At 44.4% G+C, this 144,179-nt stretch overlaps 3 protein-coding genes across 7 annotated transcripts in view; 2 read left to right on the forward strand and 1 right to left on the reverse strand.

The window, feature by feature from the left end:
* The first annotated feature begins 5,548 nt into the window (after positions 1–5,548).
* ITIH5 (inter-alpha-trypsin inhibitor heavy chain 5) lies at positions 5,549–53,567 on the forward strand. Its single transcript, XM_082768670.1, has 14 exons — positions 5,549–5,772; positions 9,171–9,215; positions 13,061–13,224; positions 14,406–14,513; positions 16,161–16,411; positions 24,424–24,593; positions 25,094–25,210; positions 39,020–39,191; positions 41,820–42,129; positions 44,658–45,211; positions 45,580–45,630; positions 46,718–46,834; positions 49,276–49,653; positions 50,964–53,567. Exons 1-14 carry the CDS (start codon positions 5,653–5,655, stop codon positions 51,260–51,262), a joined length of 2,856 nt encoding a protein of 951 aa, XP_082624796.1. The 5' UTR covers positions 5,549–5,652; the 3' UTR covers positions 51,263–53,567.
* Positions 53,568–53,659: 92 nt separating this feature from the next.
* Positions 53,660–89,003, reverse strand: LOC309882039 (store-operated calcium entry regulator STIMATE-like; the record flags this gene model as incomplete). Its single annotated transcript, XM_082768680.1, has 8 exons — positions 53,660–56,345; positions 62,193–62,312; positions 64,082–64,165; positions 64,903–65,015; positions 73,794–73,915; positions 76,154–76,249; positions 77,176–77,224; positions 88,895–89,003. 8 exons carry the CDS (start codon positions 89,001–89,003, stop codon positions 56,232–56,234), a joined length of 807 nt encoding a protein of 268 aa, XP_082624806.1. The 3' UTR covers positions 53,660–56,231.
* A 26,071-nt stretch (positions 89,004–115,074) lies between these two features.
* The window catches only part of SFMBT2 (Scm like with four mbt domains 2), a 180,711-nt gene continuing 151,606 nt past the window's right edge, over positions 115,075–144,179 (forward strand). For all 5 annotated transcript variants that reach the window (XR_014319395.1, XR_014319396.1, XR_014319397.1 and 2 more), the window contains exons 1-4: positions 115,075–115,235; positions 129,427–129,596; positions 134,764–134,858; positions 138,082–138,322. Coding sequence is in view for 2 of the 5 variants with exons in the window: in XM_082783944.1 (XP_082640070.1) it covers positions 129,491–129,596; positions 134,764–134,858; positions 138,082–138,322 (442 nt within the window). In the remaining 3 variants the exon portion in view is untranslated. The remainder of the gene's footprint in view (positions 115,236–129,426; positions 129,597–134,763; positions 134,859–138,081; positions 138,323–144,179) is intronic.

Below are 144,179 nucleotides of genomic sequence, written 5' to 3' on the forward strand. Positions count from 1 at the left end.
GAGATCGGATAAAACTTTTGCATCCGTAGCATCCAGCCAGAAGTTCCACAGCTCAGCTATACATCACAGAAAGAACCACGGTGTTTTGATCATTTTCATCCTCTCACATAGTAGCTTCATATATACTGTTTCACAGCTGTTATGCTAGAAGAGGAATTGAATTACCAACACTATTTTACTCTCTCCCCAAATCTTCCAGGCAATCCTGCATATCGAGCTTGGAGATCACATAGTTCATAATTTGCTAGAAAATTTAGGAGCCTCTAGACTGTACCCAGTACTTTCACAGCACACAGATCTTGTTCCTGCATTGATCCATCCACCAGTGGTCCCCACAGCACTTATTTATTACTTCCATCCTAAGCTCTGGTTCAGCTCTCAGATGGTGCATTTACACAGCCTGCAGCTGCTCTGCATTTATGTTTTTCACAGGCTTTCTGGGCAGAGGAGATCCTCAGCATTAAGATCCCAGGCATGCTGCTTCAAATGGGGAGTTGGCTTACAGCTGAGTGATTTGTGAAACATCTAGGTCAGGTTTAAATCACATAGTTAAGGGCCTAGCAATCTAACCATATCACTTGGACCCACTCTTTGACTCCACCTCTATGACTGCAGTCAGAGCTGTGACTATGGTGGGGGTTAACTAGGACTGCAGGAACAGCAGCTGTGGGGCACCCAGCCTTTTCTGTCTTGATGGTTCCTATAGTAGCTTGAATTTTCCCCATAATGTGAGTTCTGTCCACACACAGGCCCCTACTGACAGTGAGCAGTCCTTTCTCATCAGGAGTGTAAAGATTAAGACAGATGTTCTGGAGGTATCAGGGAACCTGGGCGTGGAAACTAATCACTAGTGCTCTGAACAGATGAAGGAGTCCAATAGAACAGATTTTTATTTACATATTAATTTCCTAATGCTTTATTTCAGTCTGTTCCTAACCATAAAATGGAGCTTATTTTATTTTATTTTTTTTAGGTAAAAATAACAACATTGGGAAAACAGTGTAACCACTAGATGGCATGAGCTGCTCAAATATACTGCCCAAAAGAGTCCCAAAAGTTGAAACTTCTCAAGGCAAAGGTACAAAAAATATATGGGAAGAACAAAAGGTGAGGATACTCTTGAAGATCCCTGTCCCTTACCCGAGGTGAACTTCCCCAGAATTTAACAGGGAGGACAGGATCTCATGCAGATGTTTTCTGGTATGTGTCGATTGGTTTGCTTCATGACTAGCCCTCCCCATGGCCAGAATTTCTCTGGAAAGAAGTTTTCAAGCACTTGGAGCTACTGCTCGGGAGTTTGTTCCTCAGGATAATTAAATTGTGTTATCTTGGCCTGCAGACGGGGAGGAATGCTCATGATTTATGTCTCTTATGAGATAGCCAGTTTTCCCTTCCCAAACTGAATTTCTTCTCTGAAAATTTCCAATGACCCAGGTAAGAATAGTGTGCCTACAAGGCAGCACATTCGCATGGGGTGCCTGCTGACATCCATCCCCCTACACACCAACCATTCTGGGAAATGCTATGCAGACACATACAATGCATTTTCCTCTTGCTTGGGCTTTTGTCTCTTTGTATTGTCATTCAAAACCACTCAGCAAGCTACCTATCTGCCCAGATGACCTTTTCCAAGTGAGTTCCACAGCAGACTCAGGCTCTCCCCGTACTAAAACCCTTTGGCAAAGACTTTATGTTTGTTAGCATATTTAAAATTTGCATCCTGGATGATTTGAATCAGCTTCTGAAGTTCTGAATTGCTCAGCTGCACCATGGTGCACACAGCTAATGGCAATAGGAGAACAGCAGCCATCGGGACCCCAGAAAAGTCTTGCCAGGAGCACAGACACCTCCCAGATAGTGTCAGAACTGGGGACCATCAGGTCCCAGATGGATGTTTCAGAGGAGATGGATTAGCTTAAGGCTTGAAAGAAAATATTTAATGTAATTCTCCACATTTCATCATAATTAATTTTAACTCTGGACAGTTATCTATGTCTGTGTAATCCTCTGGGACTCTTGCCAATTGCTCGATCAAGTCGCTGGCTTTGCTTGCCAATAAATTCAGTGTTTTGTTAATATGTCATTTAGTTTAAGTTCCTAGTTCAGACACTTCTAGTTGGGCGTTTAATGCAGGTGTATCTGTGTAAGGTGGGTGTCTGGTATCCCATTCATCTGCCTAGAAGAATAGAGAACTAGAAACCTTTAATGTATGAATCCATGAAGTCATGACACACACCTTATGACCAAAATCATCTGCTCTTGAGCTGGAAGATGCCAAAGTTTTCTGTAGATTCATCACCTTCCTACAGGGTTTATTTAACTTTACAGTGAAAATGAGGAAGACTAGTCCTGTCTGTGAGCCTTGCATGGAAAAATGGGGGGGATGCAGATTATGAGGACAGAGCATCACCAAGGTGCATGTGCTTGTATGTCAACACAGAGAGATTCCTTGACATAACACGATCCATCCGAGGTGAAATGTGCATTGAAGCTCACCTGCCAGGTCATGCCTTTCTCCAGTGTTTCATGCACACGGTGTCTGGAGTCAAGCCAGGCAATTTAATTTGGTGAGCTCCCGCCCAAAGAACAGCTGCTCATCCTGCTAAGTTGGCAAAAGTCAGAATCAAACATGCCTAATGTGAACAGGCGCACATGAGTAATTGCTTATCTCTGTCTCCACAGCATACCCAGGACAGTGCCCGTCATGTTCCCCCCACCCCAAATCAGGAGATTGTATTCCAAGGAGGAGGAAGAGGGGATAATGTGAACAATCAGGACCTCAGGCTTAATATTCACACACCAAAACTAACTACATCCGAAACATGGTTAATAAAGCACATCTTGGTCTTATTCAGCTATGTCATATGTCCTTATGTGCCCTTGCTGAGAGCCTGAGTAGAACTGGCTGCTCCTGATCACCTTGGGCATGGCATTGCTTTTCCCAGCTCATTCTCTCATACCCATTGTTCATCCTATGCCTACTTTAGGACCTCGCTTTGTTCTGAATTTTCTCCTTTCACCAGATGTGTCTAGGATTAACTTTTATTAATATTACAATCTCTTTTCACTGACACCGTATTTAAATCTACTATGGCCCTTGGTTCTTTACCTATGCAACAGGAGAAGCAGAGTGGCTGTAGAAATAAGCTGAATGCCAATTAAGAGGCAAAGAATGATAGCTGGTGTCATGAGTGGTTATTTTCACAAAGGACAACACCTTCCCTTCCTGCTCAGGCACCACTGGGTTTGATTAGTTTTGATTTGCTTTCACAGGAGTGCCTTTGTTTCTTCTAGGTTTTTCAAAACAGTGGGGAAATCATCCTATCTGTATTGTTTTAAATGCTTGTTTCTAGACATAAACATATGCTGGAGGCCTGCAGGGCTTTTATTCAGCCATGGACCCTGCTCAGTGAAACATGGACAGGGGATGCTTAGGCACATCCCTCATACCAGCAGTGAGGGCACACGATGTCACAACACACCTGTGTTCAGCTCTTCCATGTTTGTTCTGGACAACGCATGAAAAAAAAAAAAAAGAAATAATTCCATACCAGCTGAAAATTACCAGTCCAGAGACCCTTGTACCTGCCAGTGGTGGGCTGGTCCCAGAAGGTAAGGGACTGGCCAGGCTTTTGATCCCTTCTCTCCTTCTGTCAAGGCCAGGAGGAGCCTGTGTATGAGCACAGTGGGACTTCATGTTTACTTACTGCTGTGCTATGTGCATATCAATTTGTTAATGGGAAGCTCAGAAGGCTTTAACATTGCTGTCCCTTCCCATTACACTGTCTCTAGCTCCCCTCATTCATTCTGAATGGGGACCAGGGACCTTCCTGCTCCTCGATTACACATAATGGATTTGGAGGACGTAAGACTCTCAGAGTGTGTGCTCTCAGAGGATGTATGCTTTCAGATGGGTGTTCTTGTGTCACTGCAGAAGGAGGAACTCCAGAAGGAGAAACTTTTAGGCTCCAGTAGTCCAATGGTGCATTTACACCTCCCAGCAGGGCTGGAGAGACATTTAAGCACCAGGCTGGCAATATGAACGGTGTCAAGTCTGTGGTACTGTGTCACTCACTGGACTATCACTGTCATAGACTGGAGCTGAAGCAAAACAGCCTCAGTCCCTGATGACCCAGAACTGGAAAATGAAAACACAGTGGTTTAAATCTCGACAGGATGGTGCATGCCACATTTAAAACCAGAAAAAAAAAAAAAATCATGGTTTGCTGGAGTTGAGAAGTTACCGCTGGCATAAAAAAATGTAGTAGTAAGTGTGTCTGATTTGGGGTTAGGTTGAGCTCTGCAGATGCAAGCTCCTGAATACCTGAGGATGAGACGTGCCTGGAGATGAGACATGTCCCATTGGTGCCAGCCGGCACAGACGTGTCTGTGGGGAACAGCTTGGGCAGCCAAGCCGTGGAGATTGCACCCAACAGGCTTGGTGCTGCCAGCCCTGAGAAGCCACCTTCACCCTGGGGCTGGTGGGGTAGGAGAGGGCTGTGCTGCCAGGAAATGAAGGGGGGAGTGGGAGGCTCATCCAAGCTTTGCCCAGCTGAGAATCTGGACAACAAGAGAGAGGGACAAAAGCACAGGTCTGGAGCATGGCAGTGCTGAAGTGAGGCGCGAGGCTGCTGCCATGCTGACAGGGCTCCTGGGGCGCCTGCGGCCACGCAGCGAAGCAGCAGGCGGGGTGCCAAGGAGAGGGTGCGGAGGGAGCCCTGCCCTGCTCTGGGAACCTGGGCCCTGGGGCTGCTTTCACAAACAAACCTGGGATCTCTGCACCAAGGAGGAGGAGGAGGAGGTGTTGCTGCTGCCACGGGCTCAGTGATGCGTGGCTCAGCCCACCTGCAGGCTGCCCTCACCGTGTGCTTCGCCCATACCTTCCTCAGCACCCCACTGTCTGTTCCCTTCAGCAGGCTGGTGGGGTGGAGAGAGCCTAAAAATCCCTTTAGAGGGGGTGAAATCATACGGTTGTACCCCTCCTGGGTAAACCTTACAGTACATGCTTGGATCACGCTCCTCAAATGGGCGGCAGGGGGGTGCTCTTTTATACAAACAGTGGCATAAGCCCGGGCTTATAAATTCAAGGCTGCCCAACATGATGTCTGACCCCACAGGGAGACTTCCCCACAGACTTTCCAGCTCCCACTTGAGCTGGACACCAGCACCTTAGGCAGGCACCATGTGCCAGCAGCTATCTTGGGCCCTGCCCCTGTGCTTGGGCACTGCTGCTGAAGGAAATGTCTCTTTAGCCTTCATTCACCCCATGGAGGGCCACCATAGGGCTGGGGTGCTGCTGGCACCAAAAGGACAGGTGGCAGTGCCACAGGGACCTCCAGCTCTGATTCCCTCTGCCTGTGTGCACCTATGGGGCGACGTGGGGGCTGAGGGTGGCAGTGAGAGGGGCATGGTGATACTTGGTACCCCAAACTGAGGGGAATTCACTGAAACCCTGCTGACAGACAGGGAAACCCAGCAGCTGCCCTGAGTGGAAAAGGGGCTGGTCCCAAGCTGGGAAGGAGGAGAAGAGGGTGGGTCAGCTCGCCTCCTGTCAGCCTCCTTGCAGCCCAGTCCTGCAGCAAGGCACACAGCAGCAGCCTCAGGCTTTCCTCTCACCTGTGGGGCAGCCCCAGCCTGGTGCTGCCCCTCGTCATGATCCTTTGGTTATGGCTCTTTTGGGGCTTCTCCATTGCCGCGGGGCAGCCGGACTCGGAGCTGCTGGCAAGGTACCTGGAGGAGAAGCTGATGGCAGACTACAGCGTCGTGGAGCAAGTAGGTTTTAAGGCAGTCATTATTTGGGAGCATCTGGTAGTTTGTGCCTTGTTAATTGTCGTGGGTTAATTGAAAGCAGCCAGTCTGAGAGCTTTCAGTGTGTGTGTGGAGGGCTGTCAGGTGAAGAAACTCCCTGGACAGCCCCTGCGGTGAGAGAGAACTGACAGCAAGAAAAACGCGCTGAATTTGTCACTCGTTTGCGGTCACTTTCTTCGGGGTTTGGTATTAATGCTCACAGCAGTCTGCTAAAACCAAATTTATTTCATTCATCTGTGCAGCTTGCCACACTACTGTCCCTGTGGCTGAGAGCTCAGGCGTTTTGAGGTGCTGAGCCAGGACAGCACCAGCCCTTGTGCTGCCAAGGGACGCGGTGTTACTGCCCCTGAAGGGTTTCAAAGCCGGCATCCCTATATCTGTGTTAAGTTAAGTGGTCTGCAGGGACAAGGGAGTTAACGCTGTATCCTGGCCTTGTGCCAGTCTGAGTAATTCGGAGTATTTCAGGCTTGGAGGAAGGCTTTTCTGCCCTGTCCTACAGTCGCGGTCTTACCATACTTGATATTTAACTCATGCTGGATTAAATGAACCTCCATGAATTGCAGCTTGTGAAAATGCTTCTTGACCAGAGGAGAAAAAAAAAGTTTTCTGCAAGTGAGGACTGTTACATTGTGTCATCAAGTTGCTTAGGTTTTATGGGGAAATGGGGCTGAAAAGGCAATGAACTTTTTGCAAGTTAGGAAGAAAGTTCGGATGGTAGTTTGGGGGGTTAAATGAGACTTCAGAGGGAGGCTGTGGCGTAAAAGATTGAGCTTCAGATCTGTAATCACATCTTTCAGGTAGTGGATATCATGGGTGACCTGTGGTATGTCACTTAGGGCATTACGCAGTTCTCTAAATTTGATCAGATCCGAGAGGCTCTGTAGTACCTGAGACACCCGTGTGGGGCTGGCAGATATGATGCAGGATCTGTGGAAGAACTGTGCCGTGCTGGATGCCTGTAGGATATCCTAGAGTGTATAAAACATCACCAGATGCCTGTATTTGGTACCTTCTGTCTTGCAATAAATAGGAAGACTGAGACTCTTCATATGTTATCTACACTTGTCTTATTCAGTTGCTCATCCCACCCATGCTAGCATGGGAAGAATCTCTTTCCAAAAGTGCCCCTTGCTCTCCACTGCAAGGACCTCAGTAACTTTATTGCTGATCCTAATTACTGCAAACACATATCCCTTCTTGGGGAATTCAGCCACAAACCAACAGCTGGTCTTGCACACCCAGCTGTTCAAGTGGTAGACAATATTTCCACCACTGTTCTGCCAGTGGAGTGGTATCTGGGAGCATTTGTTCATATGCTCATGGGGAAAATCAATTGAGAAGCTCAAGAAACCGGCTCACAGTGTTGAAATAATCTGGCTGACTTTGCTTGAGTTAAAGGAGCGTGATTTCACAGGAGCTATGTTGATGGCAGATCAGTGGCAGCAGTAACTTCCAACAGAAAAACAGTGATGTATAAATAGAGGTGGTTCCCTAGTCCCCTGGGACAGCTGGATCCAGAAGAGGACACCATTCTGTCATCACTAAATACACAAGCCACGTTAAGCAGAGGCAGGTGCTTCCCCTAGATCAACAAATTACATCCATATAACAAACATCCAACTAATTCTGGAGAGCCTGTAAGGCTGTGTTTAACTGTAATATCCCAGGAGGACCTTCCTGCACAAATGTCAGCACACTCAGGTTTTTGGTATTTCCATTGACAGTGGATTATGTGGCTTATTCAGTGGTTGACCACTCTGCTGAGGTAGGTGACAAGGTTGCTGGTTATTACCATTGCACTAGAGGCAGTTTTGGTGTGTGATGGGGGAAGACAAAACCAATAGCCAATAGCCAAATTACCAGTTTCATCGATTAGTCATTGAAAACCATTGTGGTTAAAAACCATACAGGATGACAGGTGGATTTGTTCCGAAATGTAATCCTTTAGTAAAAAAGTTCTGAGGAGCACTGATCTTATCCCTGCCACAGCTCCAAGCAGGATTATCTTCATGGGCATTTTTCTGGCTTGTTCTGAAGACCCTACAGTGCTGGAGACTCTGCAGCCTCTCACAGCAGGCTGCTGAGGTGCTTTACTTGTCTGAGATAATATACCCAGACAGAAAGTTTCTTTGGCAATTTAAACTGCAGAGGATTCCTCTCCCTCTCCTCTCCTCTCCTCTCCTCTCCTCTCCTCTCCTCTCCTCTCCTCTCCTCTCCTCTCCTCTCCTCTCCTCTCCTCTCCTCTCCTCTCCTCTCCTCTCCTCTCCTCTCCTCTCCTCTCCTCTCCTCTCCTCTCCTCTCCTCTCCTCTCCTCTCCTCTCCTCTCCATTGAGAATTTTCTAAGGGAGCTTCTTTTCTTAGGTTCTAATTTTAAAATAAGTTGGCTAAAATAATAAAGAAAAAATATAAGGATTCTGACAGAGGAGACTTTAATTTCTCTCCTGGGCTTTTCTGAGCTTTGCTGCATAAACAGGCATAAAATCATGTCTTTGGCAAGGAATGCTATTTTTTTGAATGCAAACCAACAAGGGCAAATCAGGTAAAAAATTATCATTGCATTCCTCTGCTCTCTGGAGCTTCACTGACATTTAAAAAAGTCACTTGGCTTCCTTTGTTGTTCCTCATTGACAAGAGACTTGTACTCTCTGTTTTGAGGAGGGATTGCATTTGGACGTGTTGCTAAGCTGGGACCTGTTGTTGTGAATGTTGATAAAATGAGGGCAATTGTGTTGTCACAGGTAAAAACCACTTTTTTCATAATAAAACCCCCAAGTTTGGACTGGGAAATGGGCTTTGGCTTTTACCTGATGGTTTAGGTGGGCTGAGAATGACATTTGACAAGCAATTTAACTACTGCAGGTAGTTTGATCTCTTCTGATTAATTTGACAAACCTGTTGAGATTCTAAGGCAGAAGGTCCTTCCCTTCCTACTAGAGACTAGGGGATGTGGACTGGGGAATTTCTTCTAGTAAAACTAGCTTTTTATCCCTGCAGACCATTTAGCAGACCTCATAATGCAATAATTCCCTAGGAAGCTGTAACAGAACATGCTCAAGGCTGAAGACACAACACCCAAAGACAGGGCTAAGGGCTGATGTCCCTGCCTTCGAGCAGAGGTCTCTGAACAAATAGCACTTGCAAAGCACACAGAACCTTCCTGCCTGCGAGAGCTGCATTCCACTGCTGAGCTTTGATGAATGGGCCTGTTAATGTAGAAGAGATTTAGGTTTTAGTTTTAACCAGAGGAACATTTGAACCTGGCCATGGGTGATCAGTCACACAAGCCCATGTCTGGATTTAAACAAATGACAAGTCTTTCTCTAAGTTGAACAGGCTCCATTAACTTCCTTTACTTTCTGCAGGTTGCACGTCGTGTCCCAAGACAGACCAGATTTTTGCAGAGGCTGGTATGTATCACACTCTGTCTTTATTTTACCTCATGAGAATTACACTTGCTCTGTGTGTGTGTATGTGTGTGCATCCCTGTGCCCAGAAGTAAACTGTGTTGGTGAACAATGGTAGGATGAGAATATAGGGGAAAAAGATCGTGTTTTGATCAATACAACATGTTCGTGTTCTTCTGAAGCTTCCCAAAATTCAAATTCTTGACCACAAATTTGGAGAGAACCTCTAATATTATCATCTTCAACCATGCAATGAGCATGAGCCTGCTGAAATCTCGTTGAATTTCAAGAGAAAGGGGGAGATAGTTTTGAAATTTGAAGATCTCTGTTGTTCTCTGTTAATGCAGAGGCCAAAGTTTATTAAGAAAGGAAGAAAACAGAGAAGCCAACATCCTCTTTTTGGTAGGGGAACCTAAGCTTTAAGATTTATGCCTTCAGTTATGAGATATACAGAAAATTTGTGAGATCTGGCTGTATTGTTGCACTGAGACTTGCATGGCTTAGATCAAAACTTCAGCTAAAGAGGCAACCAGTGAAACTGATGTTCATGGCCAGCTATTTTTCTGGCTTCTTTGAGATACAGAGGCTTCTCAAATGAGAACTGGAGGAACTCATTTCACACACTGAGCAGTCATCACATTATTATCTTCTGGCCCCTTTGATCCTTGGCAGATACGAATCAGCAGCCTAGAGGAGAGTAACTCGCAGTCACATTACCAGTTTATTACTTCTAATCTGACATGCGGTCAGTTTATTTTGATGAAAACAACTGATAGAGGTAAAAACATGGAGCAAATTTCATTTATCTTCAGCTCTTTTCTGCCTTTCCAAACATTCACTGTAAACAAACGTCAAATCATTTGTTTGGCAGGAAATGTTCAGCTCTCACTTCATCATAATTACCAGGACACCTTCAAAAAGCCTCCAGCCAACGTTTCCCATACCAGTGTGCTAATCTGCTGGCTTGGCATTCCCTAGCTTTATTTTTAATAGGCATAATAAATCGCAGCAATAATAATATTAAACAAATGGTTTGTTATTATTATTTTTTCCTTTGTGCTGTCTCTCATCTTCTGAAGGCCTTCATAAAAAGTGGAGAAAACAAACAGGCATTTGCACAGCTGTAAGTCAGAGCATCAAGCACTGAAGGATTGTGCAAGAGCTCCAGGGAATGCGCGAGAGTTGCAGACTGGAACTTGGGCTGCCCGCCAAGCCCGACCTAGCAACCTGTTTGGAAACTGCTTCTGCCCCCACCGTTTATATTTTCTGTATACAAGGAATGGCAGATCCCTTCCAGGGCTGGGAGGATGAATCAGCTCTTTCATCCTCCGTTGTATGTGATGCCCTTGTGTAGTGTTTGCTATCTCCAGCAGCAACATTTACCCATCAGGAGGAGGGAGATATGATGTATGTCTTTTTTTTTTTTTTTTTTTTTTTCCATTTGTTTTTGCCATTCCTGAGGATATTAGAGCTGGATCTTATTCTGAGGGATAGGGAGATGTGTCAGAGATCAGTTGAAATCAGCAGATAATAGAGTCAGCAAAAGAAAACTCTTAAGGGATGTGGTTCTTCATGAAATATCATTAAGCTGTGGAATTCCTCACTACTGGGTGTTATTTGTGCTAAAGTTTACATGGATTCAAAAAACAGATGTATAAAGTTATAGAAGAACAATCCTCTGAGATTTAGTAAGCACAAAAATACCACGCTTAGTGTAGGAGTTCGTTCAGCTGCAAATTAGTGAAAACTGAGAGACTGTTCTTGGGTGGTAGCAGTGAAGATTGGTCTGATTTTACACTCTTCTCTGAGCATGTTCTATTGATATCTGCCAGTGACAGACTATGGGGTTAGGATTACTTTTGTTCTGACCCAATACAACCATTCGTATGTTCTTGTCTGAACAAGAGCAAATCCATATCCTCTGTTTGTGAGGAAACGCTGAAAATAGCAGTGGGTGCAGGACATTTGGAACCAAAGAATTTGCTGTATTTTCAGGTTCTCTCTTTTACTTCTGCAGTTAAATCCTCTATAACACTTATTAGGCCACAGGCAATTAGCTCATTATATCTGGAAATGTGCCTACAATGCTCCAGATCAAAACTCCCCATTCTCTCCACTTTCAGGAGAATGAAACTGAAAATCACAGCCCATGTATGAGGGAAAGTCCTAAATTCCTAAGAACATCATAATCTAGTCCCAGTCACCACTGAATTGAGTAGAAGTGACTTGTGACCTAAGGGTGGACATCTACAGTTAGTAGATATATTCTTGTGTAGATCTATCTTGCTGTCTGGAATTAGTGAAGTGAATCATGCTCAGAAAGTGCTGATTTTAGCCACTGTGCTCCATGGGAGCTGAGCCTGTGCTGAGCAGGGTGTACATAGACACAGAGCACGTCACTTGTTCTCCAGCTGTTAAAGGTATCTGTCATGATTAGGTTCATTTGAGACACATTTTTGAGAGGCTTTTCAAGCCTTGAAAGTGTAGAGGCTTTATTTCTAAGTCTGTTGATTTGTGTTTGTTTCTAATGGATCCTCATTCTTCCATTTGCCTGGAATTCACTAGCCCAGCAGCTTCGTTAGTTGGATGCTTGCTTACTGTTGTTCTGATGCCATCAGCTACTGCAGAAATGTTTCTGTTTCATACTTTCTCATGCAAACAATTGCTCCCTTTGTTAAGCCAATTGGCAAAATTGTTTGTGTTTGGAAAAAAAGGCTGGTAATGCAGTTGAAGAGCATGTTCTTGTCTTCACAAGTCTCTGGTGGCTGTAGCTTTTTATCATACTCGGTAGGAATAGATTCTCAATGTATTTGGTTTAGCAAAGTTGGTGAGTATTTGCAATGTCTTTTACTCTTTAGCTCCCTTTTGCTTTTGAAGAACAGTCTTTGACTGTTTAAGGCAACAAATAGTTTATTTTTAAAAGACTGCTTATAGTTAAATATACTGAAGTTTTCCAGGAAGAAATCTGTTCAGTTCCATGGAGACATTGCTGTCAAAAATCACGTTACAGAAATGCTGCAACCCAGAAACTGCACAAAAACACATTCCCAAGAAGCAGAAATTGGCTTTCAGCTTCCATTGCTACATCATGTGTCATTCATTGCAGTCTCCTCTGCTTCTCTGCTGGAAGGAATCCAACATGGCCTAAAAGGCCTAAAATATTTTGTTAGTCATGTCACAGTGTCAGTGTTTCTTATTAAGTCTCTTCCATCCATTGGATAAGACCTCCAGAATGAGTTCTCAGCAGAGGAGGACTCAACCAGCTCCATTGACAGCAGTTTTTCTGTTTACAAAACTTAGGGATCTGACTGTGTGAGTTTTAAGATGCTGCTCCATGCACAGTGATCTCAGTCCTTCAAGAGGTTTTTACATCTGCTCTTGTGCACAGTCAGTTTCTCTGACATCAGTTATGGACCCTATGGGGAGATATTTTGGACTTCTCTTCCTGGCCATAAGGGACTAATCCTCATTGTCCCAAATGTCCAGAGTTGGAGGGTGCAACTTCTATACAGATGGATTTTATCAATGTGTTTCACAACATAAACGCTCACATAATCAGGGCACTTATCCTGTCCTGACCCTTCCTGAGCACTGGAGAATGATTGTGGCTTTTGCCCATGTGCATGAACAAAGGCACGGCTGTGTCTTTAGTTTGCCTTTTGCAGCTCACCTGATATTTTGAGGGTAATCCCTACCTTGCCTGCTGCTGCCTGGTGTTCACAGGGAGTCAAATATTCAATGTAGGAGGATTCCTTGCTAGAGCACATTAAATATTAAACCCAGTGAAACACTGAAGAGGGGAGTTATCTAGCTGTCTCTGTTAATGGGTAACCTTTTGATATCTACAGGAAACCAGGCCTCGGATGTCTGAATTCACTGTGAAAGCTACAGTCATTTCTCGCTATGCTTTCACCACGGTGTCCTGCACGATGGTGAACAGCGGATCTGAGGCAAGAGAAGGTGTGTTTGAGATGCAGATCCCAGCTGCAGCTTTCATCTCGAACTTTACCATGTACGTAAGTAGCGCTGGCAGCTAGATGAACAATGGTTCTTCCATCCTGCAGACAGGTCTCTGAGATTTTAAAAGCTGAATAATCTGCAGTAGGACTGTATCAATGCCTTTTTGCACTGAATAGTTTCAGTTGGAAAAAAAGGAAGCACACACATGGTATACTCCATCCAAGATGGTCATGGCCCCACAGCACAGAGCAAATCCTTGAAGGACAGATACTAAGATTGAAGACCTCAATTTACTTGTTGAAGAACATTCTTCTGTTCCTCATATGAGTGCCCTTTAAGAACTTCCTTCTCTTTTTCAGATTTGGATCAGAAAATCTCTCCTAGCTTTCAGAAACCTTTCCAATTAAAGTTTCAGTAATACTGTCACACCATATTTATATCTCCTAAGTGACTGTGGTGCCTCAGAAGCTATTTATTTTTCCAGCTTCTCCACCCTGTTAATGGAGGACAAGTGTCAAATCCAACTAGCATACAGGTTGAGTTGTTGCTGGAGGTGCTAGTCATACTCTGTGGATGATAAGGGCAAGCAGAGGGCAACCAACTCATACTTAAATGACTCACTAAGCAATAAATTAAGCTCTTGGTTTCAAAAATTTGTTTTATTCAGTCATAATCAGATTCCTGTGGTTAGATAATGCTGCCACAACTTTGGACCTGACTATAGCAGATAGGGGACAAGCTTTATTAGACAGACTACCATTTGGTTTGATAGAAGGAAAAACAGTCTTTAGCCATTGCCCAGCCAGGCTGTATGTTAGGCACTGTTTCCTTTCTGTAATCCATGGTTTTGTAACTCATTCCCAGGGAGATGCATTTTTGTCAGCAACGCAGCTATTTGAGAGAAGTCATTCTGAATATCACTGACCAGACACAGAACAGTGCTGGCTGAGAGTCTTGGCAATTGTTTTGCTTTCTGTTTAACAACGTTATGCTTTGGAGGTTACCTACTAAACTGTCATTTAAGAGAGGTAAACTCCTGGAGTAAAAATGTTCTCTGCCAGAATAACCAACCAAGGCACTTCCCAGACAGTTTCTGGCTTGGTGACTTGAGTGGACTCAAGGAGAGTTGCACCAGCATCTGTCCACATGTGCGTGGTCCATGAACCCTTCTGCAGCGAGCTGTCTCTGCCTGTAGGTGAAGATTAGTCATGCTGCCATCTCTGATCTCTCTAGGAGCATTGGCAACAAGACTTACTATGGGGAGGTCACGGGGAAAGAAAAGAAAAACAGCACTGATGACAAAGCAAGGACCAAGAAACCTCCAGGCCCTCAGAATGCAAGGTAAGTGTAGTGCATTCAGCTGTGTTCTGGGAAGTGACATACTCTCCTCCTGTCTTTATTTTGGCTGCCCTGGCATAACCATGCATGGATTTATAGGAAGATGAAGGAGCTAAACAGAGCATTATCCTCACTGCCTGGTGTCATTCCCATGCTCCAAGTCACATGTAATTGTGTGTGGCCTTTTCCAGCACTGTTACATAACATTTTCACTTTCAAGTTGCTCCAGGATGTCAAGCTCAAGTCAGAAGTAAAACCACAAGTACCATTCTGTTGTCATATTTACTTGCCCTGTTCTCAATACTTGACTGAGTGTAGTCTTTTTAGCCATGCACTGGCAGAAAGTCTCATCCCTGTAATGATCTGAAATCCTATATGTTCCCCTGAATGCACTTCTTCAGCATCACTACCAGTTATTTTTCCCCTCTAATTTGACAAGTGTGCTAATTACCCCAAATACCTCTCAAAGTGATGCACCATCGAGTGGATTTTGCTGCTCTGGAAAATCCTGCACTACTCCCACTTACCTTGGATAGAAGCATTATTCCAACCTAAACACATGATCAGGAACATCTAAATAGACTGTGGCTTTTCAGACCCAAAAAATGATGAACTGTAGGGAAGGAGAAGTCTAACAGATCTGAACTCACAAGTGATCTGTGGAAGGAGATTAAAGTATCTTTGTTTTCCATCTTTTGTAGAAAAACTACAGAAAAACAAAATGATTAGATGTCAGGTTCAAAACAATCAAAGATATTTTTCACATAAATCATGTTTCTTGCCATTGAAAATTGTTCATATGTGACTAGACAAATTTATGGTAGGAAAGATCTATCATAAGCCTTTAACAAAGGATGCTCTCTCAGGTTACAGACAGAGACTGACGGAACATGGAAGAATTGACAAGATAAATCACTGTATTCCTGCCATGTGATATCCTCTTCTGCAGACAATAACTCTGTCATTGCTAGGCCATTGTTAGTGACCCAGAGAGATCATCTGAACTGTCCTAAAGACTACCATTAAAAATACATATCTAATATGCTAGAGAATTCAAAATCTCAAATCCTTTCCAACACTCACAAAATTGTGGGCATCACCAGAACTGCACATTAGTGAGTTCTGATGTTACCCCTATATGGCATTAAAAGTTTCCATTTTCCATAGGTTACTTTTTTATTTTCCTTTCACAGTAGTAGTGCCTGGTATCATGCTAATGCTAGGTAGCTTATCACTGTAGTACACTGTAAGGGAGGTAGAGTCATCACTCCTGATGTTCTCCCTCCTTCTTTATTCGGGCTTTTATTGCTGGTATCACATCATACAGTATGGGATGCTTTGGTCAGCCTGGGCCAGCTGTCCTGGTTGTGTCCCCTCCCAGCACCTGGTGCACCCCCAGCCTTGTTGCTGGCAGGGCAGCACGAGAAACAGAAGAGTCCTTGGCTCTGTGTAAGTACTGCTTTGCAATAACTAAAAACGTCAGAGTGTCATCACCACTGTTTTCATCAAAAACCCAAAACACACCATCACATGAGACTCTACAAAGAAAATTAACTCTATCCCAGTGAAGACCATGACAATGGGTCTTGCAAATCCTCTCGGGTCCTGCTCTATGCTATACTTTTTTGTCATACTCCTCTTTTCTTCTAGGGAGAATGGCTATGAGACGTTCAAAGCTTCTGTCTTCATTCCTCGCAAGATGCAAGCCAACTTCCTATTGCATTATGAAGAGCTCTTGCAGAGGCGACTGGGGAAGTATGAGTATATAGTCAGCATCCGTCCCCAGCAGCTGGTGGGCAGGTTACGAGTGGAGGTGAACATCCTGGAGAACTCGGGCATAGTGTCACTGGAAGTGCCTCCCCTTCGAAACAGCAAGCATAAAGGCAATGGGAAGGTTGAAGGTAAGGAGAAATTTTATAATCCATGATTTTGTTACCTGTGGGGCCCTAATTGCTTCTTAGGAACCAGACTGGCAGTACTGGGAGTTCTCCAAAGCAGTCTTGGATAATTGCATAGACTAGTGTTTCGTTCAATTACCTTCTGCTCCAAATGAGCCATTAAACAAAGCCCCAACGTTGTATTAAAGCCACATTATCCTGGATCAAGACTATATTAGAAACTAAAAGACACATCTCATGAAGATAACAAGAAAAATAAATGCTAGCAGCTCATTAGGTGTGAGTTATTCTGGCAAATTCCAGCTGTGACTGTATTTTTTAGAAGGACACATTTTTTACTTTCCCTTTTTAACTCTTGCTGCAGTCAGTGTATGGCAGGTACGTGCTGCCCATGGGTGGCTGCATTTCGCTGACAAGCAAGTCTCTAAGCACTGTAGGCTATCAGAAATTCCTATTTAGAGATCTATTTCATTCACTGGCAGGGCAATCTCCAGGTTCAATAAAGTTGGTATAATAGCTATGACATGAAAAGGTTTTCAGAATTATGAACCCTGTGAGGTTTGATGGTGGGAATTCAGTCCTATTTCAACGGCTGATGGCATTTGTCCTGTTTTTGATAGATGACTGTGTCTGTGTGGTGTCTGTGCATAAGCACATGAGAACTTTGAAGTTTATTGAGTATAGGGCTGATCCCATTCAATTCATTAGGATTTTTTTCTATTGTCTTCACAAGCTTTGAACTAGGCCTTCAGGCCTTGTGCTTAGCATTTGAGCAGCTTCTTCCCTGGCTTAACATCTCCTGGGAACTGTTTATTTTAAATGAATTGTTTTTTCCATCCATCCATGCCAAGGCAGATAGGAAATCCTGTTTTTTAGAACATGGGAAATTCCAAGAGGAAAAACCATGTTTTGCCAAAGCTCAAAGTGAGGTCCAAGATTCTACTCTTACCCCAACCATCTTTGCTTGCTGTTGAGACAGCAGGTGTAAACTAACAATGAGGAGCACAGGATACCAAGATAGCTACAAGTTGACAAAAAGCAATAATAAGGTTAAAAGGTGAGTCTAACCTGGAAGCAGGAGGTAAAGACTTGTGAGACTCAGTTACTCTAACTGCCATAATACCAGTAAATCAGTGGAGCTGTTCGTGCCTGCCAGACCCTAAAGCATGTGATTATGGAGTTAAACTGCTTGCTCAGTCTGGTTCTGTTGATTTCATTCAAATCACACTGAAATCAAGGCCCCCAGTGATGGACTAACTTCAAGTCAGGCCATATACATCTAGCTAGTTAGCCTCTCTGCTGTACATTCTTCCATTGTGTAATAAATGTGCTCTGTCCCTCATCTGGAGGGACAGGAAGCCTTTTTCACCTATTGGGGAGTATCGTAGTGCATTGTGGCATGTGGCTTCCTGCAAAACATCTGGCATTGATCAATGTTGGAGACAGACTAAGCAGAGCAGACACGCTGCTGGTCTAGTACAGTGTGGAAATTCCTGTATGTAAATGATATACAGGGAAAACTCTTGTAACTTGCTGTCCAAATGGTGATCTGTGAGAATTGATCATTCTTGGCACTGTGCTTCAGGTTCAAAACAGCTCATATAAAAATGGGCCCAAGCTCTGTAATTCTATAATCCTCCTGAGCCAGTAAAATGTAAATAAAATAGATGTGATATTGTAGAATGGGCAAAGCAACTGAAACTCAGATTCACTTGCTTTATCCTTATTCAGAACTGCTACTAAAAACTCTATAGCATAATCAACCTATACAGTTGGTGAAATCTGGTTGCTCTGCTGAGATCATTGCTAGGGAAGTCACTGAAGTGCAAAACATGTTTTTTGGGTCCACCGTGGGCAGGCAGGAGTGGGTTTTGTCTCTGCCAGACCAAAGCTTCATTGGTACTCAGCTGAGTGTCACTCAGAGGAGCTTCCTTCTGATCTGAAGCAAAATAAAAGACTTGGCAGAGAGTCGCAGAGAAGGACGGGTTGTTTCAGAGAGGGATTTTTTGTGTGTGACCTTTTCTGACCAACAAGATCAATCACAGTTGGAGCAGACAATAGGAACTTCCTGCTTTCCTGAGCACAAATGGAAACCACAAGAATACTCCTAGTTCAAGGCAAGGAGTTTTTCACTTGGAAATCCACTATACTTCAGTCTGCTTTCATCTGGAAAACAAAACATCTGAGCCGTTAATGTCTGCAAAGTCTTCTTGCTCATACAACACCTAGAGACCCAAGACCAGGACATCCTTATGTAGAGAGACCGCCATAGAAGGCAGTGGGTTTTTAAGTGAATTTAAGTGACCAGTGAATTGCAGGTCTTACAGCTAAAGAGTGGCTGCAAACCAACAAAAAGACAGTGCTTGGTCTATTTTCAGACTTCATGTGACTTAAAACTCTTCAGGATCACCTCACTGGAGGGCATGGTAGCCGTCTTGTAAGTGGCCAGCAAAGGATGCCAAACCAGATGCTGCCATACTGTGTTACCTGTGGTGCCCCAGATGAGAGGCTATGACCTAAAAAATGACCAAACAAAGGATGGAGGCTTACACATTGGAAGGTAGTCCTGCATGACTGCTTTGAGACTGAATATATCATGAAAACTCTCTTCCTCAGTTTGTTGTGGTTACAAAGATGTCTACAATACCTCTCTGTTAATGACAGAATGGGAGATGTTGATAAGCATTAATAAATCACCTTGAAACTATTGGGTGAAAACTGTATTGTGACATCAAGTGATAAATTAATGGCATTCTCAGTAACATGTCCGAAGTGCCATCAACCTCAGATCAGAATTCAGGATGGGATGTACCTTCCTAAGTCATTTGAATACTTTCAACTGTGACTGACCTGCATAAGAAATGGCATTCCTCTTCTGAGTACAGGTCCTGAAGAACTTATGTAGGATACGAAAATCAAGATGCAAATCAAATCTGTTTGCCTCTGCAGCCATCACTAGCTCCAGATGATGAGTGCTAGCAGTGATTGATGATCACAGCTGAAAAGCCAACCCGCTGTGGTAATAAATGCTATTGGTGAAACTAATGAGAGCAAATATTTTAGATAGCCAAAAGTGGAGGAGCTGATCTATATTTCATGGACCAGTCCTCCTACATTTGTAGTGTTTTCTACATGCTATCAGCAGAGCCAATGCACCAGGCAGGAAACACAGTTGAAAAACAAGTTCTCTGTTTAAATGTTCATTCATGAGTTGCACTTTTGACTGTATCCAAACTGCTAGTATCCATACAGTCTGAAGAGACAAAATAGAAGAGACAAAACTTAAAGACTTGTAGACAGGAGATGCCCCTTGATGTGAAAGAGTGAAGGACACTTTTTTGCCATTTATAAAGCAGCACTGTAGCAGTAGGAGTAGAAGCAGTAAAGAGTCCAGTTCGTCCTGGTTTCAGTTGTAAGGGCCCAAGATACAAAGATTGAACTTGGTTTCACAATTTTCCAGGTATTTATACAAAGTCACCCTGTGTTTTGTTCTTGGAAAGTCCTGTGTACATCCTCTCTGAGAATGGAGCAGAAACGAGGTGATAACAGGTCTTTCCAGGATATTTCCTATGCCAGTGACTCCTTCACACACAACACCATCTTGGAGTTGTATTTTTCCTACAGGAAGATAATAGACACATATGTTTTGGAAAACAAATTTTTAATGTGTGCAGGTGTCCACTTCTGTCATATACAAAGCCTAAAACAGGAGGTGTTGAGGCCAGTGATCCTGGTCTTTTCTGGTGACCCCAGCGTGGAGCCATTTTCTGAATGACGTCTAACCCAGGATCCTCAGGAGTGGATGTTCTCATCCTGTTCCTCCAGGGCAGCAGTGTGAGAAATAGCCACGGACTTGGGCAGGGAGATACCAGACTGCTCAAAAATTATTTTATTTCTCTTCAGAGTTGTAAGTTTCAGGATTTTATTTCTTGTCACAGTTGTCTAGAAGCTACCACCTGTTAGCAGAGGAAGAACTGGGCATTTGAGCTCTATTGCTGCCTCTGCCAGCCTCCAAAATAATTTGGGTTTAACTTTTCATCATGTGGGGACTACATTTTTGCATGAAAAATATTTCTGTCTGCTCTGTTTATTTTATCAGAGTTTGGTGGAAAATTGGTGTAAAGACCTTATTAAAGACCTCAGCATGAGCATGGATTAGCTCCGGTCTTTGGAGCTCATCCATGTTTTATAGTCTGCAATACTTCATAGATTTTTCTTTCTCAGTCACTTATTTGATAAGAACTGTGCCAGTAAACAGGGAAAGAGTAAACGTGATCCAGCAATCATGCTGCCTAAAAGAGAAACCTGGGAAAGACATAGTAATTGTATTCAGACACACAGAAGGCTGCTCCAAGGTGGAAAAGAATACTGTGCTTTCTGTGTCAATAATAGAAAGGACAAAAAGTCATGGGTTTGTAATACAGAAAGAAAAATGTAAATTAGACATGGAAAATGTATTCCTAACCATGAAAAAGTGGAGTTCTGGAAAGGACTGGCAAGGGCAGCTATTGAGTTTCCATTTCTGGAGGTCAGCAGTGTTTCTAGACCATGTCACAAAATCAAGTAGGAAGGGACTGAGCCTGGTAACACGAGTTGGATTAGATAACCTGCCTTCCAGAGTTGATTTCTATTATTCCAGGATGAAAAAGTAAAAAAAGGACCTTTTTTATTGGTCCATATGGTGTATATATATATATATATACTATATATATATACATATATATATATATACACTATATATATATACTATATACATATATATATACACTATATATATATACATATATATATACACCATATGGACCAATAAAAAAGGTTCTTTTATATATATATATATATATATATATATATATATAATTTCGATCTTAGAGATGGAAGAAGAATGACTATGAAGATGGAGCTGCTTTCACAGATATTTGTGTCACTGATAATGGCAATGTGAGGCAGCCTTGGCAAGCTCCTCTCTAGGAGTTCCTAAAGACCTATCCGAGTTACAGGGAATGACACTTACCACCTTTACACAGTGCTATGAAGAATATTTGAGAAAAGAAATGTGATCCACATGATCCCATCCAGATTCCACAGTCTTTCACAAAACTGGATGCATATGATTATGCTCATTTAACAAGCAGGAGAATGTGGAACATGGAGTGGCTACCTTACTCAGCTGATTTCAGACAGTCAGTCCATAGAAATGCTGGGACTGTAACTCATTTTGTTGTGATGCTCAGCGTATCGTGCTCAACCCATCAACGTACCTCAGGGCAGAGAAACGTAGAAGTGAAGTCCAAAGGCTACAGTCACAGATATGTGTGCAGTGAGTAAAAAGAGAGACCTTCTTTTTCCAGTGTAAGACTGGCTTTCACTAATCCTGATGATGGTGCTTGCTTTTCAGCAGTTAAGGAGAAGTAATGTGAAACCCTCAAATAAATCAGAAAACATAAATGAGCTGTTAAGCCATTTTTATGAATTCTGGGCATTTCCCACACACTGTCTGTTAAATGGGACCTTGGAAGTGATAGAAGACAGACCCAAAATCCAAGAAGGCCAATACAAGCAAATCTGATGCATAGTGTATTAGAAACATATTACATCTGTTGATTCATCAGATCAGAGAGCGGCTATAAAAGTAAAACCAAATCAACATGGAGATAAAATTTTATAGAGCTACTGATTTATGACTTTTCTTTGCCTGGGGAAATCTGAACTGTACATAGACTTTAGAGTAAATGTCAAAAAGCTCTGGGTAATCATTTTATAAGCCCCTTTTAACATTTGACACTAGTGTCTGTAAGCAATTTCAATGCATTGGTTGGGACCTCTTGTTCTGTTTCTGTCAGGATGGATGGATTAGAATTGACTTAGAGAAGCTGTGATGCAGAGTCAATTGCTGACTTTACTGAAGTTGAGTAATATCTGTCATTGCACTTCCTTTTATCAAGAATTTTGATGATGAGTTTCTTTCACTTTCCAGGTCTTCCAAGTACAATTTTTTTTTGTGTAGAAATCGGTCCTAAGTGGAAACCCCTCCCTGCCTCGATAGAGTGCTCTTCTGCCTTATCTGTTCAAACGTACTCACAGGATGTCTGTGAAAGTAAAGCCAAAGCGATGTGCAAGTGAAATGCTAGAGTGCTATTGATTCATGAGTCTTATTTTCATTCCTTTGCCTAGATAAGTCTAGATTGTACATAACATTTTAGGGCAAGTGTCACAGCTTTGGCTAATCATTTTATAAACCCACAAGAACCCTATAACTAGCATTTTTATGGACTTTGACTTGTGGGAAGTCAGGAGGGTTAGGTAACCGCTTCACGCCTCCATTTTCCCACTTGTTAAATGGATGTAATTTTATGTATCCAGTTTGGTAAATCACTGTGGGATCTCGATGTGAGGTGGATGGTGTTCAATGTTGCCAACAGCTGTCATGTTGCAGTCCTCTAACGCTGCTCCAAGCACTTTACAAAGGTGAAGTGCCACTCTTCATTACACAGACAGTGTTACAGGAGTCCGTGGAAAGCAGTTTTCCAAGCCTGCCTGCACCTTGTCATTGTGATCAGTATCATTAACAGAGTCTAGGACATAATTAAAATTATCCAGAAGAATTTGCCTACATATGACCAGATGTATCATACTCTAATCTCCCCTGATCCTTGATTTGATCTCTGTTGAGCATAACGGAGCCTAGAAAATCAGCTCTGATGTAGATACTTGCACTATGAACAACTACAACAGAACCAAATTTCACACATTTTTTCTTTTCCCTGCCATACCACAAACTTTTTTGGGCTATATTTGGCAAAGAACAGAGACACCCTCCCCCCCAACACAGCATAATTAAGCATTTAATTCCCACCAATTTTAATCAGCACATGAGCAGAAATAATAGTACTTCCATGCCTCAGAGGAGTCACTGTAAGAGCTGATGCACCCAAAAAGAACATCAGCTAAGAATCTATTTCAGAGTTTTCAACGGCTAGTTAGCACAAACAGAAAAGCACTTATCCCTTAACTCTGGGTCAGGTCAAGGCCAGCTCTGAAACTTTGGCTGGTCTGATGTAAGGGTCCACATGGGATTTAGAGGGAATAAACAGCTAATAAACAGCTGACACACCAAAAGACAGTAAGGTAGGATTTTGGCCACACAAAGAGACAAGAAGAAATCTTCATATAACTTAACTTCAAAAAATCAACACAACTGACAAGACAAGCAGGTGTTCCTTCAGGGAGATTCAGCCCTGAATTATTGTCTTTCTCTGGGATGCATGTCTGTCTTCATTGACTCAGGACAGATTCAAGGAGATCGGGGTGAGTTACATCTCCGGGATGCAGTTTGCTTGACTGCACTAGCAAAGTTTGGGTTTTGGCTCAATATGTCAGACTGAAGTTGCAGTGACTGTACTGATAGCTCTTGCTGCATATAAAGGGAGCTACGGTGACTTGTTCAGATGTAGACATTACACAGACACTTGTAATCAGCCAGATCAATCCCACCTCACACGTCTATAGTATATCTAACAAGTCACCTCAAGATCTCTTTATATTTAGTAGAAATCTGCAGTATGATTCATCTCATCCTAGAGGAAATGTTTAAACAGGTCAAGTGAATTATATCTGCTTTGACTGGCAGGAGCTCAGGTATAGGATCTGCATTCTGGATGTCTGGAGTTGGCTGGTATTAATATCACCTAGATGTCTTATGTGTATTATGCACAGAAATTGATTAGCAGTCACATAGAGAGTATCTGCCCTTTAAGTTCAGTGACCTCCAAACAGTAATGAACATAGGAATATTGCATAAACGTTTCTATTCCTGATAACATTGCAATGTTGAATTCAGTTTAGCATTCAGGGCAGGGGTTACTAAATTCTTATTTTATTGTTGGTGAGATGAATCTTCAATCTCAGTATGTAACTATGCTAGTTGACCTAACTCCATGGTAATACACTGTGTGTTGTGCCTGGACATCTCTAAGAAAATAGGAAAAACTTGTAATATTATGGTTTTATCTCAACAGGTGATGTTTCTCCTCCTCCTTCTACTGTAATTGGACATACAAAAACCTTAGCTAAAGTTACATTCAGTCCCAATGTTGTTGAACAAACCAAGATTGCCCGAAATGGCATTTTGGGAGACTTCATAGTTAGATACGATGTCAACCGGGAGCTGAGTGTTGGGGATATTCAGGTATGTTACATGACTGATTTTTTCTATGTTATTAACTATGTCTGAAATGGTTCGATTGTCTTGCATGCTCCCTGTGTCCTGTCAGATGTTTTCCAATTGAAGGCTACTTCTCCATCTTGTGAGAACTATCCAAAATAAAATTAATGAGCTTGCAGCCACAAGATGGACTTAAAACAAAAACAGCTACATACTTCATTGGCTTTCTTTTTGTATTTGCTCTTCAGTTTCATGTAGTGGTTCTGATCCCTGGATGTTGTATCCTTATTGCATTTGGAAGGAAACCTTAATATCCACCATGGAAGGAGATGCAAAGAATTTCACTAGGCCCCCCAGTCTGGATAAGCAGGGCACTGGGATTAAGAGGGAACTCATCCTCCAGAGTAGAGTCACAGATATTGAAAGCAGGACCACGTGTGCCGAATGAATTATCCTATAATTATATGCGCGGATCATTGCATCATGATCTTCCTTCTATTCCTAAATTCATTACTCTTTTACAGATTCTTAACGGGTACTTCGTGCACTACTTCGCCCCCACAGATCTTCCTCCGTTACCAAAGAACGTTGTCTTTGTCCTTGACAGCAGCGCATCCATGGTGGGAACGAAACTGAGACAGGTGAGGTCCTTGCATGTGTTATGGGCTGGTTGGCTCTATGGTTGTAAAAAGCTTGCTTCAGGCTTCATCTCACCAAGTGGGTTCTTCTCCAAAATATTTGCTATGTCTGAGGTGAAACGAGATTCTGAAGACACCTCAAGGCAAGACGATTTACCTGCAATGAGAAATTACCATACTAATGGGGTTGGGATGGAAACAAGGAGTGTAGAGGACTTCATCGCTCTGCATAAAAGGCCAGTACTGCCAAAACTGAACAGATAGGATTGTGCTGGGCAGTTCTGTTCTGGTCATTTTGAAGAGAGGTGGAATAAGAGAATTCCCAGCAAAGTGCATTCAGCAGACCATTGTATCCAGCTTAGCAGAGAGAAGATGCTTCTGTCTTCACATTATAAAACCGCTGGCAAAATCCATAGTCATGTACAACTTAATGGGTTCTCTTGAAAGAAAGGTCAATTTGTACTGTTGGAGAATTTGATTCTTTCACCATGAATCTCAGACATTTCCAGGGAAAAGATCTTGACATGAGCCAATACATCAAGCTGAAGGCCATATCACCAATGCTTAAAACTGGCCTTCGACGTGGAGGGTTCAGGCTAGTATCTAAACATGTTTGTTCAAATTCTCTGAGCTGGATAGATGGAAACCAGCTCTATTTCAGGATGCAACTAGTTGGTTTGAAAGGGCACCATTCCTGGGGGAATAACTCTCTCTCAGTGCGATATTATCACTCCAAACTAGAAGCAGAGTTAAACGAATATTTCAGTTCTGTTCAGATAGATATATCTCAGGTCTGCACTCACACTGGAGAGGTAAGCCCAGTTTCCATCTAAAGTATCTGTGGAAAACAGGAGAAAAGCCTGGGTAGGGTTAGTAGTTTCCTTCCACTTAAAGAGTTGCTCCAGTCATGAGTTGTTAGTTGGTTTCTGGCTGTCGAATGGGCCAAATCTTTATCTTCTGCGTTCTTATCATAGCCAAACTAGAGGCAGTGGGAAGTGTCACTTTCCACATAGGTTAAGGTGGTATCAAATTTAGACGTTTAGATTGCATATTAGGAAGATTTCTTCACAGAAGGGGTAGTCAAGCAAGCTGCCCATGGAAAAGGTAGTCACCATCCCTGGAGGTATTTATGAGATGTATGGATGTGGCACTAAGGGACACAGTTTAGTGATTTGACAGAACAGGTTGACAGTTGGACTTTATAATCTTGAAGGTTTTTCCAACCTAAAAAAATCTACAATTCTAATAAGACACCAGTATGGGGCAGTTTCAGCTTGGATGGATGATGTCATATTATAACCCTACTAAAATGACTGAAGGCCAATGGCTCAGACTTCTGTCTTGGCCAGTAAAGGGGCTCTAATTAGTCCACTCAGGATCCTTGGTCATCTGCCTAGAACCTGGAGTGGCATTTCTGGAAATTGTGGTCATTTGAAAGCATGCTTTTATTTTATTTTTTTTGTCTTGGCCACCAACACTATCCTAAATGGCCTTCACAAACACAAACCATGTAAATCCCCTGACAGTTCTCTGCCTTTGATCAAGGATATTGTGGGTGAGCCTTTCTCTCTGCTGAAATCTTCACCATCTGGTTTCAGTGGTGATGATAAATCTTCATTTAGAAGCTATGGTCCCTATTAAATCCAATTATCTCCACTGTAAGCTAAAATGGAGTATGGCTTTTATGGCTCCTAATTACCTTCCCCAGTGACTGGAGCAGCAAATAGAGAGCTGTTAAAAAACACACCTAGTACTGTGCTGAAGCAGGTCTTGAATGAAGATGCCTTGGAATCATTACAAATTCCTGTGGACAGAGCTTGGCTCTTGGCTTTCTGTTATCCTTTGGCTGAGAAATGTCTGCCTTGCCTTGCAGAATAAACAGATAGTGCCCAAATGCACCCAGCCCTGCATGCTGAAAGCAGGCAATCTGCTTGTAGAGCACCGAAACAGGGAGATTAGGACTCTGAAGGGGCTGGTGCTGGTGTGAGCTGCACAAGTAGTGCCTCGGGTCAGCAGATTAACCTTATACTATGAAAGCTTTTATTCTCCTCGTGACCATATTAGAGTTTCTTTTTTACACACTTACTAAAAACAACATGGCCAGGGATTAACCCTTAAAGGCCTAATTCATTGCTCTTCCTACTAAAAATACATAATTTTCAGGCTAATTAGGTTGAAGTAGATGCCCTTTGAGCCTGTAGCAAGCTTCTAGCCAGAACTTTTGTCAAGGGTGTGCTCAACTTTTGCCCATTATCTCAGATACACTCTTTTTATGGAGAACCACTGGTATGTTATAGAGGAGTGCTATGTGCATTAAGCACTTACCTGGCTCTTATTTTAGCTGCTTGAAAACACAGAACTTGACTGAACTATGAATTATTTAATGGCTTAAATCATAAATGAACAAACAAACGAAGAAAACGAAACAGAAAAACACACATACAAAACAACCCAAACTGGAGATTAGTTAAAGAAAGCCCAAGATCTAGGACTGGCTGATTAATATTCTTTTCTGTGTTTACTCAGTGACCCTTTTACCCAACTGTTGTTGGTATTTAGATGTTTATTAAATTACAGACATGTACCCTGGTGGCAAGATACCTGTGAGCAGGGGAAATGCCTCTTTTTCTCTCAGCTGTGGTAGTCTATGGTAGTGTGTAGAGAGCTGGGAGTTCCCATGGGACAGCCTTTCCTCATTTCTGTCTACTGAGTCACAAGCAAGATCAGCTAAAAATACACTCAGCACTTCTAGAGAGTGCTCTTTCAGGTCAGCTTTGGTAACTATGTCAAAGGCCAGTTTTAGGGTTGTAAAAGCAAGGATGAGAGACATCAGCTGTGCAGCCTTTTCCGTAGCAACTCAAGGAGATTTTGAACTCTTCACCCATCTGCTTTCATGGAGTTAATGGCGATGTGACTCAAATGGAGTCAGTATTTCATGCATCCTGCAATTCCTTGATCTGAGTCATTTCCTCTTTTCCTCTCTGAAGGTTTTCCATTTCCTGCATGAATTTTTATCTGTGCCATTTTTCAATTTCTAAGATATCTCAGTCATTGAAGCAATGAGATATCCAGACCCATTTGCAAACACATGTAGTGGGACTGGTTGATCAGGCTAAATCAAATCATTGAGACCTTTGAGACATTCCCCTCATATCACTGAAGTATATATGAGCTTTGTGGGAAAGACCAGCTAATGTACACATTTCTCCTGTGGTTTTCACTGCCTCTGAAACCTGGTAATGTCTAATGAGTTCATCTGTGTTACAGCAGTCCACCTCCACTGAGGATCTGGGTCTTTGTGACACTCACCATCTATCAGGTAGGGAGATTAAGTTCAGGAAGAGAAAACTCTTGAGAATAATAGTGAAAAAAATTGCTCATGTGTTCAAGACTTCATGTCATTATTTCTGTCCCACTGGAAAGGAAAATACTGTTCCTGTCCTCAAGAGCTTTATTCCTTCATTTACAAAGAGAAAGTAAGCTCTGTATGAAATAGTTGCTTTTAATGGGAGCCAGAAGAGCGTGGGGAGCAGGTTATATCTACAAGATTTACAAGGAAGCAAAGTCATTTGCCCTTTTGAACAGTTTGACCTGCTGATTTTTATGGGCACCTTTTGCTTTAGAGGTAGGGGCATTGCAGTCCCCCAGTTAGGAGAAAGACGGGCCAGTTACAGGTTCACCACCTTGTGACTACCATGATTATCTCCAACCTGACAAAGCAGGTTATGGTGGAAGGATGGTGAAGAAGGACCTTTACCAGCCTGCAATTCCAACATTACAGATCAGGCATGTTCCAAACTGTGAACGTGTCCCCAGCAGGGTGGATTTGCAGATGTTTTGCAGACTTCATAAAATGTAGTTGTTGCAACCACAGATTCATTTCACCTTACCTTTCCCACAGGCAGCAAATGCCCACACACCCAGTTAATCAGCTGGCTACACTGCAAGCCTGGCAGCTTGTCAATGGTAGTGTGCCAGGCTGTAATTTTCTTTGAGGTTAATTGTGCTAGGAGGAACTCAACTGAAGCTGGGTCCTGCTGCGTGTTTGCAAATGCTTTAGTTTGCTTGCCTGTATCCATCCAAGGGACACTTTTGGTAACCCTGATTCACAACTCACACTGTCTGAGCCCCTTTGGAGGCCTTATATACACTTATCCCTAAATTCTGTGCCTCAACACACAGGCTCTCTCTGAGTAGTTTCAGGGCGGTGAGAGAGTAGGCAAGCACCTGGACACATGATGTTCTCCCTCCAAATTCTACTTATTTTTGTTGGTTGCTGCAGAGCTGGCCGTGGGCCTGTTGACTACAAGTCCACATAGTGGCTGCTGTCCAGGAGAACTACCTTAAACCACCAGGGAATTTTGGAAAAAAATGTTAATCCTAATTACAGCCTTAAGTGATTTTAAAGCTACTGTGAAGAAGAAAGATTTGTCATCTTTTCCATTTCCATTTGAAAGCAACCATCTGAGTTGATGCAGAGGAACTGTGTGCTCTGTCTCCAGAACCAAATAAATCGATGCAGTTGTCTCCTACTCAGGAACATACAATATCGTCATCTCAGTCTTCTCTTTAGGTGTGAATATGGAATATAGTAACCACTACACTAAATAGAATGTCAGTCCATGCAGTCCTTGACTGTCCAGCTTCCAAAAAAGGTGCAAGTACTTGTCATACAGCAGAATAATCTGTTTTTCCCAAATTCTAAAACTTAAAATTAATGACATGGTCACACACACACAAAAAGCAAGTTTCAGAGCAAGATTCCCTCAGATTTCAGGACAGGGAGCATCTTTTTCTGGTGTTAGGACTAATGGCTGGCATGCCCCAGCTGATTTGCTCCACACTGAAGCAGAAGTAGAGGCAGCATTCCCCAAAGAGACCCCAGCCTAGGTGTAAATAGCAAGTCTTTGAATTGGATTCAGAGTAAATAGGAAGCAAACCAAGTGTGGAGTTTGATGTGGAGATAGGGCTGGGGCTTGATCTGAAAACCCATGAAAACAGTGAGAGTTCTCCCCAAAGTTTCCAAGGGGATTCATCAATTTGCTGAATTCATCAAAGGCTGAGCCAAAACCAGATGTCACTGAAGTGACCAACACAGCCCAATGATCACCAGGCGAGTCCAGATAAACAAGAAAGGGGCAAAATAAAGCTGGGAGGTCAGTCTGGGGGTCAGGGGTCCATGACCAGGCACAAGCAGAGCTGTGACAGTGATACAGACAAATACCTGTGGCTCAGACTTGGATTGCAGACCCAGTATCCTCAAGGCCTTGGCATACACATGAATCTGTGAAACGTTAGATCTGTTTTCTGCAGTCCTTTCCAAGGTAGAACTGTGTTTTCCGGTTGCTGGAGCAATTACCTGGGAGGCAGACCTGGCTTCTGTTCATGCTGTCATTATGAATTTGAACTTAGTTATTTTCTTTGTCTGTGCTTGCCTTCTTGCAGTCTTGTGCAGGCTGGGCTTGTGGCTGTACAAGATCCCCCAAGTCTAAAAGACATCCGATCTTTGCCAAGAGCCAAGCTATTAGTCTAGCACTGCTTGCAACACTGCTATTTCCAAGTAAATACTCCTTCACCCTATTAGAGGGTACATACTACAGGCATTGCCCAACTGGATCAGTCTGTCTCCAACTGCATAGAGCAGTCAAGGCTCTGAACGACTGCCTGGGACCTTGCTGGAAAGCCTACAGGAACGATGTCTTCTGTGTTATGTTACTATAGTAAGAAGCACTACAGTCGTCAGGCAGTGTTCACAGGCAGCTTCTGATTCAGGGGTCTGCATGATGTAATTGGAGGTCTCTTAGGCACAGGGTGTGTGATACAATCTGTGTTATAAGGAGAAAACTTTTGCTTGGATAGTTATTCCCTGATGTAATGAGCTGATGTTCTTCAAAGTATCTGCTCTCTTCTCAGCTCTGCAGAGTTTTGGGCAAAGATTTTGCCTGTGTTCATTTGAAATGGCTCAGGATGGAGGCAGAGATGTGCAGAACGTAGGACAGAGTGGGGATCCTGGAACTGGAGATGCTGAGGAGATTTGGAAATGGGGAAAATGAGAAGGGGAGCAGGTGCTGAAGGACTGTGAGGGCCCTGTGGCAGACTCTCAGGTGGGAAAACAGGCAAATTTGCTTTTTTTCTATTTTTATTTTTTATTTTTACTTTTTAGCAACTATTTAGTGCGTTTGCATTGCCTGGTGCTAACCCTAAGCAAAAGCACTGGGATTTTACTCCAAACAACCAACCATTGTCACCACCCCTCATTCACTGGAGATGAAAATGTATCTCATGAAGTTGCATCTAAAAGTAAGAAGTTTCACAGCTCAAGGAAAAAGGGCAAGGACTGTGAAAGGAGGTGGCTACAGAGTCATGATCTCTGCAGAGGGATAACAGGTACTTGTCTCTGTGGACGTAGAGTAGTCCCTTTCATGGAGAAATAACACGTGCCTCCTCTCCATGGAGAAATGACACCTCTCTGAGTAGGAATGATGCAATCTCTCCGTGGAGAAATATCTCAGATCTTTTCTCCATAGAGAGGTAGCATATCCTCTCTGTAAAAGAGCAACACGTTGCTCCTAGTGGGTTACATGCACAGCTAGGATATTCTGAGGAGGGACTAGAAAGCTTCAGACCCAGCAAGCTGCTGACTGCTGAGCCACCCACTGTGAGAGAGCAGCTGCACAATGAAGGATGGAGGTTAATCAACGTGAGAAACAGAGCGACCTGTACCTCAGCCCACGTCCCGCTGCATAAGGTAGCAGCTAATTGCTGCTGAAATCCAAGGCCTGTGCCGTGGTCAGCCTCTTCTTGGGCATATCAGTTCTTCCCAGCACCGTGTCTGCAGCTGGTCTCTGTGACAGGGGCAGGGAGTGAAAGTCCCAAGTTCCCGGAAAAGTTTTCATGCACTGCGACTAGTTCCATCTTCTGAGGACAGAGGGAGGAACATCAAGCTCTGGATTGAGGGCATGGGGCATGTTCCCCTTGGCATTGACCTCTTTGCTGCTAGCTCCATGGAGATTGTTTGTCATGCTGACAAGGGGAGGGTCTGAGTGCCTGACTGGAGTGTTATGGGATGTGATTCTACTTAAAATGAGCTAAGCACAAGGCAAGAATGTGGCCTTCATACGCTGCTGTGTCAGTCTGGCTGGCTGCCTGCGTAGCCTCGTTGTTTCCCATGGGGTTATGTCAGTATGGCACTGTGGGGCAGCCTTTAAACTTTTATTTTTGACCAGTTTTACGGGAACTTTTACTGCTCCAAATGCAACCAGCATTGCTGGGAAGGGCTTAAACTAGTGATGCATGGTACTCATAACAGCTTGCCTCCTTCAGTCTTTGTCCAGGTATTTATTTGTATCATCAATGCTACTGCAAGACTGCAAAGACTTAGGAGTTACTCTGCACACATGAAATCCCAATTCCTGAGAAAACAGATCATTTTGCAGATTTTCATGTGTTTATCCTCATCATGCTGTTGGGTGCTGGAAAACTGCATTACCCACAACTGGACAGATGTGGTACAAAATGATTTGCTCAGTGCTGAGCTGGAAATCAGTGGCAAAATAGGCAACAGAAACACTTCCTCTACATGATGGAGAGTTTCTTTTGCAGACAGAAACTGCAGTGCACCTTTTTCTAAGGCCATACAGGGAGTCATCAAAGTTCAATTGATTAGCAAGGGTTGTGTGATGTTTTGGGGTGAGAAGCTGGTACATGCACTGGAGACAGTTCTTTATTGTCCAGAGCTCTATATCCAAACGCCCTCCCTTCACAGACCAGTGTCAGCATAAAACAAAATGCTTGTTGTCCAGAATTGTGAAGGAGTTTTCCTTGGTTACGTGATCAGTGTCTGCCAGGAAGAAAGCACAAAGATACATTGATGGGGAGGGGGTGAGCTGCAGTCCCTGAACTGCACGACACTCCATGCAGTGAAAGAAAGGGCGGATTGTCCTCCCCTAAGAGGGGCATGGAGGATGGCAAAAAATCCAAGGGTATGCTTCTGGGTTCAAACCCATTTTTGGTACAAAGTCCTTGTAGCTGACAATTGGCACATGGTCTGCATTATGTGGGCAGAAGGGAAATGGGGCCATAGAGGAAAGAAAACCTGGTAAGATGTGGCATGAGTCCTCAGCAGAAAAGACACTGCCCGAACCTGTGCTTTTTCTGCACGTTATCTTCTCCCTGTGAAATGGCAGTGGTGCTACCACAGCCTTTTCTGTGGCTACCGGGATCACAGCCTGGATCCCAAACCAAATCTGTGGCAATACCTATTTTGGACTCGACAGAGCCATTTCAGGTGTGTTTCAAATTCCAGCCTTTCCTCACCTCACAGTATTAATCCCTTTGATAAATTATGGCCAGAACTGATCAGATATTGCCATTTTGGCTCGGAAAAGCCGCTTCTGGAGCTTCAATAGGTGCCTGTTCATATTTGGAAAGGGAAAGATATGAACCAAAGCATGGAGGATATGAAATGGAGGTGGGGGAAGGGAGGACAATTCTTCTGTATTTTTCTTCTCGTGCTTCCTTAGAGTGTATTGCCAAACAACATATTTACTTGTACTTTTCTCCTTCCCGCTGTAGGATATCTGGTTTCTGAGCCCTTCTGTGCTCTGTTGCACTCAACCAGAGTTGTGTGTTTCTAATTCCCTTTGAGCTTACATCTCGCAGCATAGCTTCTTTCTTGTCAAATACGAAATCTTGCAGGAGATGTGGAAGGAAAAAGTAAAGGCTCTGATGCATCCAGTTCCCAAAGTAGTGGGCAGATGAGCCTCAGAGCTAACAGTGCTATATACTTGTGATCTCTTGTGCCAAATACAGGATACTGTTGTCAAGACTCTGCATGCAGCTGAAATTTTGTCCTCTAGTTGCAGCTACCTTCACTGTATGGTTGAAGATGGTCCCATGTCCTCCCTTCCAGCTCCCTGAAGTCCATTTTTGTGCAATACTTTCAGCTGATGGGTACAGCTTTCAGTCTCTAACACCTTCCTCTCTGCTAGCCGTGCTTTTTAGACCCACTCATCCCAAGCCCACACGGTTTCCTGGTGCTGCCTGAAGCTGGAAAGGGGCTGTCGCTGGTGCTGATGTCTCCCTGTCCTGCCCTTGCTGAGGGCAGATGCCAGCTGTGTTTGGGCGTGCAGGGTATGACTAAGGATTGCCAAGTGAGCTCAGAGGCACTGCTTGCTGGGAGAGCTCCCTCAGCATCTGGAAGCTGTTTCCAAAAGGGGCTGAGTTTGTGCTGTGCTGCAGAGGCCCATTATTTGTACAGCACTGGAGTCAGCGTTGACTGAAGGTCTTTTGATTTTTATGGGCTGGCATGAGGCTTGCACAGAGGATGTGGGCCTGGGATGGAGCACTTACAAGTGCTGCTAGGCAATGGAAAATTTAAATACGTGGGCCTAGAACACGCATGATAATGAGGTGTTTGAGCTCCCTGCTTGCTTCGTAGCACAGCCAGTGTCTGGCAACGCCGTGGCATCTAACAACCATACATTGTCTCCCTTTGAACTGCACAGCGTTCAGGGTAGCCAGGCTTCGCCCTCACCCTGCTCCTCAAACAACCAAGGGACTGTGGGGGAAATGTCACTGGGGCTCACATTCCTCCTAAAAGGTGCCCAGATGGTCTGACATCATCCCAGATGTCTCCAAGGCAGCTCTTTGACCCAAGAAAGGGCTGAAGGCTCTCAGTTGGCCCAAGGGAGCATGCCTCTTTCCATGCTTTGTTTCACCAGTGTTTTAGCTAAGTCAGAGATAGCCCCAAGGGGCAGATACAGAGGTGACAAGTGGCAGCTGAACTGGCATGTAGCTGAAGGATTTCTCCTCTTTCCTGCTGTTGCCTGTGGTTGTACAGCCCTCAGCCATCTCAGTTGTGATGCAGGGCCCTCAGCAAGGATGAACCAGAAGAGCAGCAGCTGTGTTGCATGTCCAGGTATCACTGTAGAGGTGAGAGTCAGTTTCTCACCATTTCTGAATCACTCCCCAGCCAGCCACTGTCACCCAGGCTTTCCCCAGCTTTGGACCGTGATGTTTCTGCTCCAGATTCGGAGAGTGAGATTTTGTAGCTCTGGTTGTTTCAAGCCTGAGGTTCCAGCTGTACTGACAGCTCATTCAGAATCATGATTTCTCAACTTAAATGCACTGGAATGGCAATTTGGTCTCTGCCTCTCAGCTCAGTTTCATCCTTGCTGATCCAAGGGAAACAGGAATCTCCCCACTGAGCTATCCTGATTTAAATTCTTTAAATCCTGATTTAAAACTCGTCTGTGACAACTACAAACCATTCCCTACTGGCAAAAAGTGACTTTTTTCAGCTGTTCTTTATTGCTGATTCCTATCACCCTCTCCTTTAATCCTTGCTCCATCCTCTACACAAAAGTGCATCTGTACAGGCAAACACATTGGAAATAGTGTTTCACCTTAAAGACCCTGGCACAAGAATGTTGGACCTTAAACTGGGCTTCCTCATGGTGAATGGGTTAGATTTATCCCCCAAATGAGATCGATGTCATCTGCACAGCAGTGGGGGAATGATCTGACCCTTGGCAGGGAAGAAATGGTTAATTTTCTGCCTCGCAGGAGAGTGTCTTTGGCACGCATTTCGATGCAATGACTCACTGGGGCCAGAGTGGAAGTGCAAAGACCCCATTGCAGCAATCAGCTTGGGAATCCCACTCCTTGGCTCCTCCGAGCCAGGAGAGGTTCCAGCTGTGGCCTTACAAGGCCAGAACAAGAAACCTGCTGCCGTGTCCCGAGCGAAGCTGCTGCCAGGCACTCCCTGCACGAAATGCTCTAAATCCTCTCCTGGAGGCTGGGGAGACTGGAGGAGAGGCTGGGCTTCCAGAGCACTCAGTCACAGCAGTGTATTTAAGGATTTCAGGCGGTGCACTTTTACCAAGATGTTCTCCTTATTTAAAGCTCCATTTGCCTGCCAGCTCCTGAATCTCATCCAGTCCTCCAGAGGGATGTCAGGTCCCTCATGCAGCCCATTTATGGGTACGGCGTGTGTTGCCACCCTGCAAGGGCTGCAGTCTTTAGGATAAACCTGGAGTTCCTTACAGGCTGGGAGGAGAGACAGAAACAAACGCGATGAGCCAAGCAATTCAGAGCAACACTGAGAGAAATGGAGAGCCAGTTCAGCTCCTTTTGGCTCCAGTAAGCACCGTGGTGTTCAGGACTGGACAGGTTTAGGTCCTGAGGTGAGTTCCACCTTTCCTCTGACTGAGCTACTCAGCTTCCTGGAGGCAATGCTGGGAGACAGGCACTTCCAGACAGTGACTCAGCCCGTCCTAAAAACTATCCAAAGCAGATGGGATGAATTAGTCTCTGGAGGTATCTCCCCCTGCCTGGAGAGGGATTAGATGAAGTGCCCAGCTTTCTGATGATTGAGTTGGGAACATCGAATCCCACCCTTCATTTTTACTGGGGATGAAGCGTTTGGCCGCCTTCATATTTTGCTCACTTTGAAGCAAAACCATGTGTGTAAACACTTGCACATATGTTTGCATATATAGTACACAAAGTTTATTTTAGTGAAGTTACAGAGACAAGCACACGTTGGAGATGCTGGAATCTGGGTTGCCTGTGCATCCACTTTAATATATGACAGAACTTTTTCTTGGGAAAAACTGACTAAAACTCCATGGAAACAACTCGACTGTGACAAAATAAAAGACGAAAAGGAAAGAGAGTATGAAAGAAGGAAAGAGAGGGAGAGGTGGTCCCAACCCCACGTTTGGAACCTGTGTGAGGGTGTGGAGCAGTGCTGAGTTTTCTAGGAAACTGCTGCAGTTCTCTCCTGACCTGTTCAGCAGTCGTAGCTGGGATGCTGTCTGCACACACACTTCACTGTTGCTCTGCATTGTTTTTTCTTTTTACATTTTCTTTTGGCTGAATGCAGGCAAGAATGTCAAAAGGAATTTCTGTGCACGCTGGAGGTGAGAGGCAGTGTCCCCGTGAGAAAGCCAAAGCAAGATTGTTTTTCCTATTGCCTTGTTCTCAGAAAAACAAACAAGCAAGCAAGCAAACAAACAAGAAAAAAATGAGCTTTCTTGGGCCCAATAAATCCCTCTGAGGAAAGTGCAGTTTGACAGAATGCAAGCAACTGAAAAAAGGGTTTTTGTAATGGGAAATGTCAAGTGATGTTAATTATAATCACAGCTACAGTATGGATAATGAGATTTGGGGAGTCTCCTCTTTGAAAAGCCTCTTCTACCAGTGCCTGCAGTATTATTTTTGTCTATGAAATATGCATTAAAATTGGTAAGGTAATGGTGGTAAGGCATGAAGCAGAGTTCCACCTGACCAAATGGAAGATGAATCCTGCAATCCCTAGAGGGAGAATGGGTAATACATAAGACAGAAGCAGACAAGGAGGAATTCCAGACCTGGCTCCAAAATGCTGGGAGCTAAGGGAAATACATGTATTCCCCCTTAACTTCAGATGGACCTCAGACTGGAAGCCAAGTCACCAGCTGGGAGGATAAGAGATCCCACTGTTGTGGGTGACTTGTCTGCAGTTGCATCATCAGCTTCCACGCAGAATCCAGAGGGGTATTGATGACACAGCTTGATCAGTCCTTTGAGAACCTTTCCAAACGGTCTTTGCACAGCAACATCAGGCCTAGAAACATCTGTTTTCCAGCACTGTATTTTGTATTTCTTCTGGACAAGGCCTTCATATATTTCCATGATAGGCATGAGAAAAACCTTAAATGCCAAGGTGTCCACCATATTATTCCAAGATGGTCAAGAAGGGGCAGAGCTGAGAAGCTGCTGATTCCTCTGCTTACAGGTATTTCTTCATGTTCCTCCCATGTGATTTGCATCGAAATACAGGGTATGTTTTTGCACAGATGGGGACTGCTTCTGGGCATCCTCTCTCAGCTGGTCCCAATAAGCTGAAGTTCATTTCCATGCAAACACAGCTGAATGGATGCTACAGCAAAGTTGGTCACAGTGGGAGGACTGGACACATCTGTACTCTTCCTGTTGGCTTATCCTTGGTGGTCTGTCTTTCCAATCACACAGGGACCTTAATTTCTCTCATTATGAACTCGGCTTGATACTATTTGGCTTGATACTCTGTCTGGTTGCCTGTATTTGCATGGGATGGCAAGCAGCAGAGCAGTATAATGTTGGTGTTGTATTGCTGGAAAAAACAATATACCTGTGACCAAACTAACTAGCAGGTAGAATGAACAGTAATTAGTCAAGGAGTCAAGGCTTCTTTTTTTTTTTTTTTTTTTTTTTTTTTTTTTTTTTGTATTCATTTGAACATACTAGCTTATACATCTGTTAATTGGTGGAACCATTCATTGCAGTATGTATGTACCAATCGGTTTCCTAATTATGAGCAAGGCATGTGCATCCTTGACTTATTTAGAGGCATTTCAACTTTTAAATAACTCTTGTAACCATGTGTCACTTCTACCTTACTGCAAACCTGGAGGACTTTAGAAGAAATCCATGAGGCTTTTGGTGTTAACGTTATTCTGTGTTTCTTAGTCCAGGGCAGGGTTCTCCCAGTCACTAGGAATTTTTATCCTAATTGTCATAAATGATTCTTAAGCTTACTTAGGCCCAAGCACTCCTCTCCCAGCTATTCAACATCTTTCGGGGCAAGAGTTGTTCTTTTGTTCTGTATTTGCATAGCATCTGGCTCCACAGAGATCAGGCCTCAAGACAAGGAAGAACATCCCAGTTGCCTTCATGATCCAAACTGGCAGTGTAGAATTATTTGTAAGATCAATAAGCATCTTAATTCTTGCCTGCTAAAGCAGAGACTGTTGCACCTACTGGTCTATTTTTCTCTTCTCTTTCCAGACCAAAGAAGCTCTCTTCACAATTCTCCAGGACCTAAGGCCTGAAGACCACTTCAATATCATTGGCTTTTCCAACCGAATAAAGGTCTGGCAGCAGGACCGGCTGGTGCCAGTTACTCCAAATAATATAAGAGATGCCAAAAAGTACATTCATAACATGTCACCTACTGGAGGTAGGATCCAGAGATATGAATGGTATTCATTTTTCTATCCAATTAACTACACCAGAATTCATTGCTGAACATGGTTCTGTATCGTGTAGCAGTAAAAAACATTGGCACTTAAGTCATGGGAGAAGTAGTAACCCTTTGCTATCTCTACTTAGGGTCAAGTGGTGGAAGGATATGGGCCCTGTATCAGCTTACATCATGGCTATTTGTCCCCAGAGCTGGTCATATGATCTGATACACTTCTTAAAGCCAAACTGGGCTTATTCTCCAATTCATTCAGTGACATCCCGGGAGTGGGAAAATTCCAAACATCCTTTCTTTATGACACAGGGAAAAAAAAAAAAACAACATGTCCCTGTGAAGGACATGGGTTGGTACTTTTGCAGTTTCTGGAAACCTGTGTAAAAGCAGGAATGTAGTTATGCCTGGGTCGTAAACTCCATAACTGGACTAGCCAGTGTGGGCTGTTGGGTTGCCTTCTGCAAGAGCTGATTCCTCACCTAGTGCTGTCTCCTTCTTGTCTCTTCCTTCTAACTAGCATTAAGGAACAGCCATAATAACGTTCAAGAATTTCTCATCCCTTTTTGCTTGTGCCATATTGCCAGGAGTGAAGAGGGGAGAAGAGGAGCCCCCAGAGCAGTGGCATAGTGCAGGCGTGATTTTGAGTTTGATTCAGTGGTCTCCTAGGAGTCTATGGGCATTAGTGTAAAAAAAATAACACAGCAAGGTTTGTAATCAAGCATACCTTGGCAGCTGTGCCCACCCTGGCTGAACACTCCTCAGATAGGCTACAAAATGACTTATACAGATCTTTCTCCGTGCAAGGGATCACAGCTGGCTGAAGGTCGGACAGGGTCTTCCTATGGTTACCCTTGAGCAGCGACCACTCCTAGCAAAGGAAACGGTCTGATGGAAAAACACAGCAAACAGGATGGTTTTCCACGCTGTTTGCATTACAAGGAAGAGAGTTTAGGAAGTGGTCAAGAGACCTGCCCAGTTAAACAATTGCCAATAGTGGGACAAAATTCAGAGTGAAAAGCTTTTTACTTCTGAAGTGCCAAAAGAGAGTTGTGCAGGGACAGCTGAGATTGCCTGTGGACCTGACAGAACAAAATCAAAAGGAAATGATTAACTCTGGGGTTCAACAGGAAGGTGCAGTGACTCTCCTCCGCAGGCAAGCAGTCGTTTAGTTTTGGCTAACTCTGCATTTCCTCATAAATACGCTGTGGCTTGAGTACCTTCCTGTGAACGTGAATGCACTTTGGCTCACACATCAAACACACAGAGCATGTGCTGTGCTTGCACTGCTGTGTCATACTCGCACGCCAAAGAAATGGGAATGAGATATTGTGGCACGATATCTGTGCATGTTTCAGAAGGCATTGTTCAGTGCTCTGTGGCTCTGTGACGTGGCTGGATTTGAAATAACACTGTCTGCTGCATGAGATGGTTTTTCATTTGTTTCTGGGCAAGCAATTATTTCTGAGGTTTTGGACCTGGATGGGGACTTTGAGAATATTAAGACGTTTAGGTGCAGGATTTTGGTTCAGTCATTTTGCAGAAACACAGTCTGGATTCTGAGGACTTTTCAGATGTTTTATGCTCTTTCCTGTTCTTTGTCTTGGTACAGACACTGGAGTTGTGCAAACTAAACTTCTAAGTTCATGATGCATGGTCAGACCTACTAGCACATCTTTGCTAGTAAACTCTCTAGAGCTCCCCTTCTGGACACGCAGGAATCTGTTGTGTATGTCTCTTACTCTATTTCACCTGCTTTTTTTTTTTTTTTTTTTTTTTTTTTTTTTTTTTTTTTTTTTTTTACTGAAAGCTGTTTTTAATCCAGACATGCTGATCTTGTAAATTTTCCACAATCAATCCCTCTTTGCTTGGACTAGCACAAGAAATACCTGGCGCCAGGTGACAGCCGTACTCCTCTTCCAGCTTTCTTTTTTTTTTTTTTCTGAATGTGCAGTGGATTTGAATCCTTTCCATGCATATTTTTCTAACATACCTGTATTCCCTCATTTATTGTCTGTTTTCTCCCTCTCTTTCCACTTCAGGCAGTTGCATTCTTTGCTAGGGAATTGTATTTTGAAAACACACTCCTCATCCAATAAAGTCATTTCTTATCTCTTTAAACTTTCTTAGCCACTCAGGTTTGAAGAGCAATACCAACCACTTGTTTTCCCACATGAAGGGCTTTTCTCTCTCTTCAAATCTTGTGCCCTTCAGAAAAATTGGGCAGAACTTGTTTTCCCAGTTCAGATACCATCTCAGAGAGTCCAGTAATTAACTTTAACAGTTTTTGTATGTACCGGTAGGACATAGTATGTACTGTGACTCTGCTTACCATGGCTGCTTGATTGTTGTACGTTGAAACATTCAAGTATAGAGAAATTTCACAGAATCAACTGCAATTCATGTTTCAAATCATAAGAATATAAGCAGCTTTTTTCCAAACTGGTGCTGAGTAAGAGCTGAACTGAGTAAAAGAGATATTGCAAACTCACACAGAGAAAAAGAACATCATAATGTACAGAGTTGCTGTCATTCTACTAAAAGGAGTTTAGGAAAATTATTTGCACCACCCTTAGAAGGGGAAATGAGCTAATTCTTTTGGTGCTTTCCCAGGAACTAATATTAACAGTGCTCTCCAGACTGGTGCAAAGCTGCTAAATGATTACATTGCTCAGAACGACATCGATGCCAGAAGTGTCTCTCTGATCATCTTCCTCACTGACGGGAGGCCCACTGTTGGGGAAACACAGTCATCCAAAATCCTCAGCAACACCAAGGATGCCATCCGTGATAAGTTCTGCCTCTTCACCATTGGCATTGGCAATGATGTGGACTACAGGCTGCTGGAGAGGATGGCACTGGAGAACTGTGGCATGACAAGGCATTTCCAGGAGGATGAGGATGCAGCCAGCCTCCTAAAAGGGTTTGTTCTGTTTTTTCTGTCTTTGAATCTGCATCAGGTCTTGTGGCCATTTAGTGGGAGGAAATCCTCCACGGGAGACGTGGCAAGACATGGAAATTTGTCTGAGGCTCAGCTCTGGTTGAAAGATGCAGGGTATACTTAGAAACTGAGATTTAAAGTTTCTTTCAGGAAGGAAGTGTACCCAGAAATTGTTTCCTTCCTAGCAGACACTCTGAGGGGTACTGGAGCCCCACAGAATGAAGCATTTGTTCCCTGTACTCAGAATAGTCTTCTGGGTATGTAAACCTAGAGAGGTAGAAGGCAAGTGCAAACTCTCCTCAGGTAGATGGAGGGAGGAAAAGATGCATTGATCAGTTTAAATTGACAACATAAACAGCATGTAGTTGTTTCATTCCCTTATTTTGCTTGGTGACCCAAACAGCTTTTCTGTAATCCTCATCATTTAGTGGGACAAGAGATTATGTGATAGCTCTGTCTAAAATATCTGCTCTAAAATGTCAGGAAGTGTGTCAGTATTTCTAAGTAAAATTGTTTGGCTTTTGCTCCCAAAATCTTATCGTTTTGAACTTCAGAAACCAAAAAGAGACAGTCATTGAGAAGGTAACTCTGATTTTGCTTGGATAGTGCCTAATTTATCTGCAGCAATGCAATCATGTGCCTTCCACTAGACTGTTCTTTCTGTGGTGGTTATGCTAGGACATTAGCATCTTCCTTTTAAACCACATTTTGTAGATCCATCTGCCACTCCACACATGTCATTTGCTTCTCTGAACACACATTTTGGATAGCAAGTGGCATTCCCTGGCACGTGAAGGATGTGCTGATTGATTGGGCCACAGAAACCCAGCCCAGCAAGTATTTTTTTCAAACACCTCTATCTGATAAGCAGCTCACTGTTTATCAAGGTCAGTGATGGCAAACCCATTTGGTATCTGGTGCCAAATTTATAAGGAAAAGCACAGTAACTTGCTGGAGGCCAATTCAAGTCACTGGTGGAGGGAAAATGTATGTGGATACCAATGAAATGTCTGACTTTTGTAGTCAATGGATTGTATTTTTACACAGATGCTTGCGCTGTGCTACCAGACAGGTTGCATCCTTCACTCCACCACTTGTATACTCCAGGAGCTATTCCACAGAATGTTCTCAGGTTGAATTCACTCATGTTTTAAAATGTGTTGAGGTCTCTGCATTGAAGATGCTAAGTGCTCAAGAGAGATTTTCAAAGAAAGCCAACCAATTCAGGATTTTTTTTTTTTTTTTTTAATGAGAGAGCGAGAATAAAATAAGAATTGCAACTCCAGCCTTCCAACAATCTGCATAAGCAGATGTGAAAAATAAATGCAGATTGAGCTGAAAAAGAGCTGAGGCCACTTTTTTGTTTATTTACCAAATTAGACTCAAATGTTTTGCCAAGAGATGAGGAGAATGACATTTAAATGGGAAATTTAGCATTCGTGGAGGAGCCTGGAAAGTTCCATCAAAAGCACTTTGCTTCAGGGAAAACACAGTACTGTAAACTTAGGCCTTGACCCCTTGTAAAAGCTTTCTGGCCTGTCCAATGCGATGTATTCTCAGAACAGTGTATTCTTAGTGTAGGGTCAAATTAACAAAGCATTGTAGAATTAAACTATGATGCCACAGAAGCCATTGGTTTGCTCCAACAGAAAATCAACGATAAGGTAGAACTAATTTCTCTTCCTCCAGGCCTCCTGTATTTAGCGGTTAGGATTTCTGCATTCCTTTGAAATACTCTTGATTTTTATTTTCCTTTGCCCAACAGAAAACTATTCTTGCCTGTCCCACACTGACCATCCCAAACTGTAGCAGCTAGGGCTTTTTCCAGCAATATAGAAGTTTTCGTTCAGATACACTCCAGCTTTTTGGGACCTAGTATCTTGACTTACTGTTTCTGGCTATGGAATACCACACATAATACCACTAGAAAACAATGGGTAATGGCATGTTTTCTATGTACACTTTGAAATAACCACAGTGCTTTCTTTAAGCCTGGGAGGCCAAGAATTTATTCTTAACGGACAAGCCCTCTTAAGCAAATGTAAGTGTCCAGAAATATCTCCTTGCTCCTGAATTCTAGTGGAAGCTAGGTAACTGCCAGACCCTGCTGGGATGCTTCTGAACATACTTAAGAGACTCTGCTTAGATGTCTAAGAAACACTGAAAACTAGAATGGGGCAGAGAATAACTTCGGCTGAAAGGCGCCTGTAGAGGTCATGTAATACAGCCTCCTGCTCAGAGAGAAACTACCTTCAAATTTAGGTGAGGTTTCTCAAGGCCTTTTCCACTCAAGTTTTGAAAACCTCCAAGGGTACAGACTCCAATGTCTCTTGGAGCCCAGTTACACTGCACACGTGAATTAAATTTGGGGCCTGGTAGCTCTAACTGCTCCTGAATATCCTGGGAGACATGTTAGATAGTCTGACATCCTTCGCTGTGAATAACTACAAATGCATGTGCATATACTTGTATGAATAGTACTAGCAGTGTGTAATGTGTCTTTATTTTAGATTCTATGATGAGATAGGAACACCTCTCCTCTCTGACATCCGTGTTGATTACCCTGAAGACGATGTGGAACAAGTCACTCAGAACTTCTTCCCTAACTACTTCAATGGCTCTGAAATTATAATAGCTGGCAAACTCATCAACCGTACCTCAGATAGCCTCCATGTGGAGGTGACTGCTAGCAACTCCAAGAAGTACATCCTCCTTAAAACAGATGTGGCTATTGACCTGCCAAGCAAGAACGACATCACAGCTGTCCCTGGCCTGGAAGATGGCAAAGGTGATCAAAACTACATTGAGAGGGCATGGAGTTACCTCACCATCAAGGAATTGCTTAACTCCCGGCTGAAGAGTGATGACAATCAGGAGAAAGAATATTTGATGGAGAAAGCAAAGTCTATGGCCCTGACTTACAATTTTGTAACTCCCTTCACCTTTCTGAAGATGAGAGAGGCAGGGCTCCACTCAGAACCACCTTCAGAGGAGCTTATCAGACCTTCTACTGATGGCATTGGTGAAAAGCTGCAGAGCTTGCAGGGACACAAGGCACCACCAGGTACGAGGAAAAAATAAACATGCTGGTAAGAAATATTTTCAAATAGGTAATTTCTCACAGCTGCCTTGGTAACAGGGATGATCGAGCCAATGAATGGTAGGGTGGTAAACAGAAAACTGGGATTTTCGTATTGATTTTTTTAATTGTGGGCTGGGTGACCTTGAGCAAGACCTTTTAGGCACCTAACTTCCCCCCGGAAGCATGTACTTTAGAAACTACAAAAAAAAAATTAGTGTTTTGAGGGAAGCTTAAAATATCTGTAGGAGTATGTGCAACAATCTCTCCAAATAGTATCTTGTGAGCATTATGCAAATTAGCATTATGGCTCTTTCTGCTGCTCAGTAACAGCCTTCTCTCCCCACTCCTAGGTATACGCAGACAACAAGATACGCAAAGAATTAAAATCTCCAAAACTTCAGGTCAGTAGCTTTTTTTTCATGCCTTTTATAATCCAAGATATTTGGGGTTGATTTAAAACAATTCACTTGCATGCCACTGTGGTGTAACCATCCTAATAGTTCAGCCAAAATTCTATTTACTAGCCTGCAGAGCAGGGAGGCAAATGAAAACAAAAACAAAATACTAAAGGGATCAGGAATGAGGATAGGTGTGGGGAAACACATAAAGGGAGTTGATCTACAGTATTTGATTGTCATGTTTGAAAATAATGTAGATCAGTGAACATGAAGTGTATTCTCTCTTTACTAGAACTCGTCAAAAAATGTTTAATTTTTATAAAGTAATGTTAAAACATAAAAATGTTGTTGGAGAAGAAAAGAAGAGACAATCCTATAGTGTTTTAATATTTTCCTGTTGCTTCTATGTAACATTTTTTTCATAATTAAATGAATAAAGAATAAGCCCAGATCAATAATTTAGCCTTGAACTGCGCTGGTTAAGGTCACAGTTACTTTACAAATTAGGGTTTTGGCTTGTGTTATTATCATACCTATCTGGTACTTGATGTTTTTTCAAGGACTGTTGAAAAATTAAGGTCATGGGATTGTTTAAAATCTGTCATTGACTGCTCCAATCTGATACTGAGATTGAGGAAGGTTCAGTGGGAGGTGTACCCATGTAGCAATTTTTGATTAGAGGTTATATTTACATATGCTGGGGGGTGTTGCCTACAAATGGAGTATGGAAAATGGGAATATAACTTGCATGACAACTCCCATATGAAATGGTATTTCAGGAAGAAAATACCCTCACTTTCTCCTAGGCTACTTTGGGCTTCTGTTTTCATTAAAAGCCCATTGTCTTCTGTGAGAAAACCAAAGCAAAATAAAACAATCTTTGTGAAAAACAAAGCAAAACTTGGTGTTTCCTGGCAAATTCCATCTGACTGTTTATAAACAATAAACCAGGAGGCCTTAGGAAAACAAAGCAAAAAAAAAAAAAAAAAAAAGGGTGAAAAACACACTTTGAAAAAAAAAATTTGTTAGAGTCTTAGACTCTGGAGTTTTGTGTATATCTCACATTTGTTTCCTTTCCGTGTCTTCTCAGCGGATGGAGACCCTCACTTTGTCATTGATTTTCCCTCCAGCAAGTTCTCTGTTTGCTTCAATATTGATGGAGAACCCGGAGACATTCTTCGACTCGTCTCTGATCATAAGGAATCTGGTAAGCAGAACTTAGCAAACTAAGCAAAGTAGTTGCTTGTGCAAACTAAGCAAACTAAGCAAAGTAGTTGCTTGTGAAGGAAAGCTGAAGTGCAAGGCCAGCGCTGTAGCAATAAAACCAAGGTATTTCGTAGGCGAGGAACCAGAGGAAGTTAGAAAAAAAAGTTCTTTTCAGGCCAGACAATGGAAAATTCATGTACACCAATTTTCCAGCTCTACTCACCTGGATTAGAACGGGAGGTAAACTCTGCGCTTACCTCCACTCTGCCATGATTTACTGGTAAGTTCACAGCAAGCCTAAAATTAAGGAGGCATGGCCACCGTTACACATATGACTCATCTACAGAAGCGAGTGTAAAGTGATTAGACCATATCCATAGGGAAATATGGTTTCTGGCTTTTATATACCCAAACTTTTCCCAGTTCAGGTCTTCATTGAACATAATGAAGGGAGTGGCAATTCCATGCAAAACTGCCAAGCTCCACGTATGAGGACCATATTGAACCCCTTCAGTCCAGCTAGATTGGAGCGTTCAGTTCCTGATGATGAGAATCCAGTATGGCCTGTGGTAGCGCTTGACCAATGCTGTAGCAAGCACAGCTGAGTAAACAGGCACAGGCATTTTGGATTGTCAGAATTCAGTGTTTACATGAGCCAAGCAGCCACCAGCATGCTGAGAGATTATACAGGGGATTCATGTATTTGGAGGCAGCGTATTTGTTTGACAGTGCAGCTTCATCAGCCATCTAGTTACAAGGTCACAACGTGCAAATGAAAGATTTAACAGCATGGACTCGACATGATTGCTTGGATATCAGAACTTCACTGTTTACTTACAGCACCAATTGCTTCAGGACAGAGAGAAGTACAGGTTAACCGAGCACTGAGGCTGTTTCAGTGAAGAGACTGCTAAACTGATTACCAAGGCATGGCAACCTTAAGAAAACCCACATAATTCAGGATCTGCTTTACGCAAGTCACTCTGATCTCCAGAGGCCCAAACTGTGGTCTGATCCGATCTGGAATTCTAAGCAGGGCAGCTAATAAGCAGATTATGTCCTGAGCAGGGAAATGGTGGGAGGCAGGGGTGTCAAAACCAGAGACAATGCACAGACTTGTTTTACAAAGGAGATAAACAAGCCCCACAATAAAGGCGCAATAATTCTATTCCATGTAGCAGTGGCCTAGCCTCCATCTTTTTGCGTTCATGCCTGCCTCAGTAAATCACATCCATCTCCTGGCAATGTTACCCTTAAATTTCTTTCACAGAATATGTGCTACTGCTTGAGTCATTCTGTGGTTCAAATGCAGGATGAATTTGAGGAAAGCAAGCTCTGTAGAACTAGCAAGATGAATCTATGAAGCCAGAAATGACAGATTCCCTCTGGAATGATGGGAGATGGAGACATTGCACCTAAGTGTTGATGTCTTGGGGTCTAACTTGGGTTAGCCACAAGCCTCCTCCTTTATTGTTGCTGTCTAGTAGCTGTGCAGAGACCTATGGGAAGTGAGACACTGTCTTAGGGACAGGAAGTCACAGAAGTAATTAAAATGATGGCTAATCTTGCTGTGGACATCTAGGCTTCAGTTGACTCAATGAGATCTGCATCTTGGACCACTCAGAAGTATTTCTTTTGGGTCAAAACTGAGGGGAGCTTGAAGGGCAGCACTGGTGAAGTGGAAATAATCCAATGCAGTTCAGGGACCCAACAGGAGGGTCTAGGTCCTCCTCTGCAGTGACACAAGGAGAACCTGAATTTCTTACATTGTTGTCTGAGGAGGTTTAGCACATCACACTGTTGTAGGTCAGGCTATTCCCTCTACAGGTTCTGATGGTCTTTCATGTTCAGGCTAAGGTAGTAGCCCTTACTCTGTGGTTTCCTAGGTTACATCTCTTCTTAAGAGTCAGGTAGTGACAGACATCAAACCTCAAATGTCTACTGCTTTGAGATCCTCTGACACAGGCCCACCAGCAGCTTGTCTTAGTTCTCCAAGATCTGATGTGTTTGCCCAGCTCTGAGCTTATGCTTCAACACATATGCAAGTCATACCATGGCAGGTAGGGTTATAGCAGTCAGGAAGGTAAATATATACCTTATGTAGCTGAATAAGCCCATGTCATTGTGTTGATGATAGGTAATCCAAAGCTTAGAAACAACTGATCCTGTCTTGTGGCACGGTATACACATGGTTGGGACTAACGAGACTGGGGCACCTGTCTCCAGAGCAAGCCAGTATTTCTTAGCTTGGGTAAATTTAGGTGCTCTGTATAAGTTAATCAATTTATAACACATTGGCCAACCTGTTTTGAATGCTGGTAGGTGAAATAAGTTGAACATAAGGTAGTGAATATGCATATCCTTGGTTACAAGGCTTGTGTCTTTGAGACAAGAGACCTATTCTTGGTTCCAGCTTTCACTTACTGATTCTTTTCCTGAAAGGTGTAACAGTGAATGGGCAACTAATTGGAGCTCCTGCACCACCCAATGGCCACAAGAAACATCGGACTTACTTCAACACCATCACTATCCTCAGCAATAAGCCACAGAGATCTTACCTAGAGATCACACCCACCAGGATCATCCTGGATGATGGGGAAAGGCTTATTCTGTCCTGTGACCGGAGCGCTGTTGTGCGGAGCAGCAGCCTTGAAGTGTCCGTCTCTGCCAATTCCAACATCACTGTGACGATACGAGACACAATCAGCTTTGTCATCCTCATCCACCACTACAAGAAGCCAGCCCCATATCAGAAGGATCACCTGGGGTTCTATATCTCCAACAGTAAAGGCCTCTCTTCTGACTCCCATGGGTTACTGGGTAAGTAAAAGGTTCTCAGGTTCAGAGCTGTAAACCAGAGAAAAATGATTCTTCCAGTTTTAAAGGACAGAGACAGGAGGTGATGAAAATGGTAGGTGGAAATTAAGTTTCCAAACGAACTTTTACTTCCACTTGTCAATGACTTCTGTTACCCGTATCCCCAACTCCTCTCCCATCTTTCTCTGTATGAGCTATCTTCCACTATCCCTGATACACCTGTGCCTGTTTTTCTCAAATCCACTCTTTTTATTTTTTATGTTTAATGCAGTTGCCATTTGAATGTGCACACTAGAAGCTCCCAGAGATGAATAATACAGAGAGAGAAACCAAGTATTTCGCAAGAACCCCTAATACGACCAACAAGACATTCTCTCATGATAGTCTTAAATCAGAATAACCCAGCTGCTAATGTGCTCTCAGGAACATAACAGAGTTGGATCTGACTCTCTTTAAACAAAGAGGAGAGTCAACTGAGGTCTTGAAGATCCCGAAAGAGAGCTCTAGTCACAAAGCTAGTGCATTGCCAGAAATTGCTGGCTTTCAGCCTTCAAGTTCTGCACTTTCATATGTACAGAGGGTCTGTCTGTGCATCACTGAGCTGTTTACATTGAGCCTGGTTGAGATCAAGAAACATAAGTATTTCTTGTTGCCCCTTTCTTTCAAACTTTTGTAGTGAAAGGCAAGCCACCCCTGCATTTTGAGAGCAACTAGCCTTTAGGTAGGCTCAGAGAATGTCTAAATGGTTGGGCTCTTTCAGATGAGAAGTAGTGATGTTCATGGACATCTACAGGTGCTGAACTCTAAGGCTGAAGTCATGGTTTCCATGATGTTCAGATACTCCCAGGTTAAGCAGAAGATGATCTTTCAGTAGTGCAGTTTTAAATTCAGGCCCCTTGCATGTGCAAAACTCTAACCTACACTTAGGTTTGACATAAAAGACCTTGCCCCCAAGAAGGTAAAGGAAGAGAACTGGAAGCTGCAGGCCTAAATCGTTATCCACTTGCTGATGGGCTTTTTATGGGCTGTTATCCTCTAGTAACCATGGCCCACAGAGGGGAACGTACTGCTCAAGAAGCTCTAGCTCAACCGATGTATCTTGACTAGTGGAAGAGAAATAGGGTTTTATTCTAATATCTATCTCTGTTAGATTTATAAAAGAAACTAAGGACCTAGATTCATCCTGCTATTACTGAGAAGCCCTTTATAACTCCATACTTTAAGAATCCTCAAAATACAGCCTATTAAACAATTACCTATAAGTACAGGCACAAAACAACCACTCAAAGAGCGTATTTTTTCTTGTCTTTCAGGTCAGTTCTTGAACCATGAAGTTAAACTTCTTCAGGAATCTCTAAACACAAGTCATCAGCAGGTTGGTCAGAACCAAACTGAAGCACTAAAAACAAACCTTACAAATACCTTGAAAGTGAAGGGACGGCTTGTTCCTGTCGTGTGGAAGCAGAGGAGGATCTACAATGGCCAGCAGCAAGTTGACTGCTGGTTTGCCAAAAACAATGCAGACAAATTGATCGATGGGAGCTATAAAGACTATTTGGCTTCTCATCCTTTCGACACTGGGACCACCTCTGGGATGATTAACAGCCTTTAGGACTGATAATCGCAATGCATTGCAGCAGCATGTGTGACAGTGGGTCCCTTCTGAAGCCTCTAGAGATAGGCAACTTATAAATATTTCTTTACTTTGTGGTGCCAAAGAAACCAAGGCTTTTTCCCCTTGGAATTCAACTGTCTCTCTTTCATGCTAGATGAACAGGGTTCATCAAATTTCTGAAGACAAGGATGGGGGGAAGGGTTGAGGACACAGAGGGACCAATGTCCCATGGGACGGGAGGGAGAAAGGGACTAGCTGTCAAATCTAACAGTGCAGAGAGCTGCTGGCCTTCAAATAAACCCATGCAGGGATCTGTGCAATACCCCCAGGGGCTGGTGAGTCACCCAGTGAAAGGCATGAATCATGCAGCACAGTGCCTGTCTAACCTTAGGTGATAAAAGTTTGCAAAGAAGTGACTTGGAGCACATGCTCCAGCCATGGTCCCTGGGGAGAGAAGAGCAAGAGAGGAGAGATGGGTGGATATCCATCTGCAGAAAGCTGTTAGCATCAAAAAGGTAACAGAGATCAAAACCTTAAATCAACAGGCCACAACAGGGTATTGCTTTCATGGCTACTGGGATGGGGTTTGGATTTGCCACTGAGCATGATGTTCCCTGTACCACTATTACTTAATACAGCGGTGAAAACCCTTGTGTGGTTTATTGCTGTCCCAGAGTACGGGCTGCCTGCTTCAAAAGCACCTGTGGTCCCCAGCAGCAATAGGAGTGGTGCTAGCTCCCATTCCATTGAGCATACCATTTAAATGACATCGTCGGTTTAGTGATTTCATCCTGATTCTTTACTCCCTCTGTGAGAAACAAAATTCCATCGTGAGCTTCCAACAGACCTCCCACCTCCCTGAGCAGAGCATCACTTCTGCTTCGCGGGGATTTAGATTTGCTAAAAGATGATGAATCTGCACCCTCAAATCCTGTGACCCTATAAAGCACTGTCTAAATCTTGAATTTAGACTAGAAATTTCTAGTTGCTTTTCTAATCAGGGATGAAGTATTTATTTACTCCAAATTTTCAAAAACTTTTCATCCCAGTTCATACCCTGGCAGCTTCTCCTTCCTTACACTGCAGGAATTTGTACAGAGCAGGAATTTGGCAGCAGGAAGTTAGGGAAGGGTCTGCCAGCCACCCCCACTGCAGGTGGTGCTGCTCTGCAAGGAAACCTCCAAACCCAAACAGCAAAGCTGTGGTCTATTTTAAAATGAGGCACCGCTGAATAATGCTATACATCAGCCACAGGGGAGTTTGCTGAGTAGAGAACTTGGCCAAAGACGACTTTGACAGCCACAAAGACGTTTACATGACAAGGCCAAACTGAACTCATGTATATGCTGCCTTTTCCAGGACTGAAAGGAAGGCGGGTATGTGCGGGGGGTGGAAGCATCCCCAGCAGCTAAATGATATCCATGTGTTAGAAGAAAAATGAATTGCCAGAGATCTACAGAAATAGTCAATCTTGACTGATTTTTTGCATATTTAAATAACATACTGTTGCTGTAGGAGCTCCAGCTGGTGGTGGTGGTTTGGGTGGGGTTGTTTTCCAGTTGCTTGGTCATGGAGTTAGCACTCCTAGCGCTGTGACAGCAGAGCAGGTAGAGAGCACAGTTGCTCATTCACACCATGTGTTGTATGGAGAGGGAAACAGTCAAAAGCAACCAGCTAGACTTAATTGTGCTCTGGAAAGTCTTTCTGGAGAGCTCAACCACCGTAAAACTTGTGCTGGGGCTCATGCATTGGAAGAAAACATGGAGACAAAAATACTTACTGCCTTGCTCCTAGCTGGTTTGGAAGACAGCCCTCCTTGCAAGGGAAAATTGAAGGAGAGACCTTTGGCAGTCCTGAGCATGCAAGGACTGAAGAGACCAAAGCTTAGCAGTGTGCACTTGAATCAGAAATTAGAGAAACAGTGTCTGTGAGGTTGACCTCTCCACCCAAGAAGGTGGGAAGATCACCCAGTCCATTCCCAAATCCCATTCCATTTCACCAGCACAGGGTGAACAAGGTAGTGGCAGTGAACTTCTAGACAGTGCTAGGTTCAGCAGGTGTCTTCATACAGTTGTTATTACAAAGAGCTTTCTTTGAAATTTTCACTCTCCTCCCACATTTTGCTGTTCGAGTGTATTGCAAGGGGGAGTGATTCGGATAGGATCTCCTCTCTCCTGTATATAGGTATGTATAGATACACATATGTATTGCTAATGTTTCAGGTGCATCATTGGTCCTCTTGCCCAGCCAGGAACACATTCCTTCCAGGGTCTGAAAAGAACAATGATCGAGTCCAACTTCCCAGCCCTGTGAAGCACCTGGAGCAATATACTCAAGTTCTCCTTAAGGCTCCAGTTATTCATTTCACAATAAATATTTTACAGTGAACGCTGCAGTGAAGCTTTCATTTGGCAAAGACGAAACAAGCTTTGAAGCTAAGGGTAGGTATGCTTTATGCTGCTGGATAAACTTACGTTACCTGATGGCTGAAAGAACCCCTCAGAAGGTCATCCTCCTGCTACCCCAAGAGCACTAAGGGCAAAGGTAGGTCATAGACTGAACACTTTGGCCTCCCCAGTCTCTAAAGGTGGTATCACAACACTTTTCCTCCCTCAGAAGGAGGATTTGTTCAGGTTTGGTCTTCATGCCCCTTTGTGAGAGCACACAGGCACCCAATGAAGCACATTGTGCCAACTGCACACATCTATTCTCAGCTCCAAGAGGATCAGAAAGCACTTGGCTCTGCAGTGATACGGTTAAAGGTTGCAAGCTGCTGAGATAGCTCAGGAACGAAGGCTGAGCATCACTTTGGAGTGTGCAATTTCTTCTGTTGTGCTAACATTTTAAAGAGAGAAGGGAGGACTCCAGACTTTAGGGTTGCTGAAACAGCAGTGGAAAGGACATACTTCCCAGGCTATGGCCTGTTGTGAGCCACCTCACCCAGCATCAACCAAAAGCTGACCCATCATGTTTATTCCCTGACCAAGATCACATCACTCATCTCTCATTTTAGGGCAAGGGCTTTGCTGAAGCTGAATTTGCATTCTTCACACTGCAGCACTGTACTAAGAAGCCCTATAGCAAGAACAAAAACTGAAATACCAGTTCCCCTCGAAACAGAGGCAAGATGCTAACAGGGAAGCAATTTTCAATTATTTTTACTGAAGACCTTAAAAAGCACAAAAGTTGCTCCAGCCCTTACCAGCACAGGACTCCACCAGACAAGAAAAAGTTGCATTGTGAGCGATTTCATGAAGCAATATAAATGATCTGTTCAGAAAGCTGCATGTCATTTGTTCCAAGAGCCTTCTGGTATGCCAGCACAAGTAGGATTTTGACTATTAAGTAAGGAAGAAACAAAAAGGCTCTTCCAGAAATACATTATAAGTCTGCACAGCTGCGAGCATAGCCAAGCATGTCAAGTTCACTAAGGGGCATGTGAGACTTTGATTTGCATCTAACACTTCTAAACTACTTTGAAGTTGGGAAAAAACAGCCACCCACAAAACTTCACATCCTCTGAGCCTCACTTTTAAAGGACTAGAGCCCTAAGTGAGAAAAGCCAAACCCTTTAACTACACGCCTGATTAAGGAATAGGGTTTTGGGAATAGGGTTTTCCTATGAAAACAGAAGGGAAGGAAGACTAAAATAAACAGATCTCCTGCCCAACACTTCTGGGGACAGTTTTGCAGTATGCAAGGCCTGCCTATAGCTCAACTGGGTCTACCTGTTTGTACAGTGGATCCTGGATCAGATCTTGCTCTATGGACTGTTCCCTGGTTCGACTCTGCACAGTCAGCCCAGCTGTATCTGCATCCAGTCTGGGAGTGCATTGAGCAGCTGCTCGGGTCTGTTCCCAGGAGAGCTCCAGAATGTTTTGGCATTTTTGCTGTTTATAGACTAACACGGCCTGTTGACAACAGAACAAGGGCAAAGCCCTGCACCTCATGCTTGCCAGGATCTGAGATGACCCATGGATTATCATCACCAGTCTCACTTGAGGCTCTTCTCTTACACCTACAAGGTGAGGGCAGGTTAATGAGGGTTTCAGTGTACTCTTCTGATCTGGCTTTTCAGTATGTTCCTGCAGAGATTTTTCATGATTGTTTTGAGCTAGGTAAAAGGAGTCGACTCCTGTTTCCCAGCAAACATAAGGTAGCAACTGCGATCAATCCCAGATGACTGCTCCTGACTGAATCTAGCACAGGCTGATGTGGCAGCATCAGGTTTTGCACTGAAGTGGCTCATACAACCCATCTACAGAAACTCAGTGCTGGTTCAGCTTTCTGTAAATTTTACAGGACAGCTCTGCTGTGGGGAGCAGCTTGCCTTACAAGGAACACATCAGTTAGACCTCAATAGATCCCACTTCTTTCCCTTTACAGGGTTAAGGTCCCACAAAAATAATAAGCATAATCAAGATAATGTCATATTTGAAGCAGTTTTAGGTCAAACATTTATTGCATTCTTTATAAAACGGTAAAAAAAAAAAAAAAAAAAAAAGCATCAGATCCACTGAGAGTCTTTCCAATTCAAGATATTTAAATACATATTGCAAAACAGTTCTTTTGAGCATCTGTGAATATAAAAGTGTCAGAGTTCAGACGGTACAGGACAGATTCTTTTTCCATTAAAAAAACACACAGCCTTTGGATTTCAGTCTCCAGTCCTGACAGTTATACCCAGCTGGCCAGCCAGAGAAGTACACATCCATACCCCTAACCTCAACATGCCTGCATGTGTTGAGGTTAAGGTCAGACAGCTAAAGCAGATACTGCTCAAGCCCATACAGGATACTCAGACACCATCCCAAAGAGACCACTGTAGAGGGATGGGTCTACATGAGGCAGGCAACCGGATCTCCACAGATCCACAGGGTTCAACTTGCATTCCCCACCCTGCCCTTCCTTGGCCAGCTCAAGGATCACAGTGCTGCTCCCCTTCCTCCACCTCGTCCCGGTGCTGTCAGATGACCACCTGATAGCTGGGCTGCTTCATCTTCTGGTTCGTTCCCTGGAGTCCCAAAGTGTCCTGGTCGCTTTCAGACTGCTCAAAATCCATGTCTGGAGAGAGCAGCACCTGGGGAAGAGAACAGACAGATGATCATGGACTCCAAGTCCTCAGGCAGACCCAACTGGAGTTTTCTGTGCTCTTAATAGTGTAGGAAACATCCCCAAGCAGAAGCTTGTGAAGGGGTCAAGCACCCACGGAGGGGTCTGCTACAAGATTTCACCCTCCCTGACTGAGGAGAGGTCTTGAGGTCACCATGACTACTCCAGTGACAGCCAGGCCCATGTGGGTACAAACACTATTGCTCCAGTGTCCCAGATCCCCCTCAAAAGCAGAGCAGGCAGCTAAAAGCTCTGACCACTGAGGGGCAGGACTCACACCCTGATATTCACATTCAGTAGCTTTGGAGGAGACGCACAAAAACTAGGCCGCATCTCACAGACATCTGCGCCAAAGGGAGACATTTCCCCAGGCACCCAGCTGCTTGTGATCTCCAGAGCTCAGCCAGGGGAGCAAGCTGAGCTACACTTCATTTCAGCCATGGCCAGAGAGCTCGAGGATGTTGTCCTGGCCTGGCACCACCTTATTTCCACCTAGCACAGGATCTCCTAGCTCAGTCTGAACTGCAGGCGCCAGAACAGCGCACAGACACCTCAGGACGAGCTGTCTGCATGGATAGTATCCACAGCTTGACAGGTTGTTTGCTCAACCCCATCCTATCCCTTCTTTCTACTACAGAAGCCCAGCTTTGTGCAAGAGAAGCCCTACTGTCGTTCAGCCCCAACAGCAGCTGGCCCTAAGTATATTTAATATTCATCAACCCTTCTGCTAGGGCTTGTGTCACACCAGCAGTACCTGGGAGCCAGGACATAGGATTTCTGGTCAACACTGGTCACACACATCACAAGCCTGGCCAGGTCCTTGGCACCTTAGCACCTGACTCTAGAGAGGCCTCCCAGCACAGTCAAGGGCCTTCAGTTTTATTTCTGAGCAGTACCAGAAGCCCTTTCCCTTCTCTTCCACTTGCCCCATCACAGAACCCAAACAGAATCATTAGTTTGTGGCCAACATGGGGAAGAAAAGTCAGCTACCACACTTCCCTCACCAAAAAAAATGCAGTGAGGCAGCATAAATTTCCCATCCAAGCCTCAGCCCCATCTGATCCTGCTCCAAAGCAGGAACCAATGCCCTATCAAGCCCCCATTCCCATCCCATGGTGGCCCTCCACCTCAACTAAAGGACATCTCAGGGGCTTCCAGCTGAACAGATCCCACTGACAGCTTGGCTAGTCCCAGAGCCCAGCATCCCTTGGGGGAAAAATCAGGAGCACAGGGACTAAATCCCTAAATTTAGTCCTATTGATGGCTACCTCCAGGCCCAGCTGTGAATTAACACGCCCTCCACTTGTTCATTTAGGCAGCGTCAGGGCCAGTCACCAGAGCAACTAAACAGGAAAAACAAACTGCAATCAATCAGTGACTTCAAAGAGGCCAAAGGGCCGCAGGGGAAGACTTCCTCCCTATCCTCACACACACTCCAGCCCCTCCATCTGATCTGGTTATCCTCACAGCAGCACGTCAGATATTTCAGATATTTAGGATAGCAGTAGATCAGATTAAGATCTCTCGTTCCTCTCTATCCACCCCCAAATTGGGTCTATACAGATTTGTTGTTGTTCAAGACATTGCTGGAGATTTTCCAGCTCTTCCAAGCAAAGATTTCCTCTGTTTAACATTTATATATTGTGATGCTGTTGGACCTGAAAAAACGGGCAGTTAGTCACACGCAGCGTTATAAATCACTGAAGTCTGACAGGCCACAACAGGCTGTCTTTGGGGTTTGATGAGCTGGTAATTTCGGTGGCTTTCAGCTGCAAGCTCAAACCCTCTCTCAGTGCCTGCTACGTCAGCTGTGGTTGACTGAGCTTTGGGATCCCGACACATTCAGGCTGCTACCTGCTCCCTGTATGGCTCATATGATGCTGCTTGAGCCGGCAGTCCTCTGGTAAGCTTTCCACAATTCCCTGGGGAGCTTCTTTGTGAGAAGACATCTCACCCCTGCGACAGTCATGGCTCACACCCTCAGATATGGCTTTTTGAACAGTTTTCAGCACAGCTTGGCCAAGGCACTTCCCTTACAGATGCATCCAGGCCAGAGGCACAGCTAGGAACAGACCACAGCTTCGCAGTCCCAAAACAAGGTGCTGCTGTCTCACCCGGCAGTCCTCAAGTACTTCACACATTCCTCCCCACACAAGGACAGCAGCTTGCAAGACAATCCAGGTCATGTTACACAAAACCACCCAGATCATGCTACAGAAGTAGGGCTGGCCAACCTGTTCTGCCAACCCCAACTGTCCAGGAGAAGAGGCTTCACTACTGGTTTGGGACCCTTCCAAGCAGACCCTTCGGATGATCCAGTCTTCTCAGCAGCAAAGAAAGAAATTAAATAGAGTGATAAGAGCTGAGACATGGACTGGAAAACAGAGAAGCCCAGGGACTACCTCCCTGCAAGCAATAGAAATTTGTTTGCCTAAAACTCTACCAGACTGATGCAGAGGCAGGAACCATCTCACCTGCCTCCTACATCTGAGCTTAGATGAGTTGCCACGTATGGGACAGACTCCTTCCAGAGGCACCCATCTTCATTTAACTTCTCCTAATGAGCAGGCTCACCCAAGCTCATCCTAGGCTTGAGCTATTTAAACATCAGCTCAGTTAGCCAACAAGCAAGTCAAGCTCATTCTCGGAATATTTTTCAATATTTAAAGCAAACAGTAGAGGTATTGGCATTCATCAGCACCTCCTGCCTAGCACACGGCCAAAAGTTACAGTTCCTATGGAGGTGATTAGGATTGGTGTTGAACTCCACAATAACCAAAGGCAAGTCCCATGCAGTGTACCAGCTTTCCTCCCAGCCTTAAACCAGCCTCCAGTTTCACTCTGGTGGCTCCTAGAAGTACCACTGCCGTTAGAACTAATTTTGCTTTAATGCTCATCTCTGGAAATGTAAGCTTTCAAAAAAAAGAGCAGAAACTCACCCACCTCCCTGGGGAAAAACAAAACAAAAACAAGGCCAAAAAGATCAAATAAAGCATGATAAAAACTGAGTTGTTTTCCTGAGTGTAGAAAACAAAGAAACCACTGATTAGATCTAAAGTTTATCGACGCTCACAAGGGCAAGGGAAAGAGATTCGGGTCAAGGGCAGGACACATGCAAAGCAGAAATAAATCCGTGTATTGAATGCATTTCCCCAGCCTGCATAGCACCAGATTCAGACCAGTACTCCTGAGACCTCTCTTCATCCCACCAGAAGGCAAAAAAGGATGGCATGAAAATTTGTGGATTGCTAAGTCTCTTCTTGCTACCCAGCTGGCCTACCAAAACAAAGGCCAAACTGACTTTTCCCGCTACCCCTATGTTAAATGCTGAGTGCAGGTTTTTAACAGGTTAACTCCCTGTCCCCCCCTTTTCCAAACTCCCCCTCCTTCTCCAAAGACAAACTGCAAGTATGAGTGAAAATAATGACACTAGTGGCAAGATAGGCAGAGAGCTGAAATTCAAGAAGGCAGCGTGATGGGGAGCTGTTGGCGCCTGCTGCTAGACAGCCCTGATGAACCCTGATAAACCACAGGACATCAGCCTCAGACAGCCCTGCCCTGCTTGGAGAGGCTTCCCAGCTCCCTCTCCCCTGTAGCCAGGCATGAGGAGAGGAATTCCCCCACTTGCACAGGTTATTAGCAGGAAGGAGACCAGAAAACCCTCATTTTCTGGTTTGGAGCCTAAATCCCAGCCAACCCAGCTGTAGCACTAGCCAGCCAAAGAGATCTTTAACTCACAGCCTGAAAGTGATGACAAAGCAGGAGCCTACAGCTACACCTCAAGGCCCAATGCCAAGAAGCAGAATTGGAAAAGAAGGTCATTCATTAGTTGTTTTTATTTTTTTATTTTATTTTATTTTTTTTTAGCATCCTTCCCTGACCAAACTATTTTTAGTAGGGCTGGATCAGAGGCACAGGAGCACAAGGAGGCAGTCCTTGCAGACAGCTCTGATGGGGTGCCTGTCACCCTGATAGCTCCCATGGTGATCAGAGTTTCAGGACTGACAGCTGACTTGCACCTTAAGGTCTCAGCAAAAATACTTGAGTCAAATACTTGGAACCTGGGTGAAGCCTTCAACACCAAGGGTCACCCTGTGGGAGCCCCATTTCCATCACTTGAAATAACCTACATCAAGCTATCGGAAGAGCCTTAGCAAGCAGAGATTAACAGGTATCTTCCCTTTAGATTATCCAAAAACTGACCGAGAGGCCACAAAACCCCTGTCTTGTCCAGCAGAGCAAGGCAGAGGGGCCAACTCCATTCCCACAGAGATCCAGCAACTCCGACACCACCTGTATATCCACAGCAGCAGCAGCCTGAAGGCTTCCATGACACCTATGAGGCTAGATTATCCATGTTTAGGTCACAATGGGTTGGAAAGGAGGCTGGAGTCTCAACTGGAGATGCCACCTCCTTGCCCTTGCTTCTGAGCTGGGGTAGTTTTAACAGATTTTAAACCTCCAGGAACACAACAGCATACCCAGTGAATGAGGCAAATCTTCACCACCAGCTCTGAGCCAACCTCCAACCTAACTTTTCCAAGGAAATACCATTCTTAAACATCATCCACCACCAAGAAGCCAGGATTGTGCCATAACCAGGGAGAAGTTTGTGCACAGAATTAATCCACCTTTAGCATAGTGTGGCTTGGGTTGGAAGAGACCTTAAAGGCCACCCAGTTACAACCCCCTGCCATAGGTAGGACACCTCCCAGTAGACCAGGTTGCCCAAAACCCCATCCAGCCTGGCCCTGAACACCCGCAGCAGAGTTTCTCTGGACAAGGTAGGAGCTCCTAGTTAGCTGTGCTTTGAAACTGAGGACTCCTATCTAGATGTACTGGCACTGCTCAGCTCAGACCTCTTTTCCCTCCCTGGATCAATACAGATTTATCAAGGATGCCCCAGCCATGCACACAGCTCAGGAAATTCCCTGGGACATGCTGCTCACATGTTTTCGGTAACCTTGCCAAGCTACAACTGTTTATCTGGAGGCCAGACCAGGAGGAATGACTCACTTGTCTCACCAGCTGCTTGCATCTGCCTGCCCTTCCTGCAGGAAGGATTCCTCCGATGCTGGATCCCCAGCAGCAACAGCCAGCTCCCCACTGCACCTCTGAACCATCAAATCCACCGCTGCTGGGTGGACCATGAAGCACACCCTCAAACACGACTACCTCTACATGCACTGCAACGTTGCCAGTAATCAGCCATCCCATTCAGTAGCACAAGAGCAGAGTGTAAAGAGAGCTCAGAGCAAGAGCTATTTCTGTTCATCCTAAATTCCTCAGCAGAAGCTACTCCAGGAGCAAGCCTGCAACTGCCAGAAGCTATTTTATCTTAGCAGGTCTTGCCAGCCAGCTGCCGATACCAGGAGTCATAAAATGTGCACTCTGAAACCAGGGCTGGGAGCCAGGGGAAGGAAGGGAATTCAACCCAGTGGCTCGGGTTGTGGCTGTAGCCCAAAATCTGATGGGAAGCACAGACTACCTGCCTGGAAAGCTGTGTATCATTAATAATGAGAATAAAGCCTGCTGGTCTTGGAGTGTTCCACTTCCACCCCATCCCTTGCTCTCCTTAACTTTAAGGTCAAGCTCAGACTGCACCAAACAGTTTTCTATAGCTACAAGGCCATTATCAATCTGAATAACTGAAGGGAAAAAAAAGGAGGACACTAGGAGCAAAACAAGCTCTTTGAAGCCAAGACTGACCACAATTAATGATGGCAAAGTTGAGTGACAGCACGGGGGTGCCCACCAGCTTCAGCCTGCCACTCCAGGCCAGCTCTTCCTGGTCTTTGGACATCTTTGGTCTTACCTGAGATTCCTCAGTTCTCCTCGCCCGAGGGGTTTCTATGGATCCATTGATGTCCAGGCTGTCTTTCTGCTTGTAGTATTTCCTCATGATCAAGCTGTCCACAACCCAGAACATAATGGCCTTGGGGAGGAAGGAGTTGCATAAATTAGACTACAGAGACCAAAATACAAAGACAACTAAAACTTTTTCTTTTTTTCTCATCTGGATTCTCCAGATCTCCAGTTCCCAGCAATCTGAGCTGATATCCAAAATAATCCTTCATTATGTGTCTGTAGAGGTTGGATGAGGCAAATTCCCGAGGTCCCTTCCTCACATAAATTGTCAATTCCCGATTTGCTAGGGACCCAGTGAAAACAGGCAGTGATAGCCAGGTTTCTGCCAGAAGTAACCTTTGAACCAGCTCCTATTATCTGCTCTGTCTGTACCACTTTGAGAATGAGGTCATTTTTATGAGAACCAGTTTGCTTTTGAATAAGGAAGCTCACCATGGGGATGGGAGGAGAGGTACAGGCAGGTAAATTCAACTCTCCCAATGCTCCATCCATTTTAAGAGTCACAAAGAGTAAAAGTCACTGCTTGTCCAGGAATGATCCTAATGCTAACATCTTGTTCTCACTTCCCATCTTGGTAGGAACTGAGCTGCAGCTCAAATACTCCTCAGGACTAGGGGAACTAGGAACTCCTGAGCTTTTGCCAAACTAGTTTTGAGGATATCAATTGTTTTGGTAACCCAAACACCTTTCAACATAGTAACTTAATCTACGCAAATGGCTCATGCAGGACAAATTGCTTTATAGTCAACTTCAAATTCTGAATTACAGTTCTTTACTCCCTACACCTATTACACCTATACCTATTACAAAAGCTTCAGCACTTCTGTTGATGTGATGTTTTTATACATTTACTAATTTTTGTGAAGGTGACATCACAGCTTTACAACACTCAGTTGGACAAAGACCATGTCCAGCAGATCTACTCCTGACAACACCCAACACCTGTCTGAGCATTCACATCTCTTGCTTTAGCATCCCTTTGTACACATATTGCATTACAACAACATCTATACAGAACACGGTCAATCTGCTGCCCTCATACATAGAACATTTGCAGAGAGACCTATCTGAATCTGTCATGAACTTCAGAAGACTGATGAGCTCCCAGGACAACCAGATTACTACTTTAGTGGGACTCCAGCCTCTATTTCTGAGGAAGAGAGGTTTTTTGGCCACTCTTTAATAGCCTTGTTAAATATAAAAGGAACTTTTTTTTTGTTGTGGTTGTTCAGGCTTGAGTACAAATAAGATGCGTTTGAGATATTTGAAGCCCTGTGCTGTTTGTAGGGACTCTTCACTTGGCATGTACAACAAAGGATATCAAGTTGTTTTTTCCTTCTCTGGCTACAGTACACTTCAAAAAAGTTCTCTTGATCAAGGACAGCCTTTTTGTCAACAGATCACAGCAAGAGGACAGCTTTTTGCTCTTCAGGTGCACAGAATTATCTTCATTTTCTTTCCACCCCTCTCCCACAGGCATTTTTCTTTTACCTCCAACTGAAAGCACAGCAGGTTGCCAAAAGTCACTACTGACTATAAGCCATGCTATAGTCACTTAATGGGCTTTGGGGCATCCCTGTACCTGCAACTTGCTGCTGAGGTGCAGTTCTCAGCTGATGAGCTTCAACTTTCCCCCAAAAGTAAAAAATAAGCCACCCAGCATCTTGGACAAGTGAAATACTTCTGGTAAGAAGTATTTTTACTTCCACTCCCCTCTTCTCCCATTCATTTCAATTACTCAAGGCTGCCCCAAGCCAGATCCTCTACACTCTCCCCTTTGGAAGGCACCACAATTTCCAAACCACCTTATCCAATATTTGCAGAGGCATAACTTACATTAACTATAAAAGGCACAACAAGCATGACCAGGACGAGCTCCAACTGGGGGTTTGGGATGTAACTCAGGAGGATCTGCTGAAGCTGCAGACAGGAAAAGAAAAAAAAAAAAAAAAAAAAAAAAAAAAAAAGATATTTAGAAGCATTTGATTCTGTATAGAGCAAGAAGCGAATACTGCTGATCTTTCCGTTTAACTACCCATGGCAACAACTGATGGGACTGTCCTTGACTCAGCTGCAAATTAGGAACACCAGCCATGCACAAGGTGCATGGACAGGAATCCAGCAGCATCTCTGGAGCTAGCAAAGTGCTGCTGAACACATTCACATGCAGTCACATACTAGATCCTAAAGTCTAATGACCAGCACAGTTACCATGAGGTACCATTCAGAAGCAGGGGTTGAAGGATGGGATACTGCTTTGACAGAGGTGAATTTGGAAAGAACTACGAGCCCCACTAGTTTAGACATGAGATCACAAATAACAAACTGACTTGACAAGATAATGTGGAAATCCCCTGGCAGAACTGTAGTAGCTCAGCCGCCAACCCAGCCCATTTTATCCTTCCAAGGATGGAGGAGAAAGCTAAAGAAAAGCCTTATTCCACTAATTTTTGACTAGCAGGAGAACATACCAGGAGCCAAGCAGTTATGAAAGTCATGTTTTCCCCAAATTAAGTAATAGCTAATTATCACAGAACTGTCGACAAGTAATAGGGATTAAAGACCTACCATGATGTGAACCATTAACAATGCAAAGCTGACAAGAAACAAGCTGCAGCAGCTGTAGCTAGAAAAAAAAAATGCACTGGGGAGCTTACCTTTGTCCAACCAGGGATAAGCAGGACAAGGCTGATTGCAGTCTTCTCAAAAACCATTATCAGCAAGTAGAGGATACACTGACCAATCCAGGCAGCAGCTTGTGGAGGGTCACCTGGAAAAAACAGGACATTCCATCTAACACAGGACAGGAGGAGACAGCCTTGCAGAGAAATTGCCTCGTGTCTGATACCCAAGTTGATCAGAGGGACAAGGAAAGGGTTCCCATACTGCAAATTCTGCAGTGAGACAAATGCTCACCTGCAAAGAAAAAGTTATAATAATGGAGAGATTCCATAGCTGTATGACCACGCACCTGGAGTAAAAGGTTTTGTTATCCCTACTGGATCCAGAGATCGTTACTCCACTGAAGATCAAAACATGACAAGATCTAAGCCCAAAGCTTTCTAATTTATCATTTCAAAAATCAAATCTAACTTGAAGAAATTTTAGTAGGCTTGCAAAGATGCATCCCTCACTAGTTGCAGCACATTTTGCAAGCTGATATAGAGAAACAAGAGCAGAAATAAAAAGGTGCTCCCCATTTCCATTCGTGCAGGCTCCCTGTATCAGGGCAGCTCTCTCGTACTGCAGTTGTGCTTTTGAACTGAGCTTGGCTTTAAGCAAGAGAACCATCCCTCTAGAAACCACTTTTTCCACTCATTTGAGAAGTGCCTTACAAGGCAGGCAGGCACCTTCAGAGGGGCACAGCCTGAAGCCCCCAAATCCCCCGTGTTCCTCCAGCAGCCCCAGCACTCGCTCAAAAACCACATATCTGGCAGCCAAACCTGGGCTCTCTGGAGCCACAGCACAGCAGCATCACAAGTGCCTAATCAGAGAGCTATTTCTAGTAACTTTAAGGAGATTATAACCCCAAATAGGGTTTGTAAGAGATGATCCAATCTCCTCCACTTGAGGAAGGAAGCACAGAGCCATGGAGATGTTCCCCGGTTTCAGCCACCGATGGGCACTGCAGATACCCAGCCCATGGTGTTGAGCTATTTTGAGCTTGAAGGGACACAGGGACAAGGGGAGAAATCCCTGGTTGTACAAGGCAGCAAGTACCCATGTGCTTAAAGCACAGAAGACTAAAAATCTTGCACAGAGAGGAAGCTTGAAAGTTCAGAAATCTCAAAAACACCTTGCTCCTCATGGTTCCTCACAAGCAAGCACTGTTCTGGGGCATCAGTACTTTGGTTCCAGGGTACCAGAGACTTCATTTCTCTTCACCTTGGCAAACCAAGAGAAGTTTGCAAAGACAGATTTTTCCCCAAAAATTTTTTCTACCCTCTTCCAATGGGCAGTTTTATAGGCATAGCTCAAAAACCCGGCCCATTTTGATCCGTATTTTAGTCTGATAAACCTTTGAATTAAAGCTTGTCCCAAAGGCAATCCCCAGAAAAGTGCACTGAAGTGTGCACTGAAGTGTGCTTCCTTCCCCAAGTGCACTGAAAAGTGCCAGACTGATGCTCTTCTATACAAGGGTCAGTCAGTACCCTGCACACTCCTCTGTCAAAAAATAAATTTATCACCTACAGTCTTACCTGCTCAGTTTTCAGCAACAGTCCAAAAAGTTTCCTCACCACCAATTTCAACACAGGAAGCATAAGCTTTCAGCCCTAAACAGAATGATTTTTTTTTTTTTTGCTGATGGAGTGAATGGCTGGTTATGCGACACTAAGCAAGAGACAGGGGCTCCGTTGCTCCTGTTTTTTACAGCTATTCACTAAAAAAGAATCAATGCTAATTAAATATGAATGCTTCCAATGGAGTACTTACCAAGTAATAATTAAAAGCATATTTGTATTGTTAGCAATGATAATGGTACCGTATCTATTACATGTGCTTGCTTCAGCCCTCTGTAAGTACCCTGCCAGCAGGTTATCTCCTTCCCATGTCACCAGAATACCTTGGGTCTGCAAAACCGAGCCACAGTATCTGGCTTGGGAAAGATGCAGCATTTCCTCTTACCACTCAAATTCAAAGATAATCCCTGGCAACACTTGTCTGCAGAGGAATGGGGCCAGAATTTGGAATTGCATCCGGGCAAGAGAACCCAACCCGCTGCGGGAGGTGGGCACGATCTCATTTTGGATGGGAGCAGACTGGGAGCTGTGCCCTGTTTTTCTCAGCACGGTGCTGCTGTGACACACCAAGGGAAGCCCACACAAGCAGCTTGCAAGAGCAGATGTGTCCAAACCACAGCTCATACCTCCGGTCGCAGAGACCAGCGGCATGTGCCAGGATTTAGGAAGAGCTGGGGCCTGACCAAGGGCTGGGAGAATCCACTTCCCAGGGAGAGCCACACAGGTTTACGTGCGTGTTTGTCCTTTTTCTGTCATTTGTTAGCAATGTAACAAAATATTTGCAAAGAAGCAGAGGCATCCAGATGGCGTCTCCGTGCCAGAGACCTCCATCCATCCCTACCTCTTAAATACCCAAAACCATGGCTGAGAAGGAAGGGAAGGAGAGGAGAGGAAGCTGTGGCTGCAGGAAGCTGCCGAGCCACGAGGCCAACCAGCAGCGAGCCAGAGCAGCAGGCAACCGCTCAGAGAGGGGGGAGCCAGGGAGGTTACGTGCAAGGGCAACCAGCAGAGCCCCCGGGACTTTAGAAAGCACACGGCTGCACTGCCCGGCAGGCAGCAGCTTTCTGGGTGGTCTGTGGGGGGGAGAGGAGCAATTAATGGTGCTCTGCAATTAAAGTCTGCTCCTCAAGCACTCGCAGCCTCTGGTGCTGTCTGATCTCTGGCATAGGTTGGATATAGTGTGTTTTTTTTTTTGGCCAGGGACCCCAAGACCAACCAACCCTGCCACGAGCCCCTGGGTTACCATTGTCCATCAAAGCTCCGAGTACAAATGGACCAGGAAAACAAACACATCTGATATTTCCTTCCTGCGCTTGGACTCCTTCCCTTTCACTCTGTGTTGTCAGCTGTGGTGCTCCATCCCCCCTGGGGAAGCAGGGCCAGCGGCCACAGCACCCCTTGCTAAGCTGCTCTTCTGCACCACAATCGCAGCAGCACTTACAGCATACCACTGGTGTCCCAGCCTGCCTGAAAAGCACCAGTGAATCTAAGGTATCCCAAATATCTACCCCCTCAAAGCCTTTTAGTGAGGGGGCATTGCTCTTCCATTACCACAAACCACTTGGTTTTGCGTACCAGACAGCCCTGACACCCTGAGCAAATCATCTCCACAGGCAGGTTTTGGTGATGCAGGCTGAGATCCGGACACCAAGGGAAACACCCTGCTTCCTAACCCAGCCAGGGCACAGACTCACCCACTTCAAAGGTTAAGACCTCCTCACCCAAGACACTTTCCCCTCACCATCAGTTTGAAAAAAAAAAAAAAACGACAAAAAACCATGCACTTTTCCCTCCATGACTTTTAAACAGGATTTTGTAAAAGCCTGTTTGGTAGTGCTTTTTTTGTTTGTTTGTTTTTGTTTTGTTTTGTTTTTTTTCCCCTCTCCTCCTACGTAGCCTTCATATTATGGAAGCCCACCATCTTCAAAAGCCACAGGCCTGCCCCAGTTAGGCCAGCTTCACCAGTTAATTGGGTGCATGTGTAAATGGGATAGAGCCTGGGCTACCAAATGGGGTGAATCCGTGCTCCTTACTCCCCACCACAAATGGTCAAATGTGCCTCCGCCCCAGCACAGGGCATCAAACATTCATACTTGTCACTCTTGATCCTTCTTCTATCACCTGAATGTTTATTTAGCAATTAAGTGGCCAGGGTGAAACAGTGGAAGGATGTGCAGAGACTCGCAGACCCGTGTAGAGGCCAGCTGTGGCTCTAAGCCTAAACCTTAAGCCTAAAGTTGCTACTGTCTTGCAACCCTTACTATCTTAGTGTCTTTTTTCCCCTCTTAGATTGAGATTTTTCAGACTACTGGATGAGATGTTTCTGCACAGGAATCCATCCCGAGGCACAAAATTAGACTGCTTTATTTCCACTCCCTGGCAGGAAGACCAGAGGGTGTCTAGAGACCTTTTTTCCAGCACCTTGGCCTCCCAAGGACAGCAGGCTGCTCAGTACTGAAGTAACTGATGACAAAGATTTATGACTTTGGCCATAAATACAGAGGTTTGTTTCCTCTTCACCAAGCAGCTCATCTGGCTGCTCCTTACCTCAGCGAGGTGACCCAAGTCTAACTTCTCAGCAACTTGTGCCAGTAACACACACACATCTCTTTCTGCTGGTATCTCATGGGGGAAGACATAACCTTCAGCATGGTCCCCAGCCAAGTCCAGAAGTCAGACTGGCCATATCTCCTTCTCTCCAGTCAGGAAATGATGCTAGAGAACTTGAGCTGGCCCCAGCACCTCACTGAGGTTTGGTTTTCTACATCCAGTTGGCCAGAGGCATCCTTAGAGGCAACTTAATGTCTTTAATGGACCAAATGTTGTCTAGAAGTACTTTAGTCCATGAATGGGAGAGGATTCTCCTTACATTATCATTTCCATCAGAAAAATTCAGGTGAGTGCCGACGAGGCTGTTCCTGCTCTACAAGACAGCCAGCCACCAAGACCTGATCCGTGCCCTGGAGACTAGAACTAAATAAATGCTCTTGTCTTTGCTGTGAGCTTCCCTTTCCATGCAAAAGAGAGAGGAACAGGTGTAAGGGATCTCTGCAGGCTCTGCATCTCATCTGCTAGGAGCCATGTACCATGCTCCCTTTGAGCCAACCCCTGGAGCAAGGGCAGATTTTTGCCCCCCATTCCCAGTGGGAAGGTAACCTGCTACCTCAGCTCTCCCCACCAACCTCTCCTTTTGGCTGGATGAGAATTTTGTTCAATCCTCCTTACAGCCAGCTCCCACCATGGCAGAAATAAGCATCTCCCTTAGCCTTTAATCCCAAATGATGCACACTGCGTGTTGACCAACCTCCTCCAGCAGTGCTGCTGGTGCTCCCCACCCTACCCCACCACCAGCAATACCTCCTGGGGGCACACCTAGAATCACCAGTGCCTGCAGCAGCCTCACAAACACATCTCATGTTCTCCTTCTGTCTGTGTTTGAGCAAAACCAGAACTGCTTGAGGCATTTCAGTTGTTACCACTCAATGGGACTAGTTAAAAGTCCAGGCTGTCTAATGTTCCAAGCTGTCAGAGCCCACATGCTACTGCCAGACAGCTTTATTTACGGTCTTTTGGGGACTATGCATGCACTGAGCAGGTAGGAAAAAGTTTAACCAGAGCCAGACGAGAGGGAAAGTGAAAAAGTGAGGAAAAGTTAATATTTAAAAGCACTGAAAGTAATGTTGGGTGAGATGGAGATAGAGAAAGTCAATAGAAATTCTTCATGGAGAGATACTTAAATGGCACCTCCAAAACAAAAGGAATGTAATTATTGATGCTAAGTGCAGAGCAGGATAAGAAACAGCAGTAAAGCATCTGACTCACACAGGAGTGTTCACTTGGAGGGCCAGACCAGGTTTTCAGAGACTGCGTGCAAAAAGCACTTCTACCAGCTCTGGGCAGGACAAGTTGGTGTCAGAGCAACCAGTGGGCATCTCACTCAGGCCCAGTTTGCCATGTCACCATTATTTTGGGTCTTTAATCCTTGGAGATATTGGTGTTAAAATGGGGTAAGCACTGGTGTTCCTCATGGACCACATCCTGGAGGGTCCAAAAGTTTGCACAGCTGCTTAATGCAAGGGACCTGACCGTGCACTCAACCATTAGAGGATAATCCCCAGCTCCTTCCTTACTCTTTCCCCCTGGTCCTAGGGGTGGAAAGACCAAACATACTAAGGACAAAACATCCCCTCAGGTTAAAGCTATTTTCAGCAGTATTTCCTCAAGCATTAGCAGCCAGCTCCCTTGGCTGCTTCGGGACGTGGGAATATTTGTTATGGAAATTTTGTACAATATCACAGCAGGGCCAAAAGCAGCCTACACAGGTCCTCAGTTAAACTCCGCAGCTGGCACGGAGCACGCTCTCCTATAACTAAATTTGACCAACAGAGTTCAACAGGCCACTAAACAGACTTTATAGGCCTCCAAGCAACATGCCTTTCCATTTCCAGACAGAAAATGAACAAAGCTCAGACGAGGCGGTGACCACAGCCCTACACAAACCCATCTCCCTGGAGGCTTCTTCCAACAAGGACACCCACTTTTCCTCCCATCATTTCTTAATGCTCCTCTTCAGCATTTGGCTTGCACATTGCAGAAACCACACATTAATGCGAATTCGTAGCATTTGTTTACCTTCAAGTATTATTTTAGATACTAGTGAGTTGATGCATCTGCAGCTTAGGCTGTTTTGCTCTCCTCCCTGCAGGGTTCCCCATAGGAAGAGCACCTCCAGACGTGGTTTGCTGCTGCCCTGCTGGAGCAGTGGTGTCCTGAGGACCCGTGGAGCAACCACTGCTTCCCAAAGCCTGCTCTAACCAAGGTGAAGACTGAATATCTCCAGTCTTCAGAGCCAAGCAACTTCAGAAGACATAGCAGCCTTTTCTAATGCAGCTTCCTATGCTAAAAGGCAGCCCAAAGAGCAATCAAGGGCTGCCAGGTAAAGCTGGAGGAACAGCAGGATAAAGTCTTTAACTCTCTGCTGGCTAAAACCATGTCATTCCTGGCTGGAGCTGTCTTTGGCTGAAGGCTTCAGCACAAGAAGAGGCTGATCTCAGAATGGGTGTCTTTTTTTTTTTTTTTTTTTTAAAGTTAATTTTTAAGAGCTCAGTTCTGGACAGCTGGTGGCTTGAAAGAACAACGCAGGTTTAGGAGGATTTCCCTTCCCTCCTCTTTGCTGCTTTATATTTATGACATTAATATTATTAACATAACTAATATAATCATATTATTAATCCAGCTATTGCTGTCATGCACGGAAAACTACCTGGGGCCAAGGAGACAAGGAAAACAACCTCAGAGCAGGACTGCTGGAGCCTCAGAACATAACTACAGGCATTCGTACAGGTTGCAGGGATGCAGCCAAAAATTGAAGTGTCCAAAAAGAAGCAGTTGCAAATGACTTTTGCTTGAAGACCATGCAGGTGGATGGGTACTGGCTATACAGGAGGAAGACAACTGTTCCCTCCTGATAGCTGAAGCAATGGCAGTGTCTGCAGCACAGATTTGGTGTTTTCCTGGTATTCCTGCCCTTCTTTCTTTGCAGGACTGCAAGAGAAGCTTTCAGGATAACCGTAGAAAGCAATGCAAGTCTGGTACAGCAATTAGTCCAGAAAATGAATCATATTTCTGGAGCCTGTATCAGACCAAACAAAGCTTGCCAGCATCTTCCAGACCAGCCTGGAAGTTACTTAATACCCGAGATGAGGATAACAGAGTTTTTCTTCCCGAGCCCTGCAGCAGGATGGTGTTAGGTGGCAGTCCAATATCACGTCTGGTTTTTTCCATCCTGCTCACTCTGGCCGGAGACCTGCACATGAGATATTTAATCCCCCATTCAGGAGCTCAACTCGAGCAACAGCAGAAACTAATTTTTGTTAATGAAAGCAAGATTTCCTCTCTCCTCATCGGAGAGAGCCGTTTCTGTAGTCGAAGCCAGCCTCCTCGAGGGGGGAGCTCCAGCTCCACATAAGTTTATTACTGCTCCAAGAGGTGAAGGCGAGCTGTCAGTGCACTTTAACGTTTCCTTGCTTCTGTTCAGCTGCAGACGTGGCGTGTGAGGCTGTGCTCTGGGATGGCGTTGGTTGGGCTTTGAGTCCTCGCTGTTCAAAAAGGGGAAAAAAAAAAAGCCAGAATGCCAGTCCCTGATCCAAGAATATCTGTATTGCTCTGCTGTCTCCTCTGAATGATTTTATTGTGCTGTGCTTGGATCCTCAGCTATTTCACAGGGGCTGCCTTCCTCACGTCCCCCGCAAATAGATCTCATTGATGTTGTCAGGATGCTCAGCTTGCTTGGGGTGAAGCTGTTCTGGAGACCACTGGAGCCTTTAAAGCCACCCTCAGGCAGGACTAAGAGCCTGTTCTGCCTGCAGATGTTTCCTCTGTGTCACAAACCCAGCCATCCCCTCCATCCTGTGCTGAAACCCATTTACCCAGGCACAGCCCTCCCCTCTTACACACTGAACATGAGTCTGAGCTAAAGCTATGAGTCAGTGGGGTCCCTGCATTCATCTCACTTCAACCCAAATCTCACAAGCTACTAAAAATATGAAGCAGTGGGACCACCTTCTGAATAGACTTCACGATTAAGGTCTTGAGGGTGGAAAAGCTATTGGTACAAATAGGGTGTATTTTCCAAGTATAAAGATGGACTCATCCTTATATTAGATATAATGTAAAGAACTCACCTTTACATTATATTCAATGTAAAAACAGCCCCAAAGGTTCCTTCTCCCTTTACAGCAGCACGGAGGAGCGCTGCTCTCCTCTTTCTGAAGAGAAGTGCTACCCTCTAGTGGGGCTGCCTGAGAAAGGTTTGGTTTTGATTTTTTTTTTTCCTCCCTTAGGGCAGGAATCGAAGCAGAGAGGCTGCCAATCTTTTAAAGATTTAGGGGAAACAGAAAAAAAAAAAAAAAAAAGAACACAAAGAGAAACCTACAGAAAAAAAAAAAAAAACACAAATCAAACAGACAAAAAAAAAAAAAAAAAAAAAAAAAAACCAACAAAACAGCACATCCAAGCACTTTAATTTATCATGCACATGTCCTAGGGCATATGAAACCCCCAAGGACACTTTCAGCCTCTCATCCCCAGCCTGCTCTGCCCAAGAACATTTACCACAGCAGAGTTCCCACAACCTAGAGCTGTCCCAGCACGCAGCATGCTGATAGCTACAACAGCCTGCTAGCACCTCAGAGGAGAGGTAACAAAAGCAGGTTGCTCCCACATTTTCTCCCTAAACTGCCATTTTTTCTCCCCATTCATAGAAGAGAGCAAGCAAGCCAGCTCTGTGCAGATGAGTTGACCCCTACCATATTCCCCGAAGACCAGGTACGTGTACTTCTGGTGCTGCACGATCCAGGAGACAACCTTCACGCCCAGCCAGATCAGCAGCATCCCCAGCGTGGCATCAAGGATGAAGTTAATGAGGTAGCTGAGAGCAGAGGAAAAGGCCACTTGGTAAAGCTGCAAAATTCAGGGTTTCAGCTGTGTTCTTAAGGCTATATAGAAGTATATTAACAAATCTTTTATTTCCATATGGGAATCCATCAAAAGAAAACAAATAAACAAGATTTCAAAACCTTATTTTCCTATTTTATTGGAAATTTTCATTAAAAAAATAAATATAAAGTAAAATAAAAGTATTATAAAACATAGTATATTCTATATTAGTATAACAATATTTAACATAATACATTGATGTTAATAGATTAATTATATTTAAGATATTTGTATTGAAACAATTATATAATATATATATTTTGTATTTTATTATATAAACTAATATATAAATAAATCCCCTTTCCTATTTTATTGGATTTTCCTATTGCCTTACCAGCAATTTAAGATTAAGAGCCCACTCCGCAGAGGATGGAGGAGGCTCCACCATTTCTCTAGCATTGTTCATTTATTCACACAGTATTAATTGCTTTTAGGGCTAACCTTGCTTAAAGATTACCTCTCACCCCTCCCCCCCAAAAAAAGGTTTCCCCATTCACAGCATTGTTTGCTCTTATTTGGATGAAACCCTAACTTTCATGGAAAAAGCAGCAAATATTCTTGCAGTTTCATACAAAAACAAAAACAAACAAACAAAAAAAAAACAAAAACAAAAAAACAACAACAAAGACTTGGTGGACACCTCAGCTGCTCTGCAATCTGCATGGGGGAAGAGGCAAAAAGTCATTTTTACTTTACAAGGGGCTCCTATGAGCAGGGATGCAGAGCAAGAAGCAGATTTCTGGGAGAAGTGACAAGTCCTGGCTCCACAGCGGGCATCCTGGAATCCCTGAAAGCCTCTGGTTTGGGGTTTCACACCACCAGGAGATTTAGGTCTGAGGGCTTTGCAACACAGCTTTGGAGGATCAAGGCTCACTGGAGAGAGAGCAAGAGGCTGGAGACCTGGAGGGACCTGCTGGGCATTTTAACAGGTTCCAGAGAAAAATCTCAGTCGGACTCATGTTTTCTGGCCAGTTTTCTGTTATTGGAATTTTTTTCTGCCAGGTCAGGCCAGACTCCTACATGGTGAAGAAAACAACCAAGCACAGAGCTACAGGAATGAATATTTCCCTGATGCTGCCTCTGAATAAAAGCACTGAAAAGAACAACCTGCTTTTGCTATCCTCTTCAAAAACGTGGCATTAAGATTTTCTATACTAAAGAGTTCAGAACTAGTTTATTAAAGTTTTCAGCTGCTGAAATCAGAGCACTCCCAATACAACTCCCAGTTAAAACTGGGCAGGACACACAGAAAAATGTCAAAGCCCAGGCTCAGGGCTGCACAGTTTTAAGCTGCCTGGTTCAGGATCGCAAATCAGGCAGACCAGGGAAGTGCCAAGCACACACTAGGAAAAACTGAAGGGCACAGTGTAAGCACAGAAGGGCTTATTTTAAAACACTGCCCACTTAAAAGCTATCATGAATCATTTTTGATGTTTTATTTAGCCCCAGCCTGTGGCTGTTTAAAGAAACATATCAAGGTGCAGTACTAGGACAAACAAAGGAGATGGGCCAGGAGGTTTTAAGCAGCATGTTGAGACTCAGAGGAGTTATGTAGGACAAGATAAAGTTAGTTCTGATACTAGAAATGTAGCTGCAAATTGGCTGGTCTGGAATACAGGTGACAACTCTACGTTAAATTCAAATCCTGGTGTAGAAAGTCCCAAAACAGGACTACATGAATAAATGCAGTGGGTACAGATAAAGTTCAAAAACAAACAAACAAACAAACAAACAAAAAACAAACAAAAAAAAACAGATCATACATTTTATCAAATACATCAGATAAAAGCTTTCAACTACAGAGCTAGCAAAAGCATACTTGGCCCTGCTCTAAGACCAGAAAAGCCTGGGACACAAACAAATTGCAAGAGCATGGAGCACTGCTGCATTGCTTACTGCAGCTTTTTTTTTTAAAAAAAAAAAAAAAAAAAGGTATTACGTGGTGCTTTTAATCAGCAGAAAAATGTCATCTTGCTGCTTCATCTCCATCAGACCAGGAGACTGCAAAGACCAGAGGATACCCCAGGCTCTGAAAAATCAGTGTAGCAGTTTAGTTTATCCCCACCTAGTACATTAAATGGTTTTATTTTCACCATAAATAACCATTTCCCACAGGTTTGCTCCCTCCTTTGACATGTAGGATGTGAACAGAAGCACCTTGGGTACTTACAGAGAGCAAGGGTCCTCTTCAGTGAGATCAGACAGAAAAATGTTGGCAAAGTGGATGAAGAGGGCACCTATTGCTTGCTTGGAGGTATCGTAAAACCTGGAGGGAAAGAAAAAAGGCAGTAAGATCTGTCCATCGTGATCCATCCGACAGCCCACATGCAGCAGGTTGGAGAAGACACAACCTCTTGGTTCAGTCACCTGCAGAAAAGCTCAGGCTTTCCTGGAGGATGTAGGGTGAGGATTTTATTCCTAGGGAGTACCAGCTGCTTTAGGGAGGTTTCCTTGAGAAGTGGCAGCAGGGCATTTTATTTAAAAAAACTAAGTTTCAGATAGGATGTTGGTTTTTAACCCAGATAAGCATCACGCAGCTGGTCACTCATTCCACCCCACACTGAGATGGGGGAGAGGGGAAAAATTAAGGGAAAACAAAGGGAAAAAAATAAAACTCATGGGTTGAGATAAAGGCAGTTTAATAAAATGTAAAAGGGAAAATACTATTAGAAGAACATACAAAACAAGTGATGCACAGTGCAATTGCTCACCACCTGCTGACCAATGCCTAGCCAGCACCTGAGCAGCAGCAGCTCCCCCACCTCACTAATCCCCCCCAGTTTTATTGTTCAGCAGGATGTTTTATGGTATGGGATATCCTTGTGGCCAGCCTCGGCCGGCTCTCCTGGCTGCGTCCCCCCCAGCCCCTTGCTGGCAGGGCAACATGAGAAGCAGAAGTGTCCTTGGCTCTGTGTAAGTACTGCTCTGCACAACTAAAAACAGTGTATTATCAGCATTATTCTCATCCTAAATCCAACACACAGCACAACACCAGCTACTAAAAAGAAAATTAACTATCCCAGCTGAAAACAGGACAGCATCTACCCCTTATTATATACTAACAACACTATGCTCAGGTGCCATCCTTTCCAATGCATCCCAGTTAATCACAGGGCCTAGAAGACTGCTAGTAGAAGAGGAAATAGTGTTACAGGTACATGGGCTTTGTAAGCCCCAAATTAAAAGCCTCACCATATCCTCCAGGGACGTCTCTCTTCTTTTGGTTCCTTAAATCGTTTTACTGCAAAGAAAACGAGAGGGGTTATGTTAACCAGCAGAGCTGAACAGATTCTGTATGCAGTCTGTGTCAGACTTCAAGGCAGAAAGCAGCCAAAAAAAATACCTGGAGGACCCTCAGCATTTGTCAGCAAAGGGGAAGGACCTGACTGTAAATCAGCCAGAAGCAACACACATATAGGGCAGAAGGATGAGCAGCAGAGGGGTTTTGGAGATAGGCACATGCTTCTTGCTTCCTTCAGCAAGACTTTCATACCATGGGAAGGGCGCCTGAGGGAAGCTAGGGAGGCATCATCCCTCCCTACCTGCCTTGGTAACCCCTCCAGGCTAATTCAAGTTATGGTAGTGACACTGAACGTGGCCCAAGAGTCCATCAAGCTTTTGAGTCACATTAAGTTATGAACATTGAAGTGCAATAAAGCCATCTCCTCCTTGCAGCTACCAGGACCAGAAGGCAGGTAGCAGGACCTCATGCACACAGAGCATGAAGGTGCCAGCTCCAAACCACAGAGCCCTACAAGCTGGTATGACTCCAAGCTCATGCCTGCTAGCTGGAGGCACTAAAAAAACAACGTTTTTATCATGCAACATTTTGTATGTCCACTGGGTACAGATGGGAGATATGGTTTTGATACTGCCACGAGCCCTGGAAGAGATATTTGAATCCTTTAATGAAGTCCCTCTGGGTATAGATGAATTTTCTCCTTGCAGCCCTTCAGGTTTTTCTCCTTTACAGGTATCACACTGCTCAGAGCTCTCTCCTGTTTCTTCCTGCAGGTAGCACAAAGTGGGTTTTTTACCCATTTTTTCTCCAGTTTTGCTCACAGTGGTGTGAACATTGCAGAGCATCTCAAAGGGTCCCACTTCGCTTGGCCCAGAGATTTGATGTTCTCCCTGGGTTCATCCAGCCTTTATATATCCAAACAGGAGCTGCTGATGGAAAAGTTCTGCTATATCGCATGCAGAAGTCACTTTTGACTGTTTTGCTGTCACTCCACAACTAGTAGCCTATTTTAGGAAAATACCTATCAGCTATAAGGCCAACTTTTCTCCCTTAAAAACTAAGGTATCAATGCTCTGGAATAATGAAGCCTGGAAGAGGTTTTCCCACTCTGTTACCTTCCCCCCTAATTAATGAAAGGACATTTAGTATCATCTTAATTTATAGCAGAGTTGCTAACAGCTGTACCTGGAGGCACTACAGTTACAGCTGCTGCCTCCAAACCCCACGTAGATGCAGAGGGCGTAGACCCCAGACCTCAATTTAAATTGCCATGATCAGTTCCTAAACACATTGCCAGCTTGAACAGGATTTAGAATTTAAAAATAATAAGCTGTGACTTTTTTGAAGGAAAATGGAAACAAACAGCAATTCATCCTCTACTCCTGCCCATCCATCCCAGGACATGAGCTGAACAGCTGCTTGGTGGTGCCATCTAGTGATGCTACAGGACATGTGAGTATGAATTAATGCAGTGTCTAAACCCTCTCAGAGAAGCTATCCCAAGGGCATATTTTGTGAGCATTAATTACTAATCCCTCTACACCTCCCAGATGTTCCCAGTGCTATGCAGATCATTGCAATGAATACCCTAAGAGTAAGCAGGCTACAGAAGCCCAGACCATCAGCTAATCTATTTCATCCTCACTACCTCTTCATTTTTTTTTAGCCTTGTAACTTCCTCTGTGACTTTTAAAGTCGGCCGAACACCAGAACAGACATGCACCACCCCACTGGTTGCAGTTATTCCTTCCTCATCTCCCCAGCTACACATAAGCAGTGATGCTTCAATTTTACGCCCAGCAAAGAGATCTCCTTACTGTTGACAGCTCTCGGCACACCAGTATGCTTCCCAAGGCAATTTGAGGATACAAAAGCAGGGCCCCAAAGTGCAACAGATGAAAATCAAGGCATCACTGCCACACACCTGCATCCACTCGTCAGTGGGGAAAGCGATGAAGTTTTGTAAGCATGAGTTTCCTTGTTCCCCATGGGATAAGAAATGCACAAGCAACTCCTCTAGTCCATTTTAGGTATAACATTCTGGTAAAACCAACACAGTTTTAAGCACAATTTGATGTCCTACTCTGTGACTCCAGACTGCACTCCACTGAGGTCTCATTAACTGAAAGATCAACGCGTGGGTGAAGCGAACAGCTTGTGTCCAAGTAAAAACTGCCCTTTCAGAGCCAGGAACGGATCTAAGCTATGTGCACCACGGTAACTCGTGCCATGGGCATCCCATTAAAAAACAAACAAACAAACAAACAGGTTATAACGTGAAACAATTTTCCCCCTTCTCAGTGGGGAAATGCACAGCTTTGACAGCACAGCTCATATGGGGTGCACAGACAGAAGGCAAACCCACCTCTCACAGCACACAGTCAGCAACGAGCTCAGTAAAGACCATAATAGCTAGATACAGTTGATTTCCAAATAAATAGCTCTTCTCTATTCTTCATCGAGATGTTAATTAATTGATGCTTTTGGTGAGTCTAGCTGTACTTGAGCACTCAGTGTGCCATCTACAACCCAACCATCTACCCCAAGGGACAATCTGGGCACCTTTCCCTGGGAAAGCCCTGTCTGGTGAAAGGTGAAGGACCTCCCCTGCTTGGAGTCTTCATGTTTCAGAGGTACAGCTTCATACCTCTCTTACTGGCAAGATGATGAGGTGACACATGAATGAGCACCCTCCCAGCTCCAGGATTTTGGCTAGGAACATCCACCCAACACCAGGGCCACTTGCATCTCACCCACCCACAAATAAAAGACACGTGGACTAACCAAGCTGAGCAGCCAGAAGAATTGAAACCAAGCCCAACAAACTTGCTCAGCTGCTGGAGCACAGCATGCTGCCACCGAGAAGCTGTGGAAGGGGTCTGCAGGCCACCAAGCCACCCAGCTGACCACAGCCCCATCCACGAGAGCACCAGGGATGATTTTCCACTGTTGGCTTAATGAGAAGTGACATGTTATGCACCCACAGCCACTCAGGCTGGGAATTCAGTAATTCAGCACGATGAGATGACAAGTAAGAGGTAAGAAGTTAATGGCGTACTGCCTTGTTGAACATGGCTTGTCATGCCTCATTAGATTTAAGAGAGTTATCCGAGACTCTGTAATTATCAGAGACAGTAAAACTGTTGTATTAAAAGATAAAAGCTAGTATTATTGAGAAATAATTAACTGCTTAAAAGGGCATTTACCACGCAGAGCTGCAGCAGGCTGTCTCCGAATTAAACCAGAAAGCCAGCCAAGACCACTAGAGCTGAAACTGGCAGCAAAGTAGCTCAGTGGCTGTGACCCAGAGGTTAGGGGTGATGTTAAACCCCCATAGAAATGGTTCCAGGTCTCTGAAACCTCGAGTAGCTGACAAAGCCTTCTTTGAAGCAGCACAGCTTTTGTGCTCTGGAGCAACAGACCGCACCGTGTCCCTCCTCTCCCCCAAGCCTTGCAGACAGCCCAACCAGGGCAGCTGCACAAGCTCAGCTTGGGGAATGGCTAAAGCCTCCTTTACCCATCTATAAGCACATCTCCACTCACTGGGGGTAACTCAGCTCTTCCATCAGCTGTAGGAATTATTTTTCTGCCATGGCTCAGACAAATATTAATGGTGAACTGAGCTATTTTTTTTGGGTGCATGCTCATGGGTGCAACGTGCAAACAAGAATAATGCAATTTGAATTTTAGCACCTATAACGAATTAAAAATAGTTTATTGCTGACAGCTGCACAAAACAGAATAGAGAGTATCCCCATCCAACCAGACTAAAAATAATACTAAGATGTAATGGGGTCTACACTAGAATATAGAGGGCTGGAGCACCATAGGAGAGGGCCACATCTATGGAGACAGGCTGAGGGAGCTCAGGCTGTTTAGTCTGGAGAAGAGAAGGCTCAGGGAAGACCTTATAGCAGTCTGTCAGTACCTAAAGGTGTCCCAAAGCTGGAGAGGTACTCTTCCTCGGGAAGTGATAGGACAAAGAGTAATGTCTTTGAACTTAAAAAAAAAAAAAAAAAAAAAAAAAGGTAGATTTAGACAAGTTATTAGAAAGAAATCCTTCACTCAGAGGGCAGCAACGTTGCTGCCCATCTTCATAGCAGTGATCCTCCTCGACTGCCAGATACCTGCAAGCCCAATTAGGGCAGCAGTTTCCACTACACCCCAGGCTACCAGGGCACAGCTTGCTGACATGCGTTTGCCCCATATGCTCGATACTTCTTTGGGAATCCTTCCAAGCATGCTCTATGCACACAAAGTACTCCTGAACTTAGTGCTTTCAACATCCCTAAGCAGAAAACTAGTCGAAGTATCATACGTAACAAGTACAATTCACATGAACCTGTAGGAAGATTTTGGAGGCAAATCTAAGGGAAAGACATCACTGAAAATACAAGCAAACTTTCAAACCAGTCTTTGAGGTCTAAAAAAATAAATGAACCTAAAGGTGAATACCAGTTGGAAATAATTGCTGCAGGGTTTGATTCGAGTGGAAGCTTGAAAAAGCATTTCCATCAGCTTTGTGAAGTCCAGCTGTTTGCAGCATGTTTAAGGTGATTCCAGCCAAGGTCAATGGCCTGTTAAGCTGTTCCTTTTAGCACCATGGGAAGCTGTTTTACTCCTCCCTATCAGAGGAGATGGGCAGACTTCTGCTGCAGACTCCATAGGTTGATAGGAGATGGTGGGTGAAATAAAGCTGAACTCCCCATCCTCACAGCTGAGGGCCCCTGTAGCAGAGCAGGGTGCTACACCAAGCACCATGGGGGGGGGAAAAAAAAAAAAAAAAAAAAGAAAAATTGAGACTTCTTTTCTGGGTTCTTCCTGCAGATGCAGTGCAGGGTTAGCCCCTAATCCAATCTCACCCTCAATTATTCCAATTAAATATCAATTAACAGTAAAGCGTGTGGATGTCAGCAATAAAATAGTTTACACTGTAGGAATGCGTTTCCTTTGGAAAGGCTTCAAAGACAGTCTTCAAAAACAAGAGGAAGCCTCACAAAGTCCCAGCCCACTCAGAAGCTCACAGGCTGCTCCACTGTCCTGAGCTGTGCTGCAGCACGGAGGTGAGGCACTGAGTGACATTTAACCTTGTTGTGTGGTCCAAAACATCTCAGGAAAAGGCTGGGAAGGTAGGAAAAAGCTGCTCCTAACTATTTTAGGAGCAGAAGACCCAAACCTATCTCATTCAAGAGATAGGATCACAACTGAGGGGACAGCTGCCTTCTTGAATTGGTGCCCTTTGGGTTACTCTCCCCCTACTTGGCTCCAGATTTTGCAGACCAAATACCATAAATTTAAGCAAAGGGAAGGAAGATGAGCAATGAGAAATACCCTGTCTGCTGCTGAGAAAGGGCAGGGTAGGAAACAAAATACTCCCAGACCCCTCCTTTTCAAGTCAAGGACAATAAAGATCATAGACGCTTGGAGTTCCCCGAGGGCCACCAGGCTAGGGTGAAGTTGGACATCTGAATAAGGACCTAAAAAAATGTAAAAAGTACTTTTAGGAGAAGAGCATTTCATTACAGATATGTCAAGATTCAGAAGACAAGAAGGCAAGTGCTCAACTAGAACCATCCCATTTTTATTTTTACTTTTTTTTTTTTTTTTTAAATGCAGAGCAACAGAAGGTAGATATTTACATGTATTAGGGTGTTTTCTTCATGTAGTACAAAGAGTACAGCTTTGCCTGCCCTAGAGCTGTACAGTTCCTTAAAGTTATGAAATTATAACAGTGCTGTCCTACAACCTACTCGTTTTAATGAATCCCAATTATAATCAATCAGTTAAGACAATCACAGCACCTGTTACCTGATTCTCATGCTGTTCCTCACCCCGTGCATGGGAGCACTCCCATGTGCAGCATCCTCTCTGCATCCCCCATCAGCCACATGTATGTTTGGCAGCAGCTGTGTGCCTGTGGCCTCCTCTTGGAAATAAAACCTAATTTAGGCAGCATTAGATTCAGTAGCAGCTGACAGACCCCTGTCATCAAGACAGACCCCTAAATGAGTTCTCTACAAGATGAAAGGGGGAAATTTATTTCCCTAGGAGAAACTTGGCTGTGCTTGGTTGACGGTCAGATCATCTCCTTGGTAAGTTGTCCTGCAAACAACCAAAAGATTCAAGAAGGGAGCTGACATCTCCCTTTGGCGACTCTAAACCTCAAATCCTCCAGGATTTGGTTTACCAGAGACCAAACCTGGCCCCACGGAGCTCAGCAACAGGCTCTAGAGGATATATTATATTGTGAATAGCCCACCAAAACCCAGGCTGCAATACACAGAATTGGGTATACTGTTAGTTGCTTTAAAGCAAATGGCAGCTAAGTCCCATACCATAAAGCCAGGAAGCCCATCTTTGAGAGAGCACCACACTACCTCATTTCTGTCCTTTACAGAAAAAGGCTCAGAGCTCCTGTACCAGGCAGGAAACAGAAGGTCTCCCCCTGCCCAGCCTCTGCTTTATTTATAGGCAGTAGGGTCCCCAATAACACGTTTCAACCTATTTGAAGCACACACCCTTTCCCAGGCTTTTTCCAAGCCCCAGACAGGAAGAAACCAACATGCAGGATACGGAGACCAAAGCCCCGGGGGCTGCACTATTCTTAGCCTGAGCTCACAGCTACCCAGACAGCTCGACCTGGGACACAATGGGAGGAAGCAGCAGCCCCTGCTTGCAGATAGCAGCCAGCATGCTGTTGGCAAGATAAGTGCGTGCCTGAGCTGGAAAAGCTCAGAACACATACCCAGCATCACTTCAGAGCAGCAAGGGATGGTCTCTCTGTGGTTTGAGGAGGCTATTGACATATATTCTCTAGTTTATAGTATATATATAGTCATTCCTATACATGTATTATATATAAAGGATTTTTTATATGTGTATATAGTCATTCCTTCCCAAACATCCTTGTACCAATGCTTCAGGAACGTACACACTTGTACCAAAACTGGCTGAGGTGATGCTTTACTTGAGGAAGGAGTAAGAATGGAGGATATGCTCTGCAGGACATGAGGTAATTGGGACATAAGATGGCAGTAGCTCCTACTGAAGGTATCTGGCTATTGCTTGGCTACTCTACAGCATCCTCTAGAGAGAGTTTCTTCTGGCATAGAGGGCTTCAAGTTGCAAGATGAACATGCATCGATAGGAGATTTAGGTCCTCAGAAAGCCCTGCTCGAGCAATACAAACCCTGGAAGTCTTGCACAGTACCATGGAACTCAGCGGCTGATGTAGGTGGACCTTAAGGAATGTAATCATTTATTTCTTTTGGAAAAAAGAAAAAGAATTAGGCATATTTATTCCCCAAGATCCTACCTAACAGCTACTCCTTTTCTCTTTCCTGTGTTGCTGATGATGTTCAGCCCATCCCTTCCTATTCCCCATCCCAATCCAGAGTCACCCCCAAGCCCAGTGCAGGAGCTCTGGAACTCACAGAACAACAACACCTCCCTATAATCCACCGTGCAGAGACATCCTGAGATCCTCAGCTGGAGCACCCAGCTATCTGCATTAAGTGCACAAGTGAAGGCCATGCAGTGCTTCAGGATGGGTCTCAGTTTTTCCTACCTCATGCAATTGGTGCATCACTCCTGTGTCTTATTTCTGCATGGATTTTTATGGCCACCATTGTCGTGCTTGGAACCAGAAGCTCATTTCCATCCCATCCCATTTGTCCCTTCAGGAACTAGAAACCTCACAATATTCATTTAGCACAAGGTTTAGCTGTACAGAAGGTGTCTTCCAAGAAGAGGTCAACGTAACCAACCAAAATTCAAAAGCTTTGTGGAAAGCTGTGTTTGGTGTAACAAAGCACATCAAATACCATGTGGACCTTCTAGCTTACAAAGTGCAATGTGGGTTTCCAAACGTATTGAAGCTGAAAACATCGTAAGAATCCTGCCACATGCAGCTTTTTGCTTAACCTACATGCAAACTGACCCCTGGAGTCAGCACAGCCCTGTGCTTCACACCTCCCGAGACAACAAAACCACAAAGGGTAACTCTTTCCTCAAGAGGGAAAAGCATTTGTCGTGGTGAAGTCCCAACGTAGGTAAAAATAATCAAAGAACTATGGTTAAGGTATAAATGAGTAGGTATAAATAACCAGAGCTAGCATTTGTGTTAGGGGAAGCAGAGTCAGCAGAGCCTGCCTTGGGCATGGTAAGCCTGCAGTGCTCCCATGTCCTGGGCATACTTATTTTAGAAGTCTGCATGGATTTGGTGATCTATCAGTCAGTTTCTCAGATGCACTGGAACAGGATGCTGGTAAGTCCACATGGATCAGGAAAAGATAAAAAATACATGTACAGCAAGAGGGATCCCCCACCATGAATGAAAACCACTGCTTGTTTTACAGTCTGGCAAGCTCCTGCTCTGTGGGCCTGCCTCAGGACAAGCTACTTGGACCAGAACAATAAAAACATTCACCCTAGCTGCTAATAGCACATCTCCATCACTGAACCCTGCCAGTGGACCAGTGTCTGGGGAAAAGGTCTTCAGAAACTCAAGGCAAGGAGTGCTGGAGCATCCAGCAGCTCTGCAAGAGGATCTAAAGGGACACTGCTGTCACATTAGGCAGGCCCAAAGCCATTTACAGAAGCCAAGCAGAAAATCACATGTTTTATTTTCTACTTGCAGGTTACAGAGCTCAGAGCAGCAGAGCTCTCCCTGCATGGTGGGACCAACCCCCTCCATGAGCTTATTTTAACACCTGCAGCACAAATACTAATAAAACTCCTCCAGAAGCTCAGAGCCTCAGCAAGGGAGGAAATTGGAAGAGGAATAGTTGATCTTAGATGTCCTTCACATTGTTTGTGGTGGGGTAGAAACAAATTTGTTTGCTCCAAGGAAAGCTTTTTCCATTCCCAAGGGAGAAAAAAAATCATTTAACTCCCCAAATCTGATTCTCTTGTGCCCCTGGTAATCTACAAAAAATGCTATAGCTAGGATTGTTGTGCAAGATCTCCGCCCATTTCAAAGGGATTTTGCTGACCAAGTGACAAATCAGGGCAACTTTTGCTAGTTTACAGCCCCTTTCTTAAAAAAAAAAAAAAAAAGAAAAAAAAAGTTTTAAATTTCAGTAGCAGCAACTGCAGGGTCTCAACCCCCAAATCACACCCAGCTCCTGCAGCTTGCTTTCTCCACTCAGCAAGCGGTGATCAAGGCAGTGCGAAGAACTGCTGCAGCTGGGATTGCTCAATTATCCACGCTCCTCCTTGTCTTGACCTCCCTATGGGAAGGCTCTTGTACAGGGGAGATGGATTGCAAAACCCACAGCTGCAAGGCTTTGCTGCCTCTTCCTTTAAGTGCTCCCACTCAGTGCTTGTAGCACCCACAGCAGGCTGGTGGGAAGGTTTACAACCCAATTTTTTTTTTATTTGATTGCCAAGTGGGGCTGAGTTGCACCCAGAGCAAGCCCAGGACCACAGCGCAATTTGATTTGACTACGTTACAGGAGAGGGCTTGGAAAAGCAAGAAAATATTTGTGAGCTTAAAGGGAATGCCCTCACCACTGCTCGTGGTGATAAGGGTGAGCTTAATACAACCACATTAAGATAAAGTTGGGCATCCTCTACCTGTGGGTCAGTTATACCCCATAAAGGACTCATTTCATATACACATCGAGGGAAGCACACATCCCACTCCTCCTACTACAGTGAAAGAAGTTATTCCCTCTGCTGCTCAAGATCCTTTGCTCTAAATTAACCTTTTATAACGTTTGCAGGCAAAAGTGGCCTCAGGGAACCCAGTGAGCTGTCCTAACCCCACTTCACACTGCAGGTGACAGATCCACGTGCTTAAATATTCTTTTCCAGGCTTGCACACAGCCTGTGCTTTGCTGTCTAGACATGCACTTGACACAGCATCACTTCAGGCAGTCCCACAGGACTGGCTTCCAGCTCAGCGTGCAGCCAGGCTCTCCTAACAGCCTAGCAGGAGGTAATCCTCCTGCAGCCCCAAGAGACAGAAAATCAAGGCCACAAACTCTAATAACAACATATATACTTATCCATCCTGCTGCAGACCATACATACAACCCTACATATTCTGTACATGTACCCTTGTGAGCACAAGCCATGGATAAGCACCTGCAAAAATCTTGCTTAGCATTGTCCTGTCATTAGTCCCAGTTCCTCTAGATGTTCCTGCATCGTCTGAGCAGCAGGAGCACAGTTTGGAAACTTTTTGCATTCAAATTCAAGCTCCAGTGATGGCTCTGTCCCCACACCTAGATGAAGCAGTTGCCCAGCTGCCTGGTTTTCCTAATTAGCCAAGAGGATGCTAATGATTAAGGACCTATTAGCCCCTGCACCAAGAGGGAGAGCGACAAACCCTGGGGTTGACAGTTTGCCAGCAGTGGCTGTGCTCCAAAACTTTCATCCACAGGAGCATTTAATGCAATTAATGCCCTTCATTTCACAGGACACCCCATGGGATTTACAGGCCAATACACACACATCACACATATAGGAACAGAAACACCAAGTCAGGCTGTTCTTACAGTCAGTGTTTGGCAAAAGGCAGGCAGAGAAGCACTGAAGTTTGGCTACTGCTGCTGGAAAAAGCCATCAGCTATCACAGGAAGAACCTGTTGCAGCTTTAGTGGCAGCCTGGCACTAGCAGCAGCCTTTGGACGGGGTTTCCAGACAGTAGAAGAGGATGAGTGAGCCTCAAAATCTGCAGCTACTTAACCGAAGTCAAAGCTTTCTTTCCCTGTCGCCCCAGGTCTTTAAACAAGGAAAACAGATCGAGTTCTGGCAAGTTACTCAGCTTGTGTTAAATCACTTAACCCAAAAGAAAAGCGACCCAGAGCTCGGAGCAAGGCGCAGCTGTGCGGAGAGTAAATTTTTGCAGGTCTTTCAGTGCCCCCAGCTCTCCCCAGGGCTTCTCCATTACCAACCCCTACCAATCCCTCACAGTAACACCAAATAAAGAAATAAATAAATAAAATAAAAAAGAAATCCTTCCCCAGCCCTAACACTTCCCAGGCTGAGAAAATTAAACAAAACACCACCAGAACCCCATCAGGGGAAGCAGTGCTCTCATCTAGCAGCACCATACCTGACTCTGCCTATTTTTCTCAGTCCTCCCAGCAAGCCATCCACTTACACCACAACTTTTCACCCTTTATTAAACTTTTCTAAGCAGCTGAGCTCAAACCGAGCTGAGCTTTCCATACCAGTGCTGCAAACCCGTGCTGCTTGATCAAGATTAAGATTACTCAGATTAAGGCTTCACACACCAGCTTTAACAGCAAGCACCCAGCACCCCAAACTGCCACAAATCACTGCACTCCCCTCTGCTCCAAACCCTATGGTTTGCGCACAAAATTTGGGGCGCCCTATAAATAAAAAGCCCCCAGCAGCACCAAGCAAAGGTGGCTCAGAAATAAACCCAGCACCCCCAGCACCCCCAGCACCCCCAGCACCCCCAGCACCCCCAGCACCCCCAGCACCCCCAGCAACCCCAGCACCCCCAGCAACCCCAGCACCCCCAGCAACCCCAGCACCCCCAGCAACCCCAGCAACCCCAGCAACCCCAGCAACCCCAGCACCCCCAGCAACCCCAGCACCCCCAGCAACCCCAGCAACCCCAGCACCCCCACCATCCCCAGTAACCCCAGCAGCCCCAGGGCAGGATGCCCGACTGGGGGGCGATGGGGGACTCACACATGAGGGTGCTGAAGGCGCAGAGTGCCAGCAGTGCCTGCAGCAGCACACCGAAACGCCCCAGCAGCGCTCCGCTGCCGCAGCCGTGAGCCGGCCGGGGGGCAGCCATGGCCTGGGGGAAGCGGAGCTGGAAGCGGAGCGGAACCGGAGTGGAAGCGGAGCGGTCCCGATGCCTACAAAGCGGAGCCGCCGCCGCCGCTCCGCTCCCCGCCCCGGTCCCGGCTGCTGAGGGCACACCCGGGGGCGGGGCGGTGGGATGGGGATGTAGGGGGGGGGTCTAGGAGGGGTTTAGGGTCCTGGGGGGGTTTAGGGTGTGTGTGGGGTCTCGGTAGGATTTGGGGTGTTGGGATGGGGAGAGTGATGGGGTCCTGGTGGGATTTGCAGTGCTGGGATGTGATGGGGGGTGTGGGTCCCAGTGGGGTTTTGGGGTGTTGGGATGGGGTGTAGGTTGGGGTCCCGGTGGGTTTGGGGTGTTGGGATGCGGTGGGGGTGTCCTGGTGGGGTTTGGGGGGTCCTGGTGGGGTTGAAGTGTTTGGATGGGGTGGTGGGAGGGTTTCTGGTGGGGTTTGGAGGGTTGGGATTGGAAGGGAGGGAGGGTTAGGGTCCAAGTGGGTTTGGGGTGCTGAGATGGAGGATTTCTGGTGGGATTTGGGGTGTTGGGATGGGGGCAGGTTGGCATTTCAGTGGAGTTTGGGGAGTTGGGATAACTGGGGGGGGGGAGGGGCAGGGGAGGGGGGAGAAGGGCTGTCCCAGTGAGGTTTGAGGTGTTGGGATGGGGAGAGAGGGTTTTGGGGTCCCAGTGGAGTTTGGGGGGTTGGGATGAGGGGAGTCCTATTGGGATTTGGGGTGTTGGGATGAGGAAAGAGGGTTGGGGTCCCACTTGGGGTTAAGGTGCCGGGCTGAGGCGAGTCCCAGGAGGGTTTAGCATGCTGCATGGGAAGGGTAGGGAAGATCCCAGAAGAGTTTGGGGTGCTAGGCTGGCGGTGAGGGGAGTCCCATTGGGGTTTGAGTTGCTGAGTTAGGGAGGGTGGGTAGGGAACTCAATGGGGTTTTGGGCCCAAGGATGGGTGTCCTGGTGGGATTTGGGGTGCTGTGATGGGAAGGGCACAGAGGATCCTAGCTGGGTTTGGGGTGGTGGGCTGGGGAGGGCAGGCAGCGGTCCTGGCAGGGACTCAGGAAGTCCTATGATCCTAATCCTATGGTCTGTGGCAAGACGATCTGAGAGATGTCAGGGGCTGCTGATGGGGTTGGGATCTCAAACAGCACTCTCAGACCTGTGTTTTCTGCTGCTCTGCCTAATGCAGCTCCCAGCCCCCTTTACAACCACCCCCAGAGCACTGCTTTCACTTTTTTCTCTCTTTTTGGTATCCTTGTGGCCCTCTTTAGGGAGCACTGGGGTCCCGTGCCTGAGTTTTCTTCCCTGACTTTGAGGTGTAGGAGCTTGCATTATGTTACAAAACCAAGCGGGCTGCAGATCTCATCATATCGCATGACTCCAAGCAATGGCCTTAAAAACAACGATAAACGTTACAGAACTCTGAAGAACATCATGGGAACTGTCCCTCAGCTGAGCCAACACATCAACCAGAAACAGTCCTTCCTTTTTCAAGGGAGAAGCAAATTGTGGGCTGACAGATGCTCAAGTCACCAGTTCTAATCACAGTTTAATCATGAGTTCAATCAGCAAGCTGGAAGTTTGATTTTACTAAGTCATTTTCAGCTGATTTCATATGTGTAGTAATCGGTAGCTTCATTAAAAGGTTCGTTCCCCTGGGTTGGTAAACCTGTTTGTGTCTTGCAATCGGTTGCCTCTATATTAAATTCAACATCAATAAATAAAGCTGATATTCTTACAAAAAGACAGCTGAACACCCTGGTAGTGTCTATTAAGCAAGTATGTATTTTATCAGAGATTTATTTAGGCTCCAACATTTTACATTTTCTTAGATTTCCTAGGCTGCTCTTAAAGAAACATTTTCAAGAATTGGATGCTGGATGATAATTTTTCACCTGGGAATTGCCTCAGACTCTATTTGCCCAAGTACAGCACAGCTGTTCGGGAACACAGTCAAAAGAAAAAAAAAAAAAAAAAAAAGCATTTAAACTATATTGGTATTTCTTAAAACTTCGTTTTCTTTGAATAATCTTCAAATTATCCATCAAAGGTGGTATGTGGGATGCACCAGGGGAAAGTCGGAAAGTCTTCCCAAGGCTCTCTCACCCATCACGCATCCTCCCTGTTCCTGCTGATTTCTCTTTGCTGTCACATTCAGCAATGAAAAGTTGTCCAAAACCTTACTTCTGAGTGCAGATACGTTTACAAGAGAGCCCGGTACTTTGCACGTGTGAAAACACGCAGGCTATAAAAAGGGCAATTACGAGAAAAACCCCGATTTTGCCCCTTCCCCTCCCTTCCTTGCAGAAGGAGGCAGCTGTCCCTGAGCGGCTTCTCCGCACTCCACCGTGAAACCACAGCCTTGGCTTAGCAAAAACATGATTTGCACTTCAAAATATTTTGATTTTCTGAACCCGTGAAAAAAAAAAAAAGAAAAAACAAAGCTCAGCTGTACCAGATGTAAAGTCTGTGTGCTCGGGCTCCTAAATTTCTGCTGTATTATTTTGGCATCTAAGATGTCCCGCAGCTGTCTCCCTGCTTTTTTTTCCCCAGGGGTTTTCATCTCTCTGCAGAGGCACAGAGGCTTTGGGTGCTGTTTACCCCCAGCCCTGCTCCAAACACCACAGCTGCTAACCCCGTATCAGTGGGTTGGTGCCTTTAGGTGCCACATCTCAATTTGTTGTTTTTCTTGGGGAAATTTGCCTTTGGGGCTCCTAAGTGGGATTTCAGCCACAAATCACTCCCTGGGTATTTCCATCCCTCTCTGCCCATGGTGCAGACAGCTGATGGGCACTCAGCCATCGTTCACAAAGCCTTGTGAAACAGCATCACGGCGCTAAAAACTTGTTTTTTAATCCCAAACTCGCTTAGCAGGCAGGGCACTGATAATGGCAAAGGTGGCTGTCATTTCCCTGGTGTGAGTGAATTTTATCCTCACTGTTGATGCAAAGCTGTTTTCCAGGCAGGCATAGGCACTTTGGATGAGTTCAGAGAGAAAATGTGTTCCCTTATCTGCCCAGGGTAAGGCCCTTGAAAGCTGGGTAATGGCAGGGCTCTCCAGGCAATCTCGCCGATACAGAAGAGAAGGGCTGTGATCCTTCCTTTACCCTTAGCCTTGGTTGGATAAAAGTCTGGAGAGGCTCACGGGGCTTTGGTCACTCGATGCTGATTTTCTTCCATCTGTCTTTGTGAGCTTACAGAAATACGGATGGGAATTATTGATGCCACGTGCCAAAATAGCAAAGTGAAGGAAAAGGAAACCACGTAAGAATAAGGAAACCCAAGTAAGCAGCTGTGCCAGAAATTCCCTAAGAACTAGAAATTAAAAAGGAGTAATCAAAAGAAAGAAAATAAAGACCCAATAAAACTTAAGTATTAGAGCATGGGTGTAAACTTAAAATCAGAAAAGCCAAGACACTGAAATAGTTTTGAGTAACCAGGGATGCAAAAAGCAGTCCTGGCAATTCTGCACATGCATGAAGGCCAGAGGAAAATGAAGGATGGAGGAAATCTGTGAATTCTCAGAGTGGAAAATCAAATAATGGAAACCACAGAAAATACCTCCTCTATTTCACTCTATAAAGAAGGATTAGCCAGGCCCAGCTGGCAAGTAAAATTAATTTAAAACAAGGGGAGAAGAGAGAGAACAGAGCGAGAACAGGTTAAAAGATGAGATGAGGCAAATATGAGGTATCCAAAGGCCTGAAGAAATGGGTGCAGGAGGAATTAAATGGGCAGAGAAAGAGGTGTTTTTTGGGGGATTAACAAGGGATACGGCAAGGGGGTGACTGGAGAAGGGCAAGCATTGTGCATGGCCCTGTGGATTGGAGCCAAGCCACCTTTATTCAAGTTATATATATATATATATAGAGAGAGAGAGAGAGAGAGAGGACATATTATTAAAAATTATCAAACTATCGATTCATAAGCACCTAGAGGATAATAAGGTAATAAAAAACAGCTAGCATGGATTTAAGAAAAATAAATCACGCCAAGCCAGTTTCATTTTCTGCTCCGACGGGGCAGCTGGGCTGCTGGATAGCAGGAGGCAGGAGCCTGGCTGTGCCTTGACTCAAGGAAGGCTTACCTTGCTGCCCTGGTGACACTCGTAAATCAGCTGGGAATATCTGGCTGCCTTGAGCTCTGTGGGAGGCAGGAGCAGCACCTCCCTGCAAACCCCCATAAATGCTCCGAAAGCCATTTGCTGCTGCACTGGGAGAGGTGCAAGGGCTCTCAGGTAGGCATCTAAAGTTACATAAGGGAAATGCCACCCCTAGGTGATGAGCAAAGCTATGAAGTTAAGAGAATTTGCAAACATTTTTTTGAGGTTAGGGTTAGAATTAGAAATAATTTCATGAAATTGGAGGGATGCTCTGAAGTCAACAGAATGAAATGCAGCGAATGATGGGGAGGGAGAATGGGGCATCCCTGGGTGGGAAGAGGATGGGGGGTGTAAATGGCCTGCAGACAAAGTGTTAGTCAGTAACAAAAAGGTGTTGCGGGGAAAGCATATCCTGTTCCAAGAGGTCATCAGGAGTGTTTCATGGAATATTTGGGATCATTGCTCCATTATCTCCAATCTTCAGCCCAGTTTTGTTATCACACAAAGAGGTGAGCATGCTGGAGTGGAGAGGAAGGCAAGAAAAATGACAAGCATTTGAGAGAGTGGGAATGAGAAAGAATATGGGATATTTTTATTTTTATTTTATTTTCCCCAGAAAAGCCTGCAGGAGCAATAGGCATAATTGGGGAACAGCTTCTACAGAACTACTTCATGTAGAGGAATTATTATAAAGGGTTGTTTTCCATGTCTCATTCATTTCTCAAAAGGACAGCACTGCTGTGAGTTGTCTTTATATCTCTTCTGGCTGAGAAGACAATGACTGAGAGAACCATGTGTTAATTGGGGGCTCAAAGTCAGCATGCTCATTCACTTGAGTTGTAGCGGTGGGGCCCCATAATCACGGGAGCACAGGGAAGGGCATCTCGTTAACCATTTAAACCCAACTTCGATTAAGAACACCAGGGTATTTTTCATGCCAGTCCCCCCCTACGTGGTCATGCTGATGGGCTCAGCACATCTGCACCCACATCAGCGATGAGCAGCATCAACAAAAGAAGCACTTAACAGCCGGATTGGTGCAAGTGTTTGGGGCTGGCCAGATCTGAAAATGCATGAAATAAGTCCATGGTGTTGAGTTGAATTAAGGTGTTGGGCTATTGTTGTTGGCTGGTTGGTTCATTCTGTTCACCAGCAGCTCAGTGACAGCCCCATGTGTCAGAAAAAAAAAAAAAAAAAGTGTTAAAAAATGAACAGAAATGCTGATTTTTACAACACCACAACATTGGTTTCTTCAACTCATTTGCCCCATAAGGACTCAGGTGTTTTGTCTCCCTGAGGTCCCCAGTGTGATGGCAGGGATGAGGAAGGTCTGCAGACAGTTTCTGCCACAAGCTGGAGGAGGGCACAGAAAACTGCCCTCTTCTGGATGACACTGACATAAATTATTTATTTGATTTTATTTTTCATCTGGTGGAGAAACTGCTTCTGAAACAATGTCCCTTGAGAAAGCTTGCTTTAACTGATACTTGAAACAGACTTCATTCATGCTGCCAGCAGCAATGATCCCTGCTGATTAAAGAGTAAATAGACCCTATTCTTGCTGAATTGTTTCTTTTTATACAGGGTCTGGAACATTTAACAGTCAGTTTTAGCTTATGTTCATAAGAAGACGGCCAACACCAGTTTTAACATCCAGCAAGACATAGTATTGCAGGATACTCCAGGGAGTCCTTGTCAAGATGGTTCTTCTGTATATTCAATAAGTGCTTAAGCTGTGTTATTATGAGAGGTTCAGTGCCTGGCATGGAGTGAAAAGGGAACAGCTTCACACCTTACAGGGCCTGTGGTATTATTTGTGTAGTGTGTTTGCATGCCCTCAGCTGTTTTGGGGCAAATCAGTCCCTTTGAACACATCTCACTACATGGCCATCCCTTCTCCTGTGCTATGATACAAACACGGAAGGTCCTACACCATCACAGAGGGACCTCCCCAGGTGCTACCATCCCTACAGAAATGATGTCTTACATCACGGTGGACCCTCTCTGCATCCTACATCACCCTATATCCCTACAGGGATGACAATCCTACACCACCCTGCATCCCTACAGTGGTCCTACACTATCTCTGGCTGAAGATTGCAGTGATGGCAGGGCAGCTCATCTTCACCAGTGCAAGCAATTGGAGGTCAGACCCTTCTCCTGAGTCCTACAAAGAGCTCAGCAGCTGAGAAATCCCCTTTCTGCACTACTGGTGCCCTGGAGGGCAGAATTTTTCCTGGACCCACCCAGTCACCCATTGTTTGTAGGGTTCCAGCCTGACGGGAGAATGAGTTAATGATTAATCATGATAATTGCGAGAGTGGACTGAAACCCTAGTTTTAATGACTGGCTTTACTACAGTATTTGCACATTATATTGGGAGCCCTGCAAGTAATTGCCAAGATGATGTGGTGCACCTTTAACTCAGATCACTTTGCTGTGTATAGGGAAACTCCTAAAAAGCTTAATCTGGCACAACTGATGAGGATGGTGAACTGCAGAGCTGGGATGTCTCAGATCAAATTTGCCACTGAAATGGAGGTATCCTATAGCAATACTTATACCTATATCCTAACAAGGGAGAGGAGACAGCCAAGCAGGGATTGCCTAACTGGAGTACAAGCACCTGCATAAGCATATCAGATGTCTGCACCTCAAACACGGTGTTTATAGAGGTTAGATGATTCCCAGGTTCGTGGCTATTTAGATAAGAATAGAAGTTATCATAAGGCTCAAAATCTGCTTTTCTGATACATTTATTCCTTGAAGATGAAACTTCCTTCCCAAACGGTTAAAGAAAAGTTGCAGTACAATTTCAGTCTGCTCTTTGTGCCACCTGGCATGGGGCTGAGCTTTGGGAGCACACCACGTGCGGACTGATGGCTTAGATCCATCTTGTGTAAGAATGGGATGGCTGGATCCAAGTTCCTTCAAGCTTGAGAGGAGACTAGAATTTATGGCCTGGGCAGGGTGCCCTGGGTCTGAATTGCAACAGAGTGGATTTCGGTTTGCATCAGGAAGCCTTTTCCAGGAGCAAGGATGGTTAGGAGGTGCTGTAAGCTGCTGGAGGAAAGCATCACATTGCTCGCCTGTCCGTGTGTCTCACACCCTTCACTTGGGAGGATCAGACTCCTGCTCAGACAAAAAAAAAAAAAAAAATCAGATATGTTTTTATTCTTTGCAGCTCTTCTGTCTCTCTGACAGGTCTGAGATCTCCCCAGGGGAAAGAGGGCCACAGAAGTGGGTATGGATAAGGCCTTTTAGATCTTTTGCTGGGATCTGACTTTCTGGGTAACAATTTATGAGAAAAGATCACTTAGGAAATGGGGACCTACCCAACTGACTAAATGCTAAATATTCACAAAATTCATGTAACATGAACCACAGAAGACCTTGATTATTTTCCCCTGGGTTGTATCGCTCATCAAGAGCCTTGAAATAAAATGCTAATTTGCCAAGACCTGGTGAATATTCACTGCTCCCAAGCCTTTCTTCAATTAGCACTTGAAAACCACAGGTTCCTTCACAAGCCACCCTTGATGTTTTATAAATGTTATTGCTAAGACAGTTTTGACTTCCTTTAATGCATTTTTTACAGCTGCAGCAGTGATATTATTTCAGTTGAAGCTGCAGACTGTCATCTTGAGAAGAGACCTCAGCTACCTCTCATGGGATATTTCTAAAGTGGCAAATTCTATCTAACTTTAAGTTAATAACCTGCCAGAGGACTCTGTTTCACTTCTACGGTGCAATCTCAGCTGCAGAAGTAGTGGTGAGGAGCATTTTGAAGTGTGGTGCAAGTGCACAGGTACAGAAAAGCTTTCTGAAGAGGACTCAATCCTTTGGCTAAATTTCGCTCTTTGGATTGATGTGACTGTTTCCTTCCAGAAGAGCAGCTGAGTGTGCAGGAAGCAGGGTGGTCATGAAAATGATGCAATGGATACTGCAGCAAATAAGCTTTCTTATAATTCAGGAAGAAGCCTGACTGGCTCATTAAAATCTACCTCTGTGCTATTTTGCAGTGTTTCTTCCAAGGGATTGCTGAAAAAAATAATAAATAAAATAATAACAATAACAATAGTAAGAAGAATTATAATGATAATAATAATAATACTAACAAAAAACAAAAACAAACAAAGAAAAACACAAAACCAAACCAAACGTGAACTGTCTTCAAAGTGCTGTTTGTTACTTTCCTACCTGGTGTCTGATGAGAAACATCCACCCCCTTTCTTCAGGATAAAACTCACGTATGGAGACAGACACACTCCTGGTAGATGTAAGAGAAGCACAAGGAGAGTCTGTAATGATCATACTGGAAATGAAACGGGTGGGAGGAACAAAAGCAATGAGGCTTGTGTTAAATTTCTCAGGACCTTAACTCCCGGTGTGTGTCCCAGCCCAGTCCACCACCCAACCAACAAACATTTGTTTTGCACTGTAGGAAGCAAATGTGGCAGAAGGCAGAAGAAGGGGTTAGCCTGAGACAGATCTCCTGGAGGACCACGTGCTGATGTCTTAACTGGGTATTTGGGTTTAATCCCTGCCTACTGACTTCCTCTGTTTAAGCAAGAAACAAAAGGAAAATACCAAGGAGAGAATTTCCCGTTTCTCCTGTGACAGGTTACCTGAAATCTGGTAGTAGCAATAATCTGGAGGTAACAATAATCTGGCTCTAAAACACACACTCTGCTGTTAGTATTCTTCATCCATTATGAGACCCAGTGATTTTACCAAGCAGTAGACACAGTGATGATGTTGTTTAGGTTAGACCCATGTTTTCTAAATTCAGGAGGAATGTTTTTACTGGCTCCAGCTGGCTATAGATTGGATCTGTAAAGCACATCCTCATATGAGCTCTGCTACAAAGCAGTCTCAGCTGAATGAGTCAATTTTTCGGAGATGTGCTCTCACATTTTAGTACCCAAACAGTGGACCCATGCCACAACAGCCAACATACTCCTGCTCTTCATGCAGAACTACTAAAGCATAAAGATACACAAACTCTGCTCTAAGCTGTTTAAAGGGAACCCCAGTGCTCAGCTGGATAAGCACAGCTCACAAGCCAGGCTCTAATTCTTTCTCTGATTCCCAAAGCCTGCAGTGTGTGTGGATGTAAGGCTTTGTGAAATGCATGGCAGCTGCCCAGAGAAGCTGTGTTCCAGAGCAGTCAGTGTTTTTTGTTGCATTTCTATCTTTAGCAAGAGAAAAAGGGGTAGAGACAGGACAGCAGCCACTAGAGATATTTGTACAAATTCATCCCATCCTACAGCCCTGCTTTTGTTTTCTATAACTGCCTGGAATACTTCCCAGAGTTCATGGCAGATTAGATTTTAAAGCTTTGATTTCTTTTATTATATATGGATATACAACACGGGTGAGGGAAAACCTTCCTCTTGACCCTCTGCTTAGCTTGTCACTGCTGCTGGTACTGAGATGTACCTAGACAGCATCCTGGATATTTCTGCACTGTACTGCTGTGCTATTCTGTGCCCATGGTTTGCCATCTGTATAAAGTGAAAAATAATAATAATAGAAACAAACAAACAAACAAAAAAGCAGTGTCTTGATTAAAGCTAGAGCCATTTTTACTTCTGAGCATTGTGCCACAGGAACAAGCTGGAAAGTAATGGTGACCTATCTTTGGCCATCCAGAAGTGGAATCTAGTCCAAGATAATCCTTGTGTAATCTGTGCTACCCACTTGGGCTTCCTCTGGTCACTGAGAGGCCTCTTTGGGTGGCAATTCCTCGCCCCCTGCCTTTGGGGAGACCCTCTGTATCATGTGCATTGCTGATGGAGGTCAGGCTGGTCCCAGAGCCATCACCACCTGGCAGGGAGACCAGTGAGAAATTGAAGTGTTAGGGGGATAGACTGGCAAAACCCTGGGGGTTGCAGTCAGGATAATTGCTTAAAAGATTGAGGGATTTTCTCTAGGGAGCAGAGCCAAGTCACAGCACTGCCTACTTTTTATTAATGACACCCCCATACACAAACTTGGAACCCTGACTGAGATCATGCTGGAAACACACCACGTGGTGAGCAGAAATAGAAGCAGAAATTGTTATTTACCCCAGGGCAAGCATCTTTGTGGTAGAGCCTACAAACTCCTGTATTTCCCTGATTTATTTTTATTCACTTTAATTTATTAGTCATTTATTTATTTATTGAGCTGGTTGCTTGTAAATGCAGTGCCCACTACAGACCTGAAGCTCTGTTACAGGCACCATAGTGCTCACACGAGGCTTTGCATTTGGCATTGCTTCTCAAGACTTTAAATGGAAGTGGCTCTTTCAGATGCTGAGGCTGAATATCAAACTGTGCTGCAGGGTTTTGCATTCCTGCAAGGAATGACATTTAGGAAAGATGTCGCATGCATCAGTGAATACCAAACTAGGGAGAAGGTTTGGGAAAAGCGTGAAGAAATGGTGTTTTCTGATGTAAAGGTATAGTTTCAGAGGGTTCGTGCAATCGCTCACTTGAGGCCAGCCGTAAAGGAGAATGGGGACACACACACAGAGAAAATAATAATAATAATAAAAAAAATCCAGGCATTCTCAGAAGGAGCTTGTGAAAATATCTGAATTTAAAGTTAGAAAAAATGATCATAATTGCACAGAATCACAGAATTTCTAGGTTGGAAGAGACCTCAAGATCATCAAGTCCATCCTCTGGGCTATAGAAAATAGCCAGGGAAGTCAATGGTTTTGGCTGGAAAGCAGTGTAGCAGTAGCTTAAGACAAAAAAACCTAATGCTACCGAGGAGGTGAGGAAGCAAGGGAGGTGGAAGTGCTGCAGGGAAATCCTACAGTCCACCAACCACGGAGCTTTCAGCAACCAGCCTTAAGGACTACAGGTGGTATGAAAGCAAGCATCAGCCCAAGCTGTGTCCTTTCTTTGGCCAAAGATGCTCTATTAGTGTGAAGCGAATTGAAAAATGGAACAAAGATGTAAACTGGACACTGCTCCAAGATAAAAATTAATATTCAGGAAACAGGGCACCAGTATTTGGACTAACAATTCACAAATATTATGGGTAAGATGAATTTCAACTAACCTTACCTGTATAAAAGGTAGGAGTGTGGACAACCAGCTGAGAGTTGCAACAGGAGAAAGGAGCATGCCCACCAAGCAGACCATCTAACTGGGGTCAGATCTCAGCTGAATTGCCCTCTGTAAGCATCCATCTCTCCCCACTGACTACAGAGGGAGCCTGGATCTCTACCTTAAATTAGAGGCATCATCCTCAGGTAGCTGCATTTGACTGATGGAATCAAATCAACCCCTGATTCTCGTTAAGGGAGTTGAAACAACAAAAGAGCATCCCTGGAGGGAGGTAGATAGCATCTATATAGATAAAGTTAAATGTGAAACATAAAAATAGATAAAGAAAGAGCAATATCTCCTCAGAAAGAGTATTATCCCCGAGCATATATCATGATAAAAAAGTGTTGATTCTGCTGAAAAATTTGGTGACAAAGCAAAGCTGAAAACAATGTAATAAAAAAAGTGAGAGCTAAGGTGGTGGCAGTTATAACAAAAAAAGGATGATTGCCATAAGTTCAGCACATCCACATGTTGCTCCTAAGGAGGCTGCAGTGCCTTTGGTCTGTTTTTTGATGTCCAAAACCATTAGGTACTCATCTCCCACCCAAACCCCGGTACCAGGGGGGTGAGATTAATCTCACTCAGCTATAGCTGCCCGAAGTTAGTCCATCAGTCTCAGCTGTCCAAGCTCCCTCCAGAGCCCACAGAGGGAAGCAAAAGTTTCTAAAGGAGATTCACCTCCTTTTAATACCACTGTCTGGAATAGTGAGACGAACTGCTCTCCAACAGTTCCCATCTCTGGATTTGGACAACTCACTCCTGAACAGCTACGTCTAGTTGAGAAGAACCACAGCCTTTGCCCTGCTCTTTTTTTGGGGGGGAGGGTTAGAAATCCCTATCTGTCCTCTTCCAGCAGCTGTCTGATTGCCTTGCAGACTCCCCAGATGCATTTTGCCAGGTATAAGCCTCTGAAAAACAGGACTTTAACTGCTTTGTAACTTCTGCTCATATTGTTGCTCCAGCTTGTATATCTGTGCATCTCATCTGCTTCCTCTTCCTCCAGCAGCTTTTCATTCCCTGCTACAATGAGGTGCCTAATATTAGATGGCCACAATCTCTCTCAGTGTGGGAAATGGCAAGGCTTTTGGAATAAGGGTGGTGACCTCCTCTACACATAGGAGGGAGCCTTGGTCGTATAGTACCTGGAGCTGTACGTGGCTTCCAGGAATAGCTGTATTGTCCAAGGCCAGAAGGGATGGGTATAACCTCGAGGCAAACGGCATCTTTCCCTTCTTTGTTAAAGAAGAGGGGAAAAAAACCTCAAAGAAAAGCCTTTCCCTAAAGGAACTGAAATGTTTATTTTGCAATGTGAGAAGGTGGTCCTAAGGGGAGTTTCTTTTTTTATTTATTTATTCATTTGTTCTTTGAACAAGGAAGATGTAGTGTTGCTTTCCTAATGTCCTACCTAGACCACTTTGCTTGAAGACAACCATGCAAAGGGTAAGCGATTCTGTACCCACACTCACAGCTTCCCAGCAAACAGCTCTGCAAATTGGACTCTGCCAATTGGTGATAAATAGGCTTTAATTTTCTGGTGTTTGCTCCCAGAGGTAGCCAAGCAAAGATTATTTCTGTTTAGGGACTGATCTGACATGTGGGTCTTAGAATCTGAAGGGTGTCTGTAGGTAAATCTGCGTTCATTGTCTGAAGGGGTCATTCAGAAATATGATTAAGTGACCATGCACATACACACCCATGGAAATATGCGTACTGTTTTTTCTGCAGGGTTTTCAAGTAGTATTTGCAAGGCAATCTTTTCCATAAAGTCCTGAGGAGGAAAATCCTAACTATGCTTTTCATAACACAGCGTAGTTCTTTTAACCACAACAAAAAGTGATAGAAAATTCATGTTTGTCCAAGTGCTTTACAGATCCCCAGTCAATATATATATGTCTTAGGCCAAACCTATACTTCAAAAGATTTTCTGACAATGTTACACAGCAAAGGGTGATGTTTTACAGCCATTGCCCTGTGACACATGCAGTTATGTTGTTGAAAATGGAGCTTTAACTGACCTACTTATTTTTATTCATCTCACCAGAATAGCAGCTCTACAGGCTGGAAACCTAGCTTTTATCAAGGAGAACTCTGCCCAAGCAAAGTGACTTTGGCCATCTGTTCCCACAGATCTTAGCTTTTGGCTTAGCTCAAGGTGGGGTCCCAAAACTTTCTGGCTGGGGGGAGAATTGGTCAGTTATTGCATAACATTCAATAAGGTTTTATTCTTGAATTAAAATTTATTTTTTTGGTCAGTTGGTTGGTGTTCTGTTTTGTTTTCAGATTCACCCCAAATGGTGTTTCTACATAATTAAGTAGGTCTTTTCACCCTTGTCCTAATAAGAGGCTGCTGATGTCGCAGGAGATCTGCTAGTTTAAAGCCGTCGTGGAACATATGTTCTCGTCCTTTGGCCTCTTCACTACTGGATGTTACAACTGAAACGCAGAGCCCCGAATGCCCAGGGATTTCCAAAGGCCAGAAGACATCTGTTTGCAATCACAGATGTTTGCAAGTTAACACAGGGAAGAACTGATATTAGAGAAATCCAGAGCTGACTCAAATTCTGGAAATTAGACATAAATTATCTCTCGATGAAGAATTAAACAGGGATAAAAACATTGAAACATAAGAAACAGTAAAAAAAAGGAACTCATTCATCATGATGGAACTGAAATAGCTTTGGATTTTCTTCTTGCCACTCACCCTGTTTGGCAATCTTGGACTCACAGATGCACCACAAGGGATTACAACAAGGGTACGGTGGAGCTGGGTCCATCCCAAGACAAAAACTCACCATAAAGGCAATGCAGAGACACTGGGGGACTCTTACTGAGAATCAGCCAGGAGAAGTTGGGAAGATCACTTAAGATTGTTGTCTAGACTGTTCTTCTAGGCAATGACACACAGCTCTGGCATGAAATTCCTGCTGTATGAGAAATATCTGAAAGTCCTTGGGATCAAGGCATGGGAGGTGCCTGTTTATCCATAATCGCCATCAAGACAGCTTATATCAGCCACTTGTATCTGAGAGGATGGCTGCTGTGGTGAATATGGGATGTGAACTTGTGTGTGAAATGGCCCTAATTAATCAGGAGTCTTTGCATCAGAGAGCATTGTCTCTGAAGACAGCATGCTCTACATATATCTCCACAATTCAGTGTGGAGGGAAGATAACCAAGCTAGTTTACAGGAACTGGTCTTGCTGTAGTAGGAAGAAATGCCCACACAGGCTCATTTTACTCTGTTTTCAGCAGGGAACATATATATAGCAGCCACATGGCTATATATATATATATATGATAGATATGTGTGCTGCAGCATTGACACAAACATGAGTTGAGAACCTCTTCCAAACCTAAGAGGTGTAACAGAGAATGGTGGCTGAGGGATGTAGGGCATGAAAAAAGGGAAGAGATGTGACAGCAAAGCAGAAACCCACAGGGATGTCTGAGTGGCACAAATGTCAGCTTTTCTGTGTGCAAAGTGGGTTTTTATCTCCAACGAGTTCCTATTTTCTCTCTGTAAACAAAGAGTAAGTTGTCCACTTGCTCCACTTATACTGAATGGCACAATAAAATATTTTTTTTCAGCAGATGCCTATGGCTAAAGCAAAATTCATTCAAAAAATAATTTATTTCTACAGAAAGTGTGGGAGTGCTAGCCCCTGATGCTGTCTGTTCCCATCCATCCCTTTTATTGGGAAGTATCAACACATATTCTTCCAGTGAGGTCTGTTTAATGGCACCCAATAAAATTGATTCATTACTCATTTTCTTCTTATTATCTTTCAATTGCTCCAGCTCTTGATACCACTTAAAGGGGACATAAGCTCTTGATAACCACTATGTGCCACTAATGTGATAATACTCCTAGGAGAGAATGCTTTCCCTCCAGGCTTTCAATAGACCATGCATCTTTCTCATGAACTTCTTATAATGTGTTTGGACAGGTTTGCTTTACCTGGAGGTAGACCACCATGGTAAGGAGTGAGAACACAAATATGCTTCTTGGAAAAGACATCTCAAGTGCTCTGTGGGTGTCAATGAGAAGCTTTTAGTGTTGTGAAACTGTTTTACTCACAGGAGCTGGCTCTTGAGCTCTCCAGAAAGAAGTCTGAAACCACTGAGAGTGAAACTCAACTTCTGTGCTCCTCTTTGGCATAAAACCAAAGCTGTTTAAACTCCAGGAGAACAAAGACTTTCTGTTTCCAATCAGCCTTGGAAAATGTCCCAGGGAGGAGACAGGAGTTGCTGACTTTGTTTTGGGGTAGGAGGGAGAATGGTTCAAACTTCTTTATGGACTGGGAAGGATTACAACCACAGTGAATTTAAGGTAGTTTTGCAGATTCCAGTTTGTCTTCTGGGAGAAGAAGTCCCCATGGATGCTCATTGAGGGCTTAATTTAAAGAGACTGAAAACAGTGTAGATCCAGTACAGAAAACTTTTACATACGGGCATAATTTTGTCATATGAGTCACGGCCCTATGAGAAATCTCTGCTCCCATGGGACCATGACTTGTTATCTCTTGGTTGGATTTAGGACTCTTCTCATCTTCTCATCATACTCAAAAATGGGAACTAGGAAGCCTCAAGCATAGGTATACTATTTGCTAGTTACCCTATAGTGATATGATTTTCCAAGCCCAGTACCTACAGTGATTTCCCCATAAGTTAGAGAGGGAGTTAATATTTTAAATGTAGATGTCGAAATATGTCCTTATTCAGGCAGATGGATATAACCTTAAGCATTTTACAGAATCTGATTTCTTTTTAATTAAAAGAGCCCTTTCTTTCTTAATAACTTTAAAAACCTTATTTGCCATTAAATTCTTTAGGAGTCTCTTAGGAAAATAATTTCCTGCTGCCATTTTTACTCAGGTTTGGATCTCCTATCTCTTGTCACCTGTAACAAAGTGCTATAGGAAGGAGCATTGCTGTATTGCTTTCATGTTCTCCATCAGCCCTGATACGGCTGGTTGTTCTAAAGCTTCATACATAATATATGTCATGTCTTAAAGCAGCCCTGTAAACGACTGTACAACTGTAAAGGTTTTAAAACTCAACTAGCCTCCAGCTACCAGCTATAAAAAGGCATTTAAGAAGATTAGCATTAAAACTACCTGGAGAGATGAAAAATGGAGAGGCAGAATGGCCTAATGATGGATCATTGGGCTGTGACCAGTGACGTGGCAAAGTCACCTTTCTGTGCCTCAAACGGGCAAGTGCTGATGCTAATCCTTTTTGGAAATTGTTCTGTAAATGCATGGTTTGCCCTCACAAGGGCCCTCTTTCTCAGCACACTGAGTGAGGATTTTCCAAGCAGTCCAAAGGAAATGTTGTGCCTTTTCCCACTGGATCTGAATTTGCTCTGCCTCCTTTGAAAATTATGCCTCTGCTGAACAAACACCTTTGAATTACTTTGTATATCTTCCATCTTTGTTGAATTTTCTGTCTTTTTTGCTGTAGCAGAGTGTGCTGAAATTGCTGGACAAATGTCTTTGGAGCCTATTCTGACAGGAGGTGGGGTCCCAACTGTACCAGGAATGTATTTATAGTGGATTTATTATTATTATTATTATTATTATTATTATTATTATTATTATTATTATTATTATTATTATTATTATTATTATTATTATTATTATCATCATCATCATTATCATTATCATTATTATTATTATTATTATTATTATTATTATTATTATTATTATTATTATTTAATATTTGTGCTGAAAATCAAGTCCATTTTAAGGCTTGGCATGACTGAAAGTTCCTCCTCTACCTCTCTTCCCTGTGCTGTCATAGCAATGAAACTGGGATATGCCTCCATGTATCTAGCTCACCAGTTCCATCCTACTGCTGGGCCGGGCACAAGTTATCTTATAAGAACATAAGAGTCATACCAAAGGCCTCACAGACTTCAGTTTCCTGATTTTCCACAGTGCTCATAATAAATTACCACAATTATGTACTGACATTTTTCTGGAACAGAATCACAATTCCTGGTTCTGGGCTGCTTTCTTGGGTACCCAGAAGCTCTCAAGGGCATTATTGAAGTATGTATGAGGTGAGATTAATCTGAAGGTTCAAATTCAGGTGTCTTCATATGGCCTGCATGCCTGAACTTGGTGGGTATCTGGTCAGAGCAGTCAGTCAACTCTACAAAGCAATTCAACTCACCCCTACCTTGGGTACCAGCATTTACTCAGCTGTCTTGTTCTCCAGACCCTACTGATAATCTGGCTGCTGGATCTCTATTGACATTGAGCTTGGACACCTGGTGGTATAGGCTTTGGTTACCTAAAGCAGAAAATCTTCTACCAGATGCATCAGAAGACATGTTTGAGACCCAATCCTTTTAATGTGGTAGTTGGAGACCAAAGGGGACACACTAAGACAAATCACGGGGCACTGAACATCTCCATTTGGGTACTTGAATTCATCTCCTGACCTACATGGAGATGCCTGCATTGGTGGTGCCTAGATTTAAGTGTGCTAATCTGGAGCTGCATCCCAACAACCTAATTTTGTAGGTATGCTTCTTGTAAAGCCAAATGGGAGTCAAGAGCGATATCAGTGAAGCCTGCATCCCGATGACGGAGGGAGATGCAACACGCCCAAATAAACCTTTCAAATGCTAGGAATCAGCACATCCCAGTTATGTGGCAGTGACATTACACCTGGCAGTTTAAGAAGGACATGTTACATGATCTTCCATCCCTGGCATTTCTAACTTCTTGCTTTTTAAACAGAAGATGTTTGCCCTGGCCCTGTCTTGTCAGCATCTCCTCCAGCATCCCCCTTTGCCATAGCTCTTGCTTTGCACTCTTTGTTCATGCTAATGTATTGAACTGCCTCTTGTGAATCCTGGAGAAACAGGATATTTCATAGACAGTAACAAAATTAATTAATACTAGACTATGAGCATGATTTGTTTACCCAAACACTACTTTAAACCCAATGCTTTTCAGCAGGCACTTCCACTTGACAGGACAGGGCAATATCTTTTTGTTTGTAAGGAGGCAAATTAAAGAACAGTGAGACAAGCACTAAGCTGATTTGTCAGGGTAAAACCTTCTCTTGTTTTTACAACATGAAATTATAGAAGTGAACGTGAAAACAGAAGTTGTTTGTGTTGAGAAAATAAAAACATTATTCCTGCCTGTGTAAAGAGGCATATTAAAACATTTTCAGAGTAATTAAACCTATTCTTTTCTTGAAAGAACTTTTACATTTATATAGAATCATAGAATCATTAAGGTTGGAAAAGCCCTCCAAGATCATCTGGTCCAACCATCCCCCTACCACCAATGTCACCCACTAAGCCATGTCCCTAAGCACCACAACCAACCTTTCCTTGAACACTCCCAGGGATGGTGATGCCACCACAACTATAGTGAAAGGTGGTCAGTAGACCCATCCAATGCTGGTGAATTCTTCTTGTATTTACCATTCTCATGTTGTTTGCTGCAAGGGGAGATGTCCAGCCTCCAGGCCAAGTCGTGGCCATTCAACTCATGGCTGGCCTCCTCCAGGGCCACCAGCTGTGTCCACATACATTGGTGCTTGGCCATGGGCTCCTCCTGGATTCACATGGCATCTCTCTGGTCCTAAGATCAGAGTTAATTTTTAGGGCAAAATGCATCCCAATGGAGTGGCATTTCTGTACTACATCCCTCCATTGGGATCCTGGCAGAGTGTCCTAGGGGTACTTGAGGATTTGAGGCTTACTCGGATAGTATTGGAGGATTGGGTAGGACAGAAGGAGGCAAATTTAGCATGGGTCATACTGCCTACAAAGGGAGATCCTTCAAACAACCCCTGAATACACCCAGGGTTCACCTCAAAGGGAACTCGTTTGTTCAATCCAAAAGAAAACCTGGGAGATAAATAATATTTATGTCCCACAGCTGATACAAAAGCAACAAGAATGTGCCATGAAAGTAGGATACTTCACAATGCAGCTGAAAACACTGAAAAGTATGGCTAGCATGGATGTCAGAAGCTGTTCCTATACTGCTCCTTGGCTTCCAGGCAGGATTTAGGAGATGGTCAGATGTCCACACTGGACAGCTGGAAAAAACCTGGACAGAGTCCTGGCCTCCAGTGGAACCAGTTAATGAAAATCAAATGGGTATATGGTTGAAGCCAGCTCTGAGTGGGGATGTCTGCTCACAGCCAAAATCCAACCTTATCTCCCTGCCTCTTCCCTGGGGGTGCCTTCCCTGGGGGTGTCTTCCCTGGGGGTCCAGCCTTTTGGGGTTCTTAAAAACATTTTTATATTCTTAAAATCAATTGTTTGCAAACAAAGTATAAGTGACGAACAAAGACTTAAATTCTTAAGTACCTCTATGGACCTGGCTTTTAATTCCCTTACATTTCAGCCTCCCACCTGCACAATGCTTCTTTTCTGAATCTAAATGGATAAGGCAAGGATGTGGAAGAAGCAAGGACTATTTTCCCTGAGTCCAAGCAGTACCAGAGAAGAATCAGGCTTTTGCTACAAATAACCTTTACTGTACTTGTCGTCAAAACTCTATTTATGTGGCTTGATTCCCCAACAGTCCACAGAGAGCTCGGAACACCATGAAAGGGAAGTAGGAACCTGTAAAGGAGCCCTAGGGATCTAGGGCTGGATGCCACCCATTCTGCTGTCTTCTAGCTTCAAATCTGAAACAGAAAACATCTCGTTTAACAGGGGTGTGCTTTATTGTCTGTTAAGAAAATCCATCTAATGCAGATGTGGGCTCAGTAAGAGCTCACCCTGGTCCTGTGCCCCAACACTGCTGCCTTCCTCATCCTTACCACCCTCCCAGCCGTACACACTTCCAAAAGCTGCCCAGTAGGAAACCTTCTCCAAGACCAGGGAAGAGAAAAACTTGAGAACAGAAATCACTGTGCTGCAGCTGAGGATAATCTGTGCACACAAATTGGCCAGGAATTTTAATTTTTCAACTCTTTCTTTTCCAGGAACTCTATATTTAAGGCTTGTGGGTTATTGGAGGTACAGCTAAGACCCACAAGCACATTACTTTTTATTTATTTCTTTTTAAGATGTAGTTTTAGGAATACTTCATTATCTCAGGAGGGAGTGGGCCTGACATAGATGAAGCTCTGGTGAATGGAGAAGAGGGATGTAACAGGATTTGCTTTAAAGGGCTCACTAAGACGACAAGGCTCAAATACAAGACACAAGTGACTGACAGTTTTCAGCAGTGAATCTCCAAGCAATTTATAAAGCCAGCACAGTATTTCTCTCTCCATTTTAAAGATGGGGAAACTGAGGCATGGAAACCATCTCTTGTCAGAGGTGAGCTGGGGTCTGCAATGAGAGTCTAGAGTTGGCAGTAGGTAGGACATGAACTGCCAAAGGGACGTGGCCTCAAATGAGACCAGAAAATTCCCTTTGTAAGAAAAAGTTCCTTTTCTGAAAGCTTTCACAAGAAATTCCTTCTTTATTTATTAACCCACAGCCACGTCTTGCTTGACAGAATCCTAGTAAGTAAAGTATTTATATACCTTCGCTCCTGATCCCTGGACTGAGATACTTAGTCCCGAGCTCATTATGACCTTAAATATGTTACCTATTACCTTTAATAGCATATTGCAGACTCCTGCACTCATATGCATTCTTATTAAATGCGTTTAGCAACCTGGCAGTGAAAAAATAGAAGTGTCAGCTCCTTCAAATTAAAATAAAAAATCAATTATGCTCTAAGGGGCAGATGGAGATTAAGCTGAATGCAATGTACATTTACACTACTGTGGAAACCGAAGCCTTTATGTGCAATTAGTGGCATTTTATTCTTAATCTTTCTCCTTAATACAGAAGGGGCCATTAAAACAGTAAAAGCCATCCACGTGCCTGCTTCACAGTCAGCTTTGGAGAGGTACTTCCAAATGTATCATTTTCATCTTATCTTTGTAGGTCAAAAACATTACTTACGTGCCCCTTTAATTCTTTGCTGTTATTTTGGGGGTAGCAGTGAATGGGGGCTGGAAAGAGGGAGGAAAAGGCCAAGTATACAGTTGCAAGATGAGTTTTTTTGTTTGTTTGTTTTTGTTTTTGTAACCTGAGAGTAATTTTTCCTGGTACTTTTTGCATATTGCATCCCTTCTGGGTTTTGTCCATCTCATTGGAAATTGCCAAAGGGAGACGTTCACAGGAGAAACTTCAGCACAAAGCATGTTGTGGACAGGCTTTTGAGCTTTTATGGGAATGTGCCAGGAGATTAAAGCCTGCAACTGACCCTCAGGAGTTGGACTTAATGATCCTTATAGTTCCCTTCCAACTTGGGATATTCTATGATTCTATGATCTCATAAATGTGATTCAGTACCAAAACTGTGGTGGTGCCTGTGCTGGTTTTTGAGTCCATTGTGCAAGAAGAGTGCACAGAGGGCTAGGACAACTCAGTGTTTTGTGTATTGTGATAGAAAATGCTCTCAGCTTGCAGCAGAAGCTCTGTTTCTCTACTGGGACACATCAGTGATGACGAGAAATGCAGATGTGAGGCAGAATTCAGCTTTTGTTTATAAAACATGAGCTCCTGCTCCTGCTTGTCGGTCAGAGAATTTGGCCTCGGTTTCCCCAGCCTCCCTTCCCAACCCCAGCTCCTAGAGGCTAAGCACACCAGGAGGTGTTTTCCTGCTGGGTAAAGGTGTGTAAATAATCAAAGTAAATAAGGAAGCTGTTAATAAATGCTACAAATGAGCAAGTCCTTGCCATGGGAGTGGATCTCTTCTGTAGTGCAAGCGTGATCAATAAGACTCTCAGCTACGAGCCTCAGTATTGAACCTCTGTGCTGTGATTTATTGGATATAACACGTGCTTCCTTTTTATTTACTATTAAGGTGGAAGAGCTGCTGTTCAGCACATTTTCATAGCGTTCTTGAGCTGCAGACATGATGCACTGGCTCAGATTTTTGAGTTAATGTTAAAACCAGTTTCCTTGAGTTGTTGCAGGAGAAAGGGTAGAGCTAGAAACTGGATTTTTACCACCATGCAGGGCTGGTGCTGTAAATGAAAGGGTTCGAAGTGGTGGGAGATGCTAACCAGGTTCCTTCCCTTTCCAAAGGGAAGGTTTTACAAATACAATTCCCAAACCAGTAATCTCACTGCTGCTCGCAGTGCTTAACAAGCAGGACTTTTACTATGGAGCGTAGCGAGAGAGTTTAAATTTTGGATTAACTTCACTTATGCTAATCTCTCCTTTAGATCATGCCTTAAACACCTGCCTTCAAAGCACCCTACGCTCAACGGTAAATCGGGAGAAAAAAAAGCGTCTGCAAAACGCTTTGTAAATTTGATGTTCTTCTCCAGAAGATGGCACTGTGAAACTAGGCTTAGAGCATCCCTGTGTCAGCTTCCAGGAGAGTTTTACCTTTTTTACGTGGTATCAAGCTCCACTATTTGCACCACCTGCAGGACTGACGCCATTTATTTAGGTTTATGAGAAGTCCATATACTGTGTGCAAATAGAGAATCACAGAATGGTTGGGTTGGAAGGGACCCCTGAAGATCATCCAGTCCAACCCCCCTGACGAACAGGATCACCTAGAGCACATTGCACAGGATCACCTCAGCCCTGTGTTAAGCTTGTGGGACACTCTGAGTCCTTGAGGCTCCTGGCTAAATTGGGGCCAGAAAAGGATGTGAAGATGCACACCAATCCATAAATCCTACCAAATGCTCTCCCCCAGGGCATTTATCTTCCCAAGCCTGGAAAAAAGATAGAAGTTGGGAGTGTTAATGTCATATGGTTTGTATGTGCATGTTATTGCATCTCTTTGTGTAGGGGGGGCTTTTTATATCCCCACATCTCCTCTATCCTGGAGGTCAGAAACCACCAGTACCTTATCTAAAGTAATTGGAGTTGAAATTTCACTGGGTTGGAAATGTTCCTCTTGTTCAGCTATGAAAACTATAGGGTGTGAACATCCTTTGGAGGTGAATATCACAGGCAAGGCAGATGGACAATCATCATAACTTGGGTATTTAATACTCAGGTCAATTTATTGTTTTATCAGTGCTATTTGCATAAAAGTGTTTTTCTTGAAAACAACCAAAAAATATCAGTTGAGAAATTTCTATTCCTTACTCCAAATACAAGTATGGGCGTTAGGTGGCTGACAACAGGTCTTACACTCAGCAACATCAATAGCAGCAAAATTAGTGTAACGTTGGAGACATATCCCTGGGAACACAGGGCCACTGAGACTAAAACCTGTGCTAATGTTGGTGTGGTTTTTCACTGATGGATTAAATCCATTTTATATCTTGGGATGCTCAGCTGGGACAATTCAGCATTTCTCAGTGTTTCCTTTTTCCCAAGGATACTCTGAAAGGTAGTACTAAAATGAAATTGCTCAGATATTGCTGCAATTTATGTCCACCAAACCAATTTGTATTCTCAGCTCTGAACAAGATCCAAAGTCTTTGCTGCCAACAGGAGCTGATACAGTCATGTTCAGATCAGGCCTGCTATAAATCTGCACCTTTTCATTCATATCTGAAAGTCTTACGGTAGCAGCCATTTAGAAAAAAAATCTGGAGGGATTTCCTTCCTCAGCCTCAATTTTTTTTTTTTTTAATTATTATTTTTTTTTAATCCACCTTTTTGGACACCTTCCATGGAGCTAATTTAGATGATAAACTCTTTGGACAAGGATAATGCTTTCTTCTACATCTCTATGAACATGGCCAAACATGCTCTCAGCTCTTCACAATTAGTCTGTAAATAGAAATAAGAGAGGGCCAAGAGAGAAGAGGTCCAGGTCAGTGGAACCAAAGCAAAGAGCCCTTAAGTGTGAATGGGAACAGAGGACAAAGGCAGCTGGTGGTAATAGAAAGGAGATGAAGAAACATCTGCAGTGATGTGAGAGCTGTTTCTGCTACCCTAGGTTGAATGGTGGTAGTGTCAGAGCCTGGTAGCAGCACCTACAGATGTGTTACAGTGAGGGGAACTTCGGTGTGACCTAATCTGGAGAAGGTGAAAAGGAGCAAGCACACAGATATTGTGCTTGCAGAATTTTTATTTTTTTTTCAAAAGTACGTTGAAAATCTGAAATGCCTCCCAGCTAAAAATGTCAGCCACTTTCCTGGCATCTTTTAGATTTTGGGTGTTATTTTGAAGTTTGGACAGTGTTCCCTTGCTGTTTTGAAATCCCATCCATCCTGTAAGCCAGAAAAAATACGAACTGCCCGATTTATGTGTTTTACAGCAACTCTACTGGAACCAGAGGGGCTGAATCCTTCTCCATGGCCTTTTGGAGATGGACCACAAATGGCAAGAAGGTGGTTTGCGGGAAAGAAATGCAATGTCTGTAGAGTTTGCTGTTTTCTCCAGTATTCAGTAACTCCTCCATGAACAAATCCCAGGGGAAGAAAAAAAAAAAAAAAAAAAAAAAAAAAAAAAAAAAAGCACACTTTTCTTCTTCTCTATTACACTCAGAAATGACCAGAAAAAGTCAACCAAGATAGAGATTGTGTCTGAGCCTGTGGGGGGAGATGTAAACTTTACAGTCTTGGCATGAGGGCAAATACACCGGTGTTTGGGGTGAATTTCATGGGTGGAAAGAACAAAGCCCTGTGGTGAGGAAGCCCCTTCCCTCTGCTCCCCTCTGGACCTGTTGAATATGCATGTGCTGCACCAGCCCTAGTCCCGGAGGATGCTCCAAAGGTATCTGTCTGCATCTTCACACCTATCAGGGATACTGCAAGGAGGAGGGATATGAAAAAAATCCCAAAATCGACAGCGAGGAGCATTGTGCAGCCTCTGGGCAGGGCTGCAAGGCAGGCAGAGGAATCTCTGCAAAATCCTCCACCGCCCCGCTGCTGAGCAAAGCCGGGTAGGGAAAGCCGTGGAGATGGCTGAGTCGGGGCATCCTCCCAAAAAATGGCTTCAAAGGGGGCTTTTATTGCCCTCATCGCCCCCGGGAATTCTTGCGCCCCTCCGGGGTGCTGGAGCAGTCAGGGCGGGGGGCATGGGGCGGTTTCCAGCCCTACATCGGGGCCGATTTCAGGATCTTGAAAGAGAAATAAAAAATAAAACAGAAAAATCCCGCAGTGTGGCTGAACGTGCAGACACCCCCGCACAAGCACACCCGCACGGCGACGTTCGGTGCGATTCTGCCGCGGATCCCCTGCAGCCACTACAAGGAAAAATAAAAGAAAGAAAAAACAAAAGGAAAAAAACAAAGAAGGAGGGGAGGGAGGGAAGAAAAAAAATAAGGAAAAAAAAAAAAAAAACAACGCGCAAACGACATCCAGAAAGTTGTGTGTGTGCCTGCGCGCTGGGAGGGGAGTGCCCCGGCTGATTTTGCATCTTGCCTTGTGCCTCGCCTGCTCTTGTTTTTATTTTTATTTTTTATATTTTGCAACAGGGAAAGAATAGGTAATAGAGGATCAGGGGAAAGTCCAGGCAGTCGGAGCAGAGGGGACGCGGTGCATTTTTTTTCCTTTCCCTGCTTCCTCATCCTCCCTGGAAGTTTCTTTGCGACACAAAATCGGGCAAGAACCCGAAAAAGAAGCTTGCGGGGAACGGTGGGAAGGGAAAAATGGGAGGGAGATGTCCCACTCGGCTAGCAGCACTGCTGGCTTTGGGGCATTTTGTGTCACAAAAATTGCGCGCAAGGCGAGACCCCGCTGCGCGCTTCCCTGCGCCGCTCCCCGGTGATGCCGGCTGGTGCAAGGAAGGAGGGGGGGGAGAGATGCGGGGGATTTTCTTTTTTTTTCTTTTTCTTTTTTTTTTTTTTTTTTTTTTTTTTAAACTGCTGAAAAAGGTCACTGAAGGAGTTGGCTGCTAAATAAAAAAAAAAAAAAAAAAAAAAAAAAAAAAAAAAGCCCTAAAAAGAGCGGCAGGCATGCGCACTGCGCGGATGCCATATTGGAATGAGGCTGCCGCGGGTGCGGGCGCAGGGACGGCTCCGCGCAGCGCCGCGCACCGCGGGCTCCCGCTGCTGAGGCGCGGAAAAAAAAAAAATAATAAAAAAAAAATATTAACCCCCCAAACTTCCTCAGGTAAGGCACCGCATCCAGCAGCACCCCCCGGGACTCTCCTTGCTGGCATTTCTCTTTATTTATTAATTTTTTATTTTTTTTTCGCAGCGCTTGGGTGGAGAGAGTCGGGTGGATTTTTTTCTCTTATTTTAAAGGGAAGCCGAGGGATGGAAGGTTGCTGTGGGTGTATTGTGCGAAGAGGTGGAGTTGTTGGGAAGTGTTTGCGGGAGGCTTGCGGAGCTGCTGGGGCACAGCCCCGGCTGGAGCCGGTACCTGCGCTCGGCTTTGCGGCTGCCGCTCCCCGCGCACCCTCCCCGGGCACTGCGGCCGCAATTCCCCGCCGGCTGTCAGCGGGTTCTTTTCCTGGCATACTCTGCATGCCCTCATTTCTCCCTCTCTTCTTCTTCCTTTCTTTCTTTCTTTCTTTCTTTCTTTCTTTCTTTTTTTTTTTTTTTTTTTTTTTTTCCTCTTTAAAGTAATCTATCTTTTTGGGGTCTTCCCTGGCATCCTTCGGGGGCATCCTTCGCATGCAACCCCCCTTTCAAATTGCTGCGTGTCTCGGAAAGAGTTATTTTGGGTGTGTTTTTTTTTTTTTTTTTTTTTTCTTCCGAATCTGCAAGGGTGAAAAAAAAGCCGCCGCAAATAGCGGGGAAGAAAAAGAAAATAAAAGAAAGCAATCAGCTGTGCCAAAACGTGCAGCCCTGATCTCTCTACATATTTTCCCCCGTAGCGCTCCCGAACTGCGGTAAATGAATATTTATAAAGCTTGTCAGTTCAACATGGCGGGTTAAGGTGTCTTTAAAACTGAAAATAAACATTTTGAGGGGAGAAAAAGAGAGAAGCCAAGGTGTCATACGTTGGCTCAACTCTCTTTTGTTGCTCGGGAGAGGTGCGCCGGTGAATTAAACGCAGAGAGGTGGGGGTGGGATCGGTCCTCCGGGTCCCCCCCTGCAGGACTCACTGGTGGGAAAAGTACAAGGGATTTGTGTGTGCTGGGAAGGAACCACGAGAAGGGGCACGCAGACTTCGGAGCCCGGCCGATTTGCCTTTGAATGCCAAAATCGCAGGCGTGCCACGAGAGAGAGCTAAAAAAAAAATGCCGAGAGACGCGGCGATGATTTATTTTGCATTAAGAGTAGACATGTCGTGGGATGAGATGTCCTGTTGGAGCTGTCAAGCCTTCCCCGCTCGGCGCAGTCAACCGGGGATGTGCTTTTTATTCCCCCCCCCCCCTCTGTTGTTTAACAAAAATGCTCAGAAATTGCCGTGCACGGAAAATCGGGGCTGCCAAACAAGTGGCGCAACGAGCATCTCTTGCGCGGAGGGACCCTAAAAAGCCCACGACGGCGGAGGCGACTCGCAGCTTTTGCAGAGCAAGCAAATGAGAGTTTGCGAGGAGTTTGCCGGGAGTTGTTTGTGCTCTCCCCGGCTGCCGTTTGCAAATGCATTTTTCGGGGGAGTGAAGGAGCGAGGCTGGCGCTGAGGCAGGAGAAACTTCCTTGTTCCAGTGCCGGGAGTGCTCTGGTGCTGCTGTCCCGGGGATCGTTTCGCCGTGGTGGCAGGGTGTTAACTTGGGAACATCCGTATTTTGCAGCCCTGGGAGGCGATGGGAAGCTCTAGCATCGCGGGGATAGAGGAGCCGGGGAGGATCCTTGGGGGAAGATTTCCTTGAGCCTCTTGGAGATGCTCTCCAGAAACCCACCATGCTTTTATTTAGCAGGAGGGGTTGGAGATGCAGTTCGCCCATCGCAGCATGGTTTTGCCTTCCAACGGGGCTCTTTTCCATCCTCCCACTCCATTTTTGCCCTCTGTCCAGCCTCCATTCCCACTCAGGACCAAGTTTTGCCACTCAGGGAGCCAGCAAACTGATCTCGCAGGGGTGGGGACCGGGGGAACGAGGGAGGGGGAAGGATTCTGACCTGTTATTAGAAAATAGCATTAATTATAAGCAGAGCATTAATTATAAGCTGCTTGGGGGGCAGCTGTCAAACAGCAGCAGGACTGAGCTTGCAAAATCCAAGTGGAGTGGAGTCAGCCTGTGGGATCTTCTGTGGGGTGGGAAGGGATGGAGCCATTGCAAAATGGGGAAAAAACTCCCCTGTCCCTGCCCTGCATCTGCCCCTCTCCATGTGTGTTGCCCCTTGGCAGAGGGGCTTTTGAAGGCACTTTGTGCCCCTGGGCACTGGGGCAGGAAGTGTTGTAGCAGAAGGAGCTGGAGGCTGAGCACAAAAGCAACTTGGTAGGGTCCTGCTGTGGATGGGGGCACGGAGGGAATGCAGAGGTCTCTGCAGATCCCTTTTCCTGGGGGTATATATATATATATATTTTTTTTTTTTTTCTTCTTCTTCTTCTTTCCTTTGCATTAAAGGAATTTGCTTCAAAATAGAAAAAGCAGCCTAAAATGGTACTTGCAAACTGCGCTTTCTGATGGGAACACCTCACTTTGCACTAGTGTTGCCCATTTCAGGCTCTGCATCCAGACCCCCACCCAACATGGGGTGCAACCCCCAGACCCGCCAGGGCAGGGGACACCCCATCACCCTGAGGAGCTGTGTTTATGGGACGGTTTTGCACCCCCCAAATCTTTGCTCCTGTTTCCCACAAAGGGAGAGGATTCTTCGCAGGCACTTTTGATTTCCTTTGCTGGGGGGCAAGGGGATTATTTGCTGGTAGACTCTGCAGGAGTTGGGGGGCGTGGGCAAGACAGGTTTGCTCTCAGAGTTTGTGATTGTAGCCCAGGGGAACAAGGACATAAGTGGTTTGGTTTTTTTCTTTTTTCCCCATTTTTTTCCAGCAGATTATTTATGGAAAGGAAGAAAATAGTCTCACAAGTCTAATAACTTCAGTGTTTATAAAGGATTAGATCCTAATAACTCCTCTGATAAGATGGAGGCTCAGTGTAATATGTTACTAAGTGAAAATGTAAAAGCCATTTAAATAGATACAGCAAAGAGATGCTGGGCGACTAGCACACTGCAAACAAAAAGGAAATAGTACCTTTTTACTGATTTTTTGGGTTGGACAGCATAACAGGATAGTAGGCAGCCAGTATCATTTCATTTATATATTGAGAAAACTTTTACAGATATTCAACAGATGTTTCCAGGGTGCTGCAGTGGTGGAGAGTGTGTGGCGCAGCTGTAAGAACATCTGTAGAAGGCAGTATGTAGTTGTGTGGCTGTGATTATGAGTGATAATTGACTGGCTGGACAGACAGCTGATGTTTTAATGAAACATTTATTAAAACTTTATGGCGGTGTTGCCAGAAATAGAATCAATACTGCAACTGTCAGCTCTTTAGTCTAGGGATACTTTTTTTTTTTTTCCCCCCATGGCTTGTGCTGTGCAGGGTGGGCTGCTGACCCTTTAAATTAATAAAATAAATAAAATAAATAAAATAAATACTTGTATGTATTTCAAGTTGCTTTTTCAGACCTTTTTGCAGGGATATGGCCACAATATGTGAGCATCAGCAAAGGGATGTGAAAAATATCTTGTTGTGGGACAGGCCGTGGGAGAGAAGGTGCTGTGTTGTTTCTTCACGGACTTTTTGCTGGCTAAATTCACATTGGTGTAGGATGGGGGAGTTTGGGGGGTCCCAGGGGTGGTGGTTGAGGAAGGTGGCTACTCCCTGCTCATGTCCAAGTGACAAAATCAAGGAGTTGTGGAAGCTCCAAGAATCAGGCTGTGGAGACGAAACAGAGAAGGAGGATCCAGAGGCACGTTTCTGAAGGTGCCCAGGGAAAATTAATGGGGTGGCCACTTTTCAGATGACCTGAAGGTGATAGAAGAGTCCCAAGTCCTTTATTACTGTGTATTGACGTGTGCCATGGATTGAGTGGTGCAGCTGGGCCCTCAGTGCAGAAAATGAGATGCTCTTGGTAATAGTGATGCTCCTTGCAAATACTGAATTTGTTCTATCCCTGCAATGTCATCCTCAGGAGCAGTTATTTTAGAGTGGCTGGTGGTACCTTGCCAACGTTTAAGTCTCATCGTTTCAAACTATCTGTTGATCTTTTTACAGTAGTCATCTCTGAGGAAGCCAGTCAAATCCACCCTTTGGGTTTTCAGCCAGAAGATTTATATTAGCTTTGTTTTCTGTGTCTTAGGTGGCACTCCTATGGTGAGTCAAAGTGTTTGGGTTGCAGAGCAGAGGGAATGCAGGAGTATGAGCAAAAGGCTTTGTCACTGACATTTAACAGCTCCTGAAAAAGTTTATTTTGAGATCTGCCTTTTTGCAAGGCCTAAACAAAGCGGTTTTGAGAGGGCTGCTTTAGAAAGTGTGATCACAGTTACTCCACTTTCATGAATCAGAAACGTTTGTTCTAAAATTAAATAGTAATAAAAAGCCATAAAATCCCCCAAACCAGGCAGATCTTGACAGCTGACCGAAAGATCATTTCTGAGTAGGTGTGAAGCTTAAAAAAAGGTATGTGCGGAATCTAGGCTATTTTTTTCTCCTGCTCGTGATTCTTGCTTTCGTGATTAATGCTCCAAACATCACCAGGTGGCTTGTGCAAGGGAGCCCTAATTGCTTGGACAAAGTCCTGAGCTCCAGTTTGAATATAAGTTATTGGGAAGGTGCAAGGCCAGACGTTGGGATCCTCTGCTGTGTGGGGAATTCATTATGGATGACCTGGGGCAGCTCATGTGTTCGCCATGGCATCTCTCAGAGGCCACTTGTGGGATGAAAGGGAATCCAATCAGTCTTGTCTTGGAGCAAAGGGGTGTAATTAGCCCCCTAAATGTGACTTGCAGATCTCTGAATTAAAATGTCTTGTGGAATTTGGTCCTGGTCAGACCTTGGCAGGGGCTGCTGGCTGCTCTCTACTTGTCCCAGGGGAAGGGTAGGAGTGGCAGGAGATGTCCATGAGGGCTGCAATTTGGTTTTGCAGATCCTCCCACCTCATGGAGCTTATCTGGATGTAAAGCACTGGGAGGGGTGTGAACACACACAGGACTAAGCCCAAGTGCTAATCAGCTGTGCTGTGTAAACGAACCAAACGGCGCCAGGAACCTAAAATGTCATTTTTCCTAAAAAGCATTGAAATCAGATGGCAGATGTTTAATTTTTTTTTCCAGTTTGCGTATTTTTATTTATTTATTTATTTATTGAGAATGTGGTGCCCTGCAGGAGTCAGAGAGAATGTAAAAGGCAGCGCTCATTGCCCCGGGCAATTGGAGTTCTGGCTGGTGAGAGGCTTCTGAATTGGGCCCTAAATGAAGTCTGTGAAAACAGTGTTTTGTGTCTCCCTCTGGTGACTTGGCTGATTGGTCCCTTTGTGGGGGTCTGGCTGATTTTTCTTTTATTTTTCGGTCCACGTGGCTGGTGCTAAATGAGATGTTTTGGGATGATAAGCAGCTGTGCGCGTTCGTTACCCCACTAAAAGGCTCCCTTGTTTCCGACCCAGGGGTGGCAGAAGAAGGGACACTGCAGATGGTTGATGTTGCTGCTCTGCTTCTTCCCTGCAGGTTTTTTTTTTTTTTTTTTTTCTTTTTTTTTTCCTGTTTTAAAGGGCAGCATTGGGGATATCAGTTCAGTCTGCTCCATGGCCATAATTCAGCCAGGCGCTTTAAAAGATGCTTAATCTTAAATATGCCGTATTCCCAAAGCAGCTGGTGTTCAGTGAGTGCTGAGCAAGTGTGGAAGCACATGCCAAGGCGGGGCTGAATCATGGGGACTGCCTGTTGAATCATGGAGAAGGTGACAGCCACCTAGCAGGTGATGGAGCAACTTGAAGTGAGAAAGGTTAGCACGTGGCGACCTCCCTCTCCCTGTCCTGGCACCTTCTGCTGGCATTTAGCTCTCTGCAAAGAGGATGTAAAATAGCTGTGCTGTGGCAGGAGGGGATTTTTACAGCTGCTTGGGATGAGCATAAATAATTCAAGTGCAGCACAGGGGAGAGGTGCCCCCTTGGCTTGCCCCGCTGTTTGGGGCAGCACAAAAAAGTGGCTTGGGGCCAGATCCTGCCATCAGCACCCAAATCTGGCAGGCTTCCCCCAGGTGTCTGGTGTGGGTGCTGAGCACAGGATCGTGCCCTGCACATGTGTCCCATGGGATGCTCGAGGTGGGGATGTCCAGGGTTAGCAGGCAGGGCTACAGGTGTGGCAGCGATGCTGTGCTTGGTTATAAACCTTCCAGCTCATGTGGAAGAAGGGAATTTTAAGGAAAAAGTGCTTTTAATTTTAGAGGTTTGATCTAATTCTCATTGAAGTCCATGGTAGGTTTTTGCTTTAAGTCTATCTCTGAGTCCTTAGGCTGCATTTATGCACAGGGCAGCTAAGAGTGGGATGAGTACCTCAGCCAGACATCTGTGTGCTTGCCTCTCATCTGTCTTTTTTTTTTTTTTTTTTTTTTTTTTTTTAATCCTAATACTGCAGGGCTTTTCACTGTAAACAAGTTAGTTGCTCTAATTAGGTTTATTTTACTTTCTGTCATCTTATCTTGCTGCTATTTATCTCCATGCGTATCCTGGAGTCCATGGTGTGCCGGGTGAGGAGGAGGAGAAAATCACCTAGTGAAACAGGTCTGTCTCCATCAGCCTGAAAGTGCGAGGCATTTGGCACCAGGGCAAGGACAGAGGAGTGCAAGGACCTGCTCACTTACAGAGGCCTGTCACCACCCCACATAATCCCTTTTTGAGCACGTGTCTGCAGAGAGTTTGATTCCCACCCTTCTTCCCTTTTAGGATGCCAAATCTGGACCTTCCCTGCTCTGATCGTTCTTCTGTTTTCCCATTTTTGCATTTTTTCCCTCCAGGGTTAACCGTTCTATTTTCTTTGCTAGCGCACAAATGATACAGGTGCAAAAAACAAAACAAAACAAAAGCAAACAAACAAAACAAAACAAAAAAAAAACACAAAACAAAAAAAAAAAAACAACACCCTGCTTGATAGAGCAGAAAGATCAGCCTTATTGAGTGGCTGGGGTAGGAGGGCTGGAGGGACCTCCAGGGCTTGTGCAGACCATCTCTAACCCTAGCGCAGGAATAGCTGTTCCAAGACCTGCCTCTAGAAAGATCAGGGGAGCCCTGTGTCCTTCCCACAGTCTATTCCACTTCCTCACCAAGTTCATTATTAATGATTTTCTTTCTTGTGCCCATACCAAATGCCTCCTCCTGTAGTTTAAACCCAAACCTTCCTGTTCTATTCACCAAGAACATGGAAAGCAGATTATTCTCTTCCTCTGGTCAGTGGCTTGTTACATATTTGTATTTTTTGAACATTTCGGGTTCTCTGGATTAGGTGAAATTTGTTTCTTCCACCTTAGAATATATTTACACCAACACAGCGCTGTTCAAAGCAGTGATGTGCCCCTAATCAAGTCCTGTGGGGTATTCAACGTGAAGGAGAAATTGTCACTTGATATAAATGAAAACATTGGGCGAGGGGAGCGCTCGAATTAATAAATAAATAAATTAAAGGACAGGAATTTGGAAGAAGTGATCCTTAAAAGGATTCCAACTGGTACTTTGTCTGGGAAGAGAGACAGGCTCTTTCTCTGGGAGGTGAAAGCTGCTCCTTGATGTGTTCAATAGCCCTTCTGAACGAGCCTCCGTTCGCATTGTGCCGATGCTCGGGGGGTGTAAATATTGTGGCAGGCTGCCACTAGCAATCCTGCATGAAGTATGGTTTTATTTAGGGACCTCTGCCTGGAGGAGCAGGCTTTCTTCTCAGGCACAGCTTTAGTCGTGGGCATCGTCGTGTTAAATGAAACGGGAGATTTGCAGCATTGCCTGTGAGATGGCTTTTTGGGGGAAGCTGGAGACCGCATTGATCGCCCTGCGTGCTTTTGGAGGTGGTCTCTGAGCTTTGAAAAAGGTCACCTGCGTTGTTTAAGGCAAAGACTGCACATCCAGACTTTTAGACCTGGCAGAAAGCATTGCTGACTTGACCTGAGCTGTAAAAAGTAGAGGTTGTGTGTTGAGATCTGCAGGATGGCTACTGGGGAGACTGAGCCCAGCACTTACTGGGGCTGGGAACCACTGGGACATGTGTATCTCCAGGCTAGCAGGGAAGGGAGCTCAGTGCTGGGTCAGACACCCAATGAAGGGTGAGTCCCTCAAAAGGGATGCTGTGGAGGCAAATGCTTTAGGGTGGGCTGGGGATTGACTTGATTCCTGTTTGCCCTGACTGCTGGGTGATGACTGGTCTCATACTGTGTCCCATGGGTCACAAGGTGCCTTTGTGGTCACCTAAGGATGATGGAGGGGGGAGAGCCTGATTCAAGATCAATCCTGAGGTGATCAACTTGCCTGCATCCTAGACCTAATCACACACGGCTGAGTTCACCCTGAGTGCAGAGCTTGTGTTGTTTGGTTCCTTCAGTTTGCTTGCTGGCAAATATAAATATCTAAAATCTTAGCAGGCCCTGTGCCAGCACAGGGACCCTCCCCAGGGCTGGTGTTATGGGGCAAGCTTAGGTTGTCTCGCTTCAGCCCCGCAAGTTGCCCTGAGCAGGTTTCTCTTGGTTAGCTGTAAAGGAGCATCTAGGTAAAAGAAATCCCACCAGCATATCTAGGGTCGAGCTCTGGAAATGCAGTGAGCTCAGGAACACCCAACCATATCCCTGTTAGGGGCTCTTTGCCAAGGGCATGGGGCCACACTGGCAGCCCCACAGCAGATGCAGCAAGGCTGTGGTGCTCATCACCTTCACTGAGTGTTACTGAATACTGGGGCAGGGGCCAGATCCTTTGGAAAGCAGTGGGGTTGGTGCTTCTTCTCCATTCAGGACTCAGCAGTACGTTGGCGTAAAGTGATGGACATAAATTACCCAGATAGGAAGTTCCAAGGATGTAGGATCTCTTTTGCATCCTCTGTTCCAGCAGCCTACCATTTTTATGTCAGGCCCTATTAACCAAGCATGTGTTGGAGGGGGAAGGTGAGTTTTTCAGGAGTAATTCCAAGGGAGAACCCAAAGGTGCTGGATTTGTGTGTGTGTGTGTGCGGACCTCTCCCTACAGGGTTTTATTCCGAAGGAAGGAAAAACAGGATAGAGCACACGGGACAAGAAATGTAAAATGGTGTGAGAAAGCCAACGCCAGCGCTTATTCAAAGAGCCAATATTGATAGAGATGACAAGGCAGCATGTTTGAGATAATGATGCGGCTAAGACTGACAGCCGTGGGAAGAAGCAAATAAAAGAGATTCTTTTATATATTGGCTGGCTCTTCCTGCCTGTGAATTAAAAGTCTGGATGTGAATTAAATACCAGGGGAATGGGAGCTGCGTGGGGGAAGCATCGGATCGGTTCGAACCACCACTGTGCAAACACAGTGAACAAGGGATCTGCAACCAGGGGCTTTTTTCCCTCCTCCCTCTTTCAGTTGCATTTCGTAATCCCTTTCCTTCTGTTCCTGCCTGATGTAGTGTCACCTTGAGCATCTTTTGCTGTAGTTTCGCATCCCCTGGTTTACTTGTGGTCCTTAATTCGGGACACGTGTTTCTTTGGATGGATGGAAATCAGCGAAGGGCAGCATGCAGTGCTTGTTTGGTGGTGGTGGTGGCAGGCAGGTCAGCATGCTGCTGTTAACAGTATGGCTGGGGACTCCGTTTGAAGTGTTAATTAGCAGCAATTAATAAGAAGAGAAAAATTAATACCCTATGTCAGCTTTCTTTGCTAGTTAGTTGTATCAACTCAGGCTCAGGGCTATCTTGGAGCTTGTGTTTGCACAGGAGTTTGGTCTTGTTTTATGGTGTTGGGAGGACACTCAAGCACACTCCTACCACGAACTATGAACTAGTTATTCCCAAAATAAGAAGATAAACCATAGCCTCAGGCAGATCCAGTTCTCTTGGAACATGGATACTCTCAATGAGACATCTCAAAACCAGAAAGTTATCCATAGCTTAAAGAAAAAAAAAATGTTAAAGTAGAATTAAACCAACAAAAATGTCGATGACATTGCTGAATTTGGTTGAGATTCTGCATTGCTTCCATTTAATTAAGCTCAGACGTGGCTGCTGAGGATCAATCCCAGCCGTGCTGCAGCTACTCGGGCAGCTTCCTGCTGCTTTTCCCATCCATTTCCCACTTCTGATGGAGAAATTCCCAGGCAGAGGAGTAGTCCCTTCTCATGGATCTGGGGAATTGTATGAATGGACACCTTCAGCTTTCTTTAAGTTCATAACTTTGCCCTATCAGCGTCATGGGAACGTTACAAGGTTTAACTATGCTATCAAACGGTTTATCTTTCTTCTGGGTATTTGTACTGGTACCCTTGAGTTCTGTTTAAGATGATTGATCTGTTGTGTTTAGATTGATCTCTCTCTGTCCTTTATTTTATTTTACTTTTTTCTAATAGACCCAGATTACCTTCCATCACTGCCTGGTCCTAGGCAAAAATGAAAACTGCCTAATCCGCCCAAGGTTTCATTTCTGCTGACAGTTCCCCTCCTCTCGTATTTAACAAGCTTGATGTAAAATCCTGATACTTAACCAATTTATTATTAATGATATTTACAGAAGTATTCTCTACTGAAGGAGAAGTGATTTTTGACTTTCAGTAGACTGATTGCTTCTTGTTTCATGGTTAATTGAAAGTTAATATACACTGGGGATGAGTGATATATATGTTCTGAGGATAGCTGCACTCAAAATACTCATAGTATATAAAACACTTAATTCATTAGCAAGTCTCATGTCAACAAAGAATAAAGATAAAGTGCTGTAGTGGCCATCGCAATGGGGAAGTGATCATTATTATTTATGGTGTGCTCCAAGTATACTAAGCACTTTGCAAAGAGACCAGCAAATGTATTGCACTGAATAGGTTTATAATCTCTTTATTTATTTATTTATTTATTTATTTATTCATTAGTAGGTTCCTTTAGGTTGAGGCACACAAATCACTGATGGAAATCTAACTTTGGTCAAACCACCTTCCTTGGTAATCTGCATCTATCAGTGATGCTTTCTGAAGCACATGTGGCTTTAGTGTGGTTTAGTTGCCATTGTGACCACTCCAACCAGCAGTTAACAGGAGTTACACTTACATTTTACATGCTCCTCATCCTTGTCAGTTCCTGCTGTAACTGCTCATACATGTCATTTTTCCTCTCACATTTTTCATTGGAGTAGCCTTAAAAACCAGGAATGAAAAACCTACAACAATCCACTCTCATTCTTTCTATTTTATAACCACTGTATCTGGTCTTCCTGAATATGCTTCCTGAGCAGTAAAAGTTGGAAAAAAATCCCATAATATTTTTACACTCTTATTACCTCGTGCTTTGCCTGGCCTCTGGCAATAATCTATTTTCTTACTTTTAGTCACGCCTCTTGCAGACATTTGGTGTTGGTGCTGCCAGCATAGTCCTCGCTTTCATGCAGGTATTGGAGGCATTCACTAATAAGCAGGACCCGTCCACCACATCCTATATTCTGGACACACACCTTCCTTACCATCTGTCTTCACTTTAGCGTATCTGTGTGAATAGCTGGTTCCCTCTGTGCCCATAACCCACGCTCTTGGTTTCTCTTTTTCAGCCCTCCTTTGACACCTTGTAATTCATCACCATCTTGGTGAGTTTTACTGAAAAGCTCACTTTGGAGTTCTTTTTTTTTTTTATCTACTCCTAAAGGTGTTTCTCTGGGTATTGCTTGTCTGGTGGCTTGCTCTTGCTGGAAATACAGTTCTCATTTAGTCTGGTATCTGATTCAAGATCTAGTCAGTCTGTATTTCCTTTCTCATATCATTTTTCATCTCTGTGTTTTTATTCTATTTTTACTATGTTAATTTCTTCAAGAAGAATCCCTTCTGCCAACATGACCCAAACTACACCTGAGTTAATATTTGCTACCTTGGGGGGTACTAACTGCTGCAGTTCCCTTAGATCAGCCTTCATTAAAAACCAGTTGTGGCTAGTACTATTTCATAGAATCATAGAATCATAGAATATCCTGAGTTGGAAGGGACCCTTAAGGATCATCAAGTCCAACTCTTTGACACCGCACAGGTCTACCCAAAAGTTCAGACCATGTGCCTAAGTTCACAGTCCAATCTCTTCTTAAATTCAGACAGGCTCGGTGCAGTGACCACTTCCCTGGGGAGCCTGTTCCAGTGTGCAACCACCCTCTCTGTGAAGAACCCCCTCCTGACGTCCAGCCTAAATTTCCCCTGCCTCAGCTTAACCCCGTTCCCGCGGGTCCTGTCACTAGTGTTAATGGAGAAAAGGTCTCCTGCCTCTTGACAACCCCTTACGAGGAAGTTGTAGACTGTGATGAGGTCTCCCCTTAGCCTCCTCTTCTCCAGGCTGAACAGGCCCAGTGACCTCAGCCGTTCCTCGTACGTCTTCCCCTCCAGGCCTTTCACCATCTTCGTAGCCCTCCTCTGGACACTTTCCAACAGTTTCATGTCCTTTTTATACTGTGGTGCCCAGAACTGCACACAGTACTCGAGGTGAGGCCGCACCAGCGCAGAGTAGAGCGGGACAATCACCTCCCTTGACCTACTAGCGATGCCGTGCTTGATGCACCCCAGGATACGATTGGCCCTCCTGGCTGCCAGGGCACACTGCTGGCTCATATTCAACTTGCTGTCTACCACGACCCCCAGATCCCTCTCTTCTAGGCTGCTCTCCAGCGTCTCATCGCCCAGTCTGTACATGCAGCCAGGGTTTCCCCGTCCCAGGTGCAGGACCCGGCACTTGCTCTTATTGAACTTCATGCGGTTGGTGATCGCCCAGCTCTCCAACCTGTCCAGATCCCTCTGCAAGGCCTTTACGCCCTCATTTGAGTCCACAACTCCTCCAAGTTTGGTGTCATCAGCAAACTTGCTCAAAATACCCTCTATTCCTACATCCAGATCGTTTATAAAAATATTGAAAAGTACCGGCCCTAAAATGGAGCCTTGAGGGACCCCACTGGTGACCGCCCGCCAGCCTGACGCAGCCCCATTTACCATAACCCTTTGGGCCCTGCCTGTTAGCCAATTGCTCACCCATCGTATGATGTTTTTATTTAGCTGTATGGTGGACATTTTGTCCAGTAGGATCCTATGGGAAACCGTGTCAAAAGCCTTGCTGAAGTCCAAAAAAATCACATCAGCTGGTTTCCCTTGGTCCACCATACGGGTGATCTTATCATAAAAGGAAATCAGGTTAGTTAGGCAGGACCTACCCTTCACAAACCCATGCTGGCTGGGACCAATGACTGCTTTGTTCCCCAGGTGCGCCTCAATAAGTCCGAGAACCAACTTCTCCATGATTTTACCAGGCACTGACGTGAGACTGACAGGCCTGTAATTGCTAGGGTCTTCTTTCTGACCCTTCTTGAAAATCGGCACAACATTTGCCAGCTTCCAGTCTACCGGGACCTCTCCAAATTCCCAGGATCGTTGAAAAATAATTGATAGAGGTTCCGCGATGACATCCGCCAGCTCTTTCAGCACCCGGGGATGAATCCCATCCGGACCCATGGACTTGTAGGGATCCAGGTGGAGTAGCAAATCCCGCACACGTTCAGGGTCAGTTGGGAGTTTGTCATCCCCACCGTCCCGGTCCTCCAGCTCAGGGCACCCTGGGTCCTGAAGCCCATCATCGGCATTGAAGACAGAGGCAAAGAAGGCGTTAAGCGTCTCTGCTTTGCCTACGTCATCGTCTGTGAGGAGACCTTCCCTATCAAGGAGCGGCCCACTATTTCATTCTGGTATCTCCATTAGACATGTTGAACTTTATTTTCTAGAGTTTTTTCCAGTCTCTCCCAATTATTGTCCCTTCATTGTTTCCTCTGCTTCTTTTCTGTAAATCTCCCCCTTCAGAAATATGAGTGTTTATTAAATGAGATATAGCTCACACAGTGTTAGCCATCAAAAGAAATTGGAAGCCATGGGCTCAACTTGTTGGAGGAGGGCTGAGCTGAGCTGGCCTTGCTCAGGTGCCTTTTTGGGCAAGGATTGTGCCACGTTATGGGCATGTCCTTATCTCTCAGTTGGCAACACAGGGAGCTGGACTGAACTTTGGGAGGTGAATCCTTTGTGTTGAATATTGTGGATGTTGCTTATTACCACACTGTCATCTCTGTTATTGCAGTGATTATTGTCACTAAGGGAAGTGTCCTCTGCTGTGGCTCCTCATTCAACAATAGCTTTATCTTGGATGAGGAAGCAGGATTGAAGGGTTACGATCAACACAAAATAACTTGAAACTCCTTAGGAAAGGCTGAGAGTTGGTGTAGGCAGAACAAATCACCCATTGTTTCTTTTTTATTTAGTTTGTGCTCTAGGAACTCCCTGCTGCAGGATGAATTAGGAAGGGAAGGACTCTTCCTCTGAACCATGGACACAAGGGCGTCCTTCATCGCCACCATGCAAGAGACCCAGAATCTCTCCCCAGAGAAGGGTCAGAGCCCAGCCAACGGCGATCAGGAGCAGTTTGATTCAGGTGAGCTTTCCTTTACCATCACGGGCTACCTACATGGTCACAGCCCTCCAGCTGACCACCAGTAGGGGTGAGGGCAGTCCTGTTACCAGGGGACCATTAGGGGTGGTTGTATGGCTTGATGGCCTTTTTTGAGATTTGTGGGTTGGACAAAACTGTGTGTCCCATATTGTGGAGTGCTAAAGTGGATCCCTGGCTGATGGGGTGGGAGATTTCAGCTTTTTTTCTACTGGATCTTTTCTACAGTGCATATCAGTTACTCCAATTTTAAATAAAAAGCATTGGAAAACCTTTCCCAGGACACCGTATTGTGTCTTTCCTGTCCTTACATACAAATAGGTGCTCTCACCAGTGGTGAATCATTGATCCAACACTCCTCACATGCAGTGGTAGCAGTGGTGGGGTGAAAGCTTTCAAACTCTGCATGCTTTCCCTTCAGTGCCTTTTGCATCTGTTCTCTCAGGTGGTGCTGTCTTGTGCTCTGTTGGTAGCCCTGTGCTCAAGTCAAGCTCCAAAGCTCTGCCTTAGGTCCATTTCTCACTGTTTGTCCCTTAGCACCCCAGAAATTTGGGGGAGCGTGTTAAGATCCATCCCACCTGAAAGAAACAGGACACTTATGTTAGTTTAGGTAAGAACCCAAGTACTGCCTTGGGTTCTCTATAGACATGAAAGAGAGCCCTACTTCCCTAGGATGACATGTAGAGATGACTGCTGAGCATCACCTAAGCTTTAACAGCTGAATCTGGAGCTGAGATGCCTTAAGACACTTTAAAAAATAAATAAAAAATTTAGTCATCACCAGCAAAGAGGGAGATGTAGTTCCAAAAAGCAATTCATCCTGTTTTAACATTAGAGCTGGGTTGCCTTTGGGTTGAGTCACCATATGGAGCTGCCTGCTTTTTCCCCAGCGAGCATAAATAAAAGTAACCCTGGTTGGAGCATACAGGAACATCTTGATCCTAGTTGCCTGTGTGAGGTGGATCCCCATCTCAAGGTGTGATGGATGTGCCCTAATTCAGACATTTCCAGAGTGGACACCTGCAGCTTTTTATCACCACTGGATCCATTTATATCCATGGGAAAGAGGTGGGATCCTCTAGGGTGAGATGCAGTTGGCCAACTGTAGACATCAGTTTTGGAATGACCTGTGGTTCCTGGATGTCTTTGAGGTTAAGGATCTTGGTGACACTCCCATGACCATTTAGGAGGTTTGTTGTTGATCAGGATTTCCCCACTGGCCCCAAGCCCTCACCTAATTGCTGAATCATTTTGCCTTTCAGTTCTTTGTGAGTGACCAACGTCACAAATCACAGAATCACAGAATTTTCTAGGTTGGAAGAGACCTCAAGATCATCGAGTCCAACCTCTGACCTAACGCTAGCAGTCCCCACTAAACCATATCCCTAAGCTCTACACAAATGCATCTATGTGCCTGTAAATAAGATGGCTTAACAATTTTGCCACAAACCTTTTACATTTCCAAAATTGTTCTCCTTCAGGTAAAAATCTGTGTTTCTGGAGCCACAGGTTTGGGGTCTTTTATTCCCTTTATTTCCTGTAGCCAGACGTCCTGGGAGGCTGATAACAGCTGGAATAGTTGCATTTTTATCATGTCAATGCATGGAGGACTGCAGAGCACTTTAAAGCCATTGAGAGGCTCAGAGATAATGACTGGTTGATTTTATTTGCCATCCTAGGCTTGTTTGTACATCACCATATTGTAGGCTAGCCAGCCTTGACTCTCTCATTAAAAAAGAGCACTGGGCCTAAGCACCAATAATTGGAAAGGGAGTTGATATGTAAAATAAGCCTAATGCCAACTTTGTCATCTTGTGGGGATCTCTGCAGCAGAGCCAGGACTTTCGTTGTTGGAGCCTGTGACTTGGGAAGGGACGAACAAATAATCGCTTTGGATAATCACTTCTTGAGTGGGCACTGTTGTCATTGTAATTTTTAGGAAGGACTTTGCCTTTCCATGTCTGCCTTTTAATCAGGGATCTCCAGAAACATGAGAGAGGTTGACGAAGGCTGTCTTGTGCTCCTCATTGGTAGGGGTGTTGTGATGGACGAGGAGAGTTGTGTACAGTCCCATTAATACACACGTGGATGGGATTAGGGGTGTAACCCCATTCCTTTGGCTGCTCTGACCACAGGGCTATGCTGTGTCTGCTCTGAACGACCCTCTGCCAGATTTCTAAAAGGGAACAGAAGCTATTAAACAAATAAAATAGAAAATATAAAAAAGGAAGCTTACAGTCCCTTCACAATCCTGTGTGGTAAAATGAGTGAAAATAAAACACTGATGCCATGATAAATGAATTCTCTGTCATTATTTTTACAGACCTTGTAAAAGTAATTTCCTGATAAAGTCTGCAGATAAAACACTGTAGAGGAGTCAGACTGGAGAGAAATGGATTGACGGAGAGGGAAGGCTGCAGCTCTCATCACTGGGGGAATAGCACTGCCAGGGCTTGCGCCTCTCTGTTTGGGTTTAGGAAGGAGAGATCTGGCTGATTTTGAAAACAGATGCTGTTGGGAGTTTTGCTGGACTGCATGTGAATGAACCTGCTGGTGAGGCTGTGGGAGCAGCAGGGCGAGTGATGCTCCGTGTTGGCACGTGGCAGAGTAGGTCATGGGTGATAAGATTGTAAAGGACTTGTTGCATCCATAACTAGCATCTGTAACGCTAACATAATTAACTTACTGTTGCCAAATTCTGGAGAAGATTTTGTCGCCCTGGAGACATCGCTCCCTGAATGGGCTGAAGATGTATATACTGAACTGCTTGAAAATTCTGCTTTGTGGTAATTATTTCTTCCATAAGAATATTTAGTAAGGATGGAGAAAAACAGAAACTTGCATGGACTCCCTCAGAAAGTTAGAACAAAAAGAAGGAATGAAAACTGGGAACATACAGAGAGCATCATAGGCTGAGAGAAATGTCTCATGCTTTGAACAAGAAATAGCTGAGCAGGAGAGAGCCCTGGACTGACTTAGAGATGTCCTCAGGAGATGTCCTTGCAGTTGTTGAGCAGCCCATCCGAGTACCACAGGCTCAGATGGCCACAAAAGCAGGGAGCAACCAGGCAGAGGGGATGTGCTTTTAGTAGATGGGCTTTTAACTTTTTGCCTTCGCTTTTTCACATCAGATATAGTAATACAGTAATAGATTATAAGTAGTAAGTAATAGACTTAGTGGGACTGGGATTGGTGGTGCTCAGGGTAGAAAGTTGCTTAAACATAGAAGTAATTTTAAGGCTTTGATGGACAACCATATCTGCTAACCATCTACTTACAGACTCTGATACTGTTTTGTAGAGTCCTAAAATCTTTGAAATCTTTGGACCTGGCTCTCCTCTAAAACATTAACTCCACAGGGTTGCAGACTTTAAGGTTGAAGGATTTCCCTGATCAGCAAAGTTGCCCGCCTGCATGTTATAGATGAGAGAAAGTCTTAGCAATTTTTTGCACCAAGTTCCTACCTCGTGGCTAAGCTATGACTTGTCTGTCAGCCAAGAATGAACAGGGCCCTCATTTTAGGTCCAGTATCTCAACCAGGGACAGTTTCTCTGCCTGGAGGTTTTTGCAACGATTGCACTACACGAAACAAAGCCCATCCCTTATTCTACATTGAATTTGTCTGCTTCCAGATCTTTATCATGGGGTTGGGCTATTTCTTGTCCAGCTGAGTTGAAAACTCATCTGGTAGCCATCTTATCATGGGAGTAAATGTTGATTTACATCTTCATACTTAAGCAGGTTAATTGAGTTTGCAGTAAAGAGTCAGACCTTAGCCTTGATGCAGCAGAGTGCAGTGTTTAAGGGTGATGATGGCTCAGCACTCCTCTTTGAACTCCCAGACAAATCTTTTACCCTCTGCCAGCTCTGACTCAAAACCCCTCCTCCAATACATTTTTTTCCCATTGCATATATATGTCTGGCTCCATGGGCAGCAAATAAAACCTATTTCTTCCCCTTTTAATGAAGAGAGATTCCTATTGCACAATATAATTTTCTAGTCCTGAAAACTGGAGACCTGTAGCAATAATTGCAATAAATTAATCCTGCTGTTTTCTTCATAAAACTGTCTGGGGAGGTTTCTTAATTCAGTTTGTCATGAGTCACTTTAATTACATCATGACCATGCTGATGAATGTTTGGGCAGGTAAGGGTCTCGCAGAGTTTGCCTGATAAATGCTTATTGCGAAGGGCTCATTGCTAGACTGTAAATATTTTTGCTCTGGGGATGAAACTGGGTTTGCGAGATTGCCTGGGAACAAAATGAAAACAATCAGATTTGGCTGATTTTTCTGTAAGTGAAGGAAGATTTATTTTTAATTATTGCTGTGTGTGTTTTGGTGATGGTTTGAGGCCTCAGCTCTGCTCTGCTTGGCGTGGATGCAGAAAAAGAAAGAGCAGTAAAATCAGCTCCTTTGCCATGGGGAAGGATCGTGTGTGGGCCAATGGTGTGGATGGGGGAGGAATGATACAGAACCCCAAATCTGAAATGGGACAAGAAGAAATGCAGGGAGCAGTTTTGTGAGTGGTACAGGAGGTTTAAGGGGAAAGCAGCTGTAGCCCTGGGGGAATGGTCCCATGGAGGTCTTGGCTGATGTATTGGGACAGAGGGAGGCTGAGCAGGGACAGATAGGGTGGCAGCACTGAAACTGGGGCTCCACAGTCACAAGGGTTGGGGTATTTGCTCTGCGGGCTGCTCGGCCAACAGAAGCAACTCCTAGTATTATCACCAGGAAGCTGCTGTAATTAACAGTCCTGAGGATCCCAAGGCTGGGCCATTACACCCCAGAGATAGTGGATAGGCAGCAAGTGCCCCTGTGGCAAAGGCACAAGTCCCTATTGCACTATGGTGAGGTTGTTCCGCTGCTGCTGTGAAAGCAGAGTGACTTCTGGTCTCACAGTGGTGGCTGCTGAAGTCCCCAAATCTGCTGAAAGTGCAGTAAGAGCTGGTCAGACTGGCTAAGCACAGATCTTTAAACAAGCTTTCTGTGTTTCCTTGTGTTGATGTTTATATCGGTTGCTATTCTCACCCCCAAACTCTCTGACATAGCTTTTGCCTTCTTTGGCTGTGTTGTAGGCTGCTTTCCTTTCTTTCTATTTTTTCTTTTTTTTTTTTTTTCCTTTTTATTATTTTTATTTTTCTTTTGAGCAGATGAGGGCTCCAGCATTGAGGATGCAGACTTCAACTGGGATGAGTTCCTGGAAGAAACAGGAGCCAGTGCCGCTCCCCACACCTCCTTCAAACACGTATGTGCTTTGGCTGTGCCTCGCAAGCATTGAGCATGCTCCCTCTTCTGGTTTTCAGGGGATTCCTGCCCAACTGAAGTGGGATCTGACCATTTGGTGTAGGATTTGGCTCTCTGAGGATGTGACAGCCTGCATGGGAACAAAGCTGAGTGCTGCCTGGTGCAGCTCCTGGCACTCTAGCTTGTGTTAGGTGACATCAGTTTGCACGCACTGACTGCAGTCACAACTCAGGACACTCTGTCATCTGCCCTGGGTTCAGATTGGTCATTGATCAAGGTTTATGTCGCTTTATAATACTCATATTTTTATAATGTTTATAATGTACGTATGTTTTTTTTTTTTTTTATTATTCCACTGTTTCTCCTTTTCCTTTTTGTTTTATTGCTATCCATCACAACTCATAGAGCTTGATCTCAGAAGACTGCTTGATTTATCTGAAGGTGTCCTCTCAATGTGTGATTTACTGACTAGCAGGCTCACTCAGCACTAGAGTCCAGCATGGCCCACAGGAAGCCACTGAATAGAATAACAATCTTGCAGCCTCCTTCCTGGAGATGCTGCCTCAGTAGTGTGGGAGCCAAACGCTTGGGCAGATGACCCTCCTGGGTGAATGTGGCTTGTGCAGACATGAAGGAGTCCTGGATATGCCCTGGTAGTTACAGCAAGGTCTGTTCCTCCGGTCCATGTTAGCAGAAGTAGTATCCACAGTTTCTGAAATTTTGACTGATGGAGAAGATTGGAGCACACTTTGAAGAAGGAGTCTTCAAGCAGAGCCCATTGCATTCAAAGATCTCATTGTATGGGACCAGTTTCTCCATCTACATCCAGTTGTCTAACCTCTTCTGCTCAGCCCACCTGTGTGCTGTTCATAGCCTGCCTTTACACAAGGACATGGACAGAACTGAAATTGATGCACAGGTTCATCATAGTTGAAGGCATGCATGAATGTTCTGGAGGATGTAGGCATCTTAAGCAGGAAAGAGAGGGCTTTTAGCTGTGATGCTCTCAGCTCACTTAAACTGAGTCTGGTTACTGGCAGAGACATTTTTTGAGAGCTGTGTAGTTGTGGAGCATGTGAGAAGGAAGTTCCTCAAAGAATCTGTTGCTACTTTAGGATTAGTTTCCATTTTGATGACTGCCTTCATGTTATTAAGTTACCTTTGTCTTCAGGTGCCTTCTTGATTTTTTTTTTTTTTTTTGAGGAAGTGAGGAGCAGCAGTGGTGAAAAGCCTCTCTCTCCTATCAACATCTGAAAAGAAAAAAATAAGTCATACAATCCTCCATTATTTATTTTGCTTTCATTTTAACAACACTGGAGTATTGCAGGATGAAGGACTGTAATTTTCTGTACTGGAGAATTACAGGACAGTGGTGAAGTTTTATTTTAGTTTATCTTTGGTTCAGTGGATGTCTGGAAAGAGCATCTTGTCCCAGGGTTCTGCTCTGAGCCCTTACCCAAATACTGGAGCCAGGTGGAAGTTCTGTGCTTCGTGAAGTCCTTATGGATTTCTTTAGGTGCATGAAGATGCTTGTTGCAGCCTGCTGATTGTGGTATTCCACACCTGGGACAGTTGATGTGATGTAAGTTTATGCTGGGAATTATCCTTGGTGTCTATGCTTCACAGTCTGGAACTTCATCCTCCAAAAAATTGGTTGTCCAGGAACTGGAAGGCCCTCAAAGAAATTCGATTGTTTTGTCCCCAGTTTGTGTGATTTCCAGTCACAAGTCTCTTGCCTCTAGAATACTGCTTTGGTCCTTACTCTTGGTGAGAGCAAGGAGAGACACCACAAGTGGCCATGTATCCTGGATTATTCTTGAGGACCCTGAGCATCACAAGAGCTAAATCCTGTCTTATGACTAAACTAGTAAATGTCATGGATTTTTCTCAATCTTAGATGATCTCCAGAGGTCCCTTCCAACCTCAGCTGTTCTGACTCAGGCATTGATGCTGATGAAAGTGTCTACATAACTAAAAGCATGTGTAGTGTTATAATCTGCAAATAATATATGGCTTTGGCTGGCCACCACTCATGTCATAAACTGGAGTGGGGTGGGTGAGGCAGTGCTAGATATTCCAGAGGAGCTCAGTTTTCTTTTTTCTTTTTCTTTTCTTCAGCTTGGCAACCTGAAGTATGAATCTGCAGGTGGCTATGTAGACTGTAATACATTTATCTCTATGAGCAGAAGAGGCATTTTAACCTGTCATGTAAATGAGAACTAAATCAGAGACAGGCTTAAACCAGATTGTAAAATCTCTCTGTAGGAGATAATGTACTTAGAAATGTTTAAGAATCCATCCTTAAGCATCTCATAGGGAGTCACAGGCTCAATTTTGGATGGACTTCTGAAGACAAAGCTGGCATTGCAAACAGTGGACCAGTATCTACCTCTTCTGTACCAACAGCAGCTCGAGACACCCCACTGGCCCTTGGAAGATCGATTTCGATGTGCCCATAGCAGTCCCTGCAGGGACTGAGAGATACACTCTAAGAGATGCACTGGTGCCTCCAGTGTCCATGGGCGAATTATTTGTGACCTGTCACTGCTGAGATGAATGGAAGTGACCTGTCCATCAAAGGGCAGGACAGTGATCCCAAGCCAGTTGCTTCTTTCAGCCGTGGATCCTGCCTTCTTTACCAAGGTGCTGGGAGAGTGAATTGGCTGTGCTTTGAGCTGCTGGGCATGGATTTAGTGGAAATGCTCTCCTCGGTCTGCTTGGCACAGCATTCAGCCTGTGATGCTTGTCATACATCAAGAGGTGCCTCAGTGTTGTTATATGACTAATTATTATAGCTGGACCTAACTCCCAGAGGTGCTCAGTGCCTGCCTGTTCTACCTTGCACGCATCCTGTCATTTGCCTGACGGAGCTGTGGGGTGGGAAATGTAACCTCAGTAGGGTGACCCACCTTTCTCCCAAGCATTATGTAAAGATTGATGATGCTAAGGCAGCTACCAGCCCTCTCCTAAAAGTGATGCACCTGACGTTGACACTGATGGTGAGCCCATTTGGAGTACATGGGACCTTTCATGATGGGGTATGTACTAGTGAAGTAGGCATGATCCTGGGCAGACTGGGAAGGAGGTAGTTGTATTAAGGAGCCCAATCAACTCATGTCCTATCCCAGACCTGTTCTTTAGTGGCAGTGTTGGCTTGCTTAGTCAGACAGGGAGTCTTCCTGCAAAGAAGAAAAAGTAACACCATGCCTTTCTCATTCTGTAAGGTTGAAATCAGCCTTCAAAGCAGTTTCCAACCAGGGATGAAATTAGAAGTGGCCAACAAGAGCAATCCGGACACATACTGGGTGGCTACGATCATTACAACATGTGGACAGCTCTTGTTGCTTCGTTACTGCGGCTATGGAGATGACCGCAGGGCGGATTTCTGGTGTGACGTAATGACAGCAGACCTTCACCCCGTTGGCTGGTGTACGCAGAATAATAAGGTCCTGATGCCTCCGGATGGTGAGTTCTGTGTGTTTTGCTAGAGCCATACTGATGGTTAGTCTCCAGACTTCCAGTCAATGTGGAACAAGTGCTCCAGGTGCTTGTTGGGTGGTGTTGGGGTGGTGTTGAATGATGCAACACCAACAACTGGTGTTGGGTGATGGAATTCCACTGAAATTGTATGGCAGTTCATGGCCATGTCTCCATAGGTCAGTGGGTAATTCAATTTTCCAGTCAGCCTCCAGGGGAGAAGTTTTTGCCATGCTGTTAAGAAGAGAAGAAGCTTCTGGATGAGGTTATCTTAACAATGAAATGCATTACTAAATTGCCAAGCCATGACTTTCAGTGAGAGCAGAAAATTGTCCTGTACTTGCAAAAAGGAAGGACTAAATTCCGGGTGAGGACAAACTAGAATTAACAAGATATTTGGGTGTAACCAAATTCAGAAGTTGGCTGTGCATTCAAATATTTTGCCCTGGAAGTTTAAAGCCTTCTTTTGCCAGATTCTTTAATTCCAATGGTAGATACACATCAATAAAGATAGCAAAATTCGGTCAGCATAAGTGAGGGTGTGTCCTGATTCTCTGCTTTTTGGTGCACAAAAGCTGAATACAAGAGCTGTAAATTCCATGTGGAACAGTTTTTTAATAATACGTTTAATCCTCAATGTTTAAGAAAAATAATGTGGTGGGTTTATTTGTTTGTTCATTTTTGCTGTGGACAGCAACAGAACAGCTGTGCATTCTTACCACTACGTAGCTCCAAGCAGAGGTATTCTTGTCACCGTTGCTCATATGTATTCCCTCTGTACATCCAGTTTATTCTGGGCTGGGGGAAGAAGAGATGAATGTTTAGCCTCTGGCTTGTGAATGTGTTTGAGAAAAGTCTCGTTTAAGAATTCTGCCTGCCGAAGTCATTCTTCTACTTGCTGTTCACACGACCGTTGAAAAAGTATATGTACCATTTGTGTGTCACGCTTGACTTCTGGTGTAGCTGTTGCCTTAATTCCTCTGGAAGTGAGCTGTAGTCTATGGATTAGAGCAGAAACAGGCTCATTCCTGCCTTGCATATGCTGAACTCTGAGCTGAACTGTTATCTTTTTGTTCGGATCTGACTGCCTTTTGAATAAACAGAAAATTGATTGCTTAAAAAACAACAGCAACAACAACAAAAAAATATGTCAGAGAAATCTGTTGGTTTAGGAATAAGTCAAATGATGTAAGAGGGGTTAATTTTTTAATTTTATTAGTGTCTTAAACTGCCTTTTATTATGTGGATTATAATCAATGTTACCATAAGGGTGTACAATGCCATAAACTAAATCTCAAAATGCCAGGGTCGAGGGGTAAAAGATTTTATCGACTGTTGTAATAGAAAATAATGATTGTTTCATAACTGGAGGCATACTGCTTTTCATGAAAATGTTAGTCTGCTCTTTGGGCTGTGGCTACTTCATGTAAACTGTTTTGCTTGAGTGACCGCAAATGTGGAGTGTGTGATGGCTCCTTTCTCTTCTGTCCAGGTGATGTAACTGTATGCCAGAGTATTAAATCTGGGAAACTTTCCTGCTTTTTGGGTGTGTGTTTTCTGTTTTGTTGTTTGTTTGTTTTGTTTTGTTTTTCCCTCACCATAAGATGTAAGCATTTAAGAGCTTGAGCTGTGTTTTGGAATGAGACATCTAAAACACCCCAGAACATCTGAGCCTTCAGGACTTCCATCAGTTGGAAAAGAGGGAGGTCCTAAATGCATTGATAAATCACAGAGCTCCTCTGTGTGTTTGCTCAAGGGATTTGGCCTGTGGTCAAAGGTGGGCTTTGAAAAGATTGTAGCTCCCATGGGGGCAGTACAAGGAGGAGGCTGGATGTTCAGGAGTGCCTCTTGTCTGCTGTAGGGAGAGCTGAGCTCTGGCCAGCTTTGGAAAGTAGCTTATGAGTACTGGACTTCATTCTATGCAGATGTCTGAAGTTCATCCTGTGCTTAATTGTTTTGCTGATCAATGACTGTATCTTAATGAACTGAACTTCACTACAGTCCCGAGAGTTTTACCTGGTAAAACCTGAAAGATCAGACCTTGCCTTGATAAAAAAGAAACTGTCATTCCCAATAAACTCCACTGAGGTTTTCTGCCAGTTTAGCATTGCACACTACTTTGTTGTCAAACCTTCAGAAGAAATAAAAGGCAGCTCTGAATTATGTGGTCTTGTTTCCTAGGGGCCCAGTTCTGCACATATTGATCACAATGAGGCTATCTGTTGGCAAGACCATACAAACAGAATGGGCAGGGCCAGTTACCTGTTGTTACAATTTGTTTTTAATCAGGAGCCAAAGGCATATCTGCCAAGAAGGAGTTGCTTAGTGGGCAAAATACTATCACTGGTACAATACTTTGTTTCTGCTTAGGAAGCAGATAGGACTGATCAGTGTGAGTCTTGTAAATGCGATGCCAGACAACACTGGTACAAGTGAGAGGATGGAGAATTTCAATAGATGGAAGAGAGATGGAAAAAAAAAACAGTCTGGTTCAGTTTACCAAATCAATAGAGCTTGATTTAATGTTCAGCGCATACAGAGCTTTTAAGGGGCAGCTGCCAAATAATTATTGTTTATGATCCCGATAGAAGGAAGTCATTTAATTTACAGACTGTTGCATTATTATTTATTGGATGACGTTAGTTTTGCATCATGGTGCCTGCAAGGATAATGTCAAGTCATGTTATGTCCTCCCCTGACATTATGGTATAATGCACTAAAATAGGGCTGAGGCCCAAATGCTTCAGTTTGTAATAAAATGTATTGGCATATCAAAGGACAGTGTGAGTGTGCATGTGCCTGCAAGCTTCACCCTCCATCCCCCTTCCCTGCAGGAAATCAAAGGAGTAAAATTGTAGTTACTTCAAGCTTTGCCATTAATTATATTTTTCTCATTACAAATCGGTGTGTAATTTGAATTGCAAACTCAACTATCCTGGCAGAATAGATCTGTTTACCATTCAAAGCAAAATGAAAATTATTTAAATTAGTTAATATAGAACTCATTTGAATGAATTGGATGTTTATTCATGAACTAGCTGAGGCAAGTGTGAAGCTGTCCTTATGGTCTGTAGCTTTGGCACTGATCAGCTCTAAAGTCACGTCCTGGGACAGAGATTTCTTTTTTATTGTGTATTAACCGTGGGGTAAACCAGTGGGGTAGGTACTGCCTGATGTAGTTGAGTCTGAAATTTTCATCCTTTCTGTCAGGGCCCTTCAATAACTATAATTCATTTGAGGAAGAGTGACGTGCTTCAGAGTTTGTTGACAGTGGCAGGAGTGTGGTGGGAAGGTGGGATTTGGCTTCTGCACTGTAGGTGTGGGATGTAAAGTAGACCTTCCATTGGTTAGTTAAAATTGCCCCATTATAGTGACCTGTATGGAATGAGAGACAGCTCCTTCGTTGCTTCATATGTTTTACCAAGCTCCATCCTCCTCCTCAGCACAGAGCCGATGCGGTTGTTGTTTCATATCCTTCATCCCTTGGGATCTCTTACTCACTGAGCATTAAAAATTTAAGTCTATCTAAACTTTTCCTTACTCGTAATTCCCTCAACAGAGAAAGAAAAAGAGGTCTCTCACCTCCTTTAGCCTGTTATTTCCATGTGCTGTTTTCCTTTGTTGATGACAGTTGGGTTCATGAACACATTTACCATCGGGTAGAAGAGCAGCGTGGAGAACCTGACAAGCGTAGTAGCTAAATTATGCATTGTGAAACATGCAGAGAGCAGGAACGTCTTTTGATTGACACTTGGGTGTTTTTGTACAGATTGCAGGTTTACAGCTGAGCCAACAGAGCTGAATCTCTCCTGGCACTATCTTAATGCATTCTGGGATGCGCTAAAAACACTGGACGACAAGATTATTGTGTACACATGTAATTGCTGCAGTGGTTTTGCTTTAGCGTTATTGACAGATGGAAATTCAAATAGGGCATTTTGGAGTGTGGATCCTCACGGTGATCTCGTCTGCTTGCAGTGTAAACCAGGAGGCAGAGGAGGCTGGAGATGTAAAGGAATACAACAGCGAGAGAACCAGGTCTATATGCTGGTTTTACAATGAACTGGTGCAGATGGGAAAACCTCAGAACACCATCTAGCCATGGATACGGTGATCACAATGATCAGTTGTACTGTGTAGGAAAGCAGCCTCTACTTTTCCGTTACACCAATATAAGAAGAATAAAAACTCAAAGGCCTGATCCTAGGATGTAATGAATCCTTCTTGCATGGTGCTGAGCTCCACCAGGGAAAATATGCCAGAGAGTGCTGAACACTTTACTCTGTGAAGGCAAATATCACCATTTGGTCATTTTGAAATAGGTGTTTGTACGCTGCTCAGGTCAGGTTAACTTTTATATTAAATTGAGGCAAAAGGAGGAGAATTTCACTCAGACTTCAAGTGCTGGGTTGCATTGTGGGCAGGGTACGGATTAAAAATTAGATAAAACTTTTGTGACACACAAAACTGGGTTGCCTTCAAATGACAACTGTATTCCCATTTAGGTTGACATTTCGTACTGTGACAAGTAGCCTACCTCAGTCCTGCTGTGGACTGATAGAGAGGTCTAATTACAGATTCCAGGTTTCAGATGGGAATCTTAATAGCCTTTTCTTTTTTTAGTCATTATACGAGTCTATCAAAAAGCTAAGTCCTGCTCTTTGAGATCTTAGGTGTGAGCAAGGGGAGAAGTGGATCTGTTTGGCAATGGTAGTACTCATGGCATGATGGCTCACTGGTTTCTACACAGTCAGAAGGTGATCTGTGGTATTCCACAGCTCATTTGTGTGCAACATGTGGGCTAGATGAATACATAGATTAAAGAAATAAATTACATCTGGGCCATTTTTCCCATTTTGTTAGAGTTCAAGTGAAATAATCAATGGGTGTAATGGTTAGAACAGACACCAGGTTTGGGATACAATGGAAAATAATGGAATTGAGACAAAATAGGGCACAGGGCATGGAAAGAACAGCAAAGGGTGATGGCGAGGCAGAAAAAAAAAAAGAGAAAAGCAAGTTTTGAGTAGTCAGTTAGTGTTCAATGTGTGGATTTGGTGTCATGCAAGAAGCCCTGTGGGCACTGAATGCTTTTCTGTAGGACACTTTGAGGCTGGTGGGTGGTGGTGGAGATGTGGCCCTGCCACTTGCCTTTCAACCCCATTTTTGGACGTCACTTGTGTTCAGAAAGCTTGTCCACAGGGTTCTTCAGGGTGACAGAGGTAACATTTCTGCAAATAGGTACAGGCCTTCAGAACTGCTCTCAGAAAAGGCGATCATGGATGTTTTTTTACAGCTGAAGCCAACTTTCCCCTGGTAATCTCATCCCAGAGGAAATAAAACTTAGACTGTGCCTGCAGCTCAGTGATTATAGTGCAAGTAGAGGGATCAGATGGGCAGGGCGGACTTCCTTTATCTTTCTGAGGAGTTGGCTCGCCTCCTCTGACTTATCTGAGATGAGTTTGCTTTTCAACTGGTATAATTGAGAGCAGATCTGGCTCTGCTTTACCTCTTTCATTGAAGGCTCACCTGAAATATTACTTCCTAAGAGCTCGAGGCTGGAGAAAATCAGTAGGCATTCACTGAGCTTATGCTGTTTTACATCCGCTAAGAACCGGGCCCTCGAGCCAAGTGAAATGAAACTCGGAAATCTTCTTTGGCAGGTTGTACTGTGAAAGACTGTGGATATTTCTAAAGTAGTGTATAGATTTAAAAAAAAAAAACAAAAAAAAAAAAAACCAACTTGCTTAGTCTTTATCCTCTTATTCCATCAAAACCAAATTTAGACTAACCTAATGTAAATAGATTGTAGGATTTCTTTATTTTAAACACTGCAAATGACTCT

This window comes from Aythya marila (assembly GCF_965140915.1).
Source record: "Aythya marila genome assembly, chromosome: 1".
Lineage (NCBI taxonomy): Eukaryota > Metazoa > Chordata > Aves > Anseriformes > Anatidae > Aythya > Aythya marila.

What these genes read in the sequence shown, in the direction of transcription:
- ITIH5 (XM_082768670.1), top strand. Translation starts at nt 5,653, where the DNA reads ATGATCCTTTGGTTATGGCTCTTTTGGGGCTTCTCCATTGCCGCGGGG. An exon ending in ACTACAGCGTCGTGGAGCAA is followed by an intron (nt 5,773 to 9,170) that starts GTAGGTTTTAAG and finishes TACTTTCTGCAG; the next exon opens with GTTGCACGTCGTGTCCCAAG. An exon ending in TTCATCTCGAACTTTACCAT is followed by an intron (nt 13,225 to 14,405) that starts GTACGTAAGTAG and finishes TGATCTCTCTAG; the next exon opens with GAGCATTGGCAACAAGACTT.